The 121,896-nt window shown below is 48.3% G+C and overlaps 1 protein-coding gene and 2 non-coding genes across 13 annotated transcripts; all 3 read left to right on the forward strand.

Moving 5' to 3' along the window:
* The first annotated feature begins 31,713 nt into the window (after positions 1 to 31,713).
* Positions 31,714 to 120,362, forward strand: PRRC2B (proline rich coiled-coil 2B). Of its 11 annotated transcripts, none has more exons than XM_058524317.1 (32): positions 31,714 to 31,793; positions 60,180 to 60,349; positions 61,166 to 61,343; positions 64,527 to 64,629; positions 68,136 to 68,208; positions 72,111 to 72,254; positions 74,138 to 74,379; positions 74,840 to 74,961; positions 75,408 to 75,550; positions 81,370 to 81,460; positions 83,856 to 84,048; positions 88,099 to 88,414; positions 90,146 to 90,345; positions 93,250 to 93,445; positions 98,208 to 98,424; positions 99,117 to 101,192; positions 102,563 to 102,759; positions 103,353 to 103,498; positions 104,099 to 104,240; positions 105,759 to 105,841; positions 106,404 to 106,592; positions 106,738 to 106,935; positions 107,597 to 107,683; positions 108,453 to 108,557; positions 108,665 to 108,857; positions 109,810 to 109,907; positions 110,883 to 111,010; positions 111,608 to 111,848; positions 114,892 to 115,071; positions 115,771 to 115,862; positions 118,023 to 118,104; positions 119,362 to 120,362. In XM_058524317.1, exons 2-32 carry the CDS (start codon positions 60,235 to 60,237, stop codon positions 119,491 to 119,493), a joined length of 6,702 nt encoding a protein of 2,233 aa, XP_058380300.1. In that variant the 5' UTR covers positions 31,714 to 31,793; positions 60,180 to 60,234; the 3' UTR covers positions 119,494 to 120,362. The 11 variants fall into 11 exon arrangements, with proteins under 11 accessions (XP_058380300.1, XP_058380301.1, XP_058380303.1 ...); XM_058524318.1 differs by having other exon boundaries at positions 114,895 to 115,071; XM_058524320.1 differs by having other exon boundaries at positions 106,407 to 106,592.
* On the forward strand, positions 109,405 to 109,490 carry LOC131393832 (small nucleolar RNA SNORD62). Its single transcript, XR_009215977.1, has one exon. It is a non-coding gene; the product is annotated as a small nucleolar RNA SNORD62 (small nucleolar RNA).
* On the forward strand, positions 113,967 to 114,052 carry LOC131393833 (small nucleolar RNA SNORD62). The gene has a single exon (XR_009215978.1). It is a non-coding gene; the product is annotated as a small nucleolar RNA SNORD62 (small nucleolar RNA).
* Positions 120,363 to 121,896: the final 1,534 nt, after the last annotated feature.

Genomic DNA, 121,896 nt, shown 5'->3' on the forward strand with positions numbered 1-121,896 from the left:
ACTCAGGCCGAGCCTGGTGCCCTGGGAAGTCCTCAGTAGATGGTTTTTAAACCCAACTGGGGGAATTCTGAGGGCCGGGGGGGCAAGAAATGACTCTCCCTCCACCTGCCTTTGCAGGGCCGTGTGGCGATCAGCAGCAGCAATGGGGATGCTGCCCAGGGGCGCAGGGCAGCCTCCTGGAGCCTCATGGAGGCAGAGGGCGAGAGCCAGGAGCAGGAAGCCTCTCCCCTGGGGCTCTTATCTGTGGGTGCATCTGCCTCATTCAGTCCTCTGCAGTCTGGCCCCCTGTGCTGTCAGGGCCACCCCCTCCCCGGGTCCCGGTGGTCTTCCCTGCAGCCAGTGCCCACCCCATGTGACCGGAGTCTCTGAGACCCAATTCCAAATGTCCGGGAGGGCTCGGCAGCAGGGCCCGTCAGCCGTGGCTGCTGGCTAGGGGCCCTGTGCGGGCAGATGGTGAGCTCTGTGAGAACCGGGCTGTACTGCCCCCCGCTGCAGGACCCCCAGCCTCTAGGACAGGGCTGGGGCACAGCAGACCCTCAAAAAAGCATTTTCTGGAGGAGCAGCTCTTGCTTCTTAGCCCTCTTGTGTGCCAGGCCATTTAGGAGCCCGGCCTCACTCCAGCCCCCGAATGGGGGTCTTGTCTCCACTTCACAGTCAGGTGAAGCGCCTTGCACCCGGGCCACATGGTAACTTAGACCTGCGGGGGGGCCCCAGCCGGAGGTGGGCGGTGCAGGTAGGAGGGAGAGGGCACTGAGGAGTCGGGAATATTCCTGCCGTGCCCAGCCTTTGAGTCTTGTGATGCTGCAAGTCAAGAGCCCCCTGACTCAGCAGGATATTAATAAGCCTGGCGGGCTCCCAGGGGGCCGGCTCTGCCAAGGGCCAGAGCAGAAGGACTCCCAGCCCTGTGGCCTGGGATCTCCCTCCCCGTGTCCATGGCTGGTCCAACAGCCCAGCTCCTTCTCCAGGCCCGCCGGGACCCTACAGCCCAGCCTCTCCCGGCAGTAATTCATGTGGGGGTGACCCCTCCCCACCCCTGAGCAAACGTGGGCAAACCTCACTGAGCTTAAGGGAACCTTCTAGAAGGGACCCAGGAGGAAAGACAGAACCAAACATCATGGGTGAGGGGAGGCAGGTTGTGTGGTCAGAGGTGAGGGGTGAGGGGTCAGAGGTGAGTTCACGCCCTAGGTCTCCCACTTTCTAATTCCGTGACTTGGGAAAAATCATTTAACGACGCTGAGCCTTGGTTTCTTAAATGGGGGTCCTAACAGTACCTAGACCTGGATTTGCTGTGAAGACCACTGCGGTAGCTGTCACAAAGGGCAAGTCTCAGGAACGACAGCTCCTTCTCACCTGTCATCATGGCATGGGGTGCTGGTCTCAGCTCACCAGCTAGTTGGTCCCTTCTGGACTGGGTTTCTGTCCCACAGTGCCCTCTAGTGGCCAAAGGTGGTTATTGCAGGGGCTCCCTGACCAGGCTGTGTGCTTCTGAGCCTCAAAGGGCCCAAGATGTGCCCTTTCTTTTTTGTTTCCCGTGAGGACATCAGCCCTGAGCTAACATCTGCCAATCCTCCTCTTTTTCTGCTGAGGAAGATTGGCCCTGGGCTAACATCCGTGCCCATTTTCCTCCACTTTATGTGGGACGCCGCCACAGCACGACTTGCCAAGCAGTACGTCGGTGTGCGCCGGGATCCGAACCGGCAAACCCCAGACCGCCACAGCGGAGCGCGTGCACTTAACCGCTTGCGCCACTGGGCCGGCCCTGCCCTTTCTGATGGTCTTAAGTTCGCAGCCCCTGTTATGCCCTGGCAGGGTAGGCAAAGAGGAAGGAGACCCACTCCCTTACCCTTGAAGCTCAAAAGACAGGACAGCCTGGTGTGGCATCAACGACCTGTGTCAAGCCTGTCCTGGCTCCTGACCCCTCCAGCCTGGACAAGCCACAGCCTCCCTGATCTTCACAGACTTCATCTGTAAATGGGAACATGCCTTGAAGGCCACGCACAGTGGGTAGGCACTCAGAAAGCAGGAGGGACCGGGGGCTGCATACCAGCCCTCAGGGCCGTTTGATTCACTCCAGCCATAGGCCCTGATGGTGCTGGATTCAGAGAGAGCAAGGCCTGGGGCCCCGGGGGACCCTTTCCAAGGCTGCCAAAGTGGAATGTTTGCCTACAGCGGACCCAGCGTGTCTTCTCCACGCCTCCTAGTGCCTCCCGCCCCCCAAGCTTGAGCACCCTGCGTCCCTAAACCAATGTCCATTTGCTGAGGGGTCCCCAGGGGAACCCTCTCGGCCTGCCTCTCCTGGAAAGTATCTGCACTCTAGGCCTCTTCCATTCCCCCACCCCAGTAAAACTCTTTCCATCTCTGGAGCTATCGAGGCAGAATCAGGACCAGTGAGCACAGCAACAAGGGAACAGAGCCGGTGCAGCAGAGCATGTCCTGATGACCCCACAGGGCAGGCAGTGAGACCTCACCCCTGGACATGTTTATAGAGCGGCCAATCGCTTGGCCAGCGTGTTGGAGAGGTGAGCCCACTGGATGAGAGCTGAATTAGCCGAACTCAAGGGCCTCTTCCAACCCAGGCAGTCTGTTTCTTCAAAACTAATTTCCATTTACTTATTTTTACCAAAGTAGTAAAAGTATAGAGCTTAAAAAGGAAAAAAAGTGCATAAAAGCCCCGTAATGGAAACTAGCTGCCCCTCTTCTCTCCACCTCCCCAGGCGGGTTCCCCAGAGGCACACCCCTCAGGCTTCCAGCTGTTTCCCCGAGCATTTGCTCCCGTCTTTCCTAACAACATGTTTATCCAGCTCTTCTTGATTTATCACTTGCAAACATTACTATTAACTTCCCATCATGGTCCATAAGGACTTAACTTTCTTATCTTGCCTCAACTCCTACTGCTGACCTTCCCTGCATCCCCCCAAAATGTTTGCACCCACCTCCCCCAAATGATTACATCATAATTTTGGTAAAATAACCACAGTTTATCATGATTATGCAAATATTGTTCCCTGCTGAACAAGGTATTTCACTAAGATCTGGTCCTCAGTCTACAGATTTTTATGGAGCACGTATGTTCTTAGCACAGGGAACTCAGCAGAGAGCAAAACCAAGACCCCACTTATGTGTGCTTGCATCACAACAGGGAGAGGCTGACAGGCAGTAAATATGTAAACAAACACATATATGATATTTCATTGATAAATTCTATGAAAAAAAGTAAAGTAGACTACGCTTGGAAAGCAACAGATACTGTGTTAGGTCAGATGAAGAGAGTTCAATCCTATTTAACATTTGACTGTTGGCTTTTCCTTGAACTTCATAATTTTCTTTTCTTTCCTCAGTTCTCAATATCTCTGATAACATGAGCATGTCCCCAGCTGACACCTCTGTCACAGGTCTCTTGGGAGAGTTTCCACACACTCACGCACACTCGGTCCATTTCTCCTGTGGAGGCCTCCCTCTCCCCCGCTAGCCTGCTGTTCCGCCTGCCCACCGGCCACTCCGAGGCCCGCTGCCCTCTGGCCTCCCCAGCTGATCCTTGCTCTCTGACAGTAAGCACTGTGGAAGGGGCTAGGAAGGGTCAGGGTGAGACTCGCACCTTTAGATCAGGCAGCCAGGAAGGCCTCATTTGATTCACCTCAGGAGGGAGGGAGAGATGCTTGCTGAGATCTGGGATCCCAGGGCCAGGCATGGATCAGGGGCAGGGCAGGAGCTGTGAGGGCAGCGGCGGGGGGGGGGGGGGGGGGGACGGGGGGGGGGAGCTGGGCACATCATGATTGGTGCAGCAGGACCCATAACAAGGAGCCCTGGCCCAGGCGGCCAGTGAGGCTTCCTGGAACAAGGGACATCCATGCTGAGGTGTGGCAGAGGAGTGGGAGAGCTCAGGCCCAGCCCTGAGCCTAACCCCCTCTGTGGTCTAAGGCCAGCCACAACCCCTGGGCCTCAGTTTCCCCATCTGTAATGTGAGGCAGCTGGTCTACCTGCAGCCCATCTTTCTTTATCTAATCTAACACCCCATGTGTGATGCACAGGGACCCCCAGCTAGCCCAGGTCAGGGGCTCGTGAAAGACTTTTGCACCCTCCAGCCCAGCCTTTTGCAGCCACCTCAGCCTCAGGTGGGTGTTAAGCGGGTGTGTCCTCTGGTCCTTTGCCCCAAGAAAGGCATGTGGCAAAGGCAGAGCCCCCAAGATCTGCATGCTTGGTGTGCCCATTGCTACTGGGTGCTCTTTGCTTACAGCTGTTACGGGATGAATTGTGCTCCCCTAAAAAAAGATACTGAGGTCCTAACCCCCAGTACCGGAGAATGTGACCTCATTTTGAGGTAGGGTCTTTACAAAGGTAATGAAGTTAAGATGAGGTCATGGGTGGGCCCCAATCCAATATGACTGGTGTCCTCATAAAAAGGAGAAATTTGGACCTAGAACCAAACATGCACAAAGGGAAGGTGATGTGAAGAGCCAGGGAGAACACCCCGTGAAGACGGGGTTGGAGGATTGGAGTGACGCATCTACAAGCCAAGGAACGCCTGAGGCTTCCAGAAGCCAGGGGAGAGCCCAGAGCTCAAGCAAAGCTTGACAGAGGTACAGCCTTTCATGGAAATGCCCACAAAAGACCATACGACTCGGGCGTGGAGCAGGCCCGGTCCTCAGCCGCTGCTTCACCACCAGCCTGAAAGAACTTGGGTGGCAGAGCCCAGCATCCCTCGTGGCCAGAGACATCCTGGTTTCTCACTTGCAGGACGTGGTTATCGTGGCTCTCGGGTGGTCAGAAGGCTTGATTACAGGGAAACATGTTCACAGAATACCCCAGCCCTGGAGAGAAGGGCTGCGGACTGCTGGTATAAACGATAGCTGCCACCTGTGGAGTGCCTCCCAGGCCCCAGGCACTGAGTCGGCTCCTCATGTGCATCTTCTTTAATGCTTACATGATCCTGGGACCTGAGTGTTATCAATGTCCTGATTTTTTTTTTTTTTGACTTGAGGAAGATTAGCCCTGAGCTAACATCTGTGCCAGTTTTCCTGTATTCTGTATGTGAGATGCCACCACCGCTTGACGAGTAGTGTAGGTCTGTGCCCAGGATCTGAACCTGCAAACCCAGGCCGCCAAAGCGGAGTGTGCCGGACTTAACCACTACCCCACAGGGTCAGCTCCTCAATGTCCTGATTTTATAGATGAGATTGTGGGACTCAGAGAAGGCAAATCACTCGGCCAAGGTCCACAGCCGTCATTAGGACCCAAGTCTTTCTGATCCCAAAGCCTGGGCTTGTGTGTGTGCGTGTGTATGTGTGCGCACGTGTGCGTGTGTGCATTAACATATACCTAACATAAAATTTGCCATTTTCACTATTTTTAAGTGTACACTTCAATGACTTTAAGTATATTCACAATGTTGTGCAACCATCACCACTATTTCACCCCAAACAGAAACTCTGTACCCATTAAGCAATAACCTTCATTCCTTTTACCCTCAGCGCCTGATAATCTCTAATCTACTTTCTATTTCTATGAATTTGCCTATTGTAGATATTGCATATATGTGGAATCAGACAATATTTGTCCTTTTGTGTCTAGCTTATTTCACTTAGCATACTGTTTTCAAGATTCATCCATGTTGTAGCATATATCACAACTCCATTTCTTTTCATGACAATAATATTCCATTGTGTGTGTATGTAAATATATATTTATTTATCTCTCTCTGTCTCTAACATTTCTTAAATCCATTCATTTGTTTTTGGGTTTTTTTGTTTTTTGTTTTATTATTTTTGAGGAAGATCAGCCCTGAGCTAACATCCATGCCAATCCTCCTCTTTTTGCTGAGGAAGACCGGCCCTGAGCTAACATCTATTGCCAATATTCCTCCTTTTTTTCCCTTTTTCTCCCCAAAGCCCCAGTAGATAGTTGTATGTCATAGTTGCACATCCCTAGTTGCTGTGTGTGGGACGCGGCCTCAGCATGGCCGGACAAGCAGTGCGTTGGTGCGCGCCTGGGATCCCAACGTGCGCGGAGCACGCACACTTAAACGCTAAGCCACGGGGCCGGCCCCTCCATTCATTTGTTGATGGACACTTGAGTTGTTTCTACCCTTGCTTATTGTAAATAATGTTTCTATGATTATTGGCATATAAGTATGTGTCTGAGTCCCTGCTTTCAACTCTTTTGGGTATACGCCTAGGAATGGAATTGCTGGATCATATGGTAACTCTCAGTTTAACTTGTTGAGAAACTGCCAAATTGTTTTCCACAGCAGCTGCACCATGTTGCATTCCCAGCAGCAAGGCACAAGAGTTCTAATTTCTCACCATCCTCACCAACACTTGTTATTTTCCATTTTTTAAACTATAGCCATCCTGGTGGGTGTGAAGTAGTATTCCATTGTGGGTTTTTTTTTAATAATTTTGTTTATTTATTTTTTTTCCCCCAAAGCCCCAGTAGATAGTTGTATGTCATAGCTGCACATCCTTCTAGTTGCTGTACGTGGGAAGCGGCCTCAGCATGGCCGGAGAAGCAGTGCGTCCGTGTGCACCCGGGATCTGAACCCGGGCCGCCAGCATTGGAGCACACGCACTTAACCGCTAAGCCATGGGGCCGGCCCTCCATTGTGGTTTTGATTTGCACGTCCCTGATGGCTAGATGTTAGCATCTTTTCATGTGCTCATTGGCCACTTGTGTATCTTCTTTGGAAAAACGTCTATTCCAGTCCTTTGCCCACTTTTTCATTGGGTTGTTTGTCTTTTTGTTGTTGAGTTGTGAGCGTTTTTTATATATTCTGGATCTTAAACCCTCAACAGACACGTGATTTGCAAATATTTTCTTCTAGTCTGTGGGTTGTCGTTTCACTCTCTTGATAGTATCCTTTGACACACAAAAGTTTTTAATTTTAATGAAGTCTAATTTGTCTATTTTTTCTTTTGTTGCCTGTGCTTTTGGTGTCACTTAAGAAATCATTGCCAAATTCAAGGTCATGCAGACTTTCCTTTGTGTTTTCTTCTAAGAGTTTTATAGTTTTGGCTATTAAATTTAGATCTTTGATCCATTTTAGTTAATTTTTGTCTGTGGTGTAAGGTCACAGTCCAACTCCATTCTTTTGCATGTGGATATCCAGTTTTCCCAGCACCATTTATTGAAGAGACTGTTCTTTCCCTCCATCAAATGGTGTTGGCGTGCTTGTCAAAAATCAGTTCACCATAGATGTGAGGTTTGTCTCTGGGCTCTCAATTCTATTTCATTGGTCTATGTGTCTAGTCTTACGCCAGTACTACCTGTTTTAATTGCTGTAGCTTTGTAATCTGTATATTGGTTTGGGTAGTGTTGTCGTCTTAACCGTATTAAGCCTTCAATCCGTGAACACAGTATGTCTTTCCATTTATTAGATCTCCTTTCATTTCTTTCAGCAATGTTTTACAGTTTTCAGTGTGCAAGTCTCACACTTCCGTGGCTAGATTTATTCCTAAGTGTTTAATTCTTTTTTACGCTATTATAAATAAATAATTGTTCTTTATCTCTGTTTTGGATTGATAATTGCTGGCATATAGAAACACCACTGAGGTCTGAATGTTGATTTTTTATCCTATAACTTTGCTGAATTCATTTATTAGCTCACACAGTTTTTTGTGGATTCTTTAGAGTTTTCTACATATAAGATCGTGTCATCTGCGAACAGAGATAACTCTGTTTCTTTCTTTCCAGTTGGGTTGCCTTTGGCTTCTTGTTCTTGCCTAGTTGCTCTGGCTAGAACTTCCAGCACGATGTTGAATAGAAGTGGCAAAAGCAGCATCTTCGCCTTGTTCCTGCGGGCCTGACCTTTAACCCAAGCTGGACTCTCTCCGCTAGTTCAGCCTGACTCTGGGCTCACGGCAGGAGTTAGAGGTGTGTGCTTCTATGCTAAAGACGCAGGTGGAAGGGGTGGGGGGGAGGAGCAAGTCCGTTAGCCAGCCACGTGGCTTGTGGTTGTTTTTGCCGGCACCCAGGCCCGAATGGGGGCGGTGAGAGGCAGCTGGACTTGGAACAAGCACCCGAAGCCTTCACGCTTCAAAGGCTTGAGTCCATGATGGTGGACGGCCAGGCAGCCATTGGAGCCCAGGGGGACCTGTTAAGGAGCAGTGACACTGGAGGCTCCTGCCCTTCCTGGGGCACGTCTTGGAGGAACTCCTTGACCGTATTAGGGGAATATATTGAACAACCCACAAGAAAATTAAGTGTAAAGGGTAGGATAAAATAAATAGTATTTTTGGGGCCGGCCTGGTGGCACAAGCGGTTAAGTGCGCATGCTCTGCTGCGGCGGCCCAGGGTTCGTCGGTGCGGATCCCAGGCGCGCACCGACGCACCGCTTGGCAAGCCATGCTGTGGCGGCGTCCCATATAAAGTGGAGGAAGATGGGCACAGATGTTAGCCCAGGGCCAGTCTTCCTCAGCAAAAACAGGAAGGTTGGCAACAGATGTTAGCTCGGGGCTGATCTTCCTCACAAAATAAATAAATAAATAACTTAGAAAAATAAACAAATAAATAGTATTTTTAAAAAATAATTTGCACTTTCTTTTCTTTGTGGCTCCTATGAAAACATTTTGGCTCTCACTTTTAAATAGTATTAATATTGTAATAAGATAAACATGATATGCTTCATTTTTTAAAAATCTTGGCTTAATACTTTCATAGAGCTATTCCAAAAAATTCAGTTCATTTCAACACTTGGCCCCAGTGTCCACGACAGCTGGGAAAGACACTTTATCAAGACCACAGAGGTCTGAAAGGAAGAGGAGCACCTTTGCTATGCCCAGCAAATCATGCACTCTTTTTTTCAATTCCATCATCCAATTACGTGAAAGTTGTTGGTTACCTTTGGCTTAACTTTCTTTTTTTAAAACTCTGCATTGTGCAGAATTGTGAATACATTCAAAAGTAGACAGAGTGTTACAACGACTCCCCATCCAAGCCAAAACCCAGCCCTGTCAACCATCAGCCAAGCCCACCCCATCCACTTCTCCCTTCACATTATTTTTTTTTTAAGGATTTTATTTATTTATTTATTTTCCCCCCAAAGCCCCAGTAGATAGTTGTATGTCATAGCTGCACATCCTTCTAGTTGCTGTATGTGGGACGCAGCCTCAGCATGGCCGGAGAAGCAGTGCGCGCCCGGGATCCGAACCCGGGCCGCCAGCAGTGGAGCACGTGAGCTTAACTGCTAAGCCACGGGGCCGGTCCTCCCTTCGCATTATTTTAAAACAAACCCTGACCCACCTGGTGGCGTAGCGGTTAAGTGCTCGCGCTCCACTTCAGCGACCCCGGGGTTTGCAGGTTCGGATCCCAGGTGCACATGGATACACCGCTCATCAAGCCATGCTGTGGTGGCGTCCCATATAAAGTGGAGGAAGATGGGCAAAGATGTTAGATCAGCCCCGAGCTAACATCCATGCCAATCCTCCTCTTCTTGCTGAGGAAGACTGGCCCTGAGCTAACATCTATTGCCAATCCTCCTCCTTTTTTCCCCCAAAGCCCCAGTAGATAGTTGTATGTCATAGCTGCACATCCTTCTAGTTGTTGTATGTGGGACGCGGCCTCAGCATGGCCGGAGAAGCAGTGTGTCAGTGAGCGCCCGGGATCCGAACCCGGGCTGCCAGTAGCAGAGCGCGCGCACTTAACCGCTAAGCCACGGGGCCAGCCCCCAAGATTATTATTATTATTAATCAGGATCCATAAATAAAGTCATAATATGGTTGGATGATATGTTTTTTGTTTTACTTTTTTTTATTGTGGTAAAATATACATAACCGATTGATATGGTTTTGTCTTTTATTCTATAGGTTCCCCCCTTCATGTCTCTGTCTGTCTGTCTGTCTCTGTCTCTGCCTCTGTCTCCTCCTCCTATATTAGTCTGCTTGGGAACATGCATCTTTTTGTAAAAGAAAAATGTAAAACTCATGTTTAAGTTAGAGAGTTTTGTGTATTCTTTGCCTTGAGATAACCAATGAACTTTTCTGTGGTGCAAAAATTGTTATGGTCACTCCCCTCGTCCTTGAAAAGGATTGAAAGATTCTGTGTGTTCTTTGTGCACTCTGGCTTCATTTCTTCCCCAGGAACGACATATAGGGTGAATTTCACGTTGCTGCCCTCTCAATAACCGCATGCCGGGACCCTTGTCTTACTCCAGTTCAGAGCAGCTGCTCCAGCAATAATTATACTCACATAGTTGTTTTATTATTTTTCTCATGAATTGTTTTCATTAAATGAATCACTGCTGAGGCTCTATCTTCTCTAGTTCGTCTTTGCTTTGGGGACTCACAAAAATTAAGTAGTGCTTTGGTCTTTCATTATTGAAGCAGAATCTAGCAAATGCCATAAGCAGAAACATGCTAAAACACTTGTAGCCACTCACCTGACTGTAAGGTACACTGCATCCTTTGTCCTGATACTGTTCCTTCAGCCATGCTTTCTGCCGGCCCTCCAATAATATTTGCTGATGAAGAAATACATTTTAGTTCTTTGCCAGATTTTTTAAAACTTTTGTTACAGTTTTTACTACAGACATTTTTGCTCCAGCAGGAAGAACAAAGGATTCTCAATGGTACTTAAATTGCCGCTTTTACTATTAAGAAACCACAAAAAAGGCTTCAAAACATTTCTCATTAAGTTTAAAGAAATTTTGGAAAGTACTGGATTGAGTATGACACAACTTGGAACATCAATGGAAAAACTGTAGAGGTCTGAATGTTTGATTTTTACATGTTTTGCAACTTGGGATGACTTCTTATTATATAAGCTAATATCTCAAAGCCAATTTATGCCCAGGTCAAGGTTCTTCATTTAAAGAGACTGACTGTAAATCCACATTTCAAATAGTCTTCTGGGTTAATGCAAACCCTGGGACTGGGAGAAGGGTCAGTTCTGACATTTTCTTATTGTGTTTCCTGCTTGTGTCATCATTACTACCCTCATCTATTTCTCTCTTTTTCCTAAACGGCTTCATTTCCAACACCCTCACAAGTTTCCTCACGTCCCTTTGTAACCTATCCTTCCCTCCTCCCAACCCGCCCGGCAACCACTGATCCGTCACTATAGATCAGGTTGCATTTCCTAGAATTTTGTATCAGTTGAATCATACAGTATGTGCTCTTTGTCTGCCTTCTTTCATCCAGCGTCCTCACTTTGCGATTCAGAAATGTCGAGTGTGTCTGAAGTTCCTTGTCTTGTGGTCCCTTGCTCCATCTTCAAAGAGCATCTCTCCAACCTCTGCTTCTATTGTCACACCTCTCTGACCCAGGCCCTCCCATTGCCCTCTTCCAAGGACCTTTGTGATGACCTTGGGCCCACCCGGATAATCCAGGATAATGCCCTGATCTCAAGATCCTTAATTTAATCACATCTGCAAAGTCTCTTTTGTCTCGTCAGGTAGGATATGCACAGATTCTGAAGATTAGGTCATGGACATCTTTAGGGCGCCATTGTTCTGTCTGTCACAGCTGCTGTGAACACCTGTGTACAAGTATTTGTGTGGACATACGCTTGCGTTTATCTAGGAGTACCATAGTTGGGCCATAGGTAAGTGTACGTTTAACATTTTAAGAAACTGCTCACCTCCTTCCAAAGTGGTTGTGCCACTTCACAATCCCACCAGCTGTGAATGAGAGTTCCAGGTGCTCTACAGCCTTGGAGTGGTCAGCTTGTTTGGTTTTGTTTTATAATCTTAGCCATTTTAGTGAGTGTGAGGTGTTATGAGAGGTTCGGGGATTCGATCGGAGACGTAAAAGACACTTTCCACTCCAAACAAATGGACCGAAGGTATATTTTATTATATAGAGGATAGTAAAGGTGACAGTCTGCAAACAGATCCAAATAGGTCAAATATTAAGAGGGAAAAAACATCAGCCCGACTGGAAAGGGAAAACACCCACATCGGCTGAAGAGAAATGACACAAATCAACCAGAAAGAGAAACACCAGGTTGACCAAAAAGAGAACACATCAAATCAATTACTTCATATCAAATCAATTGCTTCACATCAAATCAGTTACTCACAACATCCACGCCCCACTGCCGGGAGAGCTCTGTCAATCGACGCGGCTGGGCAAGGATCACACGTCCTGGGCAAGGCGTCCCTTCCACAGGTGGAACTCTCACCGGGTCTCAGTTTCCAGCAGTTTTTATACCATCAGTAATTTTCAGAGTAAGCAATTACAGAGTTTGCAGAGCAAGCATTTAGTGTTCCCATGCACAAAATGGTTATCAGTGGCGTACGTGCACTGAGCCCCCTGGCTAACGTCCCAGCCCAGTAGTTGTGTACGTGCATTGTTCTCTTTGGTTATCGTCCCAGCCCGGCACAGATGGCCAGTCCATCCCGTGCTACGACGCTCCAAGAGCCTTGAAATGTTACAACTTGCAACTCCCTCCGCGAGAGAAGGGCCAGTTCCCACCACGCAGAAAGCAGCTTTGTATTTCTTTTTGTGCTGGTGGCTGTAGGTCAATGGAGCGGCCAAACATGGCTGCACTCATGTCAAGACAGAAGTAGTAACTCACTGGGGCTTAATTTGCATTTCCCTAGTGACTAATGATGTTGAGCATCTTTTCATGGGCTTATTTGCCATCCATATATCTTCTTTGATGAAGTGTCTATCCAAATCTGTTGCCCATTTAAAAAATTGAATTATCTTATTATCAAATTGTAAGTGTTCTTTATATATTTTATTTTAGTTATTTATTTTTTTGTGAGGAAGATCAGCCCTGAGCTAACATCTGTCACCAATCTTCCTCTTTTTGCTGAGGTTAGCCCTGGGCTAACATCCATGCCCATCTTCCTCTACTTTATATGGGATGCCGCCACAGCATGGCTTGCCAAGCGGTGAGTTGGTGCACGCCCGGGATCCGAACCCACGAACCCCAGACCACCGAAGCGGAGCATGCAAACTTAACCACTACGCCACCAGACCGGCCCTCTTTATATATTTTAGATACAAGTTCTTTGTTGGATATATTGCAAATATTATCTCCCAGTCTGTGGCTTGCTTTCTCATTTGACAAAATTCAACATCCATTCATAATTTAAAAAAACAAACACAATTCCCAATAAACTAGGAATAGAAGGGAACTTTCTCACCCTGAATAAAGAGCATCTGCAAATATCCTTCAGACAACATCATACTTGATGTTGAAACATTGAACGTTTTCCCCCAAGATCAAAAACAAGGCAAAGATATCTGCTCTTACCAATGCAATAATGTAATAAATAAATAACAGTCCTGCAGATTGTAAAGGAAGAAATAAAACTGTCTCTCTCAGGAGACCACATGATTGCCTGCATAGAAAATCCCAAAGAATCTACAAGGAAGTTACTAGAACTGATAAGGGAGCTTAGCAAGGTCTCAAAATACAAGGTCAATATATAAAAGTCCATTGTGTTTCTGTATACTAGCTGTATTAGTTATCTATTGCTGCATCACAAGTTACCCCAAAATTTAGCTTCCTAAAATAACAAACTTTTATTATGTCACACAGTTTCTATGGGTCAGGAATTGCAAAGTGGCTGAAGTGGGGCTCAGGTCCTCTCAAGAGGCTGCAGTCATCTGACGGCTTGACGGGGGCTGGAGGATCTGCTTCCGAGATGGCTCACCCATGTAGCTGGCAAGTTGGTGCCGGCTGTTGGCAGGAGGCCTCAGTTCTCTGCCATATGGACCTCTCCATAAGGCTGCTTGAGTGTCCTCACAACTAAGTAGAGCAAGGCAGAAGCTGAAATGTTTTGTGTTTTATGATCTAACCTCAGAAGTCACAATCTGTCATCTCTCTAATAGCCTACCGGCTGCATAGGTCAGTCCTATTCAGTGTGTAAGGGGACTGCAAAGGGAATGAACAGCAGGAGGAGAGAGTTACTGAGGGCCTTCAGAGAGGCTCACTACTACACTAGCACTGAGCAACTGGACACTGACAGTTTAAAAAGTGCTGTGTACAATAGCACCCCAAAACATAGTTTATACACCATTATGTATAAACTAACAAAATAGGGGCCTGCCCCATGGTGTAGTGGTTAAGTCTGGCACACTCCACTTTGGCAGCCTGGCTTCTCGGGTTCAGATCCTGGGCACAGACCTACACCACGTGTCAAACCATGCTGTGGTGGCGTCCCATGTACAAAATAAAAGAAGACTGGCACAGATGTTAGCTCAGGGTGCATCTTCCTCACCAAAAAAAAAAAAAAAAACCCTAGGAAAAAAATAAACTAACAAAATAAACATACTGATACCCAGTGGAATTTTGCCACTTAGCTATATTGCATGCAAATGCTGCATTTGTTTTTTATGTTTTACTTTTTTTTTAACAAAAGGAAGAATTCCTCTGCATAGAAAATGAAACTGTTAAGAATTAACCTCAGGGCCAGCCCCGTGGCTTAGCGGTTAAGTGCGCGCGCTCCGCTACTGGTGGCCCGGGGTCGGATCCTGGGCGCGCACCGTCGCACCGCTTCTCCGGCCATGCTGAGGCCGAGTCCCACATACAGCCACTAGAAGGATGTGCAACTATGACATACAACTATCTACTGGGGCTTTGGGGAAAAAAAGGAGGAGGATTGGCAATAGATGTTAGCTCAGAGCCGGTCTTCCTCAGCAAAAAGAGGAGGATTAGCATGGATGTTAGGTCAGGGCTGATCTTCCTAAAAAAAAAGAATCAACCTCAGTGCTTTGGCATCTTCTTTGACAACACCAGGGACTGATATGCTGACCTTCAACTTTACTTTCTACTAACGTTTTTCAATTCATGCGTGGATTTCAGAAATGACCTTTCACAAAGCCCGGGTGAGATGGGGTCTTCTTGTTGTCTGACCTGGGACAGAGTTCTCTCTTCCTCATGGCAGTGTATTAATGTGATTTGCCCAAGAGTCAGTTCTTCACCCATCTGAAGGCGTTTATTATATCCTATGTGAGGTAACTTGCAAACCTCTGATCTCAAGAAGATTTCAGATTATCAAATGCTAGAGCAGGAGTGGGCAAACAACAACCTTTGGTCCCAATTTGGCCCACTGCCTGTTTTCATAAAGATTTTTTGGAACATGGGAACACTCATTTGTTTATTATTTATTATCTGTTTCTCTTTTCACACTATTATAGCAGAGTTAAGTAGTTGCAACAGAGACCATATGACGTTCAAAGTCTAAAATATTTACTTTCTGGCCCTTTTTTGCCAATCCCTAAAGGCTAGAGGAATTTAGCTTTTTTTTTTCCTATACATTTTTGTTTTTTTGGGGTTTTTTTTGCGAGGAAGATCAGCCCTGAGCTAACATCCATGCTAAACCTTCTCTTTTCGTTGAGGAAGACCGGCCCTAAGCCAACATCTATTGCCAATCCTCCTCCTTTTTTTCCTCAAAGCCCCAGTAGATAGTTGTATGTCATAGCTGCACATCCTTCTAGTTGCTGTATGTGGGACGCGGTCTCAGCATGGCCAGAGAAGCGGTGCGTTGGTGTGTGCCCAGGATCCGAACCCGGGCCGCCAGTAGCGGAGCGCGCGCACTTAACCCTAAGCCACGGGGCCGGCCCCTAAATTATAGTATCTTTCAAAAATACAATTCATAATAAACTTATTTGGTTTCTGAGCCCAAAGTATTTCATCAGTCACATGTTGGGGGTGGGGGTGGGGAGAGCAGGGTTGGAGAAAGGTATTATTTGAGACAGACCATGGCCACAGGTCTGGCAGCCTGATATTAAGGTAATAGTAACCCAAAGAATAAGACAGGATTCTACTAAAGCACACGATGATAATAAATATTAATAATAGGGCTAAGCTATCAAGAAAAGGTTAACCATGTCCCAGATCCTCTATTTAAAGATAGTTTTTTAAAAAAAACAGATTGTTATTTAAAACACACAAAAACGGGGCCAGCCCAGTGGCGCAAGTGGTTAAGCGTGTGCGTTCTGCTGCAGGGGCCTGGGGTTCGCCGGTTCAGATCCCGGGCATGCACCGACACACCGCTTGGCAAGCCATGCTGTGGCAGCCCCCCATATAAAGTAGAGGAAGATGGGCATGGATGTTAGCCCAGGGCCAGTCTTCCTCAGCAAAAAAAGAGGAGGATTGGTAGATGTTAGCACAGGGTTGATGTTCCTCACAAAAAAAAAAAAACACAAAAACTTTAAAATTTAAAGGGTTTGCTTTGGGTATCTGGAAAGCTAACATGGGGAATGATTAGCATTATTTTTAAGATATTGTTTTGAAAAGACTTATCATCTTCACAAATTGTATTGTAACTTATTACCAATTAACTGGTCAGGATGGAGTTTATGGTATTAAAAATCCTTACATTTAATATTTCTCATTCATTACTTTCAACAATCTACTTATTGAATCCATTTTGAGAAGGCAAATATTGATATTTTAACTTCTAATGGAATTATACAAAACGTGCCCTGGTATAAATGTACCATCCTCCGCCAGAGCATGTCCCCGTGTGCCATCTTGGGGAGGTGGTGTAGCATAACGATTGAAAGCAGAGGATCTGTGGCCAGTTGCCTAGGTTCAAACCCTAGCTCTGTCACTTATGAGCTTGACTTCTCCAGCCCTCAGTTTCCTTGTTTCTAAAGTGGAGGCATAACAACAGTACCTGCTTCATAGGGTTGTTATACAGATCTAATGAACGAATGCATGTAAACCACTTGCATAGTGCCTAGACGCAGAGAGCGTAGGCTATTCGTGTAGTATGTTATCATCATTAATGTTTCAGCACGTATGCCCCTGCTGGTTCTGAAGAACAGAATAAACTTTGTATTTATCAGCTTTGGTTACTTGACAAAAGTAAAAATTCAAGTAGTCCTATACTGGTAGAATAATCTCATGTGTTTTTATCTCCCCTAGATAATTTTAATGATCTGGAAAGCTCTTAATGACTTGACTTGGGAATATTTTCGAAACAACTCTAAGGCAGAATGCTGTTCAAGTTGTCTTATTTCTATCTTATATGGCGCCCCTTTATATGAGTCAGCCTCACTGTTTCCATGAGTCCCTTGAGAAACTATCATGGAGTGACTGGCTTAGTGGACTTCACCTCTTAGTATCATTATGTCCTTTTGATGGTATGTTACCCTTGTTCACCAAGGCCAGGGTGCACTCGTTGCTGGGATTTTCACTAGACAGGAAAGTTAGCTTCAGTTTATTAAATATAAGCAAGTGGCACCACAAGTAGGATCTACCATTATCATTTTCTGTGCCTTTTTCTCTGATAACGTGGAAATTTTGCCCAATTTTCAGGCTGTTGCCATTGACATCCTTGCCACTCCCTCTATCACACAGGCAAGTTCACTGTGAGTCACTGAGAACTTCAGTAAGCCAGCGGAAAACCCTCTCTCAGAAAGTGAATCGGATCTCTCCCGGGCCTCAGGCATCTCACAGATAATCTTGATCCAGAAAACCCTCTGGCTTCTTGTAGTGATGGATTTCTTGCAAGTCTTCTACTTCTTCAACAACTTCACGACGATCTTGGCAGAGCTCATTCCCACAGATGTTCTTTCTTTCTCGACAAGAGAATTATGTCCGCGACAGAGTGTATTTGCCCCCATGTCGCAGAGCTTAAGACAGGAGAAGCTGTGCACAGATTTCTGCTGGTCACACTTCTCCTGGATCCTTCTCTCTTGGCCAAATGTCTTCAATTCCCCGACTTGGCTCTGGAGATGAGTTTGTAGGCTGAGAGGCCTGGCTGTCAGCCATTAGCTCTTTGATTTGTTTCTTCCAGTTCCCTTGCTCATAAACCTCGGCACGCGGGTCATTCCTCTGGGGCAGAAGCTCCACTGCTGGATCAGACTCAATTTCCTGTCACTGCTCCTGACGCGTCCCGTCCCTTCTGCTTGAGCAGAAGCCTCCAGCCCTGGGTTCTGAACCAGTAACGGCTTCCCAGGCTCGGCAGCAAGCTAAGGGCCTTGCTGGGGGTCTTGCGTCAGACCACGACGTCTTGCTTCATCGCAATCTCCTCCACCAGGGTTGCAGCTCGTTTTTCGCCGGTTCTTCCTGGGGCAGCTGCCGCCATGCCGCCTCGCCTGCGGCCCCGGGCTCTCCCGGGCTCTCCCCCCTCGGGCCGCACCACCTGACCGGCCCTCAGCCCCTAAGCCCCTGGGGCCCGGAGCTCTCCCCGCGCCGCCCACCTGCGGGCGCCCGGAAGCGAGCAGCCGGCATGGACGCACGCCCACTCCTCGTGTCGCAGCCCGGTTGACAAGACGGTTGGGCCAACCCCCTGCAGCACCTCGACCAATCGAGGCTGGCCGCCAGGCAAGAGGCGGTGACTCCGTCCAATCGCATTCCTCCGACAATCCGCGGCTCGCCCAATCGCAAGGGAAGCAGCCAATGATGCCTCCGGAATAAACCAGCAAGGCGGGGAAACGAGAAGGGGTGTGGCCATGAGGCCCCGCCTCCCACTCCGCGACGTAGAGGTCCTGGGCATGCGTGAAGGAGCCTGGGGCATTCAGGGCGGAGGCGGTAGCTGCTGTGGCTGTCCGATCGTCCTTCATTCTTTGCATGAATCTGTTAAAACCGTTTGTCCACACTGTGAGAGCTAGCTTAATTAAAAGTACATACTACACTTATCCAAGCACGGCAGGTGACACCTTTTTATGTTTATTCTGAAAAAAATCCATGATATTAAATTTTACTAATGTCTGTTATACAGGTTTATACAGATTGATCCTCAGCTGAGTGGGGGCGCCAGGGTCAATCTGTATAACACATATTAGTAAAGTTTGATATCGCTCTGATTTTCTTTTAAATAATAAAGATAAACATAAATAGAAGGATCCTATTTCCCTCTCGCACCCCAGTGGACCAGGTTGAATCTTCCTCAGGGTACTAGCGCCTCACTTCGGAGGCTCTGCCCTACAACATTTCCTTTTGTTGTCTGTAGAGAGGCGGGAGGGGGGCGAAGGTGTCTGCAGACTCTGGAGACAGACTGCCTGGAATGATCTCAGGCAAGTCACTTAATCTCTCTGTGCAATTTCCTCATCTTTAACATAAGGGTATTAACAGTATCTCATAGGGTTTTTGTGAGGATCAAGTGTGTTAATATGAAAGTGCTTAGGACAATGCCTAACCAACTCATAATAAGCTCTAAATAAATGATGATGATGTTGAGTGAGTGGGTGTGGTCTCAGAGCAGGTAGGGACTCGCTAGTGTTAATCTGTCTTCTTTTCAATTACAGGCTTTGGAGTGAGGAAGATCCGGCTCCACATTGACTCTCCAAGCATGAGCCTTTCGACTCATAAAATTTATATAAATTGTCTTAGCCTTGGTTTCCTCCTCTGTAAATGAGAGTTGATGTAAGGATAATTGACAACATACATGTAGTTTATTCAGCACGGTGCCTGACTTTTAGTAGATTCTCAGTAAATAAGAGCTGTGACAGAGACTAATATGTGGTCAGCAATCCCCACTTCCTTTTCCTCCAGGGCGCACCACTAGACTGCAATTCCCAGCCTCCCATGCAGTTGGGGGAGTGGGCCCCACAAGACTGAGTTCTGGCCAATGGAATGCGGGCAGAAGTGATGTGCACACTTCCAGGCCTGCCTTCCTCTCTGTTTCCTTGCCTGCACTGCTGGAAGTGATAGTGGAACCAGAGGATGGAAGGTTCCAGAATCCCTGCAGCACCAATTGGAACAGAGCAGCTCAATCAGGAAAACACACTTGGAAGAAATAAAAAATAAACTTTTATTGTGATGCACCACTAAAATGCTGGAGTTGTTTGTCACAGCCATTAGCCAACCTAATAGACAGCCATTTCTATTATCATTGTACTATTATTTTTTTTGATCCCTCGACACTTCTAGCCTCAGTTGGCACAAGATTAATTGTACATTTTGAGGGTGTGTTGTTTTGTGATAGCATTTTAAATGTGTGCACACTGCTCCTCAACAGAATTGGAAACCCCTCTTTGAGCCGTTTCTTTTATGCGCCCTCACCCCAGCCTTGTGCCCCACATCCACAGAGCCCAGGTCCTCCAGCAATGCCTGTGGAATGACAAGAGGGTTAAGTATCCACAGGTGGGTGCAAAGGTTGTTTCCTACCTCATTGCATTCTTATCTCACCTATTTTTCTCCTCTCTTCTCCTTTTTTATGGATTCCTTTGTTTATTCGCTCACTCATTGATTTAGCAAATATTTATTGAGCTCCTACTCTGTGCCAGCTACTGTGTGAGACTCAGGGATATAGCAGTGAACACACAAACAGCATCCCAGTCCAGAGGCTCTTACAGCCTAATAGGCAGGTAAGACAAGCAAACAGTATTTTCAATGTAAAACACTGGCCCATAAGCTCCATGAGCATCGTATCTGTTTTATAAGCCATGGCATCCCTGGTCCTAGTGCTGAACAAATGATGGAGGTAAGAAGACTGGTGCTATGGCAGTTTGGACATGGATACCAACAGGGAAGAGTTCTTAAAGGAGGTGATGTCCAAGCTGAATCCTGAGGGTTGAGTAGGATCCTTCCAGGCAAAGGAGATTGTGTGGGGATGGGGGTAGTTTATTCCAGACAAAGGGAACAGGTGGTGCCAAGTCTGGCGGTGAGAGAAAGCCATGCCTCTGGAAAGTGAGGAGGTGAGAGATGAGGCTGGAGAGGTCAGTAGGGGCCAGATCATATTCTGGAATGCCAGGGAGCTTGGCCTGAGGCATTAATGAAGGCGTAGTAAGACTGGCAGCTGGTATTTCACTGGTTAATTCCTCCCCTGAAGAAAATAGGAATAACCACAGCAGTGATTCAGCTCAGCCCCGCAGGGTGAGGGCAGGGCACGAGCACCTGGGAAAAGCTGTTGCTTGCTGCTCTGGAAGAACGTTTGCAGGTGTAGACCCTGACCTGTGGGGACCCAGGTGTCCCCACAAGTGAGCCCAGGGAAGCTCAATTGTCTCATTATTCTTGCTATATTTTAGATTCCACACCTGGGTCCCACTGGTGTGTCGTTCTCCCTTTGGCTATTGTTTGTGTCTGGTCCTCCACTGGGATGATGAAGACCTGTACACCCAACCCTTGAGAGAAGGGGCTCACTGTGATCACTGTCCATCATTCTTAATATCCCCTCTTTAGACCAGCCTTGCAATTAGCCGCTAACACACTGGCCCAGGTGAATGGGACAGGGTATGTCTTCATTCTGTTTGTTGGCTGAGAAGTAAACAATAGATTCATGTAGGCAGCCTATTCAAATTTATTTGCAAAATTTTCTCAAATTTTCCTCTATTTTTCTTGCTCTAACCCTTGACCAAAGATTTTGCCACCAAACAGAATCAGTTTGGCACAGTGGTTTGAAGTCAGACAAAACTGGGTTTGACTCCCGGATCTGGTCATCACCAGCTGTCTGGGCTAGTTACCTATCATCTCTGAGCCTTGCTTTCCTCATCTGTAAAATGGGGATGCTAGATCCAATGAGATAATGTATATAAAATATTTAACACAACTCAATCAAAAAATGGGCAGAGGATATGAACAGACATTTTTCCAAAGAACATATACAGATGGCCAACAGGCACATGAAAAGATGTTTAACATCACTAATTATTAGGGAAATGCAAATCAAAACTACAAGGAGATATCACCTTATGCCTGTCAGAATGGCTATAATTACCAAGGCAAAAAATAGCAAATTTTGGAGAGGACGTGGAGAAAAGGGAACCCTCATACACTGCTGGTGGGAATGCAAACTGGTGCAGCCACTATGGAAAACAGTGTGGAGACTTCTCAAAAAATTAAAAATAGAAATACCATACGATCCAGCTATCCCACTACTGGGTATCTAGCCAAAGAACTTGAACTCAACAATCCAAAGAGATTTATGTACCCCTATGTTCATTGCAGCATTATTCACAATAGCCAAGACATGGAAGCCATTCTATTCCAAATATTTGGTATTCCAAATACCATTCTATGGATGAATGAATAAAGAAGAGGTGGTATAGGGCTGGCCCAGTGGCGCAGCGGTTAAGTGCACGTGCTCCGCTGCAGCAGCCCGAGGGTTCGCAGGTTCGGATCCCTGGCATGCACTGACGCACCGCTTGTCAAGCCATGCTGTGGTGGCATCCCATATAAGGTAGAGGAGGATGGGCACGGATGTTAGCCCAGGGCCAGTCTCCCTCGGCAAAAAAGAAGAGGATTGGCAATGGATATTAGCTCAGGGCTGATCTTCCTCACAAAAAAAAAAGTAACTCTAAGTGAGCCTGCTCCTCCTGGGTAGATTTATCTGTTCTACTTTTAAATTTCTGGGAGGGAAACAAACTTAGGCAGGTAGCATTCAAATTGTTGTCTGCAGACACCTGGAGGTCCCTGAGACCCTCTCAGGGAACTGCAAGGGTCAAACCATTTTCATAATAATACTAGGACATTATTTGCCTTTTTCACTGTGTGGACATTTGTTCTGTTCATGGGTAAAACAGCTGGCACCTTAGCGAATCAAAGCAGTGTCTCCAAACTGCACTAGTAGCCATTTCATTCTTCATTGCCACACTCTTGCAGAAAAAATAAAAGCCAGTTCTGCTTTAGAATGTTCTTGATGAATCAGTAAAAGTAATTTTATTAAATCTCAACCCTTGAGGACATATCTTTTTAGTATCTTGTCTGACAAGTACAGTGATTGTCTCCAAAAAAAGCACTTGTATGATTGAGTTGCCAGCTGAACTAGCTGCTTTTCTCAGGGACAACCATTTTTATCCGACAGACAAACTATGGTTATTCAGATTTGGGTATAAAGTAGATCTGCCATCCACCGGACTGCCCCACAGCCTGCCAGCCTCATCACTAAGTATCGAAACCCCAATGCTGACCCAGGAGGCCCCTCAGATGCCATAGGTGGAAGGGTCCTGGCTTTGCACACCCCATCTCCCCTCGGACTCAGGTGAGTGAGCCTTTTAGTAACAGACAGACAGAAAGTTGTGTATCTTCCTTAAAATTTAAATATCACCTAGAAGGTTGGAAATCTAAATGATATGTGTGTGAACAATTTGTTTTTTTGTGTGTGTGTGTGTGAGGACGATCAGCCCTGAGCTAACATCCATGCTAATCCTCTTCTTTTTGCTGAGGAAGACCGGCTCTGAGCTAACATCTATTGCCAATTCTCCTCCTGTTTTTTCCCCCAAAGCCCCAGTAGATAGTTGTACGTCATAGTTGCACATCCCTCTAGTTGCTGTATGTGGGACACGGCCTCAGCATGGCCGGAGAAGCGGTGCGTTGGTGCGTGCCCGGGATCCGAACCCGGGCTGCCAGCAGTGGAGCACGTGCACTTAACTGCTAAGCCACGGGGCCAGCCAGTGTGTGAACAATTGATGGTAACACAACTGATCAAGATGCCAGCAAAAGTCCCATTTCAAGTTAGATTATTTTTACTGTGATAAAATACACATAACACATAATTTACCATTTTAACTAAAGGACGCAATTTAGTGAGGTTTAGTACCTTTACAATGTTGTGCAACCATCACCGCTATCTAGCTCCAGAATTGTTTCATCATCCCAAAAGGAAATCCCATACCCACTAAGCATCACTTCCCATCCCCCCTCCTCCCACCTCCTGGCAAACACTAATCTGCCTTCTGTCTCTATGGATTTGCCTATTCTGGATATTTCATATAAATGGAATCATAAAACACATGGCCTTTTGTGTCTGGCTTCTTTCTCTTAGCATAATGTTTTCAAGGGTCATCCACGTTATAGCAGGTAATAGTACTTCATTCCTTTTAGTGGCTGAATAATATTTCAGTATGGATCTGCCACATTTTATTTATTCACTCACCAGTGATGGACATTTGGGTTCTTTCTACCTTTTGGCCATTGTGAATAATGCTGCTACAAACAACCATGTACAAGTTTTTGTTTGAATATCTGTTTTCAATTCTTTTACGTATATACCTAGGAATGAAATTGCTGGGTCATATGATAATGACTTTTTCTTTTTTTTTTTTTGAGGCAGATTAGCCTTGAGCTAACATCTATTGCCAATCCTCCTCTGTTTGCTGAGGAAGACTGGCCCTGGGCTAACATCCATGCCCATCTTCCTCTACTTTATATAGGACACCACCACAGCATGGCTTGATAAGCAGTGCGTCGGTACACACCCGGGATCCAAACCTGTGAACCCTGGGCCGCAGAAGCAGAGTACGCGAACTTAACCACTATGCCACTGGGCTGGCCCCTATGTTTCACTTTTTGAGAAGCCTCCATACTGTTTTCCACAGCAGCTGCACCATTTTACATTCCCACCAGCAATGTATGAGTTTTCCAATATCTCTGCATCCTTGCCAACACTTGTTATTTTCCAGAGAGCCATCTGAGTGGGTATGAAGTACTGTCTCATTGTGGTTTTGATTTGTATTTCCCTAATGGCTAGATGTTGAGCATCTTTTCTTTTTTTTTTTTAAAGATTTTATTTATTTATTTATTTTTCCCCCAAAGCCCCAGTGGATAGTTGTAAGTCATAGCTGCACATCCTTCTAGTTGCTGTATGTGGGACGCGGCCTCAGCATGGCCGGAGAAGCAGTGTGTTGGTGTGCGCCTGGGATCCGAACCCGGGCCGCCAACAGCGGAGCGCGAGCACTTAACTGCTAAGCCACGGGGCCAGCTGGTTGAACATCTTTTCATGTGCTTGTTGGCCATTTGTGTATCTTCTTTGGAGAAATGTCTGTTCAAGTCCTTTGCCCACTTTTTCATTGGGTTGTTTGTCTTTTTGTTGTTGAGTTGTAAGAGTTCTTTGTATATTCTGGATATCAGATCCTCATCAAATATATGGTGTGCAAATATTTTCTCCCATTCTGTGGGTTGTTTTCTCACTTTCTTGATATAAAGCTAGATTTTGAGATCTATTCTTTCTCCAGTACTTATATTTCTGACATACTCACCACAGAGGCAAGCCCTGATTCCTAAACTCTCCTGCCAAAGACCCTCCTTGATTCTGTCTTTATCCTACCACCTCCACCTCACATCAGCTCCACCAGTTGGTCGGGCTTCCTGAGTCTCCATGTTGAGGAAGATTCTGAAGAAGCTCATTTGGGTGGAGGGCCACGATTCGGCAATTCTGCCATGGGCACAAACAGGGAGCGGGGAGAATGCCTTCCTGGTACTTGCTACCCTTGTCCTTTGTCTGGAAGCCTCCTTAGAGAGCTTCTTTTCTTTCCTTTCCTTTCCTTTCCTCACAAAGCCCCACCCCTCAATAATTTTTCATTGCTTTTTTCAGCCGAAGTTGCCAAGTTTTAAATCTTAGCCTCATTTTTCTCTTATCCCTCAGTCTCAGCTCTTTCCCTCCTTCCCTCCTCCTCCCCAAGGTATCTTTCCTCTTGGTGGAAAACGGAGGGCAAATTCCTAAGAATCAGGTGTGATGTGAAGAGAATGTGCCAGGGATCCCTGCCCTGGACCCGCTTTGTAGTTGAGCCCCTCAGGGGAGACTTGTCTGTCAACGCGGAGACTCAGATGCTCCCCGCCCTGGTATGAGCTCCAAGGTCTGTGCAGGGCCCCCTGCTGCCTGTTCAGACCCCACTGTTGTATTTTTAGCTCTAGGGATGCATTCCTACTGGAATGCACATTCTCTCACATGGGGCCACATTTCCAGTGATCTTCAGCCAGCCCGTGGTCCCCTCCCAGCGCCCAGACACTCCCATCTCCAGGTCTTTGTTCAAGATGGTCCCTCCATCTGGAATGTTCTTCCCCAGTCTCCTCTGATTAAACTCCACTCTTCCTTCAAAGCCTGGCGTCAAAAGCGCCTGTACCAAGAAGTCTCCCTCAGTCTCCCCAGCTGGAATCAATTTCTCCCCAGACTAGCATTCTTTTTTCCCCTTGAGTTAAAGTGACCACATTTTCTGAACTGAAATCAGGATTCTGCTGTCTCTCATTAGTGCAATTGCACTTTGCAGAACAGGTGCAGAGAATATGAGAGCAGGCCCATCTGGGAATCCTGGAACATAGGACCACGACACAAGTTGTAGGCCTCACATTCCTGGATCGTATTGCAAGTTAGCTGTGGGCATATTGCCCACCATCCTCCCCTGAAGTTCTGGGGCAGGAGGAAGCACTAGACCAGGCCAGAACCAGGCCCCAACCATTCAGACGCAGCTCAGGCCCATGCCTGGCAGATGGTAAGAGCTTTATTGTTGCTGTTTTATTTTGTTTTTAATGCTCTTTACCTTGGGATTTCCTTGAGCATAGGGATCGTTTCTTTCTCATCTTGCCATTTCTCAGCACTCTGGCTGGCCTGGCCATCATTTTCTGCTGTCGGATGGAATGTCTTCATTACATTACAGGACAAGTGGAGGTTTTGGATCAGGCATGGGGTGTGAGAAAGCAAAGGGTCCCCAAAACACGGAAGATTATCTACGAATAACCTGCCAACCACTCTTCCGCTCTCCGTACACATGTGCTGCTCCTTCCATCAAGAGGGAGGCTTACTTCCTGTCCCCTTGAGTCTGAGCTAGCCCTGTGACTCACTCTGACCAACAGAATGCAACAGAAGGGACACCCCTAAGTGGCCTGTCAGCTTCTACTTTCAATCCTTTGGAAGCCTGCTGCCATGCCATAAGGAAGCCCAGACTATTTTGCTAGAGAGAGAGGCTGCATAGAGAATCCTGGAGGAGGAGACACCTCGTGGAGGAAGAGACAGTATGGTGGCATGATTGACCCCAGCCAACACCAGGTGGAACAGAAGAACCTTCCCAAAGCCCACCAATTGTGAAAAATAACAAATTGTTGTTGTTTCAAGCCACCAAGTTTTGGGACTGTTTGTTACACAGCAATTGATGACCGATGAGGGAGGCTCTCATGTGTCTGAGGATAAAAAGGAATAACGTAATAACCAACATGTGCTGACTGCCTGCCCAATGCCAGCTTGTGCCGACAGCCAAGGTACATCATCTCATTCAATTCCACAACAAACCTCTTCCCCGATTGTCAAAAGCTCAGAGAACTATAGTCACTTGTCTAAAGACACACAGTAAATGGGGATAGAGACAGAATTCAACTCAGGTCTATCTGACTCCACATCAGGCACTCTCAACCATGGCTCCATGCTGGGGGCAAGTCTGGGAAAAGGGCGCAGACCCAGGGCCTGCTTCTGGGTTTAGCTTGGATGGGCCCCACTGAAGAGCCTAGGTGAGCTGGCTGGGCCTCTGTGCATCGTGGAGCCAGCAGACGATGTGCATGGCCATGCTGTGGACAACACTCAGGCTCAGGGTGGCTGGGGGGAGTGGCCTTAAAGCCAGACAGGGCCCACATGACAGGCCTCTGGGGCTGCCCCCAGGCTCTGTGTCTGGGCCAGTGCTTTAAAGGCTGGCTCCCTGTTTACATCCACAGTGTAGGGTGGTCCTCCACTTCCTTCCTGCGGTGGGACACTGATTCCCCAGAGCTTCCTGGGGTCTGGATGACCGGAAAGGCTCTCCTAACCACAAGAGTACCACACAGCATCTGGCAGCCAGGCGGTGGTGGGTGCAGGTCCTGGAGCCTCAGTTTACTGACCTGTAAACTGGAGTAATAACAGACCCTAACTCACAAAACCATGGGGAAGAGGCTGCAACATACAGAAAGTGGGTGCTGGCACACCAAGCCCTCAAAGGTGCATTCTTTCTTCCAGCTCTTCCATTTTCAACTCTGTCACCAGCTCCCTGTGTGAACTCGGACAAGTCACTAAACCTGTCTGTGCTTTAATTTCCTCACCAGAAAGTGCTCAATAAATATAACTATTATTTATGGAGAGATGAAAGAAGCCCAGCCAAGTCTCAGCCTCTCCAGGCAATGGAGTGATTAGTGCAACCTTTTCTGGCTTCCCTTTGAGACCAGGACGTGACATGGCACCAACAGAGGTCAAGTTCCTTCTCTGAGTCTCAACATTCTCTGTCCCCTCATTTCTTTTCTTCTTTCATTCAATACCTCTCGTTAAGCACCTATTATGTGCCACAGACTGTGTGCGAGGTGCTGGAGAATTACCAAATGAATAATTCAGTGACACTATTTGGATGAGCTCCTACTGTTGCAGGGGACACAGAAATGTATAGAAACGATGACCACCAGCAAGATTGGGACTGTCATAGAGAGAATATCGGAGTATGCCGCTGGGGATTAGAGAAGAAGGAACCAGAGTGAAGCAAAGAGAAGAGACAGCATAAAAGGAGACAACTTTCCAGAAGAGTTAAAAAAAAAAAAGGCCCGGGGGCTGGCCCAGTGGTGCAGTAGTTAAGTTCAGAGCACTGTGCTTCACTAGCCCAGGGTTCACGGGCTCAAATCTGGGGCGCGGGCCTACACCACTCATCAAGCCATGCTGTGGCATTGTCCCCCACACAAAATAGAGGAAGATGGGCACAGGTGTTAGCTCGGGGCCAATCTTCCTCGCCGCAAAAAAAAAGGACCCGAATCTGACCAGACAGGGCTTTCCATATTCCACGTGAAATCAATGCAAAGGAGATCCATATCTAGCCATAATGGGGTTTAAAAAAGAAAATCATGGATAAAGAAATACATTTAAAAGCATTATACAAAAATATTAAATTTCAGTGTAACAAAAAACAGTGATCACATTTTGGGAAAAATAAAATTATCTATACATAAAATCTGCATTAATCCATGAGGGATGAGTGAAATTCCTCCTCTGGCTCCGTTTCGGGGTGTGAAGAGATTTCTCCACCCATAAGCAGAATTGCAAGTTTCCTAATATTTAAAAGGAAAAAAATAGCAAAAACTAAATAAACTCGTGCTCATTGGTTCACGCCAACTCTTCCCAGCCTTGTACTGCTTGGCCCACTTTTTCCCTTACTTTCTTTTTTTTTTCCCCCAAAGCCCCAGTAGATAGTTGTATGTCATAGTTGCACATCCTTCCAGTTGCTGTATGTGGGACGCGGCCTCAGCATGGCCGGAGAAGCAGTGTGTCGGTGAACACCCGGGATCCGACCCCGGGCCGCCAATAGCGGAGCGCACGCACTTAACCGCTAAGCCACGCGGCCGGCCCTGTTCCTTACTTTCTTTCAATATTCCGGCTCTGGACAGTTCCTGCCTCCTTTAGAGAAACTTTGATGATAAGAAATGTCTCCTTGGGGCCGGCCCTGTGGCTTAGCGGTTAAGTGTGCGCGCTCTGCTACTGGCGGCCTGGGGTCGGATCCTGGGCGCGCACCGAAGCACCGCTTGTCCGGCCATGTTGAGGCGGCGTCCCACATACAGCAACTGGAAGGATGTGCAACTATGACATACAACTATCTACTGGGGCTTTGGGGAGAAAAAGAGAAAAAAAAAAATGTCTCCTTGAATGTCCCCCCTACCTGGCAGGGAGTCTCTTGGGGCTAAATGACCCAAAGGTCCAGCCTTGGTCCAGTCCTTATGCTCTGCTCTCTCCCTCCTCCTTCCTTCCTCTGTACTCCCCGGGGCCTGAGTTCTGGGAGATCTTGGAGGGGCACCTTCCCAGTCCTGGAGAAACCCCAGGTGCCAGCCCTGGCGGAGCCGCAGCCCACAGACAATAGCTCCCATACCTCTCCCAGCATTTTAGCCTTGCTGTTCCTCGGAAAGCCTCAAACCGCCAAGACTGGCACTGCTGGGTTCAAATCCTTGTCTCACGTCATTTGTGACCTTATTTAAGGTCACCTAACTTCTGACCTCAATCTCCTTATTTATAAAGTGGGAACAATAAGAACCATCTCCCAAGTATTAACTAAGTTATCTCTCGTAAAGGACTTAGCAGCGTGCCCAGCCCAGAAAAGGTGCTCCGTAAACAGTACTTGTTGTTGTCACTCAGAGGAGAAGTGCACAAAGAAAAGGATTCCCTGAACCCAGGACAAAAACCCTTGGGTGTTTTGGTATAAGTGAAGCATCTGCTGCCATTTGACTCCCAGGGACTTAGCAGCCCTCGCTGTCCCCAGAGGGCGTCGGTCCCCTTCCAGATCTGCAGGAGGAGCAGAGCCCTTGTTGACTCGACTTTCTCCTCCCTGTGTCTTTAATATTTCCTCCTCCGTCTTCCCAGAGCACTCAAGGCCCTCCAAGCATTTCATCTTCTTGCGTCCTCACGCCAGATAATAAAAACAGGTAACCTCCTGATTCTTGGTGTGTCCCCGAGTCCCTTACCTCACAGCCAATAAGGTCAACGGCCACTCATTCCTCCATTCAACAAACCAACCAATATTTATTGAGCGCCTACTGTGTGCCAGGCACTGTGCTCAGTGCTAAACCTGACCCTATCCTTAGTGAGGCTGAAGTGGGCTAACTTTTCTCCCAGGTCTAGCTGTGTGGCCTTGGGCAAATTACTTAACCTCTCAGAGTGTCCATTTTCTCACTGTGAATTGGAACAATAATATCTGCCCCAGGGTTGGGATTAAATGAGACAAACCACTCCAAGCCATTTCACACAGCGCATGGCCTGCGGCTGGCGTTTACTGCATCTGTGGACAAGGACCAGCGTCAGAGAGGGGCGCCAGGTGACTTGGATTCCAGGCTCCACCTACACTGCTTTTTCAAATTGTTTGTTTTCCAAATTGCCAAAATATCTAGAATAAAAAGCAAGAATCTTCCTCAACTCTCCCGACCTCAGACCGCACAAGTAACCAAGAGCCGAGGGCATTCTCCTAGGGCTTTTGTTTTGCATTCACACAAATACACACACACACACTCTCTCTCTCTCTCTCTCTCTCTCTCTCTCTAAGAGAATTGGTTGATTTTTCATGTTACAAAAATGGGATAAAGTATCTACATTGTGTAACAACGTTGCTTTTGAATTAATAATCTATTATTTCTGTTTCCTTTACGCGCATGTATCATATACATATTGTAGCAAAATCCGGGCTCACAGCAAGTCAGGAGGCGCTGCAGTTCTGAAGGGGAGGGGGCGCAGACCCCGGTTCTCCGCCCCCTGCCTCCCCCGGTCCCCTCTATCCTAGCCCCCCTTCTTCTGCACTACTCTTCCTTGGCCTCGCCCCACCCCCTCCCCTGGGCCTCCTCCTCCTCCAAGCCCCCCCCTCTCGGCCCCTCCCCCTTCTCTCCCCCTTCCCGGAGCCCCAATCCCGAGTTTCCCGCTACCAAGACCCCGTTTCCCGGCTCCCTACCCTAGTTTCCCTGGCTCCTCCTCCGGGCCCTTTCTCCTTAGCGGGGTCCCTCCCCCTTCCCAGCCCCCCTCCTCCCGTATCCTCTCCCATTCCAGTGCCCAGCCTCTCCCCTCCCCCTCTCCCCTCCCATAGCTCTCCCTCCCCATAGCTCTCCCTCTCCCACACCCCTCCCCCTCCCGGGCACCCAGCCCCCCTCTCATTACCCCTCCCGGGCCCCCAGCCCCCCCTCGTACCCCTCCCCCGGCCCCCCATTACCCCTCCCCCTCCCGGGCCCCAGCCCCCCCCTCAGTACCCCTCCCCCTCCCGCGCCCCCAGCCCCCCCTCACGTACCCCTCCCCCTCCGGGGCCCCCAGCCCCCCTCTCAGTACTCCTCCCCCTCCCGGGCCCCCAGCCCCCCCCTCACGTACCCCTCCCGGGCCCTAGCCCCCCTCTTTCGTACCCCTCCCCCTCCCGGGCCCCAGCCCCCTCGGGCCCGGGGCGGGGCGGGCGCGCGGCCGACCCGGGAGGCGCGGCAGGGGGCGCTGCGCGGGCAGAGGCGCGGCGGCGGGCGGCGGCGGCGGCACGAGGAGGAGGCCGGAGGAGGCGGGGGCGGCGGCAGCCGGGGGGCGGGGAGCCGAGCGCGAGGGGGAGGCGAGCGGCGAGACACAGGCTCCGAGGCTCCAGCGAGCGAGCGCCGAGCGAGCCCCGGAGGGAGGGAGCGAGCGAGCGAGCAGTCGCGCCGCCGCCTCGCAATCCGCCGCCATCCCGCCGCCTCCGCGCCCGACGGCCGCCCGACCGCCATCGCCCGGCCCAGTCGCGCCCGCGGAACCAGACCAGGTGGGCCGGGGCGCGGGCGGCGCGGGGCCGGGGCGCGGGGCGGGCGCGGCGCTAAGATGGAGGCGGCGCGGCGGCGCGGCCCGGCCGGCTTTGTCTCGGCGCGGCTGACTGACAGCGGCGAGCCGGCCCGGCCGACCTTTGTCCGCGAGCGCCGGCCTCGGCGCGCCCCGCCCGCCGCCGTTGGCCAGCCGGCCCGGGCGAGGGCTGCGGGGCCGGGCCTGGCGGCCTGGGCGCCGGGCGGGAGGGCGGCCCGGGCCCGCTCGCCATTGTTGTGGCGGCGCCGCGCGGCCTCGGCTCGGGCGGGCGGCGGCGGGGTCGGGGCCGCTCCTCGCCGCCCCCGGAGGCCGGGCCTGGGCGCGGCGCGGCCGGGGCCCCCGGGGAAGGGACTGGGGGTGCGGAGGCCCCCCCGAGGGCCGGGCGTCGCCTTTCCGCCCCCAGCTCGGGCGGCCGCGAACGCCTCCGGTCCGGAGGCGGCGGGGCCGGTTTCCTGCCCGCCCCCCCGCCGCCCCATCTTGCATACTTTTAGAAACAGCACCCCGAGGGGCATTCCGGGCTCGGGCGACCCTCTGGGCCGCGGGGCCGGCGATGGCAGTCGCAGCGCTGTTTCGGGGCGCGGGGTGGGCAGGTCCCCCCCGAGTGTCACCGAAGTTGGTGGTCAGGGGCTGGTGGCCTGTGTGCAGGGGGCGAGGGTGGGGGGACACAGCTGCCGGAGACGGTCGGGGTTGAGTGCGCGAACCAAAGGATTATTTTCAAAATTCTTAGTGCTCTATTGCTGAAAACGTTTAATAATAAACAGGATGTCGCTACTCAGGGCCTGCCAGATGGATTTTTTTTCCTCCCCTGTTTTTTCTCTTTTCCCTACTCTCTCCCTTCTAAGTAAGAAACAGCACTGTTGAAATCGTGGGCCTCTGAAGAGCGGATTTGTCTGTATCAAATTGGGGGGTGTTTTTATTTTCTTTTTTTCCTCTTTTTACATATCGTGGGAATTCCGAGCCCACCTCTAGCAAGAAGAGGAGGTGTTTTTCGAGAGAATGGTTAGCTTGAAGGAAGTGGGGGAAGCGGGGCTGGGGAGGCTCTCCGGAGTGTGTCATTTGCTAAATGGCTGCCTGGGAGAAACCTTTGGAAGCCTTTGGCTTACAGGATTGTTAAACTGTGCCTCAGATTTTTTTGTTTCCTGTAAGGTTTTGTGTGCATTTTATGTGGCTTTATACATTATCATCCAGTTTGGTGTTTGTAACCATCGATTTGAAGTCTTAGCATGGTTTTTCCAAATCCAGCTGCAGCAAAAAGCTGCATGTCTCTGCACAGCACTGTGGTGTAAGGTGGGACTCGGGAGGCCCAGGCTTTGGGGTGCAAATCCCTCTTCTCTCAGAGACCTCTGAGGTTCTGGGAGCCTTCACTGGAATAAATAGGGACATTGCATCGTCCACCTCATAGGGAAGATGGTGAAGGACCTAGTAGAGGCACACAGTTGTTGCTCAGTGGTTGTTTCTCTTACAGCTGTTTGTGTAACTGCCAACAAGTCCTAGGATGGAAGTTAGCCACTTGTGGTGCCACCCATAGAGCTGAGCCATCCTGCGGATGCCACAGGTTCTAGGCTAGGGCATGGATGGAGAGAAGGAATTCAAAGCACAAAACATCACTGGGCGCTGGCTTATTCAGCGCTGGGCCTCTGTGGGGAGGCAGGGGTGGGAAAGAGTAGCATTTGGAGCCCCTCAAGGACTAAATCGGTCTGAGTTGTGTGATAATGGGTCTCTGTCCTTGCGTCCGCGGTGCCTGCCCCTTCCGACGCTGTTCCTACAGCTCAGTTTAGGGCAGAGCTGGAGGAGTACAGGATACTAAGGACAACAAACAGAGGCCCAGGGAGGCCTGCTTTTTGAGGATAACTGCTTACTTTGGGGAATGGCATAATCATTTGGGGAGCCTCTGCTTCTTCAGACAAGTATGTGTCTTGGAGCCTGGAATCTGGTCCTCATTGGATTACCTTAGGCAAGTCTCTGAGCCTCAGCTCCTGCATCTGTAAAATGGGAATAATTATGCCTTGCCTTGGGTATCTGTTGGGGCTCTTGGGAGGGAGCCTCATATACTGTTTGTAGCAAAGTGCTTCCATCCATCAGAGGATGATGAAAATATAAGTTGTTTTTGTTCGTTACCTAGTTTTCTTGGTCCCTTCTCCTAATTTTTGATTTTTTTCTCCTATTCTCCTGGTTGATGGAACTGTGACCTCCTCACCCCAAATTCTATCCCCAGCGAATGTTGTGGTATCACGACTACCACTCAGTTGCCTGGAAGCACTAGAATGGCCTAGAAGAGCTAGGCTGCTCAGCCAAACTTGGGTGTCTGCTGTTTATTGGAGGCCATAGGAAAGACTGAGACTAATGTGGGGGAGACTGACCCAGTCTTGGCCACAGGTGGGGGCTGAGACCCGGGTTACCTCTGCGCCCAACCTGTAGCTTATTTGTAAACGGCCTTGGAGCTGTCTGCTTGGACGTAGAGTGGTTCTGCAGTCTAGTGGGAAATTTGTTTTCGTTCATTTTTCTGTTCCCACAGCCATCTTGGTTTTGTTTTGCTTTGTTCTGTTTTGTTTAAACCTTGGAGGTTTGGAACCTCCTCCAGGCCTCCTTGGCTGTGGGACTGAGACATCTTAGTGGGGTCATGTCACCCTTTCAGTTTTCCCCACTTCCCTCCTCTTGGCCCATCCTTTCTATCGGATTTCGTTCCTGCTCAGTCTGGCTCTGGACTGCTTGTTAGCTGGTTGTTTAGGGAAGGAGATGAATCGCCTCACCCTGCCACCAACCTTTTTGATTACTTGTGAATTTCAGTTATCCTGAGGCTGCTTGTCCGGTGGAGGGACCTTGTCCTAGGCCGTTGTGGGGTGCTCCCATCTCCTATGTCACCCTGGGTCCTGTCCAGTCTCCTTGGAGCCCAAATGAGTAGAAAGAGAGCCTGGGGAAGGAAGAGCCAGAAATCCTTGGGAGAGTGGAATTTCAGGAATGGCAAGTCAGAACTAGTTCCAGCACGGTCAAGTTGCCTGGGGCCTGGCCAAGGGATTTTTTTGTTATGCCTTTTGGTTGGCCCGCTCACCACCCCCCACCCTCTTTTATATTTCAGTTCTGTTTTTTTTTTCTGAAGGATTATTTTATTGTACTTTCAAGATTTTTTTTTTTTTTTTTTTTTGCCTTGCACAACGTACTGACTCATGTTGCTAATGGCTCTATGCTGGTTATATGCCTCATTATTCTACCATTTCAGATTGATCATTTTTGTGTTGGTTTCTATTTCAAACCAGAATAGGCCAGGTGGGCCAGTACATACATTTCTCAATTTGATCATGAGGCTTCTCTGCTACCAAATGTATGTATCTTGTTATGGGCAGGCAGGTATTAAATAGAGCCTGTCTACACTAGATTTTAAAGCAATGCATTCCCCTTGAAAAATAACATTTCCAGCAGAGATCTGTTGGGCAATGTGCTCTGAATCTCAGATTTTAGTCAGGGCTAACCAGACTGTCTTTTCAAATCGTAACTCAAGTTTGTTCGTTTTTTTTTTGGTGAGGAAGATCAGCCCTGAGCTACCATCCATGCCTAGCCTCCTTTTTTTTTTTTTAATTTTTGCTGAGGAAGACTGGCCCTGGGCTAAAATCTGTGCCCATCTTCCTCTACGTTATGTGGGACACCGCCACAGCATGGCCGGAGAAGTGGTGCGTCGGTGCGTGCCCGGGATCTGAACCTGGGCCGCCAGCAGCGGAGCGCGTGCACTTAACCACTACGCCACAGGGCCAGCTTCTCCAGTTCTTTCTTAAGATATTTTTCTGGGACTTGTATAGCCGGAGGAACCTTGGGTCTGTCATTTGGACAAAGAGAGAGGCATTGCCTGTGGTGCTGGAAATAGGAGAGATGAGAGATGGTGAGCTTTCTAGTGAAATAGAATTGTTGATGACACGCTTTTAGGTTTAAAAGGTGCCCCTTGGACTGGGCCCCCTCACCTGGGAGCTGGAAGACCTGGGCTTCGCTGTTGGTGCTATGGCTGTTTCTCTCTGTGGGTGGTGGGGGGGCCATCTCTGCACCAGGAGGAAGGCTTGCCTTAGTGCCTTGAGCCAGAAGTCTTGGTGGAGTGTTGCTCTTAGCTGTACTTGTTGATTTTTTCCGTGCAGCCTGAGCTGAGAGCTGGGTTGCTTCTGTAAGGTGCCAGCAGCAGCGCTGGTTTGTAAAGCTCTGCGTGCAGCTGGAGGTGTCTGTGGGCAGAATGAAGTCGTTCATAAGTTGCTGGTGGTCCTTCAAGTTCTCTCCCTGACTACTTCCTTCCGCTCCCCCCTCTGCCTCTGGTTTTGTAGCTCTGCTCTGTATCCTTGCATCCTCCTTTCTGAGAAAACCATCAGCCCTTTCCTCTTTGTGGTGTTGTAAAAGCAGTGTTGATTGCTTTTAAAGGTCCCTGTCACGCGACAGGTACTCCTTGAGCATCTACTGTTTGCCAGGCATTGTGTAAGGCCCATTAAGTAAGTTTTTCCTCATTGATAAAAGTAACATTTTCACTGAAAAAAAATTGGAAAGTACTGAAAAGAATAAGGATGAAAATAAAAATACAAATCACCTGTAACCTCACCATTCAGAGATAACTACAGTAAAGACTGATGTATTTCTTTGATTGTGTTCATTCAAAATTAGAAAACTACTGTATACACTTCACAGTTTATAGTTCTTCTTAATGTTACAGTATATTTCCCTAAGTGATTGAAAACATGATTTTCTAATAATCACATAATTGCTATTATATGGATGTGTCATAATTTAATCCTCTTATTAGACATTTAGATTGTTGTTACCCATTTTTCCTTCTTATAAATGAAACTTTTGGGAGTCCCCTTGCATGTCAATCAAGGTCCCCATCGCTGATTATTTCCCATAAGCGGAGTTTCCGGGGTCAGAGAGTGTGCAGGCTCCTTCTCCAGTTTTCTTCGGCACAGTTCAGCCCTTGTCACTTTTGTCTCCAGCCTTGAGTACAGGGTGACTTCCTTCATGGACCCCTGAGCTTTGGGCGTCTCAGTCCTGGCTAAGCCCGTTGAGGAGTGGGGTTTGGGATCTTACTCCTTTTAAAGGTTTGAATCTGAACAGATGTCTTGACTTAAACATTTATTATTCTGGGGACACAGATGTGGATGCCCCACGTCGTGTCTCAGGAGCTCATGGTCCAGTGGGGAGCAGGCGGGCACCTCCTTAAAGAGGCCTTCAGGAACCCCGCAGCCTAACTTCGTCATCACCCATGTTCTTTCCTAGCCACTATTGCTTTTCTTTATAGCTCTTTTCACAACTTTAAATACAGTTTTTTTAAACAATTATTTTATTGTGGTAAAACATACATAACAAAATTTACCATTTTAACTATTCTTTTTGTGTGTGAGGTAGATCAGCCCTGAGCTAACTTCTGTTGCCAATCTTCCTCTTTCTGCTGAGGAAGACTGGCTCTGGGCTAACATCTGTGCTCATCTTCCTCTGTTTTATATGGGACGCCACCACAGCATGGCTTGACAAGCGGTGCGTCAGTGCGCACCCGGGATCCGAACCTGTGCACCCCGGGCCGCCGCAGTGGAGCACGCGAACTTAACCGCTGCGCCATGGAGCCAGCCCCGATTTTAACCATTTTTTAGTGTACAGTTCAGTGATATTAAGTACCTTCACAGTGTTGTGCAGCTGCCATCCATCTCTAGAACTTGATCATTTTTCCAAACTGGAGCTCTGCACCCGTCAAGCAACAGCTCCCCATTCCCCCTGCCCCGCGCCTGGACCCACTGTCCCACTTTGTGTCTCTGAGTTTGACTACTCTAGGGACCTCATATAAGTGGAATCATCCAGTAGATGTCCTTTTGTGTCTGGCTTATTTCGCTTAGCATAATTTTTTCAAGGTTCACCCGTGTTGGAGCATGTGCCAGAATTCCATTCCTTTTTAAGGCTGAGTAGCGTTTCATTATATACACACACGTATCACAATTTGTTTATCCATTCGTCTGTTGTTGGGCAACAACTGAGAAATACAGTTTTATTTTCATTTATTGAATCGTCCTTTTCCCCCGGTTGAGTGAGTGAGTACACCATGAAGCAGAATTCTGTTGCTTCCCACTCCTCACTGGTCTGTGTCTAACACAGAGGGTGCTCCAGCAACATGCGTAGGATGAAGGATGGAGCCACATCAGAGGGTCCTGTGGGAGCCCGTCAGGGAGCAAGCCCGACTCAGCCTGGGTGTGGGGTGGTCAGGAAAGGCCTTCTGGGAAATGTAGCAGACTTGAAATAAGCACCTCTTGAAAATAGTATGACCAGCCCTGGAGTATTAAAAATGTGATTCTAAGTTGAAATCAGAAATGTACGGGCCGCAGAGAGCTTGTGGGTCAGCTTGCTTTCCAGAGTGCCCAAGCCCTTTGACTGTGAACCAAGTGCCCTCAGGTGGGCAGTGGCCAGCCCAGGGGAGGGCATATAGGACTTTGGCTCCGAGAATTCCGAGTTGACTCTCCCGACATACTTCCAGATCATCTCTGTATGGAGTGATGGGATGGATTGCTGCAGGACCAACTGGGAAAAGGAGGTCATCTCCAGCACTCTTTGCATGGTTCCTTTGTGTCTTCCAGAGCTTTTTTGGGCAGGTGTTGTTTACATACAGTTCAGAGCTTAAAGAACTGCTCTGTTCCAGGCGGTACAGAAAACACGGGCCTGTCTGGGAGGGGGCACCGTGACTGCTGCCTGGCTGACCTGTCCATGGGCCTGAATGGGCCGAGTGTTCAGAAATAGTTGGGGAGAGTGGAATGTTGTCCTGAAGCATAAAGTGGAATTTTTTTGATATAAAATTAATTACAAAAGTATACATACTCATTAAAAAAAAGGAAAAAGCAAGTGTACGAAGAAAAATGAAAGCTCTTCCCTCCAGCTTCCCAGGTGGTAGCCACCATCTACAGCTTGGTGTGTTTATCCTTCTAGATTCTGAATGCATACGTAAATATGGCCCTTCGTAGGTAGGTTTTTTAAAAAACAAAAATGGGATCATACTATTCTTTCTTATACGACAACTTTCATTTTCAAACATATGAGCATTTTTCCACATTAATATATACAGATCCACCACATTTTTAATGTTTTAAAAATATTTAATAGGTTTAAGGAAAACATACAAGTGTATGAAGAAGAAAACAAAGATAGCTCATAATCCCATGGCCCAGATATTCCCAGTTGAGTTTTTAAAAAAAGTAATTAGAAAATTCAAGCTGTATTGAAAGGTATAAGAGTTCTTCCCCAATCTCTCTGAAAGGAAACCACTATGAGAAATTTCTTGTGATTCCTTGCAGAAAAAAAATTATGCACATTATTCACATACACGTATTTATATTCTTATTAAAGCATGCTGCCCTTTTCACTTAATAAAATGTCTTGGTGTGCTTTGCAACAACCCGTAGAGATGGATTACATCATCTGTTTTAGCAACTGCAGAGAACGTTTTATGGATATACTTGATTTAACCCGTTTCCTATTGGTGGACATTTGGGCTATTTCTAATTTTTGGATGTTACACAATTTTGGTAATCTTCTGCAAAATTTCTCTTTGAAAACATTATATAGTTTGTATATAATAGCATGTGAGAGTATGTTTGTGTAGGGTGGACTCTTCCCCTTGAATAGGCCATTGAATAGTGTTTTGGTAAGAATTCTGCTCAATTCAAAAAACTTTGTGTCAGTATATATACAGTAGTATATGAGAGTGGGTGTTCCTGAACTTTGTGGGCTTCTCTGGAAGAATAGCCTTTTGGGGTCATTTGGGCGTGCACATTTCCTAAATCAGGAGCAGTGGTTGTTCCACGCTTACCACGGTCAGTGTAGCTCTTTGGTTTTGATCAGTATGGGCAAGCGTATCAGAAACGGTGTTCTCTGGTCTTCCAGTGCAGAAGAGGCTGTGGAAGGAGTGGCCTGGGCGTCTCAATAGGTGAGGCCGAGTGGGGACTTCAGGGGGTGGTAGAGAGCCACAGGTTGCCAGGTCTCAGTTTGATTTTCAGTATCAACTAAATAATGGTACTTGGCACAGATGATTTCTTCCAGCCTTTGTACGCTAGAGCCTGGCAGAGAAAATTCAGAGACCTCCTCCATTTGGAGTTGTCACATGGCCCCTCTGGAGATTTCTGAGGCTCACATTTTGCAGCTCTTGGTTTTTTTGTTGCTGTTAATCTTTCTGACTGTGGCATTTATTTGCAGGCCAGTCCTCTGTTGCGTCTCCTGATAATGGCTGTCGTGCAGATCTGCTCAGTCCCCTCCTAACCATGTGGCCTCTGGGCCCTGACTTTCCCCTCTAGTTACTCTAGGAGATCACACCTAGTGGATGACATGACTGCAGAAACGAAGCCCCTGGAAATGCCTGGGTGGTGTTTCATCAGACCAGGTGGGGAAGGATTTGTGCTCCAGCGAGCTATGTGCCCAGGAGAGGTGCAGTTTGGGATTACGCTGCTCTGGCCCTTGTGGGTTGTTATTGTTAGCTTGAACCCAGAGAGAATTCACTGGGAGAGTTGGGAATGCCTTGCCCCCTCCTCTGCTCCTTTCCTGATGGAGAGTAGCTCCTGGCTTGAGGTCAGCTGCCTTCTTGCAAGCTGGGTGATTAAAATTATTTCATTTTTTGGAGTCTCCATTCTCTTTGTCTGCAAAATGTGATAGTAACACCTTCCTCCTAGAACTGAGGGGAGGATTCAGTGGGTTGTACGCTGAAGTGTTTATAAGGTACCTGGCACAAGGCAAGCAGGCTCTCAATCAACAGTAGCTATTAATGGTTCCTGGATTCAGCACCAGCCGAGAGCCTGGGGGTTTGGAGTAGGCAGGCTTATACTCTTGGGGCTCGTTTGTTTACTAGATGTTGGTGTTTCTAATTGTGTGCTAAGCCTTGTGCTATATGCTGAAGACTTAGACCCAAATCAGATAGCCCTGTGCTCACCTCCAGGAGCTCAGACACCTTGGCCAAGGGCCTCCCTGTGGGGCAGGTGCATTGGAGCCCTCTCCACCTAACGAGAGCATTTGATCACTGGCTGCTGCCTTACGCTGAGTCTGTTCTGTTCTTGGAAAGTTTTAGGTAAATGTCTTGGGAGGAATAAAGATAGGTATGTGAAGGCAGTTCATGGGTTCTGGGTGCAAGGGAGGCTGTTCAGCTAGGTGGACCGCTGTCCTGATTTGGCGTCAGGCAGAGATGTGTTCATTTCCACCACTGAAACCTACCCGCTGTGGGAAGTTTATGCAAGCTATCTCCTAGTGTTGTGGTGACGATGGCACCTAGTCAGCTCAGAAACAGTATAAGGTGTTGATTCTATATTGCTCAGTTTACTGAGACCTTAAAAACAGTGTAACACTAACAATACAGACTTGTTAGAAGAAACCCAAATGCTCCAGAAGCTCACCAAGTAGAAAAAGTCGTTCCTTCCTGCCCGCTATCCCTCAAGGTCACGAGATGAGTGCTGTCTTGAAAATGATTTTGTTTTCCACTAATGGGAATGTTTTAACTACATATAAGTTCTAAACCTGAAATGACCACCGGAAAGAGGAGATACGAATGTTTATAGGTGTACCTTAATGTAAAGAAAGCTAAGTAAAAGGTGTTTTATGTATGATTCCCCAGCATTACCACTGTGGTCCTTTCCTGTCCTCTTAAGGGAAAAAGAAAAAAGGCCATTGTAATTCTTTGCCCACCCTGGACAGATCATAATGTCGTGTTGGTAATACTTAGCAGTGGCAAAGAGTAGATTTAATTAACAAGCGCTGCTTTCCAAAGATCTGAGTGATTTGGTATTGACACGAGAGTTTGGGGTATGGGCAGGGTGAGCCGTGTGCTCTGTGATGTGAACTTGTTAGGGTAAAGAGGCAGGACCATCTGTGATAGTTTAGGAGTGGGGAGGGGTCCAGGAGTTGTGAGAATAGAGTTCTATTAGTGTGGGTAAGGTCTTGGTAGTATTCGTGTATTGTAAATAGTAAATGAATAAAGTTAGTGTATTTGCAGTGAGGGCACATGTTCCTGTTTTCTCCCTTGGTGAGGTGACAGGTTGGCATACCTGTAAAGGCCCCTGGGGAACACTAGGCCCTTATTTTTGGGTGGTTCTTTGTTGTTGCTTCAGACCTGGTCTTGCCTGATTGGTGGCCCAGTGACTGTAATCGTCCTGAGTTTCCTCTAGCGCCTGAGGCTTGGAGAATAAATAGCACGTGGGTTCTGGGGGTGTAGTCCTTTGGGCTCTGTTAGAGGTCACTTAAACCAGCTCAGCCCTTCTAGCCCCGCTGCCTTCAGTATATTTGGATTTGTTTATTTTCATCAGAGAGGGTGGATTTGTGGGGGCTGAGTTGATGAACCACCTCTGTATAAGCAAACACACTACAGCACAGGGCCCAGCTCTGAGATGGTGGGATAGAGTGAGAAGAGCACAGAGTGACCTTGGCCTGTTACTTCACCTTGGAGCCTCCGTTTCCTCATCTGTGAGTAGGGGCGATGGTAAGGACAGCCACCTCAGCAGAGTTTGGCAGGATCCTCTGCACAGCCGCATCATTATTCAGCCAGCTTGACGGAGTATTTCCTCACTCCGATTAGAGGGCGGCGTTACATCCAGGTGGAATGGTTTGTTGCTAAGGAGTCGCCTTTGGGGCTTCTGAGGAAGCCACTGTTGCCTCTTTTCTGCCTCCTCAAAGTTGAAGGTGGCTGCCACAGTTGGAGGAGGGTTGGAAGAAGAAGGTGGGTTTTTTGTTTTGTTTTAATTGGCCTGTGTCCTGTGTCCCTCTGGGCATTTTCTCCTGGAGGGCATCTGATTTCTGAGTCATTGACCCAGTTAAAGGTCTGGGGTCTGCCGCACTGCTGGTTTATGTGGGGGGGAAACAGTTCTCTCTTTCTTCACCTTTCTTCCTGCCTTTCACTTGCTTGTCACAAACTAAAAATGTGCTTCATAGAAATATCAGATGGTAGACGAATGTTGGCCCAAGTTTGTAAAGATAGATGTCCTCGGGTGTTGGCTATAGCATTATTTGTCGTAGTACACCGTTGGAAATAATTTACGTGTCTGTCCGTAGGGCAGTGGGTAAATACAACGTGGCACAGCTACACAGTGAAATACCATGTAGGCCTTAAAGAGAATGAGGCAGATTGGTCTGTATTTTCTTGGAAAGATGACCACAGCATATTAAGAGAAGAAAGCAAGTTGCAGCGTAATATAGTGACTTCCCACATTTGTAGAACAGAAATTGAAGACCACAGACTGCAGATAGGTTTGGGCAAGCTGAGAAAAAAGGCATGGAGTATATCCACCACGTTAACAGTGGTTACCTTGTGAGTTGGATTGACTTGCACACTTTAGTATCATTTGAATTTGTTATACTGTATGTGTGTTAGTAACGTGTATTAGTTACAAAGATAACTAACTACAAAGATAACCATATACATTTGAAAAACAGACACACCTCTGGGGGAGTGGTCTGCGCGTGGACTGGGCAGCTGGGTGCATTATTGGCTCTTTCCTGGCAAGAGCTTCTCCCAGGACAAGCAGACCCATCCGGAGTGCCCCAACTCCTGGTGCTGGGGCCCCGATGGTTCACATGAATCCAGCTGATTCAGTCATCTGTCTCTGTTTATGTGTCATTGGCCCTCGGAAACTGCTTTGTTGATCTGGTTAGAAGGAACAATCCAATACAAATGCTGTCTCCAGTTTCTGTTCTCTACTAAATCAGATTTTACAACACGGAACATAGATTTTGGTAGCATTTGCTCAGGACTTCTTGCTTGCTAATTCACCATTATTTGGAGGTGGAGAAGGAAGGAGAAACTGAAATAGAGCTATGTCTCTTATATATTTCATTTGCCAGGTCCTTGGTAAATTTTGACCCTGGAGTGGGAGGCCTACACGTGGCACATCTGTCCAACTGTCCATCCCCAACTGTATATTGAAACTGTTTTTTCTTTTTGCTTGCTAAATTAGCTGCATATTCACAAGGTGAGATAGGCCGGTAACTCTTTGCAGACTGCAAATGGGTTGCTGGCCAGAGTCCTCAGCAGGCTTCACCCCAAGCCTATGTGCCTGTGAGCTAGATGGGTGGGGACTGGCCCCACCGCCCGTGGAGAAAGGAGCCATCACAGAGTTTAAGTTGATCGGGTGCGATGACAATGGTCACTGGGACCATCCAGCAAGTGCTGTGCTTGGGGAGACTCAAGACACCCCTGTGGGTGAGGAGCTGGCACACACCCTGGGGCCATGGGACCCTGTAGCGCGGTAGAGCTCCTCACCTGATGCAGTGCCCGCTCAGAGCCCACCCCACCGCAGGCCAGACTTGCACTGCACATCCAGCACAGCCCCCGGAGTACTGGCGGAGCCTGGGAGTGCTGTGGGCGTTGTATCCTGGGCCTCAGGGCCCCTGGGTGGCCACGTGGCTATCCTCTGGGGCCCACAGTGTGGACCTCATAATCACAGTAGCAGGCCTTGTTTCTCTAGTGCCCATACCTTCGGAGCAGACCTGGATGTCAGGCTGGTCTGGGTTCAAGTTCAGGCCTTGCAGTGCCCTAACTTGATGATCGTGACCTTGGGCCAGTCATTTAACCTCACTGAGGTGTCTTCTCTATAAAATGAGGGTATGAGTACCTTTTGGTGGTTTATCTGTTGTGTTGCTTGTTTCAAAGAACTCCTATTTTTAAATTAAGTTTTATTCAAATGTATTCGTTAAATTACTTTTGGCTTTTTCTTCATTAGTGGTTTCTGCTTTCCTTCGCATTCAGTTGTGCCTTTTTTCTGACTTCTGGAATTGGATGCTTAATTTAATTTCATTCTTTTCTGTTAGGAATTTAAAGTTTTTAGATTATTAAATTTCCTTGGAGTACAAATTTGTCTTTGTTTTAAAAGTTTGGATGTGGAGTGTTCTTTCCTTCATTTATGCTATTTTCTAGGTATTCTGCAGCCATGCTTTTGAATTCCGCTTTGATTCAAAAATGTTTTAATAGAGAGTTTTAGGTTTTCCAACTGACAGGGTTAGTTTTACTTCTACTTTCATTATGTTTTGTTTTCTTGCACTGTGGTCAGAGATTTTTGCTTTTCAGAGTTTGGGATTTTCCTTAAAGTCTTATATGTCACTTTTTGAACATGTTGGCTGATTTGCCTTAATCATTTCATCTATCCTCTCTATTTTGAGTGGGTTTGATCGATCAAGGTATAGAGATATATATTTTTTCCAATTTTATAATGATTTCTTATTTCATTTTAAAATTACTGTGCATATGTAAGTTCATGCTGGTCATATTTTCATTATGGGTTGTCCCCCTGACCCTTATAAAACGACTCGCTCTTTCATATCTGGCTTCTTTCATTCAACGTTGTATTTGTGAATTTCATCTATGTGTTGTGTATGAGTTTATTTGTTCTCATTGTTGAATAGAATTCCATTATGTGAATATAATATTTATTCATTCTAGTGGTGATAGACTTTTAGGTTGTTTCCATTTTGAGCTATTCTGAATAGTACTGCCATTGGCTTTCTTACAATGTGCTTCCATGCGTGTATGTCCGTGTTCTGTTGGATATATACCTAGGAATGGAAGTGCTGGGTCACAGGGTAGGTTTATGCTGACCTTTGGTAGACGGCTGCCAGTTTTCCAGTAATCGTACCGGTTGGCACACCCACCAGCAGTACATGAGGGTTGTCCTTTCTTTTTTTCTTTTCTTTTCTTTCTTTTGTGAGAAAGATTAGCCCTGAGCTGACATCCATTGCCAATCTTTCTCTTACTGAGGAAGATCGGCCCTGGGCTAACATCCGTGCCCATCTTTCTCTACTTTATATGGGATGCCGCCACAGCATGGCTTGACAGGCGGTGCATCGGTGCGCGCCTGGGAACCGAATCTGAGAACTCCCGGCTGCCGCAGCGTAGCATGCGCACTTAACTGCTAAGCTGCCGGGTGGCCCTGTGAGGGTTGTCCTTGTACTCGCCGGGACTTAGTGTTGTGAAGATGTCGGTTCTCCCCAAATTGATCTCTAGATTCCACATAATTCCTGTTAAAATCCCAGCAGGCTTTTCCTTTGTTGTTGTTTTGTTTGGAAATTGACAAACTGATTCTGAAATTGGTATGAAAACGCAAAGGGCCAAGAATAACCAAAGCCTGCTTGAAGAAGAACAGAGCTGAAGGACTTACCTACCAGATGTCAAGACAGCACGAGGTAAAGATGTTAAAGCAGCACAGTGTTGGCAAAAGGATACACAAATAGGCTGATAGAAGAGAAATCTTGAAACAGACTTCACGTAAATAATCAACTTATGACAAAGGGGAAAAAAAGGCCTTTTCAAAAAAAGGTACTGGGACAATTGGATTCTCTATATAGGAAAAAAATGAATCTTCTGCCTCAAATCATATCCAGAAACAGTTTTAGATAGATTGTAGAGCTAAACATGAAAGATAAAACAATGAAGCTTCTAGAAGAAAACGTAGGAGAATATCTTTATGATCTTGGAGAAGACAAAATTCATTAAATAGGACACAGAAAGCGCTACCAAAATAGAAAAGATTGATAAATTTAACTACATTAAAACTTGTATCTTTTACTTTTTTACAAATGCTCTAATAAAGTGCGACAAATGCTATTTTCTGATTGCCCAGATAGATCATCTGTGAGTTCCATTTATCCCCTGGAATAAATGGAACTCTGTCATCCTCTCATCAGGACCCGTTGCGCTCTTCCCCGACAGCTGCCATCTTGGGCTTCCTTTGCTTGTCATTCTGGGACTTGTCTTTGTCCCTCTGTGTTGGATCTCTTGTTTCCTGGATCCCATGTTGTATCTGTCTGGTAATTTGAGCATCAAGTAACAGCAACTGTCTTAAGCTGCCTTAAACAGTAAGGACATTTATTGACTCCAGTAAGTGAAAGTCCAGAGGTGGGCAGGTTCCTGATTGGTTGGTCCACTGGTTCCATGTTGTCATTAAGGAACCAGGTATCCTATTTGTCTGGGTGAGTCACGTACACATTCTGAGCCAATCTCCAGCAAGGGGGATGGGTTTCTCTTACACCAGGCATGCCCCCTCTACCTCAGGCCCACCTCAGGCCCATGCACTGCCTGGGGGAAAAAGAGATAACTTCCTATGAGAAGGAGGAGGGGAGAATTAGCTGCTGGCAGGCAGGACTGGCCGCTGTGACATTTGCCTCTGTCTTGATTTGCTCTCTTGTTTGTTAGAGCATATTCCCTTGCAGCTTTCTGAGAAGGTAAATGTTTTGAGTCCTTGTGTATGAGTCTGAAAAGGTCTTTTTTTATCGTCACACTTGAGTTGGTCAGCTGACTGTTGGATTCTAGATCGAAAATCATTTCCCGGGAAGGGATGATGTTGGTGAGAACTGATTGCGTTCTGAGTGTTTCTCCCTGAGGCCTTTTTTTTGGGAAGGGGGGCTTTCAGAAGCTTTTGGGTTCTTGTCTTTATCCCTAAGGTACTGAAATTTCATGTTATCCCTCGTGTTCTTTTTACATCCGTTATCCTGTGGACTTTCTTGGGCCCTTGCAGGTCTTGGGTACTTCAACTCTGGGAATTTTTCTTCGATAATTTCTTCCCCTCCTTTTATTTTCTCTATTTCTGGAACTCCTAGTTAAATTTGAACTCCCGGATTAATCCTTTAAGGAGGTGGGTGTGGGGAGCTAACATTCATTTCCTTGTTAGTATTTCTGAGATTTCCTTGACTTTATTTCTATCTCTTCTTTTGAAACTAAAATTTAAACATTTTTTTAGAATAGTTTGGATTTACAGAAATGTTGGAGTTGCCATATACCCTGCTCCCAGTTTCCCTTATTATAAACATTTTACATTAGTATGGTACGTTTATACCAACTAATTAACCAGTGTTGATACATGATTATTAACTAAAGTCTGTACTTTTTTCAGCTTTCCTTAGTTTCTGCCTGATGTCCTTTTTCTATTCCAGGATACCACATTTAGTCATCGTGTCTCCTCAGGTTCCTCTAGACTGTGACAGTTGCCAGATTTCCCTTTTGTCTGATGGCCTTGGCAGTTTGAGGAGTACTGCTCAGACATTTTGTAGAATGTCCTTCAGTTGGGATTCATCTGATATTTTCCTCATGATTAACCTGAGGTTATGGAGTTTTTGGCTCTCACGTGTTTAGTTCTACCCAGGGCTTTTTCTTGTTTTCTCATTGTCCCTTTTTTTTTTTTAAATAATTTTATTTATTTATTTTTTTCCCCCAAAGCCCCAGCAGATAGTTGCACGTCCTTCTAGTTGCTGTATGTGGGACGCAGCCTTAGCATGGCCGGAGAAGCAGTGCGTCGGTGCGCGCCCGGGATCCGAACCCAGGCCGCCAGCAGCGGAGCGCACTCACTTAACCGCTAAGCCATGGGGCCGGCCCTCTCATTGTCCCTTAAGAAAAAAAAAATTCTGTGTTTTTTTTTTTGGCATGGGAGCAGTCTCTTAATTTTCTGAGGATATTGATTTTATATTACATATTTTTTTAATCTTTGGTTCCTGGCCTTGTCTGTTTCCTCCAGGTTCTTTTGTCTGTCTGTCTGTCTGGTCTCTGTCTTTTAGTTGAGGTTGCTCAGATGTCTGTGATCTTGGGCACCCATAGTGACTGGAAACTGAGTAGTGGGTCTGTGGGAGTTCTTTCAGTGTAGGGTGGGTGGATGGGAGGTCAGCCTTTTTTCTTGAGCCCCAAGTGTAGGTATCTATAGGTTTTCAAGAGAAGCCTCCGTCTTTGCCTGGGGTGTGGAGAGAGGGACGCATGTGTGTCTGCCACCCTCCTGTGAGGCCAGCGGCAGAGGGGCCCGAGGCTCCTATGACTTGCTACTCAAATTTTCTCTTAGCTTCTTTTTTAGCTCCTTTCCTCACCCCCACCCACTTTGACCCTGGTGTTCTCAAGTCTAGACTTCTCTTATTTAATTTATCCAGAGAGGAGTGGGGAGGCGACATGGGAGCCTAGCTGTTATAGATGCAGCCTTTCAGCAAGTCCTCCCCCCTTTAAATCCCTACCTCCCTGTCTTACAAGGTACCTACTGGCACCTCCTGAACTCCCTGACGTTCTGTGGGTCAATGGGAGATTTATCCCCTTGCGGTCTTTAGTTTGTAGGATCTTTCAATCTGCTAAATCTATTACGACTCGTGTCTGTTCTTTTTTTTTTTTAATTTTCTTTTCTTCTCTCTCTCTCTCTCTCTCTCTTTTTTGTGAGAAATACTAGCCCTGAGCTAACATCCTACACCAATCCTCCTCGTTTTGCCGAGGAAGATGGGCTCTGGGCTGACATCCATGCCCATCTTCCTCTACTTTATACGGGATGCCGCCACAGCATGGCTTGCCAAGTGGTGCATCGGTGTGCGCCCGGGATCCGAAAGCGGAAGACCCTGGGTGGCCAACGCAGAGCGCGTGCACTTAGCTGCTGGGCCACCGGGCCGGCCCCCACTCGTGTCTGTTCTTTGTCTGCCAAAATCATCCTTGCCTTTTGGGTTCTCTCTGAACTTTATTTTCATTTTAGGGGGTTTTGGATGGGTGAGCTGTAAATGCCTGTGGTCCTTCTGCCATGTTTTTTTTTTTTCTTTTTTTGGTGAGGAAGATTGGCCCTGAGCTAATATCTGTTTCCAGTCTTCCTCTTTTTGCTTGAGGAAGATTGTTGCTTAGCTAACGTGTACCCATCTTCCTCCATTTTGTATGTGGGATGCTGCCACAGCATGGCTTGATGTAGGTAGGTCCATGTCTGGGATCCGGACCTGTGAACCCCGGGCCGCTGAAGTGGAGCACGCGAACTCAACCACTACGCCACTGGGCTGACCCCCTTCTGCCAGGTTTAACCAGAACTCCATGTATTCTAAATAGTGTTTTTATGAATTGAATGAAATTAAATTAAGGGCCATTTCTGGAGTGTGTGTGCATATAGATAGACACAGTCATATTTATGTATGTATGTGTTTGAGTAATTGTAAGTGTATCTGTCAGTTACACCACCCTGCTGCTTTTTTCACACGATCGGTCATGGTTGTCTTTTTGTGTCAGAAAATCTAGAGCTACCATTTGCTGTAGTGGCTGCAGAGTGTTGCAAGACCCAGAAGAAAGGGCAGGTTGGGATGTCTGGTCATTTGTCACCACCTCCTTACATATATGGAGAGAGAACTCTGTCCTTCTCTGGAACTCTTGAGAAGGGAGAGGAGCCTGAAGGTGCAGAGAGTGCAGTGGGGGCCATGGGGAGGGCATGAGGGGAGTACCTGCGTCTGTCTGTGGAATGCTTTCTCAGTCCCTTGGAGTACTCCATTAGGGGTGTTGGTGTCACACGTTGTGACCCTTATCTCTAGTCCTTCCAACAACCTTCTAAAGTAGATATTCTGTCCCTTTTGTGTAGAAGAATAAACAAGTGGCGGAGGTGGCGTTTGGACTCTGTGGCTCCTTCCATTCTGCAGTTTGTGTGTAGAGAGCTGCTGCCTGCAGGAGGGAATTCGTCCTCGGTGGGGAGAGTTTGCCCCAGAGAGGCCCGTTAGTTCCCTTTGGGGGAGGTTTGAGTTTCTGCAGTCGGCAGTGGCTGTTTGGTATATGATAGAACCAGTCTCTGCCTCTCCACCCTCCTGTGTTCTTTCACAGTGAATCTGAGACCGTGGGGTTTGGGAAGGTGGGAGGAACGCTTTCTCCTGGGCTGAAGAAAGGCACTTCCTGCCCGGTCGTCCTCCCTCTTCTCTGGTGCCCAGATTCTGGCTGCTACGGGTGACGTCCTTCCTGCCGGGAAGGCCTTGGTGTAAACAGTCGCTGCTGGGCCTGTTTGTAGTCCTCTCTGAGCTTTCCTTAAAATCATTTTTTAAAATAACTGGCATATCTTTTTAGAATTTATGTACAGTGTTTTATGACCTTTATTGCCAAACTCTTGTGAAGTAGGAAACAAAAACACAATAGGACAGAGTAGCAGGAGATGGATAATTAGTATTGCAGCATGGTGGCCCCAGAATTTAAGAGACTTGTGCTGGTGAAGAGAGATCAGCTGTGTAGCTGGGAGCTGGGTTATGGGTGATAATTTTGTTTTTTTTAAGCTTTACAGTTTTTCTATATCAAGTGTATCTTCCTTTTGTTACTAAAAAATGTTATGGGTAAACAAATGAGCAGGCCTGGGCTCATCGTCCTCCGTAAGCAGTCTGTTGTAACGCCAGTGTGATTGCGGTAGATATCCGTGCTTATTGTCCTGAAGTGGGAAACCTTGAAACTGGGGCAGTTCAGTGTTGTTTAAAGTGTAGTCACAGTGGAGTGTTTATCTCAAGAGGGTTTTCTCAGAATTAAAGTGTATCTCTGTCTCCTGAGAATTAATTAAAGGGGTCCGCCAGCAAATCCTAAACATCCGTGAATTTGTGCTCATGGTTTTGAAGGTCTGCTCTCTGCCTCACAGCCCTTAAGCTGTGATGCACCAAAGTGGGGACAGGTCCCTGGAGCACAGCAGGTGGAAGCACAGGTGGCAAGTGTGCCAGCAGCTGGGGCTGTGGAGCCCGGAGGTGGGCAGGAAATTGGAAGCCACATTGGTTGCATAGGAGCCTGGAGGGGTGAGTAGTGTTGTAAGGCCGTCGGAGGGGCTGGGCAGCTGAGAGGTGAACAGTGTAGAGCTAGAGTGATAGCTGCCGTTGGTTGAGAACCTTCTAAGGGCAAGTGAGTACTGGGTCATATGTATTGTATTCATTCTCTTGTTTATTCTTGACGTCAGACCTGTGAGGTGGGTAGCAGTATGTTCATCTCTATTTAATCCACGAGGAAACAGGCCTAAAGTCACAGCCAGTGTGGGGCGGAGGCGAGATGCAAACCCTATGTTTTGGAGAGATGAGACTGGCAGGGCGTGGGGTTGGGGGGCCCGTGGTAGGAGTGGGGATGAGACTGGGTGGCGGTTTGAGGCCCGTGTATTGGGCTAGAGGGTTTGGACTGGAGAGGTGGGATGATGTTGAAGGTGTGTGAGCAGGTGCTCAGTATCGGGTTTGGTTCTGGCGGAGGGTAGATTGAGGACTGGGCAGGGAGAGCTGACTGTGTGTGGTTCATGGAGGCAAGGATGGGGCTTAAAAACCCAGCTGTGCAGAATTGGGGGCAGGGAAGTGCTTTGGTTCTCCAGTACCAGCCTTGTTTCTTATTTTGAATTTCTGTTGCTTCCTCTGAGCGGTGTGGCCCTCTTTTGGTGTGGCTTATGTGGACACTGGGTTACCAGAAACCCCACTTGCACCCCTTTGTTGTTCCCTCACGCCTCATTTTCAAGCAGCGTATTCTTGGAGAGGTTTGTGCTGTACCCTGCAGGCACGCCGTATACCTTCCCTGCAGAAACCTCACCCGCTTGGGCTTCTGCCGGTGCAATGACTGGGTTGTGCCGCAAATGGTCCAGGCTCTAGCTTTCCATATGGGCACAGAGAAATGTGGGCGCTCTGTGCTTCTTGAAAGCCACCTCTGCTTTTCTGACTGGTGCCCTGTGGGGACCCTCTGAGGTGTGGAGAGTGATTGGTCGCGCTCTTGCTGAGTGAGGCAGCAGAAGTTTCCTTGCAAAACTCAGGCAGGCTGCCCCCACCCCCGAACCCCACCCCTGCCCCGTCCGGGTGCCCATGTGAAACCTTTTTCGTTGAATTCCTCTTGCTATAATGTATTCTTTTCCATATCTGCTTCTCCCTTTAGACTAGGCGTCAGCAAACTGCAGCACCATATCCGGCCAGCTTCCTGTTTTTGTAAATAAAGTTATATTGGACCACAGCTCTGCCCGTTTGTTTATGTTGTCTGTGGTTGCTTTTGTGCTGCAGCATAGCCTTGGGCAGAGTTGAGTAGTTGCCATGGACAGTGTGTGGCCAGCAAAGCCAAACATACCTACTCTCTAACCCTTAACAGAAAATGTTTTGGAGCCTGCTCTGAGGACAGAGATGGAGTCTCCGTAGTCTCCACATCCCTAGCACCTGGTAGCTCAGACTGACTGGCACACGTAGTGGTCAGTAAACATCTGAGAATTTGACATAGGGGATGTGGCGCCTCCCTTATGTTCAAATTCTTTTTTGCCAAATGCTGGCATGTTGGAGAAGGATGGACAGACTTAGTTATTAATCTTGTACTTGGATTTCGTGGTGATGGTTCTTTATGTGTTGACTGAGACTTAACAAGTGTACTGTCCAATGACCACGTCCTTTCCTGGCCCGTGTGGTTGTTTCCTGAAGTGTTTATCCAGCCTGCTCTGGATTTCCATTCCGGTTGGATCACGCTTTTTGGTATGTTTTGTCTAGCAGTGGGATCTTTCCATTCCTTCTATACAGAGACATTCCACCTTCCTTTCTCCCCACCCAGGTTGGGGGCTTCTGCTTGTGCCTCACAACCGTGGCTCTTACACTGCACTTGTGGGCCTTCCCCAAATGACCCTCTGTGCTCTGGGAGGGCGGGGTGGGGCTGGAGCATGCTTAGGTCCTCCATCAGTATTGGTGATTGAAGGAAAGAGCCACGTGGTGATGTCGTCACATGTATTGAGGGTTGAGGACTACTTGAGAAAGCAGATGATTTTGACCATGTGTTCCTGGAATCAGGGAGACCAGTGAAGAGTGAAAAGCCTGAATGTAAATCTGGCTGTTGGCAGCATTGGCATAAATAAGATGCTTGTCTTTAAAGACTTGGTCCAGTACTGTCATCTGTGCAGTCAGCCAGAAGGCAGCCTTTGAGCCTGGGCTGCCTCATGTCAGAACTGATGCATCTCTTTCCCGTCAGTGCCCTCCCTCCCACAGGTAAAGTAACAGCAGCCTGGAGTCGGGTCCCCCTGGGCACATAGTCTGCAGCCTGGGCTCCAAGCCTGGCTCCAGCACTCGCTGATCTTGTGACCTTGAACCAGTTCCTTCTCCATCCCACTGCACCTTAGTATCCTTCTCTGTGAAGCAGGCTGATGACAGTGGTTTATCTTCCAGAAAGGGCTCTTGTGGGGAGTTGGGAGTGAGGGCACGTGAGTGCTTGTCAGGGTGCCTGGCTCTCAGAAGTGCCACTGCACTGTGATTAGCCCTGAATGTGTAGTGGTTCCCTGGTGAGTTACAGGCCATCCCAAATCACCTGGCCAGGCGGGTGTCTGAGACTGGCCGGTACCCCAGTGCAGAGTGAAATTCATCCTGTTACCAGGAAGTGGCTTTTGATAAGGCGAGTGCAGGGCGATTTTCCCTCCGGTGGACAGATAGCAGGCAGTCTCGGTAACCTGTTTGACAGGTGGGACTACTGTCTGGAAAGGCGGGGCTTGGGATTAAGTTGCCTTTGTTGGCGAGTCTTTCTTGTTTTTGTTCCAGCAAAGCCCAAGCCTCTGGGAGTACTTCTTTAGATAACTTGCCAAAATATGCAGACCTGTATACATTTTTAAATATCCTTTTCTTCACTCTCCAAAGCTATCTTCACGTGGATTTTGGGCCCTTTTTTCCTTTGCCTGATGACAGTATTTTCTTTCAGGCCAGCCATTTTCAAAATGCTCTAAGGGCCCCAGACAGTGCCTCAAGGTGGCTGTTGTGGGAAAGGAGGGGTTACCACGGTGGGGGTGGGGTGCAGGCAGGACTCCCTCAGGCAGGGCACCCTTGGCTTGTATCTGTTTTATATGTAATACTGAGGATCCAAATTAGATTTTGTTTGGGGGGAAAAATGAATTCTGTTGCCTACAAAAGGAGGAGGAAGCAGTGTGAAAGCCATGGCTATGAGCCAGGCTCAGTCCTTGCCCGCCTGCAAGGACCTGGTGTGTCTCAGCCAGTTCTCGTCCCAGGGATCCAAGCGTGAGTCAGGCTTGAATGAACATGCCTCTGACCCACCAAGAAGCATGTTCTCTCGCCTCGACCGGCTTCATGATTCACACCCAGATGTTTGCCTTCATTTCTTTCTACCGTCTGAGGAGGCTAGCTGAGCTTGGGGTGCGTGCGTGGGTGTGTGTCTTTGTGTGTGTGTGTGTGTGTGTGTGTGTGTGTGTGTTTTGACAAAGTCAGCAGATATTTGGAAGCTGGTTAAATCCCTACTAACAGTTGAGGCTCCTGGCCTGGTGTTTGTGAATACCAGCAGGCAAGCAGAATAGCTAGATGGGTGTGGGCCTGGGCTAGCTAGGCCCCAAGTATGGCCCTGCTTCACTGGAGATGCATACAACTGGGGAAACTCAAATGATTGTATTTGTATTTTGGATATTTATGCAATGAAATCTGGCTTAGTGAAAGAACCCTTGCAAGCTCTAAGGCTAGTATCTGTAATCTTACTCTGTAAAACGCCAGACAGTAAATAGTTTATGCTTTGTGGGCCATCTGTGGCCTCTGTTGCATATTCCTCTTCAGGCTGACTGTAATTTTCCGAGCCCTGCTCTAAGGGAAAATTGGGCCTGGAGGAACCTCCATCTGTGCACTTGTACTGTGGAGCATTAAAATGAACAAGTATCAGGCCCCATCCCCCACGGGTGCTGTTTCCATAGCAATGGTGACTCAGTTGCATTGCCTGTTAGCACCCAGATTTATATAGGAATATAGAATCCAATCCCAGATGTGTGGTAGGAGATGGCTGCTTTGACAATAAATCATTTGTAATTCCATGCCTGTGGGTTATTAACATTGATGTGTTTGATTTTAGAACCCACTGGTACTTGTGGAATCTTGTCTTGGCCCTTCAGTTCTGTAGACAGGGAAACCGAGGTCTAAAGAGGTCAATAGCGTGCCCAATCGGTGCAACAGTTGGTTTAGAAGTGGGAGGAGGGGCACTCCAAAAACAGCGCATGTGTGGATTTAGTGCAGGTGTTAGTTCAGTGTGTCCTGTCCGGCGCTTTGAGGCTCTGTTGCGGGGTGCGGAAAGCATGTCACCCGGAACATGGTCACTGCTCAGTCAGTATCTGTGGAGTGGTTGGATTTACTGGGAGGACACAGCTCAAGCGACGGTTGTGGACTGGCTGACATCTCTTAGGCACAGTTGTAAATTCCCAGGAGAATGGCTCCAGTTCCCCAGAGTTTTTCTTTATTTTTTTGGGGGGTGCCGGGAGTCGGGGTGTGGAGAGGCTTCTGGTGTCCTAGTGCTTCTTGAGGGTGGGGGTGGGGACTGGTTAGTTCTCAGAGAAGCGTGGTGTCACCAGGAAGACCCACCGGGAGCTGTCTCTGTCCATGCTGACTTTTGCCCACAGGCCCAGGCAGTGCAGAATCAAAGAAAGATCTGTTTGTATCAGTGAACTGGCAGAAGTTTGGACTCACAGATTTTGAGAGGACTTTTTAGCAGTATCTATAGAAACAAGTATTTTCTGGTCAAGTTTCAGACTTAAAAGACATTTGATCTTAAAAAGTCAAGCATGTTCAGATTTAATGTGGAGATTTGATGGCCCAGAGGGGCTGGTAAATAATTTTTCCTTATTTGCCTTTGTTGATTTGGTTTTTAATTTAGTAAGCACTGGTTATCTGAATTTAGATTAGCGATGCCAGATCTGCAGTCCTGCAGGGTGTGTGGCTGGGAGGGAGGCCCGCTGGTTTTGTTGAGGGATGTGTGTGGCCTCGCGGTCGGGTGCAAGCTGTGGTCAGGGCCAGCAGAGGTGTAGCTGCCGTGTCGCGTTCTTCATCACTGTTCCGAAGTGAAGGATTTCCGAATGTGCTACTGATAATTAGCTGTGTGACCATTGGTGGGTCCTGTCATGTATGTAGGCTGTAGGCCTAGGGCTGTAGGGTGGGGGTTGTGTCCAGCTTATCCTCTGCTGTATCCCAGGCCCACCTCAGTGCTGGACACATGGTGGTGCCTGATAAAGTTTGTTGAATAGGTGAGTGTGTTAGTTTTATATTTTCTTGTTACAAATTACCACATATTTAGTGGCTTAACACAAGCAAATTTATTCTCTTACAGTTCTGGAGGTCAGAAGTCAGCAGTGAGTCTTACTGGGCTAAAATGTTGGTGTTGGCAGGGCTGCGTTCCTCCTGGAGGCTCTAGGGGAGAAGCTGGTTCTTGCCTTTTCCAACTTGTAGAGGTGGTTTCTTTCCTCTGCTCGTGGCCGCCTTCCATCTTCACAGAGCATCACTCCAACTTTTGCTGCCATTGTCACACCTCTCTGACTCGCACCCTCCTGCCTCCCTCTTCTAAGGACTGTTGTGATGACATTAGGCCCACCCAGATAATCGCCTCCTCTCAAGATCCTTAATTTAGTCTCATCTGCAGTATCCCTTTTGCCTGTAAGGTAACATAATCACAGGTTCTGGGAATTAGGACTTCAGTGTCTTGGTTATTCAACATGCCACACAGAGTTTGTAAAAAGAGTGCTAAGTAGTCCCTAAGTATCCCATCATAGTCCATGGAATAGTCTTGTTGGGGCCCAGGGCAGGCCACCCCAAAATATCCCACAGTGGCATATGGGTTATTTTGAATTCAAGTTACTTGAGAGGTGAAAAGGGCATTCTGACCCTCCTTTCTCTGTTCCCCGTGAAAGCAGGAAATAAATCGCTCATGTGAAACGTGCTCTCCCTGCATTCTTATCGCCAGAGCTAGGAATTCAGGGCTTGAGAAGCCTGTGTAAACAAACCTTGTTAATTTACTACCTCAAGCCTAAACTCTGTTCAAATTCCTCGCTAATTACATACCTCAAACCTAAATTTCTTTGTCCTGTCATTTCCTCGCAAACTTATTGTTTCTTTCCGTAAAAAGATGTATATACTGCCTGCTTTGTTCACTCTTGGAGCATCAATTCTCTGTGATCTTCAATACATACATATTAAGTTGGATTTTCTCCTGTTAATCTGGTCTTGTGTCAATTTTATTATTAATCCAGCCATAAGAACACAAGGTTAGAGGGAGAGATTTCCCCCTCCCTGACTGTCTCCTGCTGGTGAATGAGGATACATGTGCCATCCCTCTGCCTGGGCCCCTCCCTGTTTTGGCCGGCCCCTGCTGGCAGACCCCTGTTTGAGCTGTAGGGCCTCTTCAGGGGTGCTCTCAGGCTGCCCATCTGTTGCCCACCTGGAGACCTTTGAAAGTGCTTTTTTGAGGCTTTTCCTTTTAGACTCAGGATCAGCCAACTTTTTCTACATGTGGCTTTGCAAGCCGCATGTGGTCCTGTGGCATATTCTTTGTTTTTTTAAACAAATATAAAAAATGTAAGAAAGAAAGAAAGAAAAAAAATCATTCTTGGTTTGAGGGCCTTACAGAAACAAGCCGTTGGTGGGACCCTGAGCGGTGTTTGCCGACCCCTGTTCTCAACTGTCGGCTCTGTGAGGCAGGGTCCACTGGTTGCTGTCACCATGGTGGCAGTCTCAGGGGCTTTGTTAATAGTGTAGTGTGTACCTGTCCGTGCGTGCCTGTGTGTGTGTGGGGGGGGGGGGTTCGAGTTCCTACCCAAGTGTTCTTTTCTGTTGGTTTGATTTGACAGAAATGTCTAAAAATTAGATCTCATCTAATCTTAATGGAGAATTTCAAGTTGATTCATATTTGAGAGCATATTAAGTACTAGTCATTCTGATGCGTGTAAGATCCAGTCCCTGTCCTGGAGGGGCTACAGTCCAGTCTGAGGGAAGGAAGCTATTAGTTATGACTTTTGGGGACGGGGCAGAAACTTACTGGAGCCAGCTTCTGGGAGGGCGATTTAAAGATAAAGAGGTGTGTCGTGGAACCCTTGGGCACCACAACCGGGATTTGGACACTTTTGTCCGAATCCCGTCCATGGTCACTGCTGTCCTTTGCGCCTGGCACATGAGGCAGACACTGGGGAGGGCTGCTGGCATTGAGTAAACCTGGGAGCAGTGAGCCCTTGTGAGGGTTTCTCCTGGTTCGTTCCTTCATGGTGCCTGACTCCTGCACGCTGTATTCATTTAGTTTCCCGGAGGTTGGCCTCTGAATGCCAGTCTCCCTCCTAGGCCGTAGCTGACTGAACCGGGATCTGGGTGAGGAAGGGAGTTAAGTGTCCAACTTGGGTGGCTGAAATCATGTGAGGAGGAAAGGAACATTTCCCTGAAGAAAAGGTGACCACCTGGTAGGTGACCCCTATACTTATGTATCCAACTTACAGGGCTCATCCCTTGGCATCCATCTGTGTGCATTCCTCATGACTGTTCACTGATGCGAATTGCATGCTTATCTGTTCCTGCACCTGAGGCAGTGGTGGGCAGATCTTGGGTGTTAGTCAAGACTTGTGAAATGCTTGAAAGGCTGGATGCACCCAGTGTTGTGTAAGAGCAAACTTACACAGCACTTGGGCTGCGTGGAGGGGTGTGATGTCAGCGTCCCCCGTTTCACCTGTTTTGGGCCTCAGTTTGTAATGGTCTTTGTTCCCTGTGCTCTATAGTTTTGGAGCCTAACATATAGAGCTTTATCTTAAAATCATCTTTGAGGGTGCAGAATACTTCCCTAGCACACAGATGTGTCCCATCTGGTCTGTGTGGCTTCAGAAGAGGATGAAATGGCAGACCTTACTGCTGCAGCTACTACTGAGGCCTTTTATTAGTGATGTTTTCACAGTTATCTGCATGTTGTCATTAAAGACATGTTATCCATAAGGTGTAAATTGATGCTTTACCTTTCTTTTCCATACATTAATTCCAGGGGGAAATAATGGTTATTCAGACAAGTTTTCTTTTTGGTGATCGAGTTTAGAAACTGTAGCCAAGGTTGAGTACAGAATAAAAGGCACTGGCATGGAGCACTCACTAAGTATTCGAGTGAATGAATGAATGAGTGAGTAAATAAATGATCGATGAGGAAAGTGCTGACATGCTCGTAGCCACCTGTAAAAAATTAGAAAGTGGCAGAGGGAAGAAGCTTCTTGGTTGTCTTTTGGAGATTTTCTCTAAGTGGAGGGGCACGTGTAGGCCGTGCAGCCCTGTGTGGGCTCTCCCTGGGGAGCACTTGCTTTCTGTTTTCCACGCCTGCACCTCAGAGAGCCCTGCTCTCGTTGCCTAAGCAGGTGTTTTCTCTCTGGATGCTGGTTCTTTATTTTGAAAAGTGCATGCCCCTGACTGTGTCCGAATGATTTAGTGACCTTCGTTGCTCCCTTTGGTTTGGTTTTGCTCGTCCTTGAAATGAACAGCCTTGAATAAGTGAGTGGTGTACCTCCCCTGTTATGCCTGCTTTGTTTTTGATGTTGCATGGAGATGCTACAAGTGAGGAGCATTTATTTTTCTGTCTTAGTGAGCTGTCCTTGACTTGGAAAGAGGACTGTGTGTGAAAGTTTCCATTTCCATGTAGTTGGTGAGCAGTGGGCTCCAGTGATTCAGACAGAGTGCGAGTTCTTAACGCTGGTGCGGGAGTGAGGGGAGGGTCGGGGGAGGTGGGGAGTGTAGCTACAAATGCTCTTCAAATGTGAGCAAAACTGCCTGTGCCTGGTAAGGGCATCTTTCTAGGGACAGAGTCCAAAGCTTTCTTCAGATCTTCAAGGAGATCCATGCTAAAGGATTTAATCCACTGGATCAGAGGTGCTGGTGGATTAACACTGTTTTTTTTTCCATTTCAAAGGCAGATTGGGAGCGGTGCCGAGAAAAATTTCCTTACTAGATGACATTTCATCGCAATGTCCGATCGTTTGGGGCAAATAACCAAGGGCAAGGATGGGAAAAGCAAGTATTCGACTCTCAGCCTGTTTGATAAGTATAAAGGAAAATCAGTAGACGCAATCAGGTCCTCAGGTAAGAAGCAAGCATGAAGGCCATTGCTTGATGCTTTCCCTTTAGTGAGAACCTCCAGGTCAAGGCCCACAAAAACCCGGAGTCCCCTGTCTAGTTAGACAGATGTGGTCCATGCACACCAGTCTTCCGGGCACGTACTGGTCACCCGGTAGTTCTGAGGAAGCAGAACCTCCCTGCTTCTATTTCCGAGCCTGAAATATCCTGACTCTGCTGTGGTGGGGTTGTTTCCCCATCTCACTTATTTTGTTGAAGCCATGGATATTTTTAGCTTGATGGGTAGAATGGAACTTAATTTGCATTAGAGTTGCCCTTTTTAGATTTTGTGGTTCCAGTATTCTGAAATTTGGTGGGAAAAGTTCCTGTTGAGACTGTCCACACCCCATGAGGTTTTGATGAATTTTGGGTGCCCTGCTCAGGCTCGGCTTGGGTTTAGACAGAGGCTGTCCTTTCAGTCCTGCTGTGATAAGGCCAGAGCAGTCTCAGCTTGCAGAGAGGTAGTTACTGTGTGGGAGGGAGTTTTCTGGGCCTGGCTCCTCACCCGTGTCATAAGCTCCCTGAGCCTTCGCCTGCCCGCTAGTAAAATGGAAGCCTCTGCACAGATTTCAGCCGTTCCTGTGTCTCGGGTCCTCGGTGAAGAGCTTGTAAAGTGACTACCAAACGCTTCTTGTTTGTTTCCACCGTGGGTCTGCCCTTTGTTTTTGTTTGGTTGCCTTTGTCATTATCACTCAGAGTTTGAAAGAGCGCTGAATGAATCCAGCCTGTTTCCTTCTGTAACTTTCCTGTGCGACATCTGTTTCCATCCCTGTTTTCCTGCAGTTATTCCTAGACATGGCTTACAGAGTCTTGGGAAAGTTGCCACAGCCCGGCGTATGCCACCACCTGCAAACCTGCCAAGCTTGAAGTCTGAAAACAAAGGAAACGACCCCAACATCGTTATAGTACCCAAGGACGGCACGGGATGGGCAAACAAGCAGGATCAGCAAGACCCAAAGAGGTGAGGGCAGAGGGACAGGTGGGGGGCTTCGAGGGTCACTCCTGCACCCTTCCCTTCAGCAGAGGTGGTGTGGGCCTCCCGGCGGCAGGACTGGAGAACTGGGGAGAAACCAGAGGAAGCGTTCACCCCACTCCTGCTGCTACTTAGTTGTTTCTTGCTCCCTGCCTTCGTTTTTCCTGGCTTTTAGAGCCGATGCAGCAACGTTTCTGTGGGCTGCCTTGTCCCCAGTGACCAGTGTCCCCTGTGCCTTATTAGGACAGGCCTCATCACCCTGGAGGAGCTTATGCAATAGCTCAGAGCCAGTTCCTGTAAGAGCCACTGTGGACAGAGCTGGTCTTGAACACTTCATTCTGGTGGTGGTCCCTGTGGCTGGGCTCCAGGTTGAGAAGGCAGCCTTCCTCACTGTGGGCCCAGCAGCTTCCCGCAGAGACTACTGCAGTTGTCCTCAACAGACCCAGTTACGAAGGAGAACAACCCGGGCTCCTTGTCATCTGGAGTCAGTGTGCAGTCTCCCTGAAGGTTCACCCACTGCCAGCACAGCACTTATGGAAACCTTAGGAGGCCCAGGGTCTGGCTCAAAAATCATCATTAGAGAAGCAGAGCAACTGTTGCAGCTGCTGCCGTGTGGTGGGGCTGAACGCATGAGGCCAGGCCGGTTCCAGTTCTGCCCGGGACGCATAGCCTGGGCGATTCCCTCTGACACCTGAGCCTTCGGTCATCTCCTCCTGCAGGTCTTCTCTGACGGGTTCCAGCCCCTGTGGAGGGTGTCCAGGAAAGAGGATTTGTGCTGGGAGGGGACTAGAGAGGGACAGGGCCTTGCTAAGGCTGTAGGCAGACACCTGCTGCTGGGGTTTGCCTGTTGGGGAATGAACACACAACAACCCTGTCTTTTGCACCTTCTTGCCCTGCATCCCTCGTGGTCTGGCTGCTGATGCTTGGGATCCAGAAAGTAAAGGTGAACCAGTGTCCTTTTCTCATTGGAAGTGGCCACGGTAGCTTTTGTAAAACTTCCCTGTAGTTACTTCAGACAGGGTATAGACGTGAGGAAATAATTCATTCAGATGATCATAAAGTAGTAATAACTGAAATAGGGTCTTAAAGCTGTTTTAAACAATTTTCTAACAGTTTGCTTAGGGATCGTACTGTTTGATTGTATTGCATGACTTTTGGAATCAGACAGACGTGTATGTGATTTCCAGCCAGACCTTTTATTAGTTTTATGGAAGCTGGAGAATTATCTGACTTTGAACTTCTGTGTCCTCCTGTGAAGTAGAAATAATACCTGGCTCCAGGGGTGGTTATAAGCAATAGATGAGATAACACAAGTCAGTTACTTAGCACAGAGCCTGGCATAGAGGAAGTGCATGGCAGATGTCAGCCATTATTGTCATCATTTTATTCAAATGGTAGACACTACAAACTCCAAAAGGAAACAGGTATTACACATTTCAGTGTAAGCATTAAAATGCCTCTGCTATCAAAAGTTCTAGAGAGAGAAGACAAAGCATCGCTCCCTCCTCTTACCTGGTTTTACCCAGCATCGGTATAGAAAGTATCAGGCAGCTTTAATGAGGCCAGGTGTGCTGCACATGTGCCAGGAAAGAGGTCAAGAATGAGTCCCGGAGAAGGCCGCAGACCCCAGGCGCTGGTTCTCTGCTGTCCCTGGGGCACAGCCTCCAGCGGGGTACCGGGGAGGAGGCAGAGTGGAGGGCCATAACTGCTGGGACTTGCTGTTTAGGTTTGGAGAACACAAAAGTGACGCGACCTGGAAGCTTCTATTTTAGGTAGAGGTGATGTGAGAGGAGGATCAGTGGCCTTTATTATGTAATAATCGTGAATGGTGAGTTACTTGGGTTAAGTAAACCCTGGAAGAGTGTGTATGTGTAGAATTTGGTTTCAGCTTACAGATGAGCCACCAGTTTTGGTTTGGATTCTGGCCAGGTGGATTGCCACCCTCCTTGAATCTCGTCGGGTGGAGGGTCGAATAGAAAGAATGGCTGGAGAGCTGCTGAGTCAGTAGAAATCTTTCTGCAGAACCCTTTCTTGGGGGTCGGCCCCGTGGCTTAGCGGTTAAGTGCGCGCGCTCCGCTGCTGGCGGCCCGGGTTCAGATCCCAGGTGTGCACCGATGCACCGCTTGTCTGGCCATGCTGAGGCCGCGTCCCACACACAGCAACTAGAAGGATGTGCACCTGCAACACACAACTATCTACTGGGGCTTTGGGGGGAAAATAAATAAATAAAATCTTTTAAAAAAAGAACCCTTTCTTGTTGCTCTCTCAAAAGATTACTTGTGAGGTGTAAATTGACTGACAGGCTTTTTTGGACAGCAGTTTGGCAATGTCTTTTAAACCTCAAAACATCTTTTGATCCAGCAATTTTATTTCTAAGAACTTATACACTACTGAATTACACAAAAGTGTGCAAAGGTTTATACAAAAATACTTACTGCAGTTTTATCTGTAATAGAAAAAAAAATTGGAGATTGGTCAGTTATGACCCACTCAGTTGTGCTGTGCTATTAAAAGAAAGAGGTAGACTCATACGTGTTGCCATGAAAAGGTGTTAAATACGTTAAGTAAAAACAAGTTATGAAATTGTACGTATAGTGTTATCCCACTTGTGTTAAAAAAATGCTATCTTAATATATATAGAAAAATAGGCTTGGAGTTTCTGGAGGATGAGATCATGATGAATTCTGTGTCATATGTATTTATAAACTTATTTTTACTATGAACATATATTTGTTTTATAAGCCAAGAGAAAGTAAAAAAATCTGCTCATATTTCAAAGCAGTCAGCCTCCTGAGTAGCTGTGAGCTCCTGGTCAGGCGTAAGGGACTCAGAGCCCCTTCCCTGCAGTGACTCAGTTTCCGCATTGGCAGATCCTCCATCCCTTCGTTGTTTGCAATGAGCTTTCAGTTTTTGCAAACAAAAGGCTCTGCAAGAAGGCAGAGGATCGTCCTGTCCTGTAAGATGTCACTGAAGAGACCTCAAACGTGATTTGTGATTCGGTTTCTCCTTGTCCTTGCCAGCTTAACCCTCTATTGGGGAAGGTATTGTTTTTATTGGTCGGGGGATGTCTTGCTCCGAATGAGCAGCTGTGGCTCTTGGCAATGCAGCCGGACCTCATCAGCGTGGCCTGTGCCGTGTCTAATCTGCACTGTATGTCCTGCCTTTGTCTAGTTCCAGTGTGACGGCCTCTCAGCTGCCGGAGTCGCTGCCGCAGCCGGGTTTGCAGAAATCTGTCTCCAATTTACAGAAACCGACACAGTCAATCAGTCAGGAGGTAGGTGCAGGACCCTGTCCTGATTGTTGCCCCAGCATCGGAGCCCCTAAACGCTTCTGTTGTTGGGGACTGGGAGGAGCTGTCACTGCGAAGGGCAGCCTTGCATGACCTGCTTATTCCAGAGGCAGACCTGATGAGTGACTTTGGAAAATGAGCGTGGAAGTTGTCGTGGTCACTGATGAGGTATTTTAATCTGCAGTTTTTGGAGAAAGAACCCAAATATAGAATAGAATACAGACACCTAATTTGATTCCCATTGACTTACCTTGAGGTGAGGTCGCTCAGGCCAGCCGCAGGGGAGATCAGAGTTCCCTCATACGTGCTCCATGGGAACTAGTGCCATAAGACAAAAGGTGTTGGCCGCAAAGATACAGAAACACGTGGGCAAAGAGAGCAGATTAGTGGTTACCAGAGGGGAAAGGGCTTGGGGGTGGACATAATGGGTAAAGGGGCACATTTATATGGTGACTGACAAATAATAATGTACAACAGAAATTTCACAGTGTTATAAACTGTTATGACCTCAATAAAAAATTTAAAAAAAAAGTGTTGGGTACAGAAAGGTTCAATGGTCGGGTGAGTTTAAAAACAAAATTAAGCAAGCTCCTTTACTGTTAGACTTCTTCTTAGTGTCTTTAATGTGCTAATGTGTACTATGACTCTCTAAGGAGAAGACATAATCGACAGTGTTCCCCAATTCATTTGTCCTAGGCAACCTTTTTAACTGAATATTTCTAGGGACTAGTGTCTCGCAGAACACACTTTGGGAAATACCGAGCTATAATCCTTTATTTGTTGATACATTTAAAATGTTTTTCTAGGGCCGGCCCAGTGGCTTAGCAGTTAAGTGTGCGCGCTCCGCTGCTGGCGGCCCGGGTTCGGATCCCGGCCGCGCACCGACGCACCGCTTCTCCGGCCATGCTGAGGCCGCGTCCCACGTACAGCAACTAGAAAGATGTGCAGCTATGACATACAACTATCTACTGGGGCTTTGGGGGAAAAAAAAGAAAAAGGAGGAGGATTGGCAATAGATGTTAGCTCAGAGCCTCAGCAAAAAGAGGAGGATTAGCACGGATGTTAGCTCAGGGCTGATCTTCCTCACACAAAAATAAATAAATAAATAAAATGTTTTTCTAAACAGAAAGTCATGATTTAACCGAGCAAAGCTGATAATATGCTCAGTCCATCGGAGTCTCTCTGTGGGATCTCTCCTGCAGAGATCCGCGGGAGGATATACTTAGCTGGTAGCTAGAAATCTAGATGAGAGGTCTGTGAATCTTTTAGAAGACAAGAAGAAATCTAGACATAGATACCTACCTTTCACCAGCTTTCTTGAAAACAACTTGGAACTACCATATTTTAGTTTTTATTGTGACCTGGGCAATAGAAGGTTGGAGATGCCATCCCCCATCTGTGGGGAAAGTTTATGGCTTTTCCAGAAGAGCACCCTCCCCCACTCAACACTGAACTGTCCTTTTGAAAGTAAGAAAAAGAAAAAAAAGTCCATATTCATGTGAGACTCTGTATTCATTGGCCTAAATCCACTGGGACCTGTTAACCAGTCAGAGTACATGGCGTTGAGTTTGTATGTTTCCCACAATTTGAAACTATTTGTACCCTGGCTGTACATCAAACACACCTTTGGAGCCTATGAAAAATACATATGCCTGTATCCCACCACTAGAGACTCTGAGTTGAGGCCTGGGTACAATCCTGGGCATCTATTGAAAAAAAATGCTGAGGGAACTGTCTGTGGTCAGGGTCGAAAAGCCCCGTCCTAGAGCCAGCACACAGGTCCCTTCACCCAGTGCTCAGCCTTCTCGGCTGTTCCATGGTTTTCTCCCATGTGCGGAGGTGGAAAGAAGACGACGCTCCCAATGTGTTCCACTCTCTAAAACCTCACCCCAGAGGCATTACAGCAGTTCTACTCCTGGGGAGAGATTTGCCGGCAACGTTGGTAACCCCTTCTTGGTCTTGTAGGCATTCTCTTCCAGTTTAGTGCCTTTGGTGGAGGAGGGCAGGGGCGTTGTTCCTTTGGCTGCAGACACAAAGTGGGAGGGTGTAGGTTGGCACCGGTACCCTCTGCTTCCTGCAGGATCTGGAGGCTCGCTCCTCCCTGAGGGACTGACAACCCCAGCTGCGCTGTCCTGTTATGTTGCTGGCATGTCCCTTATGTCGTTAGTGTGGGGGTGACCTGTGGGCATTCCAGACTGCCCATGTCAAGCAACTCAGGGCAACTCCTAATAAGTAAATGGACCGTTACACCTGGTGAGCTCTGCATTGAAGGCCAGAGAGCAGCCGTCTGCCTTAAGTGTGTGTAGCGGTGGTGGGGGGGTCCCCCTGGAGGATAGGAGAGGTTGGTTGGGAAAGAGCAATTATTTAATCTGGTATCTGGTCCAGCAAGGGATGGAACTTCATGCTGCATCAGCCTTGTTTTTTGTATCTTTACTTTTTTAGAAGGGGAAGGCTAAGTTGAATGTTGTTGAGAAAGGCAGGTGAGCTCAGAGACTGGGAACCCAAAGGGGCTCTCGCCACAGGCAGAATGGAGACAAGTCCTGGTCCTGCCTCTCTGGTTGGGACTAGTCACTCTTTTCTGAGCCTCACTTGAGATACGACTAGAGCCTTCCCAGGGTGTGGGAGGATTTGGTCAGGCAGGGCATGCCTAACATAATGCCTAGCCCATACTGAGCTTTCAGCAAAGGTTAGCCAGTAGGACTGAGTTTGGGCCAGGCAAGTCCAGATTAGAGGAGGAGGAAGGCCTCTCACCTGGGGAGTTGTGCCTTGTAGAATGACAGTATAGTCATGTGCCACATCACGATGTTTTGGTCAATGATGACCGCATATATGACGGTGGTCCTGTAAGGTTAGGACCATATAGCCTAGGTGTGTAGTGGACTGTACCATCTAGGTTTGTGTAAGTACACTCTGTGGTGTTTGCACAACAACGGACTTGGCTAACCATGCATTTCTCAGAATGTGTCCCCGTTGTTAAGTGACACATGACTGTAATTATGGAAAGTGGTGCAGTGGCCTGTGCAGTGAAAGATCAGGCATGTTGGCTTTCCCGTGTTTATATTCCTCTGTTAGCAGTGGCACACAGTTTTTGAGACACGTGCTAGAATTGGGGTTTGGTCTTTGTCTCTGGAGCAAGACAAAGTAGCTCTGTGGGCAGGAGAGACAACTTGACAGAATATTCTGGAGGGAGCATGAAGGTGGACCTGGGTTCGAATCCTGCCTTTGCTGTATAACTGTGTGACTCTGAACTGGTCACTGCCCCTCATCTGTAACGTGGGCGGGCAGTTCCTGACATCTCGGCTGCTGCACCAAGTGGGGTGCTGCCCGGGCACCTCATGTGGTTTGGATGCTGCTCAGCAAGTGCTGGTGGATATATCAGCGTAGGGTGTGACCCTAAGGTGCAACCCTATGGGCGCCTTATTTTGACTCGCTCAGTGATGGACTGCAGACTGATTGGGCCGGCTCTCTTCTGATTCTCTTCCTTGTTTCAGAATACAAATTCAGTGCCAGGTGGACCAAAGTCATGGGCACAGCTGAATGGAAAGCCAGTAGGACACGAAGGTGGTAAGTGTGTGTGTGTGGTGTGGGGCGGGTGGGTAGGAGGGATGAGTACCATTCTGGCTGGGTCTAGGCAGTCTGTGTGGAGTCTCTTCCCTGAGAGAGATACTGCTCTGTGGAGCCCTCTCCTTTGCCCTAGTGGGGGAAGCACCGGTTCCGCGAAGTGTGTCCACCCCTTGATTTCATTCAGTGTTACTGCTGAAGACATTCATCCTGAGGTGTACAGAGGAGACCTGGGCAGCTATCCCTGCTGTTCTTTAATTCGGCTCTGCTGCTGATGGAATTAATACCTGCTCAGCAGTGTTGCTGACACACATCTACTGCCTCTCTCCTGGGACCACAAGGAGGAGGTGTTGCATGGTATGGTGTTAACTTCAGGCATGGGTTTATGAATAAGCCAGCCCTGGCAATTGAGCTGCCTCTTTGTGGACAGTAACACCAGAGAGTTCAGAGGGTATGTGGTGTTTGTTACCTGTAGTGCTGTGCCCTACACTAAGGAAGCACTGAGGAAGTGTGGTCGGCTGAACTGCCACTGTGGTAGTTCAGTAAGACGGGGGAGGTGAGCGGAAGGGAAGAGTTCAGAGTTTTAAATGAATGCTGAACAACAGATTCAAATGGCTTCCGAGGCAGACCCAGAACAGAGAGAGGGTCACGTGTTCAGATAAGGGCGGGGAGAGAGCTGTGGGACCTGAGCAGAGGGTAACTAGGCTCCCCTCCAGTGACTGGAGCCCTCTGAGGATGCAGGCCCAGCGTCAGGGGCGTTTTTTTTGACAGAAACCAAAAATCCAGATTTTTTTAATGTGAACTCTTCTGATTTTTCAGTGTTAGTTCGAATGTTTCTACCCTACTGTGCAGACCAAACGAGGTGTTGCCTCCAAGCTCGAGGGAGAGTGTCGGTGGTGCCCATGGTTAACCCATGATGGCTTCTGCTTCTGTAAAGCAGCACCGGCTGCCTTCTTCACCCTTTGCCCCCTGTCTTGGCGTCGCCCTCTGCCTTCTGCGTGTCCCTGCCAGCCAAGGCTTCGCCAGACCTTACCTTTTGTAGCTTATATTAGAAAAACAGCTATACGTCTCGCCTTGCGTGTATCCACCCTCTCTCCCGCCCACCAAGACTTCAGTGCCCACTCTGGGTTGGAATCACTGTGCAGTTGAGGGCTCTCCCCTCAGTCTCCCGTGGGGGACGACACATCAGTCAGTGTGCCAGTGGAGCTGTGGGCACAGCCTGGGCACTCCTGACTTCACAACAGGCGGGGCAAGCTCGGGCCTTGTCCGGAAGAGAGCTTTACTGATTCTCTGGTCCCCAGAGGGTTATGTGGAGGGAGCAAGATGAGAGAGGGGCAGGGAGGGGCGGCGACGAGCATTTCAGTACCCTAAAATCAGGTCTTTAAAGAGACTTTGTAAAGAGTACCCACTAGACTGTTGATAGTACTCCTTTGGCTTTCTACAGCCTATCTTTCTGTAAGGTTAGGATTTTAAGTAAATCAAATGTATTAATTTTTATTTAGAAAGAACTACAAAGATTTAAAAAAAAAGCTAGTATAAATTGGCACAGCCAATTTGAGCAGTTTGGGACTGCCTCAAAATATTAACACATATATTGACCTAGCAGTTCCGCTTTGAGGAATCACTCTATAAATTACACTTGCCCATGTATGAAATGACAGATGTATGAGATCATTCATTACAACATTGTAATAGGAAAAGAATTGGAAACAATCACTTGAAATGTCCATCAAATTATGGTACTTTAATGAAATACTTTTTGGCTAAAAGGAAAAAAAGCAGTTTTGTACTGATATGGCAAGATCTCCAGGACATGTTCTTAAATGAAAGAAAGTACAGAATAATATGTAGAGTGTGTTACCATTCATGGAGAAAATTGGGATGAGGGAGAAAAATGTTGTATAGGCAATAAAAAAAATCTATGGAAGGAAACACATGTAGGAAGGAAGGAGGGAAACAACCAAGAAAGTCCCGATTTTTTGAGGGCATTAGACGTGGGCAGATGGGGCACAGGGTGGGAGGAAGGCTCTTCATGGCTTCTTACTTTTGAACCTTGTGATTGTATTACCTACCAAAAATAAGACCATTTAGAAGACAATTTTAAAACACAGTGAAATGCTTTGTAAACATGTGATAGCTTGTCTGGGAGATGGCAGAACCCAGGAGCCCAAGAGGAGAGAACAGACTTGTGCCGGGCCCAGGTGGGTCTGGGGTGGGAATCAGGCTTCTGGTTCCCCTTACTGTGCCAGAGTCACAAGTCTGTGGTGCCATCAGGGCTGGGAAGACTTGGGGGTGTTGCCCACAAACGTTTTCATGACTCTTTGGGATCGGAAGGACTCTTCCAGAGTTGGTAGACTCTCTCCATTTGGAAGGTGTTCGATTGGTCTGTTTCGCCTGGAACAGATCCAGGAGACCTGCTTCTGTGGTTCGGGCGGAGGCTCATGGCTCATGGGCTCTGGTGCCAGCAACACCAATGGCTCAATGTGGGACCTCAGAAGAAACCCCTGATTTTACTGCTTCAGTTTCTCATGGCAGAGAACAGATGGTGTGAGAAATTGGTGGGTGAACATTGCAGAGCATTGAGACCTTAGGAGTACTACTACTTTGGTTTGAGATTTTGAGTTCTACCCTTTATCCTTTTTGTCTGTAGAGGGTAAGTTTAATTCATGCTTATAATAATACCTTTGTAACTGTTGAGGCAGAAAAAAAGTACTGGGCATTTTTTTTTTAAACTTCAAATAATCTACCATACTTTTAAAGTGTGACTTTCATATTTCATTCTCGCTGATGACCTTTTAACATAATGAAGTGACTATGTGAGTCAAAGTCCCCCTTCACGGAGCAGTAGAGCTCCCTCCTGACACTTGGAGATTGTCTCTCAGGTTAATCATTGGTGAGTGATGTGTCCAGTTATCACTCTGGCAGGTTTATTTGACCCTGATGTTTTTACTAAGTGGGATGGCGAATGAATTGCTGCCTTGTGCATCTACACTAATCCCACTGCATCTTTCTGGCAAAGTCTGCCTTAGTCAACAGGTCCATGAATCACTGGTGCTAAGAATGATACCTAGAGGGAAATTTGGCTTTACTGTCTGGGGAACAAGGCATATCACAGTCCCACGTTGTGCTGTGTGATATTACTGTTATTAAGTTTATATGGTGCTGGATGTGTGCTGCATATTCCAGATAATAGGACCAAATCCCACTCTGGACCCTAAAATGCATTATTTATTATGATCCATTCATCCAAAAGGTGATTGCAGGCCGTCTGTGCTGAGTGCTGTGAATGACAGGAACAAGTTGAGAAAAGGCTTCTTCTCTAAAAGAGGTGATAGTGTTGGAGAATGAATGAAAGAACAAAGAAAGAAAGTGTCCCAGGATTCCAAGAGGAAAGTATTTGGCCTTATAGGGCTTGAGGAACTTTGTAGAAAGTGGTGAACTGAAATGGACAATGAGGAGGTGGTACTCAGGAGTGTAAATCTAGGGTGGAGGCCTTTGGGGAGGCATGAGGGGGGCGACCTTCTGCCGGCATTACCTCCATGTGACAGAGTGGACTTCCTTGGGCTGATTTTGCTGACAATTGCTCTTGTCTGCCCTCCGGGGCTGCCAGAAGGACTTTACTGCCTTCTTCCAGGAATGATTAAGGATCTGGGCTGGAGCAGCTGTGATAGCTTACCCGTGCACTTTGTAACCAGCTCCTGCAGGTTAGCTGGTGAGGGGCCTGGTGTAGTCCGTGACCAGCCTCTCCTTGTCACCTTTGGGGAACTCTTGTGCCGCTCTGCACAGCTCACTTAAAATGAGCCTGCTTCAGAGCAGTGTGGCTTTCAATGCGTGGAGTTGGTGGAGCAGAGAACTGTTGATGCCCAGCTCCCTTGCTCCATAAATCTTCCTGGTTTTCTTGACAGGTTTAAGGGGCTCAAGCCGACTATTATCCTTCTCTCCCGAGGAATTTCCGACGCTGAAAGCAGCTGGAGGGCAGGACAAGGCTGGCAAAGAAAAGGGCGTCTTAGATCTGTCGTATGGGCCAGGACCAAGCCTCCGCCCCCAGAGTAAGTGACCTGCAGCCCTGTCTGGGCACAAGTGGGATGGCAGAATTTCTCCTCCTCTCTTCCCTCTTAGAATTGTGCTGGTTCTCAAAGAATCAGAGCTCCTGGAGTCCAGGCTGCTGCCTGGGAAGCCTGGTTATCTGTGTCTGTGTCTGTTGAACTTCCTCCCTAGGCTGCTCTGGAGGTCATTTCTCATCTTTTTGCTTGGGCCAGGCCTGTCTGCCTTCCCAGCTGTCATCAGATAGTAGTTCTGATATGCTTGGGTGGTCATGGCAAGGATGGATGGACCAAGGGCCAGTTACCTTGGTCCCTGATTCAGGAGCTTGTTTTCTAAACCAGAGGTTCCTAAACCTAGCTGAATCCTGTCAGAATCACATGGGGAGTTTGTTGAAACGCCTGATTCCCAGCTTGTTCTCCCTAGCCAAAGTACAATCTCTATTTTTTAACACGTTGCCCTGGGGATTGTTATGTAGCCAGCACAGCGCTGGTCTCCATGGTCGCCTCATCTGGGGTCTAGCCAAGGAGTCAGCAGGATTCTGTGGCGATATTTGCTAGTAATATTTTTTCCTTAGCGGCGTTGGGTGGTCAGAGGTTAAGGTGTTGTTTAGGAATGAGGTTTTCTATCTGTTCTAATCAGGGATTCTGAAATGGCTCTTGTTTTTTGTAGGGGGGTGCTGGGGGCTTGATCTTGAAATAGGAGGGACTTTTGTTTTCTTGTCTTGGTTAATTCCCCAAGTATTCCAAAGTCAGAACTGAGATCCTGTAAATGAAACGATCACTCTGCAACTCTTTAATAAAACATACTGCCTTTCAGTGGCCTTTGCTGGGTTATTTTGTCTGCTATGTAGTTAAATTCCTGGGGCCAAGAATTTTAACTTTCTGGGGTTAATTAAGAGGAGCTGCTTTGTAGGACTATAAAAATTTAGAACTGGGAGAAGCTTCTGGGATCAGTTTCATCTCCTCATTTGAAAAGAAGCAGATGGCCGGAGAGTGACCACAGGACTTGCCTAAGATCACACGCAAGGTGGTTGATGAGCTGGGAGCAGACCTGGATTTTGTGGCTCCCATCCTGGGTCTCTTTCTCTTAGGGGTCACATACTTAGGGACCTTTCCTATTTCAACCACTAACCAAAAGTTGACTCAAAAGAGGAGCCTTTTGGCTTATCTGGTTTCTTGCTGGCCTGTAATCCCATCAGATCTTGGCTACACTTGGTGGAAAGCATCGTCTTAAAAAGATAGACAGATAGGTCGGCAGGTTTTTATCTGTGACCTGCAGAAGGGCTCCACGGGATTGATGCAGGAGCAAGTGGGGGCCAAGGCCTGGTGGGCAGGGCCTCAGACCCTTCCACGCCCCTGCTGGAGTGAGGGCAGCTCTGCTTTGTCTTAGGAACCAAGGAATCTCTTTGATTAGAGGTGCCAGTGCTAAACAGACTTTGTAAATGTGTGTCAGGAACTCACTGGTTTTGATGTGCAGTCCAGCGTGGGCACAGTGCTGATCCTGACGGGGCTGGGTCAGTATTTGTGGAAGAAAGCACCCAAGGCTGTTTTCGTCAGGGCTGTCTTGATTTCTTTGGGGTATTAGATCTGCGGGTGATGTGGTTTCTGTTAGTCAGTGAAGACCGTGTCTTGTTTTCACTTGCCTTCTCTCTCAGTGGACCTTATTTGGTGGACCTTATGACAATCAGACTTCCCTCCGCAAGTTCCTATTCACTGGCCGGGTGTCTGTCCCGCACTTTCCCTGACCGACTTGACCAGTTGACTCGAGTCTTCACTTTTTGTTTTTTATTTTTTGGTGAATGAGGGGGTCCCTTGACCTTCAGAACCTCATACAATCCCTCCTCCCCCCTCCTCTTTCCTCTCCCCTTTTGCCCCCTTTCAATTTCCAGATGTGACAAGCTGGAGGGAGGGCGGTGGGCGAAACATAATTTCTGCCACGTCTCTGAGCGCCTCCCCAACTGAGCTGGGCAGCAGGAACTCGAGTGCAGGAGACGGAGCCCCCTCCTCGGCATGTACCAGCGATTCTAAGGACCCCTCTCTCCGCCCGGCTCAGCCTGTCCGCAAAGGGGCTTCACAGTTCATGGGAAATGTATACCACCCACCTACATACCATGACATGCTTCCTGCTTTTGTAAGTCTTCAGAGTGTGCCTTTTTTTCCCATGAAGTCGGATTGTTCATGTCCAGCAGAACCTACTTCAAGTGGTTGAATGTCCACCTTGGCTTCTCCCTCCCAACTTCACTCTTTGCCCTGAAAACCCTACTCTGGAGGTTCCCATTAGTTTTGCATTTTCTCTCCCCTTTTCATATCTTAAGGGCCTCTGGCTTCTTTCCCTGGTGATGTGGATATTATTTTAGCCTTGGTTCTTTAGAAAAAGGAGAGGCAGGTATTTCCCAAGACACAAGTCCCCAAATTTGCTTACTGACAGCAGGAAAGAAATGGGGCAGATGGCGGTAGGATTAATTGGGAAACCCTAAGACTTTCCTGTTTCTTTCTCCCGTTTTCCATTTTCCAAGACAAATTCTAATGCAAGTGGGATTGAGAATTTGGGCCATTACCAGAAAATCCTGTTCATTGATGTTATGTTTCAGATGTGTTCGCCACAGTCATCAGAGAACCAGGGTACAGTGGAACGAGGATCTTTTCCCCTTCCCCAGCTCCGTCTAGAACCCCGTGTTCCTTTTAGACAGTTCCAGATGAATGACCAAGATGGGTAAGGCTATTGCATTGTAGTCACATATGTAGTGATTACCCCTGGTGGTGATAATGGGCTGACGTATGAATGACAGTGCTTTGTCTTCTGGAGACCACAGTGAACCTAAAAACCAACTCAGCCTGCAGGGTAGGTGGGATGGCTGGGACCTGGGGCTGAACGAGAGACTGGGTTCTGATTTCAGGTTCCTGGCAGAGTTGAAGTTTTGGCACGTGCTTATTGCTGCCATCCTAGGCATTAGCACTGAGCATATAAGACTGCAGAATGAGGCAGAACTTCTCTCTGGGATGTGTTTGTTCATTTCTTTTAAAAGGAGATGATGTAAATATTAAATGCAAACAAGCACCTTTGCAATGTAGGACTTATTTTTGGAAAAGTATTTGGTTTTGCTTCCATCTGTATACTTGACATGAGTCCAGCATCTTTACTCTTCCTTCTCTCATCAGAAAAGAAAACAGACTGGGAGTGACTCGCCCTATCCGTCCACTAAGGCAGCTGGTGGAACGGGCGCCACGGCCCACCATCATCAATGCGGAAAACCTGAAGGGCCTTGATGATCTGGACACTGATGCTGATGATGGCTGGGCAGGTGGGTTATGGTGTTTACTGGTGGGCTTACCACTGCCACTTTAGGAAGGCAGGAATGAAGTCGTTCTCTGCTCACCAGGGTTGAAAACCCTCTGACACCACTGTGTGTTTTCTCTTGGGGAGCTGGAATGAAGGCGTGGGGGCGGGGAGCAGCTTCAGTGCCCTGAGTAGATCCTTGTTGGTGATTAGACCAGTGGTTGCTTCCTGACAGAGCCGTATCTTCTTTTGGTCTTTGGTCTTGATCTTAGAGCTGTGGGAGATTTTGCTGTTAACTTTTTAAGAAGACATTTTGTAATGGAAAAGTTAAACAAAACAAAATAGTGTAATGAACCCCCAGCTGCCCATTACCCCGCTTCACCAGGTAACCAACACTGCCATTCTTGTTTATCTTCACCCTCGTCCCATCCCCCAATCTGATTATTTTCTTTTAAAATTCTTTTTGTTTGTTTTTGAGTAGATTTTAATTACATTGAAAGGCGCACATCTTAATTGTACAATTTTCACAAATGGATACACTTGTGTAACACACCCCCTGTGGAGGTAGAGAACTTCCCCTCAGCACCCTGGGTCTGGATGGTCCTCTCTGCCCCACTCCCCCATGAGTCTTCCTCCCCCAGCTCTGCCCTGGGGGCCTCCCCCTCTTCTCATGATCTTACTGTAGATTGCTTCTGCCTGTTACAGAACTGCAAATGAGTGGAGTCACATAGCTTTTATTCTCTGGTAATGTTTTAGAGATTCATCAACGTCATTATATGTCTCAGTAGTCGCTTTTACTTACTGGGGTATATTTCATTGTATCAATATACTGTAATTTGTTTATCCGTTCAGAAGTTCCGTTATGAATGGTATTTTCATTTCTCTTGAGTAAATGTCCAGGAGTGGAATTTTTGGGTCAAAGGGTAGGTGTGTGATTAGGTTCATAAGAACCACCCAAACCTTTTCCCTGGTGGTTGTGCCATTTTACATTCCCAGCAGCAAGATACGAGATTTTGGTTGCTCTACATCTCGCAGCGTTAGTCTTTTTAATTTTAGCCATTCTAGTGGGTGTGTAGTGGTATCTCATTGTGATTTTAATTTGCATTTTGCTGATGACTAATGATGATGAACACGTTTTTATGTGCTCTTTGGCTGCTGGTATGTCTTTTTTCTTTTTTTCATTTTGAGTGTTAGGATATAAATTATGGATACAAGTCTTTTGTGACTTAGATTTCACAAATGTTTTTCCCCAAGGCCTGCCTTGTCTGTTCATGTTTTTAGCACTGTGTTTTGATGAGAAGCTTTCAATTTTGATGAAGTTTAATTTATAAATTTGTGCTTTTTTGTGGTTATTACTTTTGTGACCTGTCTAAAAAAATCTTTGTCTCTCCTTAGTGGTGAAGATATTCCTTTATGTTTTTTAATAGTTTTAACTCTTATTTTTGGGTCTGTTATCCATCTTGAATTAATTTTTGTGTGTGGGGTAAGGTAGGAGTCGAGGTTCATGTTTTTTTCCATAAGGATATTCAGTTGTGCTGCACCATTTGTCGATAAAACTTTTCTTCTGCTGTTGAATTGCTTTGGCACCTTTGCCAAAAATCAGTTGACCATGTAAGTGTAGGTCTATTTCTGGATCTCTTTGTTCTAGTGATCTATTTATTCATCCTTATCCAACATTACATTGTAGCTTTATAGTAAGTCTTAAATTCAGGTAGTATGGGTTTTCCAAGTTTTTCTTTTTCAAGATTCTAACTATTCTAAGATCTTTTTTCGTTCCCATATAAATTTAGAACTGGCCTGTCAGTATTTACGAAAAACCTGTAGGCATTTTGGTTTGGATTGTCTTGAATTTATTTCTGGATAAATGATAGCTTAATTTTGAATCTTCCGTCCAGGAATCTGGTGAATCTCTTTATTAGGTCTTTCATTTCACTCAGCAGTGTTTTATAGTTTTCAGGATAGAGATCTTGAATGTCTTTTGTTAAGTTTATTCCTAAGTATTTTGTGTTTTTTGATCCTATTATAAGTGGCATTGATTTTTTTTTTATAATTTCATTTTTTATTTTATTATTTTTTAAAATTTTTATTTATTTATTTTTTTCCCCCAAAGCCCCAGTAGATAGTTGTATGTCATAGTTGCACATCCTTGTAGTTGCTGTATGTGGGACGCGGCCTCAGCATGGCCAGAGAAGCGGTGCGTCGGTGCGCACCCGGGATCCGAACCCGGGCCGCCAGCAGCAGAGCACACGCACTTAACCGCTAAGCCACGGGGCCGGCCCTATAATTTCATTTTTTAGTGTTTGATGTTATGTGGAAATACAGTTGATTTTTTTTTTTTTCGTAAGGAAGATCGGCCCTGAGCTAACATCCGTGCTAATCCTTCTCTTTTTGCTGAGGAAGACCGGCTCTGAGCTAACATCTATTGCCAATCCTCCTCCTTTTTTTTTTCCCCCAAAGCCCCAGTAGATAGTTGTATGTCATAGTTGCACATCCTTCTAGTTGCTGTATGTGGGACGTGGCCTCAGCATGGCCAGAGAAGCCGTGCGTCGGTGCGTGCCCGGGATCTGAACCCGGGCCGCCAGTAGCGGAGCGCGCGCACTTAACTGCTAGGCCACCGGGCTGGCCCACAGTTGATTTTTGTATATTGAACTTGTACCAGACACTTTGCTGAATGCACTTACTAGTTTCACTAGCTTTTGTTGATTTCTTAGAATTTTTTACGTAAACTACGATGTCGCCTGTAAATAGGGACAATTTTCTGTCTTTTCAGATTATATGCCTTTCATTTCTTTTTCTTGCCTTACTGCACTGTGGTACTTCCAGTACAATGTTATGTTTCAGTTCTTTGTTCCTGATAATAGAGAGAAAGTGTTTAATGTTTCAACATTAAATAATGATGTTAGCTATAGATTTTTTGGAGATGTTCTTTATCAGATTGAGGAGGTTCTCTTCTCTTTCTAGTTTGCTGAATGTTTTGTTTTTTAAATCATGAATGGATATTGAGTTTTGCTAAATACTTTTTCTCTCTTTCTTTGTGGTTATATCATTTTTCTCCTTTATTTTGGTAAGCTGGTAGATTGCATTAATTATTTTAATCCTGTACCAACCTTGCATTCCTAGAATAAACTTCACCTTTTTGTATGCCTAGATTCAATTTGCTGATGTTTTATTAAGATTCTTAGTGTCTATGTTCATGGTGGATATTGGTCTATAATTTTCTTTTCTTTTAATATCTTACTTGGGTATTGGTACCAGGTTATGCTGGGCTCATAAGATGACCTGGAAAACAGACAGGACAGGACACTTCCTTCTCTACTTTCTGAAAAAGTTTCCATAAGATTGGTATTTGTTCTTTCATAAATGCTTGATGCAATTCACCAGTGAAACATGTGGCCCTGGAGTTTTCTTTGTGGAAACATTTTTTTGTGTGTGTGAGGAAGATCAGCCCTGAGCTAACATCCATGCCAGTCTTCCTCTTTTTGCTGAGGAAGACTGGCCCTGAGCTAACATCTATTGCCAATCCTCCTCCTTTTTTTCCCGTTTTTCTCCCCAAAGCCCCAGTAGATAGTTGTATGTCATAGTTGCACATCCTTGTAGTTGCTGTATGTGGGACGCGGCCTCAGCATGGCCGGACAAGCAGTGTGTCGGTGCGCGCCCGGGATCCAAACCCGGGCTGCCAGTAGCAGAGCACGTGCACTTAACTGCTAAGCCACGGGGCCGGCCCCTGTGGAAACATTTTTGATGGTAAATTTAATTTCTTTGATTAGTTATGGGGCTGCTCATATTTCCTCTGTTGTTTTGTGTCAGTTTTTGATAAATTGTATTTTTCAAGGGATTTGTTCATTTCTTTTGAGTTCAATTTATTGGTATAAAGTTGTTGATAATGTTCCTTTTCCTTTTGATGTTTGTGGGATCTGTGGTAATATACCTTTTTTCATTCCTGATAATTAGGTAATTTGTGTTTTTTCTCTATTTCTTGTCACTTCTACCAAGGGCTTATTAGTTTTATTAGTCTTTACAAAGAGGCAGCTTTTGGCTTTAACTTTCTCCATTGTTTGATTGTTTTCTGTTTCATTGATTTATTCATTTTAATTATCGGAGCTTTCTAGCTTTCTAATCCCATTATAGTCAGAGAGCATACTCTGTGTGATTTCAGTTTTTTTCAACTCATTGAGACTTGTTTTGTGTGTGTGTGTGTGTGTGAGGAGGGTTAGCCCTGAGCTAACATCTTCCAATCCTCCTCTTTTTGCTGAGGAGCACTGGCCCTGGGCTAACATCTGTGCCCATCTTCCTCCACTTTATGTGGGATGCAGCCACAGCATGGCCTGACAAGCCGTGCATCGGTGTGCGCCTGGGATCCGAACCTGGGCCGCCGGCAGCGGAGCACGTGCACTTAACCCCTATGCCATGGGGCCGGCCCCCTGAGACTTGTTTTATGAGCAGGATATGGTCTGTCTCAGTGACCATTCCAAGTGCATTTGAAAAGGATGTGTGTTGTACGGTTGTTGGGTGTCATATTCTGTCAGTAGCAGTTTAGCCAGCATGGTTGGTAGTGGTGTTCAGACCTTGTATGCTTACCGATAACTCTTGTCGACATCTGTCAGTTACTGACGGTGACGTGGTCCACTCTCCACTCTAATTGTGGCTTTATCTGTTTCTCCCTTTAATTCTGTCGGTTTCTGCTTCATGTATTTTGAAGCTGTTATTAGGCGTGTGCACTTCATAGTGTGGATGACTCTGACCTATGACCCTTCGTGTTGTTTCACGTGTCCTCCTTTATCTCTAGTGATGCTTCTTGTCTTGGAGTCTGTTTTGTCCTATGTTAATATCATTGCTCTAACTTTAATTATTTACTGTTTTCATGGTATGTCTTTTTCCGTCCTTTTCCTCTCATTTGTGTTTGTATTTAAAGTGCCGATCTAGTAAGCATGCAGCTGCACTTGCTCTTTCATCAAATCTATCTCTACCTTTAATTGGATTGAGCTTATTATTGTTTCCTTTTTTTAAAGATATAATTCACGTAACAGATTTTCATAAAACCTAAAATTCACCCTTTTAAAAGTCTACAATTCAGTGATGTTTAGTATATTCACAAGTTTGTGCAACCATCTCCACTATCCAATTCCAGAACATTTCCATCACCCACAAAATAAAGCCCGTACCTATTAGCAGTCACTCCCAATTACCACCTGCACTCCTCTGCCCCCGCCCCCATCCTCTGGCAACCATTAATCTACTTTCTGTCTCTGTGGATTTGCATATTCTGGGCATTTCATATAAATGGAATCACACAGTGTAATATGTGGCCTTTTGTATCTGGCTTCTCCCAGCATGTTTTCAAGGTTTATCGTATTGTAGCATGTGTCAGTATTCATTCTTTTTTATGGCCAAATGCTATTCAATTGTATGGATTTCTATACAATTTATGTACCCACTCATCAGTCGATGGACACTTTCTGCCACCTGAGCTGCTCAGGGCTTGGGGTAGCTCACAGACTCACTGGTAAAGTTTCTGTCTTGCTAAGGTAGACTCTTAACTAGATTTTGCCTGCTTTTGCTCACTCTCCTGCACCTTCTAATACATTTTAAAAATATTTTGTCCAGATTTAAGAACTGTTATCTGTGGAGCGTTAGTCTAACCAGCTGTTTTGCTGTTACCAGAAGCCAGAACTGTCCTTCACTTTTATCTGCAACGTTTGTTCTGCTGGTGGCAGCTGGGTGGTTTGCCTTACTCCGTACCTGGGTTGGCATCATTCCTGACTGGAGCAAGCGCCCCACTGGCACTCTTGGCACTGCTGAGATTCTCATTTTTTCTCTTTCTTCCTGGTCCCCCACCTGTTGTAGGCCTCCATGAGGAAGTGGACTATTCTGAGAAATTGAAGTTCAGTGATGATGAAGAGGAGGAAGAAGTTGTGAAGGATGGCAGGCCAAAGTGGTAAGGATCCCCGTCCCTGCTCGTAGCACCGCTCCTGTGAACTTGACGTTAGTAGGGTGTAAATGCATCAGTGCTTATTGGTGCTGCCGTGTGCTGGTCACCATGCCAAGTGCGTTTCCTAGTTGCCCCAGCAGCCTCACAGGCCGGTATTGTTTCCATTTTGCGGGTGAATGGACGATCTCTTGAGGACAGTTGTTTGGGAATGCAGCCAGGATTTGCATCCAGGCGTGGCTGACTGAGTCCTAGTGATTTTTAACCACCGTGCCAGTATTTTCCCGAGCATGTTGTTCCGCAGATTGCTTGTGGGTGTTGTGCCCAGAAAGGCTTCTCTCACCAAGCAAGTGCGGGAAACCACCCTGGGTTCAACTTACTCATTTACTCCAAGGTCGCTCAGGGCCTGGTATATGCTGAAGCATGTGGGGAATCTTTGGGGAGGTAGGAGAAGCAGTAAGCAGGGCATGCCAGATTTCCTAAACTTAATTGACCACTTTAATCTTTTCTCTCTTTTCTGGATTGTTTCGTTGGACTAGTTTTACTCATAATGCCCTTTGGAAAATACTTCATTGTACTGTAGTCCCTCTAGTTTTTACCATAATATCAGTAGCACTGGCTAGTACTTTTAAAATAGGACCTATGGTTGCTTTAATTTGCATTTTTTTGGGTACCAGCAAATATGAATGCTTTTCTTTGTGTGAAATTGCCTGTTTGCTTTGTACGTTATCTATTAGACTTACTATGCTTTCCTTTAAAACGTAATTAATGCTTTATATTTTTTAGATATTAATGCTTTAATATTTTTCCCTTTGTCTATTTTATTGTCAATAATTGAATGTCTATATAGTTGAGTCTGCAAGTCTTTTTCTTTGTTTCATCTTTTGCTTCAAAGTTTTTGAAATAAGTGCCCATCTTCTGCCACTCTTTCTCTGATGATACACAAACAATTCACTAATTGAGGCCTCTGTAATTTATTTTAATGCTTTTTGGTTTCAACTGAAGCTTTGAGTGCACTTGGGAAATATCCATGGGTCAGTTCTTGGACCACTAAGCTCAGAAGGAGAAGTGATCAAGAATTTAAATCAAAGGCAAAGATATAAAATTTTACAGACTTCCCGGAGCAGTGGGACACTCTGTTCCATGTCTCTTTCAGTTGATGTGAGTTGATGTGAGTTGAATGTTCAACTGAAAGAGTTAGACGTGGTTGTTGGACCCAGTTTTGCTACTGGCCATGACTAAGACACCTCAGCCTCCCTCAGCCTGCTCTTTTTTCAGTGTTCTCTGAGCTGGTTGATGATTTCCAGCTCCCAGGGACTCGTACTACACACTCCCAAGCTTTCTTTGACATCTTTATTTCCCCAATCATGCTGGGTTCCTGAAACTTCCCTTGACTCCATCCCTTCCTGCTAATTGTCTCTGGGGCCACTGGGACCGGCATCCTTTCTTTTCTGGACCATTCAGAAGTTAGCCAGCTTGACTCCTTCTTTTCCTCTTATCAGTCACACTGTGCCTTAGTCGTCTTCTAAACACAGGTCTTTTGTGGAGGATCAGGAGCGTTGGAACTGTGGTCTCCGTGTCTCTCAGAGTGACGTCAGGAGTCACTAGCAGTTGTTGCCCTGCCATGGTCTCCTCATCCACCTCGCCTGCCTCCTCTTCCCTCCAGCTCACATACATGCGTGTGTGGACACACGCAGACCCACCATATTAGCCAGACCCGACTCCCTGCCTTTCTCTGAACTCTGCTGTGTTTACTGGGCACTTCCTTTGCATACAAGAGGTGCTCAGTAAATGCACATAAGTGTTTTGCCCCAGTGCCTTTGTTGACACTAGCATGTAAAGATGAGCCCTGCCCAGACTTCCTCTTTGAGCCCTCCCCCAGCCTCCGTTTGTCATCTCCTCTCCTTTCCGTGCTCCATGTGCTCCTCTCCTCTCGCTCTCTTTATCATGGCATCATGATTCGCTGTTTGGAGGAGCATTTGTTAAGCGTCTCCTTTATGCAAAGCACAGGGGAGGAGCTGTAGTATAAGGAGAAGGACCTTCACCTGTGAGTCCTGGGTCCTGTCTGTTAGCTCCTCCATGGGAGGACAGCTTCCAACCACCGAGACTCAGTTACCAGCTCTTTAAAACGGAGGGAGCAAGGACTTTTTTTGCAGTAAATGAAGAAATGCATGTGAAACATCCTGCCTGAAGCTTTGTGTGTGTGAGTGACTTGGTGAATGTTGGAACTGAATTTTGGTGTTCTGGGCATGTCTTCTCACCCATAAGTGGGAGTAGATCTATTCTAATGAAGGTAATTGGTATATAGACAGCTGGCTTTGGGATTCAAAGGGTCTCTGATTGGTAAGATCAGACCATGCTTGCACCGACTGGGAAAACTAACACTCAGTGTGGTTTGTCCTAGGAACACTTGGGACCCTAGGAGACAGCGGCAGCTGTCAATGAGCTCTGCGGACAGTGCTGATGCCAGGCGTGGCCAAGAGGAAGGAAAGGACTGGGGCGAAACAGTTGGCATGACTCGTGTCGTCCGGAAGGTGCCAGAACCTCAGCCACCTTCAAGGAAGCTTCACAGCTGGGCGTCAGGCCCTGACTACCAGGTACCAAGGGCACTGGAGGGGTTCTCTGCCTGTGATTAGCTGGGACACATGCACACGTGCACATGCACACACACACGCACGCTCTTTTCACATTCATTTGACGAGGGTCCCAAGACAGTGACTAGAATGGGTCATCTAGTTGGCTGCCCTGTGCATTTGTACTTTAATGAGTTCAGTGGCTGGGTTTTTGAAAAGTCCTAGGTGGACATTTCTCTTTTTTTAACTTAAAAATTTCTTTAGGGCCGGCCCCGTGGCTTAGTGGTTGAGTGCGCGCGCTCCGCTGCTGGCGGCCCGGGTTCAGATCCCAGGTGTGCACCGACGCACCGCTTGTCCGGCCACGCTGAGGCCGCGTCCCACATGCAGCAACTAGAACGATGTGCAGCTATGACATACAACTATCTACTGGGGCTTTGGGGGAAAAATAAATAAATAAAATAAAATAAAAAAAATTCTTTAAAAATTTTTAAACAGTCACAAACATATAAAAATTGGAAGTACAATACAAAGAATATTTTTTTCTGAGCCATTTGAAGAGTAAGTTGCCAGCCTGATCAGGTCCTGTTACCACAGAACACTTGGGTGTCTCTTTCCTACCAAAAATGGCGTTCCTTCTAGGGAACCACAATCCAAACCAGGAAATCAGCGTTGATGCGTCACTGGCATCTAATCCTCAGTGCCTGTTCAACTTTTACCAGTTGTCCCATTGATGTCCTTTATACAAAGAATCCAGTTCAGAGTCACATGCTGCCTTAGTTTTCTTGTCTCTAGTCCCCTGCAGTCTGGAACAGCTCCTCAACCTTGCCTTAAGGTTCATGACTTTGACACTTGTAAAGATTACAAGCCAGTTATTTTCTGGAATGTACCTCAAATTGGGTTTGTCTGCTGCTTCCTCATGATTAGGTTCAGAGTTTCCATTTTTGGCTAGACTCTCTCAGAAATGACCCTAACTCTTCTCATTGCATCCTACCAGGTGACCGTGATTCCCCTCTGTCCTGCTTTGACAGCCTTCACATTGGTCTCTTGATTAAGGTGGTGTCTGCTGAGTTTCACACCGTGGCGTTACTCTCCTCCATCCCCATTTGTAATCGAGGAGAATTTTGTGGGGAGATACTTTGAGTCTATGAATATCCTTTTTTTATCAAACTTTGAATTTATTTATATCATTAGGTTATAATCTGTTACTCTCATTGTTTTGAAGCTCAAATTGTCTTTGATTGGCTGTCAGGAGCCTCTTCAAGCTGTCTTTTACATGTCTTCATCCTTTTTTGAGCAAATCCTTGCTTTTTTTTTTTTTTTTTTTTGTGAGGAAGATCAGCCCTGAGCTAACATCCATGCTAATCCTCCTCTTTTTGCTGAGGAAGACCGGCTCTGAGCTAACATCTGTTGCCAATCTTCCTCCTTTTTTCCCCCAAAGCCCCAGTAGATAGTTGTATGTCATAGTTGTACATCCTTCTAGTTGCTGTACGTGGGACGCGGCCTCAGCATGGCCGGAGAAGCGGTGCGTCGGTGCGCGCCTGGGATCCAAACCCAGGCTGCCAGTAATGGAGCGCGCGCAATTAACTGCTAAGCCACGGGGCTGGCCCAAATCCTTGCTTTCTGATAGAACAAGCTTTTCCAAGCTCCTTTTGTCCTTACCCTGCCTTGGCCCTGGAATCACCCCTCCTGGTATTTAAAAACCAGCACGTGGGCACTGGGAGTGCTCACTGCTACTGGGGGGCTCATGCTCACTGCTACTGGGGGGCTCACTGCTCTGGGGCCCTCTCAGTGGCCAGAGTTAGGGAATGTGTATACATATAGACACAACATTCATATATTTATTATTTCTATATCTATCTATATGGAAAGCCATGAATTCACAATGATATCTCCAATTCCACCCAATTTGTTCTAATATTCTCCCATTTCATATTTATAATTCCTTTCTCCAACAGTGAGAAATCTGTCTCCCCTTGTCCCTAATATTTATACTTACTTGGTCAGTCCCCCTATATGTGACCAGTCTCCCATTTCTGCCACCACCCTCTCTCCCTTGCACCGATGCCCTCCTCACCCACTCAAGTGTCATTGCCTCCCACATGGATGCCCTGGATTTCCCTGTTGGGCCATTTCTCCTTAGAATTTCCTCCTCACCCAGCTTGGTTGGGTACCAGCTCCCACACCAGCCACGTCTCTACGTGAACACCCTCCTCCCTTACCCTCCCTGGGCTCTAACCATCTGCTCTGAGCCACCGTGACTCACTGGCACTAGATGCCTACCTTGTTTTGCCATACCTCATGCCTTTGAGACTGCATTGTTCAAGAGGAGCAGAGCTGAGGATGGGAGAGGCATTAATTTAAATACACCTGGCAAAGCTTGCCATTTTCAACACACTTTCCTATTCAAAGGACTCCTCTTCCATGTCTTATAAATTAAAAATACCCTTGTCTTCAGTCTTTAATTTATTAAGTGCATATTATGTGCCAAGTGCTGTGCTAGGTACAGGGGACACAAAAGTGAAGCAGAATAGACACAGTGCTCCTCTTGGAAGTTACCCTGCAATTAGTCTGAATTTCATTCATATATTGGGGTTGCTCAGTATTCAGTAGAAAGTTTCACTTTGATCTGCTCATAACAACACTGTGGATTAACTGAATAGAGTCAAAAAAGATAAAATCTATATAATTTTATGCATCCAAATTTCTCAAAAGATTGTCGCAGTTCAAATATTTTGCAGAATATTTAGTCTATAAAATGATAGCTAATCTTAGGGAAGTTTAGAAAGGCACATTGAAGGGCTTGGCAGTGTACACATACCTTTTGATTCTGCTATATCGTTTCTGGGAAATTCTGAAGGAAATAATCAGGGCTATGCATTAAGGATTATCTGCAAGGGTGTATTGAACACCAGGGGATAAGGTACATATGGTATAGGCTGTGTGCTGAGACAATGCACAGCTATTACAGAACATGGACAGAAGGTAATATTTAAGGGCAAAGTGAAAGAAAAGTACACACTTTGGTCCCGGTTATATTATGTAAAAAGTACCTTCATGCTTCTAGATTAGAAGTTTATGTTCTTTTATGATTGTAGTAATTGTCTCTGGATTATGAGAAGTTAATTTTTAGGAGAAAATTCTTTGTTTACAGTAAATGTGTTGCATATTGCTTTTGTGGACGTATAATCAACACACAAGTAAAGGTATAATAACAAAGATCTTGGTTGTTTATGTTTGATGACTTTTGACAACTATATACATCTGTGTAACTACCACTCAAAACAGAAAGTTGTATATTTTTTTGATAGTCTTATCTCATTGGAATTTCAATGGCTGAGGTTCAGTTAAACTTGCCCATCCTTTGTGCTCTTGTATATTCTGCGTGCAGCTTCACTTCTTGCAGATCAGTGAGAAATCCTCCCAGTGTTGAGTGTTTTTCACACCGCATATTTGGCACCTGGTTGTTGTCCAGTAACTGGCAGCCAGTGAGAAACTCAGAAGTGGATGAAATATCCAAAAGAGATGTTTTTAGAGATGCTTTTTTGTTTTTATATAAAGAATCACTTTGAAAAACCATATGTCCGACTGTGAATTTCAGTTTCTCATGGCTCTTTATACCTAGAGGTTTATATATTTTCATGGGAGGAGGAGTGGAGCAGAAATAAGGAGTGTGTGGTTTCCTGCTTCTGTTCATTAGCTCTGGAGGCCCTAGCCTTGTGTGCCCGTGAGTAGTGGTGAGAGTGCCCATTTACTGAGTGTTTTCTGTCTGTCAGTCACAGCGTTGAGTGCTTTGCAAACATTTCATTGCAACTTCACAATCCCAAGGGCTTCCTTTATCATCCCCAGTTTACAAATGAGGAACTGAGGTGTAGAACCTTGGCACATGCCCAAATCTCATTCCAAATGTAATAAAGGGCAGAGCAGGATTAAAACCCAGGTCCGCCTGTTGCGTGACTGTGCTGCCTCTCGGGTGCTCATGGATCTTGGGAGGGAGAACTGATCCCATAATGGGAGTGGGCCTGTCTCCTGGGTTTGTGACCTCCCGTTTCATCAGAGACTTTCTTCTCTTGGCAGAAGTCCTCAATGGGCAGCATGTTCCGGCAACAGTCTGTCGAGGACAAAGAGGATAAGCCACCCGCACGGCAGAAGTTCATCCAGTCAGAGATGTCCGAGGCCGTGGAACGAGCCCGGAAGCGCAGGGAAGAGGAGGAGCGCCGAGCCCGGGAAGAGAGGTTGGCTGCCTGTGCCGCCAAGCTCAAACAGCTGGACCAAAAATGTAAGCAGGCTCAGAAGGCGAGTGAGGCCCAGAAACAGGTGGAGAAGGAAGTCCCCCGATCGCCAGGCACTGAGAAGGTGCCCGCACAGGAGAACGGCCCTGCTATCCGCAAAGGTGAGTGGTGGGCCCCTCTCCCATGAACTGGAAACCGTGGGCTATTTTCACTGGTTTGTTGTTTGCATCTCCCTGGCTTCTTAGCACAAACTGCGGCTGACAAGTAGATGATAGTGGGAAGTGTCAGTCACTGAGAGTTTGGGCCTGGGTCACACGCCTGGGTTCACATCCGATTTGAGCTACTTCAACTAGCTGGCTACACACCTTACCTATCTGGAGCCTCTGTCTGCATCTGTAAAATGGGATGATGATAGTATGTACCTCCCCACACGCTGAGGGGCTGCATGAGGTAATGTACATAAAGCACTGTGCTCGGTTTCTAGATGCAGAAAGCATATACCTACTGTAATGTTGCCAATTTTGTTGTCACTGTTGTTATCACTGTTGCTACTACCAGCAGTGCTCAACCAAAGATGCAGGTGCTAGAGGACTTGAGTACAAGCACAGGATCCTTTCACGTGACGTTGAAAGAAGCACGCCTGCTTGTTAGAATACATTGTTCCTGGCATCAATTCTAAAAGGAGTGGATCACATGGCTACGTAAGAGACATTGAACAGTGCTATGCGTTGGAGAGTCTCTTCTAGCAGTTTTAAAGAGTGTGATCAGCTATGTTCTTTGTGATTTTCTTAAATCAACTAAAACCAACTATCTTTAGGAGAGGAGGGCCTGATGTTAGCTTCAGTCCCTGAAAGCTTCTCAGCTGGGGGTCTTATTGGTGATCTGTTATCAGCGCCCTTCTGGCCAGGGAACTCAGAGAACTCGACGACAGTCGTCTGTAAATTCCCTTTCACGGAAGTCTGCCTGTGCCCAGTCTCACAGTACTCACTGAGAGGGGCCAGTGCCGAGTCCAGGAATTGGGTTGCTTTGGGGTTAGTGTGGTCAGTTGTTGCTGGTCCTCCGGTGGGCCTCAGGGTCTTGTGATTCAGGACGGGCCTGGGTGTTGCGTGTGCCCTGGAGCTTCCCTGCACCCACCCTGCCCTTCTGCAGTGTTCCTCTGTCATGCACCGCAGAGTCCCTGAGGCTTTGCATCGGGGTTTGTTTGCTGTCTGCAGTAGAATTAAGAATGCAAATGTCAATTATACCTCAATAAAGCCAGGGTTAAAAAATGCAAAGCTGGGATGGAGGGAAGAAAGAAGGGAATTTCAGAGAGAATAATGATGGGAAATTGTGTTGAGTATTTACTACTTGTCAGGCGCTGTTGTAAGTGCATTTTGTGGATTATCTCATTTAATTCTCACGGAAGCCTTCTGGGGCAGGCACAGTCGTTGTCCTCATTGTACCCGTGAAGAAGTGGGCAAGGAAGTGGGCAAGGAGAGGCTCAGTGACGTGCCAGGTCACACACCTGTGGATGTGTTGACTCATGCTGTTTGGATGGTGGCTGTGTGGGCTGTCCTCGAGCTCCTGGCTGCTCTGATTTACCGGGATCCTTTCTAATAAAACTTCTCCCACCTGGAACCAGATCCCAGCTGCACTGGTGATTGTGTGACCTCGGGCAATTCACCTACCCTCCCGAGCATTAGTTGTCTCATCTCTAAAGTGATGATGGGTGATGTGGGGAATCCATGAGCTGCGCGTGTGGAGCATTTCCCACAATGCCGGGGTTTGGGGGTGTGAATAGTCTAGCAGTGGAACAAAAGTACCTACAAGAAAAAGCATTTGTTGTTAAACATCTGGTGGGCCAAGCTTTTGTGAGCTCACCTCAGCCGTTTCTCGGGTTATTTGTTCTCTAGGCTCCCCTGAGTTCCCTGCCCAGGAAGCTCCCAACACATTTTCAGAAGAAGCCCCCACAGCTCCTCCCGCTGTGGCTCAGAGCGGCAGCAGTGAGGAGGGGGCCAGGGAGGCTGGGTCCCCCGCACAGGAGTTCAGCAAGTACCAGAAGTCGCTTCCTCCCAGATTCCAGCGCCAACAGCAGCAGCAGCAGCAGCAACAGGTAAATAAAGAAGACATTTAGAAGGTTGCTGTAAACAGACCTGACTAAGGAGCGGATGTCCCCTCTCCCCTGCCCCATGCCCCCTTCAATCACAACAGGCAAAGAAACTCTGCCCTCATATATCACAGTCACCAGCAGGGATGTCAGGAGTTGCACCTCAAAACTTACGGCCTTGGTAGATCAGCCCTGGCCGTTATTTATTTCTCCCAAGTGATTTGTCCTGTGAATGAATAAACCGTGGTTGGTAGTTTATTGAGCTTGCTGTCAAATATTGGTAAGGAAGAGTTAGTGGTGTATGCACTGGACTCCGTGTAGTTGAGCTGGAAGAAGGGTTTTTCATTGAGAGCATAGCATGGCCACTCCTTAGACTGACAGTGGCCCCACCCTGGGACCCTCCAAGGAGTCCGAAGGCCTGGGAGCTGCTTGGAGAGCTGTCGGAGAGAGGCGTGTTAGCTTTGGGTTAAGGACATAGGTTTGTAGGTTTGAGTCAGTTGTGGGTTCTGATCCTAATGATGCAGCTTGTCTAGTCGTGTATGGCCTTGGACAGGTCATTGTAAACCAGGAAGAATGAACACCTGCCTCTCAGCAGTGAGAGATTTATGGTGCTCTATAAACTGGTTTATCTGTATTATCAGTGTCAACTTTACTGGTCTTTCATAAACCTTAAAAGGGACCTACTCTTTGCCCTGAAGAAGATCATGTGGGTAATGGTTGTAATCAAGCTGATTTCTTGTAGTCCTGGTCATCTTTTCCAGCTGGAACCACTCATTGGTGATTATGCATCTTATAGGAGTAATAAATGAAGGAACAAATGATGACTGATGAGCAGTGCATTTTGGTGGGAAACTGAGATGATACATGGACATAGCCCACAGCTAGGTGTGTGGTAGATTATTAATAATAACCAAAAATGTTTCAAAATGTGTGTGCCCTGGGGAAACAAATCAAGGTTTTGAGCCTTTTCCCAGCATCTCTTTTAGTTTCCTTTAAAACCTACACCCCAGATGCTCCTTTCCTTGGGCTCCTAGGAAGCATCCCAGGAGCTCACCAGGTCCTGTGCTATAAGCAGGAGGTGATGTTCTTTGGGCTTTTATAGCGTTGTAGTGTGAGCGAGCACTGTGCACGTACTCAGGGGCTTGGTGGAGAATTACTAACTGGGGAGGTCTCTGGAGTTACTGGAGCCAGACACAGCAGTAACAACTGCTCTAGGTTACTCTTCTGGGGGATAGTGATGGGTAAATCCTTCCTTTAGAATAGAAAGAAGTCTGAAAGCGCCAGGGCAGCCTGAAGGAGTCTGGCAAACAGACTGTCTGGTCAGGTTCCCTGGGGACCCGGAGTCTAGACGGGAGGAGGAGCTGTGGGTAGAGGCCTGCAGCCTCCTGTGTGGGCTGGGAGAGCTCTATTTATTGAGTTCTGAGTGCTCTTAGAAGATACCCGGAGTGCTGACGGAGCCATCCAGGGAATCCAGCCTAGGCGGGCTGGTGGAGTGGCCTCTTGTTTGCAGATTGGAAGGTTGTAGCTGAGTCGGCTGTCCTCCTGGTCTGACTCTGCACCTGAGTCCTGCTGGAATGCTGGTTTGTGCACTTGTGCGGGCAGCCCTGAGGTCACTGATGCTTTGGAGCATGGGCTGAGATGAACGCTCACTGGGTCCAGATCTTTGATTTTGAATATGCTGTTGACGCTTTATGTTCATCCTTTCGTGCAACAGATTTTCTACATACCAAGTCTGGTGGTAGGAGGCAAGGATACCACAGTGAACTCAGCACGCAGTCTCTTATGATTTAGTGAGGGAAACCAGCAGCAGAAAATAATAGCATATTGTTGGTGCTGCAAAGGAAACTTAATAACAGTGCTGTGAGAGCAGAGGACAAGGGGACCTGATCTCGCCTGGGGAGTTGTGACAGGCTTCCCAGGGGAAGTGCTTTTTAAGCTGAAACGTAAAGACTGAGTAGGGGTGAGCCACGTTTGGGGGTGGAGGGAACAGGAGCTTCCCAGACAGAGAGCCCAGTATGCTACCAAGGCCTGAAGTGGGCAGCAGGCATATGGAGCAGAGAGCGAGGGCCATCGCGTGAGATGAAGCTAGAGAGGCAGATGGGGCAGGATCCTGCAGGGCCCTGCAGGTCTCTTGTAACCTTGTGGGATTCGGGCTGTGGAGAACCATCAAAGGCTCTTTTGAAGCAGGGTGTGGACATGATCAGGTGAGTGTGTGTTAAAAGATCAGTCTCATCAATCAGTCTAGTTGTGGGGCCGGCCCCGTGGCTTGGCGGTTAAGTGCGTGCGCTCCACTGCTGGCGGCCCGGGTTCGGATCCTGGGCGTGCACCGACGCACCGCCTCTCCGGCCATGCTGGGGCTGCGTCCCACATACAGCGGCTGGAAGGATGTGCAACTATGAGATACAACTATCTACTGGGGCTTTGGGGGAAAAATAAATAAACAAAATTATTAAAAAAAAAAAATCAGTCTAGTTGTGGAGAATGATTGAAGCAAGCAGTAGTGAGGAGGAAGTGATGACAACTGTTCTCCGTGGTGGTTGTGGACATGGAGAGAGGTGGCCAGCATCCAGAGATTCCCTGGGAGGTGTGCTGGTCAGCTGTCTGTTCCAGAGAGTGTTTGATCTAAATGCAAACCCAGTCTGCCTTGGGTAGCAGAGGAGCGCACGGGCCCCAGTTGTGATAATGGCATGACTGTCCATCCACTCTTGGGAGAGGGTCCACAGCCTGAAAGCTGTAATACAGTGGGGTCTTTTGAGCAGCTGCACATCCTTCCCTCTTTGGTCTTCTGTTCTGGGTGGGCTTTCTGTGCCTCCTGCTGAAAAGCTGGAAGAATGAGTGTACGCGCACACGTGCTTGCAGTGCCTCTGCCCTGTAACACCTGTCTAACCAGGTCTCTCTCCCGCGGGACAGGAGCAGCTGTATAAGATGCAGCATTGGCAGCCGGTGTACCCTCCGCCTTCGCACCCACAACGCACCTTCTACCCTCACCACCCCCAGATGCTGGGCTTCGATCCCAGGTGGATGATGATGCCTTCCTACATGGACCCACGCATCACGCCCACTCGGACCCCAGTGGATTTCTACCCCTCAGCCCTGCATCCCTCGGGTAAGCACGAGGTCTAGTGGGCCATACCTGCAGAGCCCAGGATGGTGTGGCGGTAAGGGTGTTGCCTCAAAAGGTAGACAGGCCCACCTGGATTCCAGCTTGGCCTCTTCCTCAAGTCACATGACCAGTCTGTTTGTAAACTTCCTTATTAGCAAAATGAGGGTCTGATAATAGCAGCTGTCACAAAGAATTGTTGGGAAGAGTCCTTACGATCATGCATTATAAATTGCTTTAATTAAAGTTGATATCTCTGCTATGTTGTTTTGCCTCGTTCCATTCTTGATGTTCTTTGTGCCTTCTCTCTTTTTCTCCCTTGGTTAATCTTGCTCATGGTTTGTCAATGTCATTTTTAAAAAGCAGCTTTTGGGTTTCTTAATTCCTCTATTTTATTTCATTAATTTCTGCTTTTCTTCCTCATGTTTCCTTCGAAATTATTCTGTTCTTTTTCTTAACTTAATTGTGTTGGATGCTCAGCTCATTAATTTCTTTCCTGTTAAGTATTTAAGCATCAACTGAGCTGTGAGTTCTGTGAGTTTTAAGATACATTTGTATTATTGTACAGTTCTAAATGTTAGTCTGATTTTGATTTATCTTTTTTGATTGATGATTTTTAATAGTATGTTGTAAATTTTCCAAATATTTAGAGTTTTAAGGTTATCTTTATGGTGTTAATTTCTAATGTGAATGCTTTGTGGTCAGATAATATGGTCTGTATGATACAGACCAGCGGTCAGCAAACTTTTTCTATAAATACCAGAAAGTAAATGTTTTTGGCTTTGAGCTACTCAGTTTTGCTGTTGTGGAACAAAAAAGCCATAGACAATAGTAAATGAATGAGCATAGTCAATTTCTAGTAAAGCTTTATTTTTAAAAACAAACGGCAGATTGAATTTCACTCAAGGGCCGTGGCGTGCCAGCCAACCCTGATCTGGATTGCTTGACATTGTCGAGATTTTTTTTTATGGGCTATTACATGGTCTTTTTTATTTTTATTTTTAAACATTCTGTGTTTGCTTGAAAAGAATATATATTCTCCAGTTTGATGTGGTTCATTAAATTGAGCTAGCTAATTATGCTATGTGAATATCTATATCATCACAATTTTTTGTCTCTTTGATCAATTACTAAGAGATGTGTTAAAATCTCCCACGATGGGGCCGGCCTGGTGGCCTAGTGATTAAATTTGTGTGCTCCACTTCGGTGGCCCAGGTTCATAGGTTCGGATCTTGGGCACGGACCTACACCTCTCATCAAGCTGTGCTGTGGCAGCGACCCACATACAAAATAGAGGAAGAGTGGCACAGATGTTAGCCCAGGGATAATCTTCCTCAAGCAAAAAAGAGAGAAAGATTGGCAACAGATGTTGGCTCAGAGCGAATCTTCCTCACCAAAAAAAAAAAAGAGAGAGAAAAAAAATCTCCCATGATGATTGTAGATTTGTCAGGTCTTCTAGGCCTGTCAGCTTTGCTTTCTCTCTCTGGAAGCTTACCGGTTTGGACTTCACTACATCTGGTTTTTTAATCTGCATGAAGCACCCTTGTTATCATTAATCGTGTTTCCACCTGTACTGTCTACTTTGTTTGATATTGGTATCATCATGCCAGTTTTTCTTTTTATTAGTATTGATTTGGGATCTGTTTTTCTAACTTTTTACTGTCAGCCTCTCTGAGCCCTTTTCTGGGGAGTGTGTCTTTGATGTGCAAGATGATGTGTATGATTTTACTCACTGTGAAATCTCTGACTTGAATTGCCCAAGCTGGTCCCTTTAGATTTGTTGGGATTATTATGTTCGGGTTTCCCACTCTCCAGTTTTAGGCTTTCTGTTTATCCCCCTTTTTCTATGCTTTTCTTGTTCTTCCTTTTTTTGGATCAAAAAAAAAGTTTTGCTCTTCTTTTCTTTGGTGTGTTTTTCTTCTACATTCTGTTTCCTCTCTCTTACAGTTACATTAAATTCTAACATGCGCCCTTGACTCAGAAATGCTAATCTCTATATTTACCCTTAACCTGAGCTCTGGTCACCTCCTTATCAGTCTTGTTTTTGCTTAAAATTTTAGTTCTGCCTTGTTTTTATGCCCACAAACTAGTCATTATTATTTTGATGTTTTATCCAATCTGCTTGTTCAGATTTGCCTGTGTGTTCACTAGTTTCTTTGCTGCTTTTTCCTTCTTGCATCTTCCATCTGGGTTCAGTTTCCTTCTTCATGAAATACATTTTGTCAAGTTCTTCAGGAGAGTTTTTGGCAGATTTACGTTGCCTGAAGAAGTCTTTATGTCACCCTTTCTCTTGAACAATAGCATAGCTGGGTGTGGAATTCTAGGTGGGCAGTTACTTTCAGAACTGTGACAGTAGTATTCCATTTTCTTGGTTCCTGTTGCTGCTCAAAGTGGGATTCATTTGTGGGTAATCTACCATGTTCCCTCTTTGGCTGCTTTTAAGATCTCCTCTTTGTCTTGGTCTCCCGCAGTTCTCTCTCGATGTGCTGTGTCTAGGTTTATACTTACTTTATTCTGCATAGAACTCATCTTGCTCAAATCTAAGGATGTAAGTCTTTAGTCACTTTTGGAAAATTCTCTTCTAATTATTACTTCAAATATTGCCTTTTCCTCATTCTTTGTATCCTTTTTTCCTAGAACTCCCACTTAAATTATGTTGTATCTTCTTCTGTCTTCCATATCATAGGAGAGGTGTTCTCTCTGTGGTGCCTTCTGGAGAAATGCCTCAGAACTATTTTCCAGTTCAGTTTCTTCTCCAGTTGTGTCTCATCTGCTTTTTTTATTTTATTCTCCAGTGAGTTTTTAATTTCAGTGACTACTTTTATCATTAGGATTTGTTTCTCAAATTTTATTTTTCTTGTCTTATGTTTTTCTTAAGTTTTTAATTCCTCCTTTTATGCTTTTAATCATTAAAAACATAATTTTTTAGTGTTTAACAGATTATTCTGTTATCTGAAGTTCTTGGGGAGGTATATAATCCTGGGGACTTGCCGTGGACTCATGGTGGATTGCTTTCCACGTGTGTTCTGGTAATTTCAGATTGCGAGTTTATTTTCAACAGCGCTTTATTTATTGTGGGGATCCAGTATGGCTTGCGTTGTGAGTATATCCCTCCAGAGTAGTTTTATGTTTTCTTCTGCCAGCCTAGAACCACCTTTTATTTTAACTTGGGAAGTTTCTGGACCATTCTAGGGTATGAATCTGTATTCCCCCCTCCCCCAGACCTGCATGAAAACCAGCATGTGGCTATGGATTCCTGGCAGAGGACTGTTTTTTCCCTACCCTGGCCTAGCCCGAGACACCAACTTAGTCATTTTCCTGTAGTAAAGAGCATGCATTCTTCTAATCCACCTTTTAATTAAGGGCGTAGCCCTTTGAGAGTCTTTGCTTTAAACAGCATCTCAGTTGCAACTCTCTGCCTTGTGCAGAAAAGCCCACTCCCCATCCCTGAGAGTGTTGAAGACCAAGCCCTTGGGTTACTAAGACTGTGTCCCCTGCTTCCCTCCAGGAAGCACCAGCTCGTGGCTCTGGCCTGTGGTTTCAGCTCCCTGGGGATTTCCCATTTTCTTGGGACTACAGCTCTGCAAGTGAAATGTTTGCTATATTCTGTCCAGCATTTTTGTGGCAGAAAGTGTTTGTGGCAGGACGGCTTTTCAGGAAATAAGGGCTGCCGTATTGCCAAAAGTAGATCAATATATAGTGTTGAGCAGTTTAGCATGCCTTATAATCAATACTTAATAAATGGTATGTAATTTTAGGGTTCCAGAGAGGGCCCCCACCACTACTAGACTCAGACTCTCTTTGTATTGGAGTCGTGTATCAATAGCATTTGAACAGAGCACTCCACAGCTGAAAGAAAGCTTAAAACTGCAGGCCTCATGCAGAACCATTTTCCTGGCCAGATTATCTCAGTTTAAAAGATGGGCACAACAAAATTTTTGGCTACTAAGAAGCTTTGTGAAGAAAGTATTTAAAGAATCAGATCTTTTTTCTCCACAGACTTAGGCCCAGCAAGACCTTTAATATTATCTGCACCAGCCCAACCCCCTCATTTGATAGACCCGGACAGAGAGGCCCCGGCGGGGGCGTAGGTTCTCCGGCTAGTTTATCTCTAGCAGGACTAATATGTCATCTTTATCCTAAGCTCCTTGGTCCACTTAACAGTTATTGTCATTTGTGCGTTCCCACACCTGCATTTCCTGTGTAAAAGTGAGGAGTGTTGCTCTCGCTGCTAGGGTTAGAAATAAAAGGAACTAAAACCAAAATCCCTTTCTAAAGCTTCTTGCAGGGGTTTTGAAGCAGGTGGATACAAGTGCATGGTTCCGTGTAGGCGCTCTGGTGTGTAGCTAATCTTCCTTGTGTCTGTGCAGAAAACCTTCGGCACCTCAGCTTACGCAGAGGTTCTCATTGCTGATCGACTGGCCCCTCTAGCCTTCTGCTCACAATGATGAACTCTCCAGTTGGATGTTTCCAGTTTCTGTTTGCCAGTTATATACCTTTGAACATGGGGGTTCTTAATCTGGGAACTAAGATTGGCATTCACAGGTCTTTCTGAAGGTCTTTCACAACTCAGATTGCATATGTGTGTGCCTTCAAAGGTTCTGTGGTCAGGAAAGATTAAGAACCCAGGGGACGTTAAGCAGGTGGGGTGCTGTGTCCATGTGGAGTGAGGGGTAACCATTGTCTCCTTTGAGCCTTTGGTTGGCCCTGAGATTGGAGCGTGGCTTTCTAAACGAGATGACAGAGATGAGTTCTTTGCCTTCTTCAGGACTGATGAAACCCATGATGCCCCAAGATTCCCTCAGTGGGACTGGCTGTCGCTCTGAGGATCAGAACTGTGTGCCCCCACTGCAAGAAAGAAAAGTGACTGCCATCGATCCAGCCCCCATGTGGAGCCCAGAGGGCTACGTGGCATTGCAGAGCAAGGGCTACTCGCTCCCCCACCCAAAGTCGAATGACACTTTGGCCATGGACCTGCATGTCAGGTGAGATGAAACTTAATCTACTGACCTGCAGCTGAAGGAAGACTCTCCAGGTCCTAACTGAGAGGGGGATTCTGGGAAGAGGCACTGTCCCAGGAGACACTGCCTGAGGGAAAGGGGTGCCTCGTAGGGACTGCCAGCGCCCTTTGGGGAAAGAGAGAGTGATAAGGATTGCGTGAATGCTTTTGTGTGAGAGGCACTTGTCTGATGGCAGGACTGAAGGCCGAGGAGAAATCTTGGGGTCAGAGGCAAATCTGGCTGAACTTTGGGCAGGGGATCGAGGGGTGGGGGCCTTGCGGGGCAGGTGGGGTCCAGCGTGTGGGTCATGGCTCCTTCCTGTGAAAGTGAAGCAAGCTGGCCGTGCCGGCCCAGTGCCCCAGACTCTTCCCGGACTCCCAGGCTCCAGCTTGTTGTTTGAAGCAGAGGATCCCCGGCTGCTCTCTGTCTACAGAGTGGCGCACTGAGTCCACCAGCAGCCACTGCCTTCTTCACTCTCTGGACTCCCGGGCCACCGGCCAATCCATGGCCCAGCAGCTCTGAGACCTGTTTAAAGAGAGAGCAAGTGTTGGTGCTTATGTTTTTTTCTTTTTTTTTTTTTATAATTTTTTTCTTTTTAAAACTAAGCTCTGTGTTCAGCATGGAAACCAGGAACCAGGCTCCAATCACATTGACTGATTTTTCTGGTTCCTTTTCAGGAGTGAAAGCTCTTACTCTGCCTCACCCGGAAGGTCAGGGGGCGTAAGTGCCCAGCGCGATCTCCTTGAGGAGAGAGGGGAGGAGTACTTGAGTGCTTTTGACAAGAAGGCCCAAGCAGACTTTGACAACTGTGTCTCTTCTCAAAGAATAGGCCAGGAGCTTTTGTTTCCACCCCAAGAAAACGTTCAGGAAGCAGGTGCTCCTGGGGGTCACACCCCAGGCCTCAGGTGTTCCCCACTGGATCCTGACTTTGCACCAGCAGAGAAAAAGCCAGAGTATAGCAGTTGGGACATTAGCCACCAGCCTAAGACCACTGACACAGCCAACGGTGTCGAGAAGGAGGCGCCCCCAGAGGAGCCATCCTTTAACGTCTCCTCCTGGGAGAAGGAAGGGAGCCCCAACAAACAGCCGTCCCTGGAGCTGGAGTGGACTCCCGAACCCCGGGGCTCTGGCAGCCAGCACCAGGAGCAGGCCAGCAGGACCCGGAGGTCAGGACCCATCAAGAAACCTGTCCTAAAAGCCCTCAAGGTAGAAGACAAGGAGAAGGAACTAGAGAAGATTAAGCAGGACCTGGGGGAGGAGAGTGCCCGCCTGGCCAAGGAGAAGGGGCCGATTCACAAAGCAGAAAAGGACGAGGACGAAGAGAACAACGCCACGCTGGCCAACTCCTCCCCCTCTGCCTTGGAGGACCAGGGCTCTACCAGTGCTAGTTTGGGCCATGAGGCCAGCAAGTCTGAGGAGGACGAGAAAACTGACAGGGCCTGGGAGACCAGAGCCTCCCGGGAGTCCAGCGATACCCCTCCGACGAAGAGGAATAACTGGATCTTTATTGACGAGGAACAAGCGTTTGGGGGCAGAGGGCAGGCCCGCAGCCGCGGCCGTGGCTTCAGAGAATTCACTTTCCGCGGTAGGCCTGCAGGCAGCAATGGCATCTGTGGAGGGGGGATCCTTGGGGCGCGGGGCATCTACAACAGCAGCCAGAGAAGCGGCCGAGGCCGGGGCCTGCGAGAGTTCAGTCAGCCCGAAGACTTCCCCAGAGCCAAGCCCCGGCGAAGAATTGCCAGTGAGACCCACAGTGAGGGCTCCGAGTATGAAGAGCTTCCCAAGCGGCGTCGGCAGAGAGGCTTAGAGAATGGGAATGAAGGCTCGCTCCTCGAGAGGGAGGAGAGCACCTTGAAGAAAGGTGACTTCAAAGATTCCTGGCGGTCCAACAAGATGTACTCGGAGGACCACGGTGGTCTGGATGCTAAGAACCGAGGCCCTCGGGCCTTCGGGCGAGCCCTCCCTCCCCGGCTGAGCAACTGTGGGTACGGGCGGAGAACCTTCGTGTCCAAAGAGTCAGCCCACTGGCAGAACAAGAGTCCAGGCACCTCCTGGCAGGAGTACAGCTCTCCCGATGCGTGCGGGCCCCGGCGACCCACAGACAGAGACTATATCCCAGATGCTTACAGACATTCTGACTCATTTGGCCCCAGGGGCTTCGAGGACAGCCGCTTGGAGGACAAGAGGTCATTCTTCCAAGACGACCATGTGGCAGATTCTGAAAATGCAGAGAACCGGCCCTTCAGGAGAAGGCGCCCCCCTCGCCAGGACAAACCCCCTCGCTTCAGGCGCCTCAGGCAGGAGCGTGAATCCTTGGGTCTCTGGGGACCTGAGGAGGAGCCCCACCTGCTGGCAGGTCAGTGGCTGGGCAGGTCCAAACTCTGTCCTGGGGACAAGAGTGGCGCTGTGGGCCGCAGGTCCCCCGAGCTCTCATACCAGAACTCCTCCGATCACGCGAACGAAGAGTGGGAGACAGCCTCCGAGAGCAGTGACTTCAGTGAGAGACGGGAGCGGCGAGAAGGCCATGGGGCCGAGCCCGACTCCCAGGTGGACGGCAGCCTGCCTGGGGCCGGTTTGGGTGAGAAGAAGGAGTTGGCCAAGAGGAGCTTCTCCAGTCAGAGACCCCTGGTTGACAGACAGAGCCGAAAGCTGGAGCCGGGGGGGTTTGGGGAGAAGTCTGTTAGGCCCGGTGGTGGTGAAACTTCTCCCCGTTATGAAAGCCAACAGAATGGGACGCCTTTGAAAGCCAAAAGGTAAAACAAAAACAAAGCCCAGGTTCTTGTTTGTTGCTGTTGTTCTGTTACGAAGCCGGTTTTTGAAGCAGCACTTCATGCATGCATGTCCTGCCATATGTCAGGTGCCCCTGACTCTCCCTCTTGTGCTCCAGACGGGTGACTGCCCACCAAGGCCATTCGTTTGAGCGTCTGCATCACTTGCTCTTACACCGCTTGTCTGCTTCTCTTGTGGCGTGTTATTGTTGTTGTTTTTGTTGTTGTGTGTCTTGAAAACCAAAATTAGAGTCCCCACTCCCGTGGTCCTCTCTCAGCAGCTGTCCTAGCACCCGTCGCAAGAGTTCAGTTTCCATGTGTGTCCTTGGAGGCCCGCCGCAGTGAAGGGGAGTTAGCCGTGTGTGGAGCCTGGTGAGCAGCGGTCAGTTCACCACGTTCCTCTGCTCCAGGGCTGCTGTCAGGCAGCGTCTTGCTGGGGCATTGCTGGCTTCCTGGCCCTGCAGAGACAGCTCTTCCCTGAGCGGCTCTGCTTCTCAACAGTGAGGCGATGCGGCACCACCGTGAGTGGCATGGTTAAGAGCCAGGCAGTAGCAAAAGAGAGTGGGTTGCCTGAGGCCCGGGGAGCATCTCTCCTCTGGAATTAGAGGCTTTGAGGTGGATGATCTGTGCTTGGTGTCGGCTCATTGCCCACGGGCTGCCCCAGAATCGGGGAAAGAGGAGACCACGTGCAGGGAGTCACTCGTGCAGCCTGCATTTCTGATCATGCACAGGTCCTGACCGCTGCTCACCTTCCATCCTCCTTAGAATCTTGGGTACAGAAAGCTGGGGTGTAATTAATTCATACCCCCAAAGAAGGAGCCACAGGAGAACGCCGATTCTCTCAAGTGTTGGTCTAGCCCAGCTTTCCAGGCCCTGGGTGCCAAGAGTTAGCTTTGCTTCTGATTTCCGCCCCAAGAGCTTTGCAGTAGGGCAGGGCCTAGGCTCCTTGCTGGTCAATCTGCTATGATATGAGCAGGAAGTTCTATGGCTCTGTTGTAGGCATGTCGCCTTCTCTCTCTCCTTTCTGTAGTCCCGATGAGTTAGGCACATAGTGGGGAGGAGCAGAAATACTGAGCCCTGGGAAGGGGTCGGGGAAAGAACAGCTTTAGCTTTCTCCGTGAGCGGGTGAAACTCTGCCGTAGCAGTGTGGCTGGGGGTGGCCTTCCACGTAGGCTTGCACGTGATGCACTGCTACTGGTGAGCAGCCTCTACAAAACAGAGGGGCCGGTGGCAGGAACTGGGCGTGGATCAGGGTGCTGTATGTGTTTGTGTGCTGTGTGCATATGCAGTTTTTCCTTTCCTCTCCTTTCCCAGCCTGTAGTCGCTGAGCTCACAAGATCCTCCTTCCTTTATAGGTCCCCAGATGAGGCCTTGCCTGGAGGTCTTGGTTGCAGCAGTGGGAGCAGCCACTACACCCTAGATCGGGCAGCCCGTGCCACCTCTGACATCCCCGAAGCCTCTTGTGAGAAGGCAGAGAAGGAGGCCAAGCTGGCTGCTCAGAGGGCGGGCGAGCAGGGAGAGACAATCAAACAGTTTGACCTGAGCTATGGAAGTGAGTCTGTCCCCTCATATCTTTGGGGGGAAGAACCCAGGCAAAAGCAAGGTCCACACAGCTCTGCGGGTGTCTAAGCTGGCCCTCTCACTGATCATCTTAACCTCTGGGCAGATGCTGTGCTAAGTTCTGGGGCTATAGTGGTGAGCAAAACAGATATGATTCTTACCCTCGGATTGCTTATAGCCTTGCTAAACCCCTATAGCAGCGTTGCAGTGTCCCAGTTTTTTTAGAGGGGGAACCTGAGGTCCAGAGAGGTCAAGTGGTTTGTCAGTGGTCACACAGCTGGTTAGTAGCAGAACTGGGACTTCACTGTGTCTGTCTCCAAAAACTATTTTCCTAACTGAAGTGCTACTAAGGCCTCTTTGGTTTGAGATAGCAGTGTGTTAGAGGGAGCATGGAAGGGTATAGAAATCACAGCCAATTTCTGTAGACCCCGATGGATGCGCTGCGGCTCCTTGGAGGTGTCAAGCCAGTTACTGCCTGGCCTTCTGAGCTGAGCCCATACTTAGATATCAGGTGCCTATAGGGTTGGGTTATTCTTGGCTTCTGATGAATGGAAACACTGTCCTTCTTGTGGAATCTTGCTTCAGATGCCATCATTGAAAATTGCGGGTCCAGCCCCGGGGAGGAGAGTGAGGTGGGCTCTATGGTGGGTGAAGGCTTCATCGAAGTCCTAACCAAGAAGCAGCGCCGCCTACTGGAGGAAGAGAGGCGAAAGAAGGAGCAAGCCGTGCAGGTGAGGGGGTGTGAGGTGAGGAGGGAGCGGGGGTGGGAGGGCAGGCTGGTGCAGAGAAACGCAGAGCCAGAAGTAAGACAGTCCCGAATTAAGCCCAAGATAGAAGAGAGCAAGAAAGGAGTATTTATTAAGCATGTGTTGTCTCCCGGTGCCCACTAGCCCAGTGGCCCTGTGGGAGCAGATGGTGTTATCACGGTGCTTAAAGAGGGAAACTTGTCCTGGGTGACGACATCTGAAACGTGGCTGAGCAGAATGCAGACCTCCATCAGCCCCCAAGTCCTGAGTGGGATGCGACTTGTCACCCTGGGAGTCTTGAGGGTCGGGGACCCTGCACTCAGACGGAGTCAGGGCTGGGCTCTGCACACTTGCCCCTGCTCTCGGCGCTCAGATCACAGTCCATTGGTCCGTCAGCCCTTTCCAGGGATGGTTTAGTTGACATTGCAGTTCACACGTGGTTGAGGTCTTGAGAGACAAGCGTTCCAGCATCTTGGGAGCAGTTTCTGGTGGTGTGGGTTTGGTGCCCGGGGTACTTTTCCGGGGAGAACTTGTCATTCTTCACCTGATGTCAAGGCTGGACTGCATCGCCTTTTTTCTCCCTAGGTGCCTGTCAAAGGTCGAGGTCTTTCCTCCCGGATTCCTCCTCGGTTTGCTAAAAAGCAAAACAACTTGTGCCTGGAACAAGGCGATGTGACTGTGCCTGGCAGTAGTTTGGGCACCGAGATTTGGGAGAGCAGCAGCCAGGGTAAGAGTTGGGGAGTGGGACTCAGCTCCTTGGCCTGTGGCCGCCTCACAGGCCTAGAGTCTCTTCTTTGGGAACAGCCTGCTTTGGGGGCCATGAATACAGACAGAGCATTACCTGTTTCCTGCCTGCTTCTACTGAGCCTGGAGCGTTAGATGCCATTGTGGCACCATTTGCTGCTGCAGCCCCTGAACAGATGTAAACCTTTCTCTGCCTGAAATTTGGTGGAATTCCGTTTGTCCAGTAATCAGGAGAAGGGGTAGCCCCCTGCCCTACCCAACTGAGGTCTCTCAGAGAGTTGGCTTGACTCTGCCCATGTCAGTTATCTTTTCTCCGTACCTTGTGGGAGAGCAACAGATGACTACGAGGAAGGAGAAAAGAGTCCAGAAGCTTTCTGTCTGCTGTGCAGCCTTCTTAACCCAGAAGGAAGGTCCTGTCAGCTCCTCCCTAACTGCTTTCTTAGACAGACAGCCCGAGGCCAGAGTAAGGGAGACCTTACTTGTTGGAAAATAATTCATATCCAATGCTATTTTTCTGGTAACTTTTCATTTTAAAATACAAAACCATTTTAATTGAGCAGATTCTTCTTGAATGCCTGCTTGGGGCAGGGCCCTGCAGAGTACACAGATGGATAAAACGACGACACATGGCTCCTCACGGGAGGAGCTTGGAGAAATCATCCATTTCCGGCTTATTTTTATACAAAGCAGCCAAGCCTTCCAGAGTGAATTGACTTGACCCCAGAGCCACATGACAAACACCCAAGATTCTTGGTTCTGGGCCTTGATTCTTTCAGATTTAATCACATGGCCTATCCTCCTGTTCCTGGTTAAAACCTTGGTTGCAACACATTGCAACCTTGGGAACCTTGGGAAATACTCAACTCTGATTGAAAGTATGATAATCTTTAATAAGATATTGATATTGGTCAGTTTGGTGGTGCGTATGAGTTATAGTTATCAGACAAATGTCCAAAACCCCCACCCACTGGAGTAGGTAAGCAGAGCAGACTAGACTCAAGAGTCACGTCGGTTGTCAGGCCTTTCCCTCCAGGATTCTGCCATGTGGCTTCAGAGGGCCCCTGGACCTTAACATAGCATGGAGAGTTTTGTGTACGTACACAAGGTCCCTGGCTTTTGTCGGAATCTCAGAGTGGTCTGTGAGCTAACAGAATTTGAGTAATACCAGCTTGGATCTTTCAGAGATTTTACAGAAATAAATAGTTGACTTAAGTATAAGAAGGCTTCGCCACAGCAGAGGTAGTGATGCAGAATTCTAACAGTTGTGAATGAAAAGTTGCTGGAACGTTTACTAGAGCATATGATTGATGAAACAATGAGAAACATGTTTATTGACATCTGTCTGAGGGGGTTGGAAAGTTGGGTGAAGCTGTCAGACTGGCTCCTGTGTATCCAGTCTGTTCACTAGTGTATCGTTTGCAGGGCAGGAAGGTGACTGGGGGACTTGGGTTGTGCTACTTGGTCCTCTGATGCCGTGACTCTGTCTTCCTCCCTTTGGCAGCCCTCCCCGTTCAGGCCTCGACCAGCGATTCCTGGACTAAAGCCGCCACTGTCTTCAACAGCACCGAGTCTGGCTCTGCTGAGGTGAGCGGCCGCCGTGCTGCTTGGGTGCTGAGTGTGTGCTCACTGTCCACATGGCTAGCTTGTCCCGGGCCTCCTTCATGCCCGCGACCCGCCCGAGCTCTCCCTTGGCCACAGCAGTAGAGCCTGGACCAGAGGCCATTGCCACGGGCCCTGGCTCGTTGCTGGTCTTTTGTCTTGATTTCTGGCCTGTGTGAGACAGAGGGAGAGAAGGATGACCACGGAAATCCCCCCTGGTAGGGCAAGCGATTGAGGGCCTCTCCCCTGAACCTGGGACAGTGGTCACATGGTCTGGTTTGGGTCACAGGTGGGATGAGTTTGGCAGGCTCTGTCCAGGGCCCACCGCGTATCTCGTGGTTATGAGCTCGGGCGGGGTTGGTGCATTTGGTCATGTGTCTTCAGTTGTCAGGCACCATTGGCAGTTCAGGACCAAAATCAGGACAAGACTCTGCAAGGGGCAGGCCGATTGGGAGTTTGCATCTCAGTGCCCACTCAGCCTCGCTTTTTGAATGGTCGCGTTTTTGAGTCTGGGGTCAGGCTCTAACCCATTTTGTGCCTCGCACAGCAGGGCTTTAAGAGCAGCCAGGGAGACAGTGGCGTTGACTTGAGCGCCGAGTCTCGAGAGTCGTCTGCAACCTCCTCACAGCGCAGCTCCCCGTATGGCACTCTGAAACCAGAGGAGATGAACGGGCCAGGTCTGGAACCCAAGGCCGATGGCCACAAGGAGCAGGCTCAGAAGCAGTCTGAGCAAAAGGTACCCTGGAAGTCTCTTTCGCAGGGCCAGGGCCGGGGCAGAAGGGGCCATTCTTTTTTGTTGTCTTCTATTCCTGGGTGCTTAGAAGCTTGACATTGGAGTCATTGCAGTCTTTGTGTCTCAGCCTGTCTGTTTTTCCATCAAGGATTCAGAACAAGGCTCAGGACAGAGCAAGGAACACAGACCAGGACCCATCGGCAATGAGCGTTCTCTGAAAAACAGAAAGGGCTCGGAGGGGGCCGAGCGGCTGCAAGGGGCTGTCGTCCCGCCTGTCAACGGGGTAGAGATTCACGTGGATTCTGTGCTGCCGGTGCCGCCCATCGAGTTTGGAGTTAATCCAAAAGTGAGGCTTTGACTTGTTTCCTTTCTTCCCTCCTTTTTTTTTCATACTTGGAAAGGAGGGAGGGGCTTAGGGTGTCTCTTAGAAAGAGCAGGGAGATGGGAGCTAAGTAGACCTCCAGGGGAGCGTGTTGCTGTGGAGTTGTGCACGGGGGGTGCGACTGAGCCGCCTTCTAGATTGTCCTGCTGACACCAGCCAGGTTCTCAGGCTGAGCAGGCTGGTGATCTTCTGTCGGGTCAGCCAGTGGCCATGGGCAGGGAGAGAGAATAAAAAGGGGGTGGTAATCTTGTTTGAGTGCCGTCGGGAAACATCTGGCCATCTTGCTTGTGTGATGAATGCTGCTTAGTGGAGTTTTTAGTGTGTGTATGTGGGGAAGATTAGCTCTGGGCTAACATCTGTTCCCATCTTCCTCTACCTCTACTTTATATGTGGGATGCCTGCCACAGCACGGCTTGATAAGTGGTGTTTAGGTCCGCACCTGGGATCTGAACCTGCGAACCCGGGGCTGCCGAATTGGAGCACGTGAACTTAACTACTATGCCACCGGGTCAGCCCTAGTGGAGTTTTTGAGTCACTGAGACCAGACTGTAGGTGTAATTAATACGCATCTCTGCTGAAAGGCGAGCCAGGGTGATTTCAGTGGGCTCTGTTCCCCTTTCTTCAGGACTCTGATTTCAGCTTGCCGTCTGGTTCTGCCTCTGGTCCTGCAGGGAATCCGGTTGTCAAACTTCAGGAGGCCTTGGCCAGTAACGTAAGTCTGTGCTTCCACCTCCAGCTCTGTTGTCCCCTATGCTGGCAGGCTCTGGGTGAAGGAGCCTGGTGTGGTGCTCTGAAGCTAGGCGACGAGGACCAGCACCAGCTTTGGGGTTGGGCAGACCTGGGTTTGAGTCCTGGTGCAGTCTCTAGCTAGTTACATGTTGGACACGTTTCTAGAATGTTCCACACCCTGGTTTTGTGACTTTAAAATGGGATAATGTAATTCCTGAGGTCTGGTTTATTTGGCATTCTTTGATTCTACAGTCTTCCAAGTTCTGTGGTTACATATGTTTGAGAATGCTGGGCTAAACAAACTTCTTTACTCTCAGATTTCTTAGAATCCCTGTAATATGCTAATGGGCACTGGGCATCTGCAAAAGGAGGGTCTAGCAGTTGCATTTCTGCACGTAGTTACCAGGCACCTGTCTTTCATAGTTTCCTTGGGGGCTGACACAGGAGCTGGGGAATCCAGGCCAGGTTGTGAGTGCCCACGTGCTCGTAGCCGGTCATTTTTGTGTTGTTGAGATGTGGCTGGCCCTGCTGACCGCTCTGTGGGGCGGGGATGTGGAGGTGGCTCTCCACGGACTTGTGTCTAGGGCACCGATGAAGGCAGCTATTTGGAGATAAACTATGGTCTCTGCTGCTGCTGGCAGCTTCGTCTTGGTGGTCTTGAGTGCATGTGGCCAAAACTAAAGGTGCATTGTGATGTGCTATCTCTTTTCCTCTCTGCCTGTCTGTGTTCCATGGTTTCCTTCCCCTTCCAGGCTGGGCTAACGCAGAGTATTCCCATCCTGCGGCGCGATCATCACATCCAGAGGGCCATTGGCCTGTCCCAGATGTCCTTCCCCACTGCCGACCTCACTCTGAAGGTAACACCAGCCCTGAGTGAGCAGCCCCGCCCACCCTCCTGGGGCTTAGATTTGTGCTGTCCGTTGCCTCCCTGGTAGTAATTTTCACCCCTCCTTTGCTTCCAAAGATGGAATCTGCACGTAAGGCTTGGGAAAACTCGCCCAGTTTGCCAGAGCAGAGCTCGCCAGGAGGCGCTGGCTCAGGCATCCAGCCCCCGTCCTCTGTGGGAGCCTCCAACGGAGTCAACTACAGCTCCTTTGGTGGGGTTTCCATGCCACCCATGCCTGTGGCCTCTGTAGCACCTTCTGCTTCTCTTCCAGGTATCTGCACTCCCCCCACGCCCCACCCCCAGCTAGCTCAGGGAGCTTCTCCATTCCCTCTTGAGAGGAACCTTGGATTGACAGCCTGAGCACCACCCCTGCCTTGACTTAGGAGTGTGAAGAAGTGGGAGTTTGTTTCTATGCTGGGTGGTTCTAGCTTCCCACGTGCTGCAACTTGCACTTCCTGCTTCCCTGCTCTGGGAAGCAGAACCGTGGGACTTGGGCGAGGTGCTCATACCTCCTGGAGAGAGGCATGAGCAAAGACTTGGCTTTGAGTCAGACCTGAGTCACATGCAGGGGTTGCGTCTCCACCTCCGCCAGTGAGTGTCTCAGCGCTCTAAGCAGTGGCTCTCTCCTCTGTAAAATAAGAGGAGGGGGATGATGGTGCTCTGTGGAGTGGCCGTGCCCATGACACAAGGTCGTCCCTGGAGAGTGCTTTGTATCCACTGAGCCCTCGACAATTGATAGCCCAGTTGATAGCCGTTTTTATCACTGTGTTGGTGCCCCACGGGAGAGGGTGGGGGTTTTGAGGGCCCAGCTGCCAAAGTCTCAGTGATGCAATTCCAATAGATCCTTCTGACCCTCCACTGTGGACTCAATAGCAGGGAGATGAAGAGGAAAGTGACTGAGAGACCAAGGCAGCCCTCAATTACAGTGAGACCCCTCCCGAGTGTACGGGGCAGTGGGCGAGTGGTCAGTTGGGAAGGGTAGGCTGGAGCCCGCCCCCTGCTTCTGGGCCCTGAGCTGCTGCCTCCCCAGGTTCCCTGAGGGACGAGCCACGGGTGTGGTCAGCGGGCGTAGTGCTGGAGGAGCACAGGGCCAGCAGCAGGGGACACTCCTTCCCTCCACTGATTCTGCAGGAAAACGTGCCCTTGTAGAATGTCCCTTACAGGGACGTTCAGAAGCAGTGAGACTTGATCCTATTCTACCTCCTCTCGGATTCTGTTTCCAGGCAACCACCTGCCGCCTCTGTACCTGGATGGCCATGTGTTTGCAAGTCAGCCCCGGCTGGTTCCTCAAACGATACCTCAGCAGCAGAGTTACCAACAGGTGATGACAGCAAGCAAGGTGGCCCGGTGGGGGATGGGGGTATACCACATAGTGTGATGGCCATCTTCATTGATTTGTTCATTGTCTGTCTCGTTTTCTGTATCCCTCACATGTAATGCTCAGCTCCTGGGACATCACAACAATCAGTCAATGTTTGTTGAATGACTAAATGAGAGACGAGAAATGGAGCTCAGTGCTCCAGACTCTGCTTAGTTTTCCTTTCTCAAAGTTCTCCTTCCTGTATCCTAGCTGGGGAATTAGCTGAAACGGGATTCTCTTTGGTGATCAGGTGTCCTTCTGATGAAGAGAAGAAAGGCCTAGACTTCCAGGCATGGATGCATTAGAAAGAGGTAGCTTTAGAAATGAGCAGATGTTTGTCTTTGTGCTGGATTGGCACACTTTCTGTGCTGCAAGGGGATGATTTCTGGAAGTCTCCCTTGTGCAGCTGGTGTGGGGCCTTCTGAATGGTCCGGTATCCGCACAGACTCGTGTGCCTGCACACCCGCAGACCAGGATGGTGGAGCTCTCAGGGAGAAGCACTGCTCCAAGTGCAGATTCGGGGACAGAGGACTTGGCCTGTCCTGACCTCTTTTTAGAACATATTCTTAAATATTACATTACTTAGTTTTGCAAGATTTTGGTCTTCATATAACTGGATCATACTGCATGTATTCTTTTTCATGTACACTTTCCATTTACTGCTGTGTTCTTGAAATCCACCTGTATTGATAAGTGTAGCTAGGATTGGTTTGCTGCTGTGCAGAATCCAGTATAGGAACATACCGTGGTTTGGGGCTGCTAGCCATTTTTTGCTTTTTCCTAAGAGTAAGGGAAGCACAGGAAGGACATGCTCGAATTTGCATCTTGGGCAGTGTTCCAGCTGCCACGTGGAGAGGGGCCAGGGCTGTGGGCGGTGGGTAGAGGAGAACCAGCTGGGAGGGCATGGTAGTTACCTGCCTGGCTTTCCGTCCACAGGCTGCCGCGGCCCAGCAGATGCCCATTTCCCTTCACACGTCTCTGCAGGCTCAAGCCCAGCTTGGACTGAGGGGCGGGCTCCCTGTCTCCCAGTCCCAGGAGATCTTCAGCTCCTTACAGCCCTTCAGGTGAGATGCGTGCGCTTGAGGGGCTGGCAGCTCGCAGCCAGAGGTTCCGAGCCTTCTGGCCTGTGGGCTTGTTCCTTTTGTCCTGCTGTTGGTCCCCGCTTTCTGCTTTGAGGCGGCTGGGGGTGTGGTGGTTACAGTCCATCATTCCCTGTTTTGCAGGCGCGGCCATGAGCCTGATACTTGGTTGGCCCTGCTTTTTTCCCCATGTCCTCCTGCCCCCTTCCCTTCTCCCCTCCCCCCCCATCCCTTCTTCCCGCCTTCCACGCCTTTGACCTGCTCTTCAGTGTGTCTGACGTCCTGTGCTTTGGTATCACACAGGTTTTCCTGTGCCTTGTACAGCCTGGATGTGTCCATTTGTTTAATCCAGTGATGCTCAAACTGTGATCTCTAGACCAGCAGCATCAGTACCATCTGGGAGCTTATTATAAATGCAGCTTCTCAGGCCCCATCCCAGACCTTCTGAGTCAGAAACTCTGGGGGTGGAGCCAGCAAGCTGTGTTTTAGCAAGCCCCCCCGGGGATTCTGATGGGTGCTCACGTTTCAGACCCCCTGGTGTCCGTGCACACCTGACCCCGACCATCTGTCTGGCTTTTGCAGATCTCAGGTGTACATGCACCCCAGCCTGTCACCGCCCAGCACCATGATCCTCTCTGGAGGTACAGCCTTGAAGCCTCCGTACTCGGCGTTCCCAGGCATGCAGCCCTTGGAGATGGTGAAGCCCCAGTCCGGCTCACCCTACCAGCCCATGAGCGGAAACCAAGCCCTGGTCTACGAGGGCCAGCTCAGCCAGGCTGCCGGTCTGGGTGCCTCCCAGATGTTGGACTCCCAGCTCCCACAGGTCAGGAGTGCAGTCACTCCCCCCACAAACACTAGACCTCTTTTCCCTCAGACTCCTTTTCCGTTTTATCTGCCTCTTCGTGCGTGCTGACTTACGTGCGGTTTGTAGCCCTGACTGGTCCTTAGGCGGCTAGAACCAGGGCCATATCTTCCACCTCTTCTGAGTAGCCCCCTCACCTCTTCATCCCTGAGACAGGCTTTCCCCTCAGCCCTGCTGCTCCTGCAGCCTCTCTCGCCGCCTCATACTGTGGGGCTTGGGGATGGGGAGTGACCTCTTGGCACACTCAGTGATGTTTCTAGACCGCTCTCCCTCCTTCTCAAAACCCCAGCTTTGAGGCCCACACCATAGACTGTGCTCCTGCTGGCCTCCACGTTCCTGCGAGCGCCATATTCCTGAATCCAGTGTTTGGTTCTCCATCTTCCTCTCCCTTGACCCATTGGCAGTATTGGACAGCTTTGAGGGTCACTCCCCTCCCCTGCTTTGACCCCTGGCTCAGTCTCTCCAACATGCTGCTTTTCTAGTTCTCTGTGGTTTCGATGGTTTCTGCATAGATGATACCCCCAGGTCGCTGTACCATGGGCTCTGTCCCCCCAGTTACATGGCCTTGCCACCAGTGCTGTACTTCTGCCATCGTTTCCAGCTTAAGGGTCCTCCCCAGTCACCATCTCTGACTTTTCTACCTTCCTCTCTCTACTGAGCTAACTCCAGCCACCTTTTTATCATTCCTCACCCCACTGTGGGCTCACTTCCCTCCTTGCCCTCGTTAGTGGAGCCTCTCCTTTGTATTTGCACTCACTCCCCCGCCGCATTGTATCCATCCTGGTTAAATCCAGTCCTGCTTCTGCTGCAGCTATTTGTGACCGGAGAAAAACAGACCCCCATTCAGACTGGACTTGGGCTAAATATGACCTTGCTCCAGACAGTCAACCTCAAGTGGGTCTGGGTGCCTCCCTGCGCTGGAGCCCAGTCAGGCCCCCGCCCTCCCGGTGGCTGTTTCAGACTCACAGCTTTCTCCTCATTGCCTTCTATCCCACCGTGATCTTGATTCTGTGTCACCAAGGAAATATCAGTAGTAACAAAAAGAGAATTTGTACAAGCTCGCATCGCCACGTGTCTTTGCCTGCGTGGGTGGCTGTCGCCAGGGTGGGCCAGCCGTGCTCTCTGCTCTCGCAGCCCATGCTTTCCACCTGCTCTGGGCCGGGCTCCAGCATGTCTCCCTCTCTCCTGCCTCAGTGTCCTTTCCTGTCAGCACACAAATGTGCCACAGTGCTGCCCTCCGGCTGTGAGGGTCTCTGATTACATCCCCAGCCACCCTCTCTTTGCCCCTTCAAAAAAAAACCGTGAAGGACCCCAGTAAATTCCGTGTGGCCGAATCTGATGGTTTGTTCCTCACGCTCCTGCTGCGTCAGCAGCATCTGAGCTGATCACTCCTTCTCCCTTGAAGCACGTTCTTCACGTGGTCGCAAAGACTCCGCTCCTGGTTTTCCTCCTCCACCCGAAGCCCTCTTCCTTGTTCTTCTCTGCTCTGTCCTCCTTGCCTCCCCCGTCTGTAATGTCGTGTGCTCCTGGGTTCTGTCCTCGGGCTAGAAATAGTCCTGTCCGTGTTCTCCCAAATTTATATCTTCAGCCTAGATCTGTCTCCTGGACCTGAACTCCAATCCAGTGGGCTGCCCAGCATCTCTGCCGGGATGTTTTGTGGCATCTCATGCTTAACGTGTGCAGACATTGTGTCCAACACGTGACTTTCCGTGCGGTCCTTCTGGTTGTCTAGTCCATGTTGTCTTGGGGCCCTACTTCCTATGACACCTGCTCTGATCATTCAGCAGGTCCTGCCAGCTCTACCTTTGAAAAGTGTTCAAAATCCAGCCCTTTCTCATCTCCTCCACCCACCACCCTGTCTGGGCTACTGCAAAGCTCCTGCCTGATCGCCCTGCTTCAGCTCTCGGTCCCTGACAGTCTGTTGTCAACACAGCAGCCGTGGTGCCCCTTAACACACAAGTCGGGTCATACCACACCCCAAGCCAGCGCCCCACAGGTGGCAGCGCTCTCCTCGTCTTCATCCTGCACCATGTTGTGTGCAAGGGAGGTATGGGGTCTCGAGGCTCTGGCTGCCACACGTCTCAGTGATGCAGTTCCAATAGATCCTTCTGACCCTCCACTGTGGACTCAATAGTAGGGAGATGAAGAGGAAAGTGACTGAGAGACAAAAAGTGGCCCGCCCCTGTCCCCCTGTCCTGAGAGTCTCCAGGCCCACCTCCTTCCTCTCTCTGGACTTTAGAAGTGGTCACTTAGGCCTTGCCGTCGTCACCCCGTTCTTCTGTCATAACATGCTTCACAAGGATCCCAGAGGCTCCCTAAAGACCAGATCCCAGCTGAGTCTTGTTTTCTAGCCTCCCTAGAGGCCAAGCAGTAGAGGAGCTTTTCCTTTCTGTGCTGCACAGAGGGATGCAAAGACAGACTTCCTGTACAGCTCTCATCTTTTGGGACTTGGCTTAGATGTTCCCTAACTCTTCTTCCCCCTCCCCAGCAAACCCCCCTATGCACATGGGGTTTGCTGCCTGCACTTTGCACTCTGGGCACCCTGTGGCTGTGTCCAGCATGCCACTGCACTGTCATGGCCATTTCCCGGTCAGACAGTCTCCTGGTGCTTCCCCAGCACATAGGTGCCTTCAGTAAACCTTCGTTGGATGAAAGCAGGAGGGGCCGGGGATACCCGACCTTTTGCGGACTCGGAGAGGAGCCGCACACTTAGGCTGTGAACTCCTCGCAGTGTGGCGCCTGCCCTTGTCTTCTCACCACCTGCTGTACGTACTCCAGCGATCGGACCTGCCCCCTGCCATCGAGAGTGTGAAATCTAGGGTAATCTCTGCTGTGCTCTGTAGAAGCCCAGCATCTTTACTGTTGTGCAAAGGCCTTGCTTTAATTCTTTTGAAATAAGACTCTGAAGTATAACATGTGGTCACTGTTGGGTGCGTGTGTAACCAGTGGTCTGTGGCATTCTCCCCGACATCCATTCCTCCTCCTGACTGTCCCTGTCGTCCAGCAGCTGACGATGCCGCTGCCTGGCTCCCAGCTGCCCCTGCCTCGGTACGGCTCTGGGCAGCAGCCCCTGCTTCTGCCACAGTCCATCCAGCTGCCGCAGGGGCAGAGCCTCTCTGTCGGGGCCCCTCGAAGAATTCTTCCACCTGGGTCCCAGCCTTCGGTCCTTAACACCAGCAGAGAGGTAAGGATGGCTTCATCCTGCTGTGATCCTAGGGAGGGTCCTTGTCTCATCAACCCTTTCGAGCTAGTCAGGAACCACTGTTGTGGCAGAAAATGCCAGAGGTCTGGGATGCAACCTCCTGGCCTTGCCATACCACTGATTTCCTGCTTGTCGTGAAGTCCTCTCGGAATCCCATGGCAGGAACAGGGTTCGTGTGTAAGCTAGCAATGTAAGCAAGCTTGAGTGTGTGTGGAGACTGCAGAGCAGAAAGGGACGTATGTGTGATTGATGCCTGAGGGACAGCACGGCCTGGGAAGCATCTGTGAGTCTATTTCAGATGCAGGTCTCAGAGATCCTGATAGAAGATGTCTAGGGCTGAGGTCCAGGGATCCGCATTTCTCACCAGTTCCCAGGGGTTCTGCTGAGGGTGGCCTCTGGGGTAGAGAGGTCATGTCCACAGCATTGTCAGTGCCCTGTGGTGGTGCACAGTCTGCTCTCCCCACCCTACTCAAAATAGAACAAAAACGTGATGGTACCTGCTTCTAAGAAAAAGCCCTCTTAAGCCTTGATTGGAGGGGAAGGAGAGCAGATTCCTTTAAAAGATAGCTCTATCTGGAAATTCTCTGGGGCCCTCAGCGGCTTTGCCCAGCGTGAGTCCGCGAGGGTCAGCTGGTCTCCAGGGCCATCAGATGACAGCTGGTTACTTCTTGGTCTCTTTAGTCCTCTCAGATGGAGATGAAGGGCTTCCACTTTGCCGACAGTAAACAGAATGTTCCTTCAGGAGGCTCCGTGCCATCACCACAGACCTACAGGTAAAAAATGCCCTGGGAGTCGGATGCTGCATGGCCGAGCGCTCGCTGTAGATGACACTTGATGGTTCACAAGAATCCATGGGGCACAGGGAGAGCAGTGGAAGGGCACTGAGGCTGGTCCCCTTTGTAGGCCCATGTGTCCCTGTGAAGTTCCAGTGCTGGATACACTCGTGTTTTAGTTAACCACGAAAAAATCAGGAATTGGGAGAATGGCTTTGTTTTTAATCATGATCATCAAATGCTCTGGATTGGGAGAGCCCTCTGGAAAGGTAGGAAAGGGAATGGCTAACGTTTTAATAGTGTCAGGACCGACCCTGACTACTCACAGCTTTCTCACCAGATTTTAAAAACAGATTCACTGGCCAAGAAGGCATGCACCCCGGAAGGGGAGGAGACTTTCCTTTCCTGGGGCCGCTTTCCCCTGAACTGGCCCTCTGACCCTGCCAAGGCTTGTTACCGCAGGGCTTGTGGGGCCGTGCGTTGCACACAACGAACTGGCACCTCTCTTTGCTTCCTCTGTATCTGTCTCCACTTCCAGTAACTGTCCCAGGTCCCTTAGCTGGGTTCGGAGGTGGCTTTGTATGGATTATGTGGAATTACTTCTTCTATTAAAAAGTGCGAGAACCTCTGGTTTTGCTGACCTTTTCACCCCTGGAGAAGATGTGCTGGGATGGGAAGACAGCATGCTCTGGCTGTGGGCCCCAGGGTTGGGACAGTCGACTCTTGTTACATGTGGGAGATTCCTGGAGGTCCCTCCTGTTTGCAGATGAGTAAAGCAGACATGTGTGACTGCAGTGCCCTGTGAGAGGTTGACGGCATGGCTCTGGAGCGCCATCAAACCCCTCCACGGCACACAGCCGCCTGACCAGTTGAGGAGCCCTCTTGCCAATCGGATCACCATCTCTGCGAGTCGTTTATGCTGCCCGTGGTCACTCTGCCCTGGTGCTCCTTCTTGGAGTGTTGAGGCCGAGGCCACCTCTGTCACATCATTCCATATTTCCAACTGCATTTCCAGAGAAAGGGATTTTTGTGATTTCTTTTTCCCCCATTTCATCATCTTTTCTGTTCTTATTTTCATTCTCTTGGCTTCGCTTACTTTTGTTTGTTTTGTTTTCCAACCATATTTTTCACATAGGCCAAAACAACAGAACTGTAAGGAAAATATATATGGAGAGCAGCACAGAACAATGAGTATAATTAGGAAGAAAGAAGGAAGCTTCAAGTAGAACCAGATGCTGCCATTCCTCTGCTGCCACAGGCAGACTTGAGCAGCATCTGGCTTCCTCAGAGGCAAATCCAGAAAAACGAAGCTCCCGTAACAAGAGTCATCTGTGTCCATTTGGTGTAGGAATGGCAGCAGCTTTATTCTTTGGAGAATATTTAGAAAATATAAGCCTTAACTAGTAGCTTTTGTTTTGTTGGTGTGTTAGTGGGGTTGAAAAAGTTAGTGTATTTTTATAGAGCAGTGTTTCCCAAGTTTTCTGGAAATGCAGCTTCTGAGGCATGCCTTGCCAAAAAAGGGTTCCCTGGTCAGATACTTGGGGGGCATGCTGTACCCGAGTGGCTTGTTGGGAGTCGTGGTGCTCCTCAGCACGGAGTCTACGCGGCCCCACCACCGAGAGTCCTGTTCATCTCCGCACACAGCACTTCAAACGCTTTTTGACCACAGAATCTTTATTTACGTAATGCCTGATTAACATCCCTGAGCACTAGTGTCGGGTCAACGGAACACATTCAGAAAGATGTTCTACATTTTGGTTCCTTTTGGTATGTCTCTCTGCCACCCCCTGCCCCCCAAAACAATGAAGAGTAGAAAAATATTTGGCATAATTCTTATACCAGGTTTATAGACCTTTTCTTGGGTCATAGAATCACTTTGCTCCAGACCCTCCAAACCCTGAGAGATGGTTAGTGTCCGTCCATCCATCCGGTCAGTGTCTGCCCGTAGTAGGGGCCTCGGCCTCTGCCCCCTCGGGTGCGTCTCTGTGACCTACGTTGGGGGCGCCAGGGCAGACCGTGACCTCCGCCCTCACTCCTCTGCACTCTGGCTGTCTGCGGTCTTTGTTTCCTCTGTGGAGAGGTCCGCGCCGCGCGCTAGGCTTGATTCCGTTTCCGTGGTGATGCGTGTGTGTTCTCACCCCCTGCCTTTGGTTTTTTCAGGCCTAGCTCTGCTAGCCCCAGTGGGAAGGCCTCTGGATCAGCAGTTAACATGGGCTCTGTGCAGGGACACTACGTTCAACAGGTAGAAGATGGCTTTCCAGACCCTCCGGCCCCGGACGCTTAGGCCCGTCTCCAAGCGCCAAAAGAGAAGGGACAGTCCAGCCTGTTTGAGTGTGCCTCTTATAGAGAGAGACGTGCCCTAGGGCTTAGAGTATGGCGCCGGGAGCCGGGCAGCCCGAGTGCCCCCTGGCGAAGGCATTTCTCCTCTTGACGGGCGTCTGGATCCTTCCTTGTCCTGCAGAGAAGGGAGGATGCGGACTCCTCTGAGGAGGTGACGCCAGAAGGTGGACTATCCCTCCATAGTGATTTGGGCTGTGAAGGCGCTGGACACGGTTAGGTCTGTGGGTCAGCTCTAGAAGCCGGGGCGTGTGCGTGTGTGTGTTCGCTCCCGTAAGTGCTGTGTCTTGTCTTGGTCTTTGGCTGGGTGGGATGACAGATGCAGTGATGTTTTCCCATTTTATAATACCAGGGATTTCTCAGTGTCTTTGCATTCAGGCACTATTCTTTTCACTACTGCTCTAAAACGTGACGGGGTTCCAGAGCTCAGGCCTGGCAGGCAAGGGTTTTAACAGAACAGCACCCCTGGGGGGTGGAGGTGGAAGGTTGATCGCTCATTTCGTTGGCTCCCCAGAGGGTCACTCCTTGAATTGCTTGGACTGAGCTTCTAAAGCTTCTTCCAGAGTTCACCCCACTGTGTGAGGGCAGAATCAAGGCTGGTCACTCTGTGACACATTCCACTGTGCGGAGCTGCAGGCTGATGGCACCCTGACTAGGGATCTCATACTAGGGTCCTGGGGAAAGGTTTCCACAGAGTGGGAGTCGGGGAGGGTCCAAGATCTGGGAGAAGCAGCTTGCCAAGAGGCCCCATACCTCTTCCGCAGACCGTGGGGGGGTTCTGAGACTCGGAGGGTGCGCTTGGATCTGCTTGGGGGCATTTTCACCTGTGGGGCATGGGGTGCACTGATTTGAAAAGGTTCTTCCAGTCGGCCTTGGATGTGTTGCTCCTGCAGAGGCCAGTGGGCATTGCAGAAGCCTTCCTGAGGATCCGGTGCCTTCTTGCCTCTCCGAATCACTGCACTCAGCGCCCGTGGGAGGGAACAGAGCGGCCTCATGCCAGTGTCCTTCATTATTTCTAAGTCTGGTTCTTCGACCAAAGGATGGTCTTAGGGTAGCTTTCCTCTGTGACTCAGCAGCAGGAAGTGGGTGGTGGGAACTATGTATCCAGACGGATGGTTCTGCGTAAGGATAACTTTCTTTGTCCCCATTCATCTGTCCAAAGGCAAAACGAGTGGATGAAAAACCCAGCCTGGGAGCCGTGAAACTGCAGGAGGCCCCTGCGGCCACCTCCCAGATGAAGCGGACCGGAGCAATCAAGCCTCGGGCGGTGAAAGTGGAGGAGAGCAAGGCCTGAAGGTGCTCGGCCACACCTCGCCCCTTGTGAGGACAGTGAGGACAGGGCTACCACTTGGCCTCTCCACAGCCGGATGCTCGGGAGTCTCCCCAGATCCACCGTCCAACCACAGGCCGGACTGAGAGATCTCCTTTCTCTCCTCCACTCCTGAAAGCTCCATTGTCCAGCCAGCCTGCCCCCGTGGATTTATGGCATTGACCTGCTTACTTTAGTACAAACAAAACAAGCCAACGACTCCATTCCCACCTCCTCTCCATCCGACCTGGAGTGACTGGGGCCTTTGTGCAGTGCAGATGCCCCGCCCACTCCGTCCTGCTCCACACAGCCGGGCGCTTTCTCAGCAGTGCTTCCTTCCCTCACGGACTTCCGGGCCCTGGGCACAGTGGTTTGGCAGCCGGGTCATTTTAGTTTGAGGCTTTTTGTTTTAAAAAGCAGCTAAGGTTTTTACAAAGGAGAAAGGAAAAGAAAACAAAAACACAAGCTACGTCTGTATAGCTGAACTTTTATACTTTCTTCGCCATCCTCTCCCTGACCCCCAACTTGTGTTCCAGTAATTTCCTCTAATCTCTCTGCTGTTTAATTTGGTACATCACTGCGATACCTTAAGAGCTGACTCTTAAGAATGCATCTCCTCCTGCTCTCTTTCATTGGTTAACCTTTGAGGGTACTTGCAGACACACACAGAGGTTATGCAACACACCGTGGCTCACGAGCACTCCAGTGTCCAGCTATGTGCTTTGGAAGCAGCGATGTGAGAGACGTGAGGGAGATAGGTTCTCAGTTGGGTTCTAGCCCCTGGCCTGATGACTGCAGGGAGCTTATGGGCAGCCCAGTGAAGTTGATGACATTTTTTTTAGCATTAGAATTAACACAGAATTTCTGTCCTGGACTCTTCTAAAGCCAAAGCCAGTGGCTACGCTGACTGCTGGGCACTCAAGATGAATCAAGGAGATATGAAGTCACTGGTGTTTTCCAGTTTGGCCTGGAGGGGGCGAGCTGACGGCACCATGACCCCAGCGAATCTGCTCTGGGGCTCCAGCACCTGTAGGGGCTGCTGTTTGCACACACACTCCCTTTCCTCAAAGCTTTCCAAAATACACCCTTCTCCTTTCTCCTTACCTGCCGCTTAATCCTCTGGATCCTCTGTCCCCACCTCTCACGCAGCTGGTCACTAGAAACCATGAGGGTTTTCCACGTGGTGGCAGGAGTGCACAGACAGCTTTTGGTTGGGTCTGCAGCAGAGGCGTGTGGTCTGTGAGGCTGCTGGGAGGGCTTCCTTTTTCTCCTTTTCTTTGCTCCCAGCAGCAGACCCAGGTTGTTGGGACAGAGGGGCCTGAGCTGGGCAGTGGGTGTCAGTTTTTCCAGACGGCTGGGGCAGGGTCCAAGGGGAAGATGGGTTGCAGGGCTGACCATGGTTCTAAAACAGCCTGGGCAGCCTTGGAAAAATGACCGCCTCTCAAGTCTGCAGAGCTGCTTCTAGCAAAATGTTTGTGTGAGCCATTTCATGCTGGTTTTTTTTGTTTTTCAAATGGTTTTGAAATGTTTTTCATGCTGGTTTCTTATTTGTTTTTCAAATAAGAACTAGAAGGAAATCATCCCAGATTCTGTCATTCCAAGGAAAGGGGAGGGGAAATTTCAAGTTTTGCACATGCTCTTCAGAGTAACTAACCAGTCATCTATCTAAAGGAGTTGCTGCCTGCTACCGCTGGTGGTTCCACAGCGGTTCCAGGAAAGACCTGGCTCGGAGGATGAGCAGTAGGCAGGCGGGGATGTGCCCCCCGGAGTCCTCCCTGGGTGTCACTGCAGGTGTGTGATTCTGCAGGCTGTGGTTCTAAGCTCTGCGTAGTGTGGAACATGGGGAAAGAAGCGCCTCGGGAACTGCTGGAGTAACTCCTTGTTGCCGGACTGCTTTGAGGAGGTGGGGAAACAGCCTCCTAGCAGAGTGCCGGGTGTCATCTGGCGAGGGCTGTGTTCTTGAAAGATGCTTTCCTGCTCAGTCTGTAGCTCTCAGCATCCCCTTCTGGCCTCCACCCGCAGACCTCACTTCTTCACAGCTTGTGCTTTTTTACTTCTTCATCCCCCGAATCTTTACTCTGAAGGCCCTTCTTGAGGGACTGCCCACTTGACGGAGTCGCCTGCACTCACGTGCTGTGTGCTCATCTGCCCTTCCCTCTCTTCCCTTGCCAGCATCTGACTGCAACTCAACTCCCTTCTGCCTGCCTCCACCGCCCCGCTGCCCCTGCAGGAGCCACACACGACCTGCTGCCTGTACACTGAGAAATACGGCCAGACCCTTCACCTAGTTCTGATGCACATTGTTTGTCAAAAGGAAAAAAGGTTTTCTCATTTGGAAATTCAACAAGCCAGCCCTGGATCCTGTTACAAACTCAAGATGTACCCTTC

This window comes from Diceros bicornis, chromosome 28 (assembly GCF_020826845.1).
Source record: "Diceros bicornis minor isolate mBicDic1 chromosome 28, mDicBic1.mat.cur, whole genome shotgun sequence".
NCBI classification, from domain to species: Eukaryota; Metazoa; Chordata; class Mammalia; order Perissodactyla; family Rhinocerotidae; genus Diceros; species Diceros bicornis.

Bases quoted from the DNA above. Each gene is read 5' to 3' on its own strand.
- PRRC2B (XM_058524317.1), top strand. From the start codon at position 60,235: ATGTCCGATCGTTTGGGGCAAATAACCAAGGGCAAGGATGGGAAAAGC. The intron at 75,551-81,369 runs GTGGGTTATGGT...CACCTGTTGTAG, and splicing joins TGCTGATGATGGCTGGGCAG to GCCTCCATGAGGAAGTGGAC. The intron at 81,461-83,855 runs GTAAGGATCCCC...GGTTTGTCCTAG, and splicing joins AAGGATGGCAGGCCAAAGTG to GAACACTTGGGACCCTAGGA.